We start from the raw sequence: 106552 nt of genomic DNA on the forward strand, positions 1-106552 counted from the left end.
GTGGTTTGCTCCTGGTATATAGAAATACAAACAACTGTTGGAGTTACACAGTCACTTTACTAAACACTCCTATTATTCCTCACAAGTTAAATGTATATTCTTTTGTTTTTCTATGTAAATGAATGCATTACCTGCAAATAATGACATTTTATTCCTCCCTTTCCAATCTTTATGCTTCTAATTCCTTTTTCTTTTTTTATTCCTCTGACTGGGACCTCCAACAGAATGTGGAGAGGAAGTGCCAGTGGGCATCTTTGTCTCATTCCTGACTTTGAAGAGAATCACTCTAGGTTTTCTGACATATTTGGGTTTTTCGGGATTTTTTTGTTTTCGTATTTGGTTTTGCTTTGTATTTTGTACTCCCTCTGTCGCCAGGCTGGAGTACAGTGGCAATGATCGTGGCTCACTGTAGCCTCAGTGGGCTCAAGTGATCCTCCCACCTCAGCCTCTTGAGTAGCTGGGACTACAGGAGGCTGCCACCATGCCTGGATTTTTTTTTTTTTTGGTAGGGATGGGGGTCTCGCTGTGTTGCCCAGCCTGGTCTCAAACTCCTGGGCTCAAACAACCTCCCTACTGAGCTTCCCAAATTACAGATGTGTGAGCCACTGCACCCAGCCTGTTTTGTTTTTTAAATGAATATGCCTTACCAGGTAAGCTCCAGATCGACCCTTCTCTTTCTGCTCTGGGACCATGGAGGAGGGCTTCATAAATATTTCTCCAGGGCCATCCGGAGCGTGGTGAAGCATGTCAGAAGGCATTGGAGGGACAGTGCAGGAGGAGGGCATTTTCTCCTCCGGGTTGCCAGGTGTCTTTTTTGGTGGGCTCCGGTAGGGTGCTTTCTCCAGCACAGTCTGTAGAATGCAGTTTCTCCAGCACCCAGCTCCTACACGGCACAGTTTCTCCAGCACTTGGCTATCACAGAGAGTGATTTCATTGACTGAATGCTCTTGTCCTCACCCCTAAATTCCTATATTGAAGCCCTAAGCCCCAATGTGATGATACATGGAGATGGGAGCTTAAGAAGGTAATCAGGGTTACATGAGGTCACGCAAGTGGGACCCCCATGATGAGATTAGTGCCTTTAAAAGAAGAGACATCAGAGAGCTCTCTCACTTTCTCTCTGCACATGAAACTGAGGAAAGGCCATGCGAGGACACAGCAAAATGGAAGCTACCTGCAAGCCAGGAAGAGGGCCTTCCTTAGAACCCAACCATGCTGGCACCCTGATCTCAGACTTCTGGCCTCCCGAACTGTGAGAAAATAAATTTCTGTTGCTTAAGCCACCTAGTCTATGGCATTTTGTTATGGCAGCTGGAGCTGACTAAGACAGGTGCTTCTCTAGCTCCCAGGTTCTATAGCGTGGTGTCCAGCAGCCAGTGGCCAGCAGCTCCTTGGCATCCTCTCAGGTGACTTTGCGGCAAGTTTCAAGGTGTAATGCCATTCTGTGGACCACAGCTTTCCCCAGCATCCCAGATGGCAGATTCCCAGCAAGTCCCATCAGCAAGGTACTTTAGTGATGTCTCCACCAAACACTAAGCCAGGGCTGAGCCCTCCCCATCAAGGTCTGTATCCCAGCCCTGGAGCAGCTCTGCTTCCTCCCTGGGTTCTCTAGCATCCATCTCTAGCACAGGCCCAGGATAGCTGCTGCTCCCTGTATCTGCCATTCCTGCATTCTTTGGAGTTTCCTTTACTCTTACCATCAATTCTGTTACTCCAATCCCCTGTTAAGAAGTCTTTACAGTAAACTTTAACTTTCTCTGTTCAAAATACCATCTCCTGATTGGACCTTGACTGATTGAGCAGGTTAAGAAAATTACCTTGTAATTTACAAAGAATCCTTATCATCAATGGTTGTCAAATTTTATCAAATGGCTTCTTTCCCTTGTACCTATTGACACAATCTTATGTTTTTTTTCTCTTATACTCTCCTGTGGTAACTAATATTTATTTACTTTATCATATTCAACTTTCCTTACATACCAGGAAAACTTGGTCTTAATGTATTTTGTTATGCATTGTTGAACTAGATTTTTAAAAGATAATATTAGGCTGGGTGCAGTGGCTCAAGCCTGTAATCCCAGCACTTTGGAAGGCTGAGGTGGGTGGATCGCTTGAGCTCAGGAGTTTGAGACTAGCTTGACCAACATGGCAAAACCCCGTCCCTACTAAAAATAGAAAAAGTAGCTGGGTGTGGTGGCATACACCTGTAATCCCAGCTACTCGAGAGGCTGAGGTGCAAGAATTGCTTGAACCCAGGAGGCAGAGGTTGCAGTAAGTTGAGATCGCACCACTGTACTCCAGCCTGTGCAACAGAGTGAGATTCTGTCTCAAAAAAAAAAAAAGAAAAGATCATATTAAGCATTTTACAACCATATTTATATATGAAATGGGCCTAAGAGGAAGCCTTTAGTTCCTACTCAGGGTAGCACTGCATATTAACTGGATAATTAGAAATTACTTCAACTGCTTTCCAGGCTTCCTTCAGTTCTTTTGCAGGTCTTATATGACAGTAGCAAGTCAGCTCAGTGGTGGAAAGGAGAACACTCAATAAATGGACCTGACGGCTCACCAGGAAACATGAAATTGGATCCATCTCAACTCCATATGCAAAAATCCATTCCAGATGAGTGAGGGACTTAGATATCAAACACAAAACTTTAGAAAAAAATATTTTAGATAGTTTTAGGTATTCAAATACCTTTTTGACCCTGAAATAGCAAAACATTCCTTAAACAAGTCACAAAAGTATTGATTATATAATAAAATGTGATACATTTGACCACTTTAAAAGTAAGACCTTGGCCAGGTGTGGTGGCCTCACATCTCTAAGCCAAGCACCTTGGGATGTTGAAGCAGGAGGATCACTTGAGCTCAGGATTTCAAGACCAGCCTGGGCAACATAGGGAGACTCTGTCTCCATGAAAATTAAAAAATCAGCCAGGCGTGATGGCACATGCCTGTGGTCTCAGCTATTCAGGAGGCTGAGGTGAGAGGATGGCTTGAGCCCAGGAGGTCAAGGCTGCAGTCATTACAGGATCTTTGGGGTGTCAATTTTCTGGCCAGACACCTCTGTGGCTGGTGGCACCTTTGCGAGAGTTCTTGTCCTGCATCCAGGAAGAATGAGCTATGCAGACAAGCGAAGGGTGAACAAGACGAAGAGGAGCTTTATTGAGTGTTAGAACAGCTCAGAGGAGACCCACAGTGAGTAGCTCCTCTCTGCAGGCAGGTTATCCTTACTGTTCAGCTCTCAGCAGGGAGGAGGCCTTGGAGAGGGTAGCTCCTCTCTGCTACTGGTTGTCCTGATGTCTGCCCAGCTCCTAGGAGACAGGAGGCCCTGGAGTGGGTTGCTGGTAGTCCTGAGGTCTCTGCAGGTCTCTGAAACTCTCAGCAGAGAGGGTAGCTCCTTTCTGCTGGTGGTTGTCCTGTAGTCTGCTCAGCTCGGTCTGGGGCTTTTATGGGCCTTGAAGGGAGGAAGGGCACACCGACTGGCCCATGGGTAGCCATGGGCGGGCCCAGAAAAGACACCGTAAGTTCCCACTCTGGTCAATGGGACAGGCAGCTTGGTCCCCACCCTTCAGGCCCTGCTTGGCTTAAAGGTGGGGCCTCACCAGGACCACCCACTTCCTCCCAGGAATCTGTCTGCCTCCTGCTGTGGTTCATGGCCACCAGGCTCAGCCCAGACTTTGCTCCCACACCTGAGTGTGCACTGACAGCAGGGAGAAGCCAGGCAGTGGGAGCAGACACTTCTGAGCCTGTGAGGGCATGGGGGGGCCTTCTTGCTCCCCCAGGAGTGAAGGGATGCCTGAGTCTACAGCCACAACTTGGGTGGTTGCGGCCCCATGCAGTGGGGCAGAGCTCCTCCCTGCTTCTGGCCCCCCAAGAACACAAGGTGGCTCAGATCTGCAGCCAGAGTTTGGGTCGCTGCAGCCCCATCTAGGAGGGTGGGGCTCCTAACTGATCTGTGGAGTGTGCAGCCTGCATGATGGCAATGGCAGCCATCTGGAGTGGTGGCAGCTGCCATCACAGTGAGCCCTGATGGCGTCACTGCACTCCAGCCTGGGTGACAGAGTGATAGCTTGTCTCAAAAAATAAAAGTAAAAATAAAAACAAATAAAAGTAAGATGTTTTGCCCATGAAAAGACTCAGTCAGGCAAGAGATGCAATTCAAACATATATAAAGAGCATCTATAATGCAATAAGAGTCATACAAGTAACTCATAGAAAAATGGGTGCAAACAGAAAGTAATGAAGTACTGAAAAAAAAAAAGATAGTCCATAAGGATAGGGATATGTCAAAGGGACACAGGAGCCACCTGAAAGAGCCCCCAGTCGCCAAAGCTGGAACAATTAGAGCAATACAATAAACTGGTATTGGATTATAACCCAAAGTATAAAATACATACCCATGAATCCATTCTGATATAACTAAATAATTGAATATATAAATAAAGGAGAAGAAAAAATATCTCCTGTATAAAGGAATTCCAAATAATTTATATAGGTCCTTGCCCTCAAGGAGCATAACTTCCCATTCCTTAAGTGTGGGCTGCACATAGTGACTTTTTTTTGTTTTTGAGACAGGGTCTCACTCTGTCACCCAGGCTGGAGTGCAGTGGTGTGATCAGGGCTTACTGCATCAATCTTCCAGGCTCAAGCAGTCCTCCCACCTCAGCCTCCTGAGTAGCTGGGACTGTAGGTGTGCGCCATCACAACTTGCTAATTTTTTTAAATTTTTACTAGAGATGAGGTTTTGCTATGTTGTCCAGGCTGGACTCGAACCCCTGAGCTCAAGCAGTCCTACCTGCCTTGGCCTCCCAAAGTGCTGGGATTACTGACATGAGCCACCGTGCCCAGCCCATAGTGACTTCTTTCCAAAGAATACAGCATGTAAATGGAAAGAGGAGGAAAAAAAAAGAGTAACTTCACAGTGGAGACACCAGACAACCACTAGCTCAGCCAGGTAATCACGGTCAACATCAATAGCGATAAGTCATATTGATAGTATTATACCATTGATACTGCATGGTAAGGAAGATCCTGTTGCTTTCTTCCCAGAAACCCATAATTCCAATCTAAGAAAGAGGAAAACATCAGACAAATTCCAACAGAGGGATATCCCACAATGCATCCGCTCAGGACTCCTCAAAACTGTCAAGGTTACCAAAGCAAGGAGAATCTGACAAAACGATCACAGCCCAGAAGAGCCTACGAAGACCCACAAACTACATGGTATCTTGGATGGGACCCTGGAACAGAAAATGGGCATTAGGCAAGAAATCGAGAAAATCTGAATGGCATTGGACTTTAGTAAATTTTTTAAAAATTGTTTGTCTGTTTTGTTTTGTTTTTGAGACAAGGTCTTGCTCTGTTACCTAGGCTGGGGTGCAGTGGCACCCTCACGACTCACTACAGCCTGAAACTCCTGGGCTAAAACAATCCTCCTACCTCAGCCTCCCGAAGAGCTGAGACCACATGTGCATGCCACCACGCCTGGCTAATTTGTTGTTGTTGTATTTTTTGTAGAGACAGGGTTTTGCCATATTGCCCAGGCTGGTCTCAAACTCCTGAGTGCAAGCGATCCGCCCATCTTGGCCTCTGAAAATGCTGGGATTACTAGGGCCATCAAGCCTGGCCTAGCAAATTTTTTTGAATGAGGCAAGATATAGACAGGCATTTCTCAGAAAAGGAAATATACAAATGGTAATAAATATATGAAGATCACTAATAAACATCATTAGTGATCAGGAAAATGCAAATTAAAGTCACAATGAGAAACCGTTTTGGACACATTTGATCTGCAGAAATTTAAAATTCTAATGTACCAAGAGAGGACGTGGATCCATAGGTTCTATTTCAGCCCTAAAGTCCACTGTAAGGACTCTGACTTACACAGAGTGAGACAGGGACCAGTGAAGCTCCTACAAATAAAGGAGAACAAAAAAATCTCCTGTATAAAGGAATTCCAAATAATTTATGTAGGTCTTTGCCCTCAAGGAGCATAATTTCGCATAGTGGGAGAGGAAGACCCCCTTAGCTTCTGGGCTGAGCGTAGGGTTCAGGTAGTAAGGACAGACTAGGGAGAGCAGGTTGGAAGCTGGGGCAGTCATCCAGGAGAAGCAGGTGGTGATTTGGACCCACAGCAGAGGGGATGGTAGGAGTTTATGGGGTGGTAGGAAGTGATGGGAGCTGGTTTGATGCCACACTGCCTTCTTTCACTCTATGTTGAATTTGTGTCCTTGACTCCCCTGTCTTCATGCCATAGACTGAGGACCCCAGGAGGGCAAGGATTATCTTGTTCACTATTATTAATAAGTCCTTGTTACAGGCCCAGCACAGTGGAAGTAGCCAGGAATTAATAAATTAATACCTCCAATCACGTTGTTTCCTTGTCCCTTAACCCTCTGTGGCTCCCTATCACCTGGGAAGTGATCAAACAAGACTCTTTCACATCTCTAGGCCTTTTCTTATCATCCCCTCCTCCATGAGAAGCAAGGGTCCATACCGGGGTGGGTGTGCTGAAGGAGAGTCAGGGGTGCCAAGGGCCCTGCACATCTGCCCTCTTTGGCCTCTTTCCCTGTAGGGGAGCTTGCCTTGGGGATTTTGGCTTGGCTTTTTCCTTTTCTTTCTTTCTTTTTTTTTTTTTTTTAATCATCAGAGTCTCACTGTATCACCCAGGTCACTGAGGCTGGAGTGCAGTGGCACGATCTCTGCTCACTGCAACCTCTGTCTCCTGGTTTCAAGCAATTCTCCTGTCTTAGCCTCCGTAGTAGCTGGGATTACAGCCACATCCCACCACACCCGGCTAATTTTTATATTTTTAGTGGAGACAGGATTTCACCATGTTGGCCAGGCTGGTCTGGAACTCCTGACCTCAAGTGATCTGACTGCCTCGGCCTTCCAAAGTGCTAGGATTACAGGTGTGAGCCACCACGCCTGGCCTTGCCTTGGCCTTTTCATCTGTACCAGGGATTCAGCCCATGTGACCCACCAGACTCTGAAGAGCCACTTCAGACTGTTACAAGCTTTGAATCCTTGCCAGGAAAGTAAGTTTTCCCAGGCCTGAGAGTGGCAGGCCCCAAGGGCAGGAAACGCCTACCTGCTCACTCCAGGGCGTGTCTCACAGGCCCAGACAAGAAGAAGTGTTGCCCCGGGATGAGATGTGATATCCAGTTCCCCATCCAGTTCCACCCTCAGAGTCTCAGGCCCTGGAGGTCAGGTGAGGACAGTCTTGCTTGGTCACAGTGGCTGGCCCTGTGATGCCATGGAGAAAGCCCCCTCATGCCACCAACACCTTCCCCATCAAAGGGATATCTGTCCAGACTCTGGTTGCAAGCAATAAAATTAAGCTGAGGCAGGAGAATCGCTTGAACTCGGGAGGCGGTGGTTGCAGTGAGCCAAGATCACATCACTGCACTCCAGCCTGGGCGACAGAGGGAGACTCTGTCTCGAAAAAAAAAAAAAGAATTAAGCTAAGGGTCATTTGCTAGAAGGGTAAAAGGTGGGGGCTGTGGGGTCATTCTCAGAAATCAAGCAAATGCTGTGGGGTTGGGGTGTGCACCTGTGATGGGTGTCCTTTGAGACACATTCTAACCCACATCTCAGAGTTCCCAAAGGGAACATCCAATCGACTGAGGCTCCCTGGAGAACAAGATTCTGGCCCTCCAGCTTTTATAGCTGAAGCCAGACCCTGGCTCTCCCCTCCCATCAAGGCTGTGCCCAATGGAGGTGGGGGAATTCCCCTAAAGTAAATTGGGGAGATGGATACAAGACAGTCAAACTTTACCAAAGCCCATGCCAGCCCAAATGCACCCCCAGAGAGTCACTTCTCTGGGTGAAGCATTGCCCTGTCTCTCTGAAGGACCACTGATGCTGGCAAACTCTCCCAGGCTGGGAAACCCAAGATCATTGATCTACTGGTGTAGGTTCTGGCTTAGCCTTACTCAGGTTTGAGGGGGGTACGCCCACCCCCAGGATGGAAATGATATTTTGGGCGGGCCAAAGTGGCTGGTGATGGGGCGCAGGTCTATACCCTGGCTTTGTGAGGTTGCCTCTGGAATCCCCAGGGGACCAGTCCACTGAGCCCTTCATATCACCTAGGCCTGGGTGACAACAACAGCTTCCCAGCCTTGTCTCTGCTCCTTCCCATGCGGACTCAAGAATCCCCAAGTCTGTCCAGCAGAGGCAGAGGCTCAGAAGAGGGAGGGGCTCTGACTCCTGAAAAGCAGCCAGCCCTTCCATCCCACCCTAGTCTCCCACTCCCTGCATAGAAGAGTTGTGGGTTTCTGCAGGGAGGGAGAATCTTTCTCTATGGAGGGTGGAGGGGACCAGACAGGAACTAAGGATGGCTGATGAGGATGAGGGGAACTAGGGCCAGCCTTGCTGACTTCACGGCTTTGCCCAGGGCAGGAGGTGGATGTAGTGCTTCAGCCAGCCAGGGATGGCCCCAGGGATCACCCTGAAAATGTGGCTCTTGCAGCACTGTTCACAATAGCAAAGACATGCAATCAATCTAAATACCCATCAGTGACAGACTGGATAAAGAAAATGTGGTCCATATACACCATGGAATACTATGCAACCATAAAATAGAACAAGACCATGCCTTTTGCAGGAGCATGAATGGAGCTGGAGGCTATCATCCTTAGCAAACTAAAGCAGGGACAGAAAACCAAATACTGCATGTTTTCACTTATAAGTCTGAGCTAATTATAAGAACTTATGAACACAAGGGGGGAAATAACAGACAATGGGACCTACTTGGGGGAGGGGGAGGAGGGAGAGAAGCAAAAAATATAGCTATTGGAAACTGAGCTTCATACGTGGGTGATGAAATAATGTTTACAACAAACCCCCATGACGTGTGTTTATCTATGTAACAGAACTTCACATCTACCCCTCAAACCTATAATTAAAAAAAAAAGAAAAGGAACGTGGAAAGAAGGAAAAAATAAAAGGTGGCTTAGTAGGTATTGTGATGCCACAAATGGAGCCAGGTAAGCATCCCATGGGGACACACAGGTGTGTGATTCAGGTTCTTCCCCGACCTCCACTCCTCACGGGGCTCTGAGCAGACTTGCTCAGACACATCTGCAGACAGACATTCTGAGAGCCCTCAAATGCCTGCACCACCTCCACCCCACCCTGACTCCTGCTTCCACCATACATGGCTTCCACCATCACCCCTGACCCCCTCCAACCCCTTAAGCTGAATTTGTCTTTAGATTAGTTCCATTCCCCCAGGGTGTATGGAAGAGACGCACATGGCCTTTAGTGATGGGACACAGCCTATTTGCGGGTGTGCTGGGTATTTTCTAGACCCGCTCTCTACCCTCCTTCTGCCACCCAGAGAGAGGGAGGGAGCGGTAGGGCCAGCATCTGTTTGGGTTCAGCCAATGAGCGCATTGGCAGGAGATGAGAGAGGAGAAGAGGAGGTCACAGAATGGAGAGGAGGTTACCGAATGGACTCCCTCTTCACCAAGTTGTGTGGGAATCTAAGAGTCGCAGCTCCCTTTGGGACACCCTCTCCTGCAGCTACTTTCTCCGGGTTCCAGGGGTAGCTAAACGCCTGGGCCTGGCAATTGCTCCCCAGTGCTGCAGGCCTGGGAGTCTTTGCATCTTTTGTTCATTTCTTTTCATCTTTCCCGCTCCTTTGTAAACAACCCCTTTATTAAACTCTCCCCAATGACTCACTGATCTCCTGCCAGGACTCTTCCTGGCATAGGAAGAAACTCCACAGGGTGAGTCTCAGGGTGTGCAGAGTCCCATGTACCACTAGGGAACCTGAAGGTGGCCAGATTCTCCTCCCCAATGCCAGCCAGTGGACTTCCTGAGACTTTGAATCCTAAGCTGGAGGTAAAGAATTCAGTGAATACTTTAGAACTCATTCACAGTACCAGTGGCCAGTGGCAGTGGTGGGGGCATTTGGGGACAGCAGAAGCAGTGGTGACAGCTGTGTAAACTGCTGCAGCCCAGCCGGGCTGCTCCTGTGACATGACCTGCCACCTGACCACTCACAGCAACCACCCATTTCTGAGCCTAGTTTTCCATCCTTCTAGTTGACTCCATGGGTCTCCAGTATATTTCCAATGAATTTGTTTTACCTAGTTTAGCTGGAGTCCATTTCTGTTGCTTGCATCCAAGGAACCCTGACTGATACAGAGTTTGCTTTCAGGATGCAAAGGGAGGTGGGTATCATTGGGACCCCGGTCAGCAGATGTTCAGCCCCTCTGGGTCTCTAGAGGACTGAGATATATAGCAGTTCCCACGGAAAAGCAGGCATGTGGTTTGGTCTAATTGTCCTCATGGCTACTATTTAGGGTGGGTTCTTTACTATTCTCATGATGCAGCTCCAGTTTTATCATGAGCTCTGGCAGCCCTGTTAGCCCCTCAGGTCTCTCAGAAGAGAGGATCTGAGTGGTTCAGTTTGCCTTCATCATCCACATTGGGCTGCCTCAGGGCAGCCCCCTCCAGAAGAGTTAACCTCCTGCTTGTCCAACCCACCCATCAATGCTGTATCTGCTGTGGCCAAGATGTGACCATGTGAATGAATGAATGAGTGAATGAGTAAATGGGTTTTGTTTTGTTTGTTTGTTTGAGGTGGAGTCTTGCTCTTGTTGTCCAGGCTGGAGTGCAGTGGCGAGATCCCAGCTCACTGCAACCTCTGCCTCCTGGGTTCAAGCGGTTCTTCTGCCTCAGCCTCCTGAGTAGCTGGGATTACAGACTCGCGCCACCACACCCTGCTAATTTTTGTATTTTTAGCAGAGACTGGGTTTCGCCATGTTGGCCAGGCTGGTCTCAAACTCCTGACCTCAGGTGATCCACCCACCTGGCATCCCAAAGTGCTGGGATTACAAGCTTGAGCCACTGTGCCTGGCCTGTTTTTGTTTTTGTTAAGGCCAATTGCAGTGACTTTATTTTAATGGGCCTTCAGACTCACTTTCTGTGGGGCTCTTTAGATGAGGCTGTGTCACTAGTCAACCATCTTCACTGTGGAGTCCTAATCACTCTGATTTTGTTTTGTAGATCATGAGGATTCATTCAAATTGACTTTGCTTCCATTCCTTCACAGTATGTTACATGGTGTGAAAGTACATCTCTCCTTCTCTAGTACATTGTATTCAAACAGGTTGCTGCTGCTTCTCCATCGTCATTCATCTTTTCATCATCTTCTTATTCCTCTTAGCAGTCAGCACATAACATATGATCTTCTATGCCTAAGGATGGAAAAAATGCAGGCAGGTACCAAGAAGAGAGAAATCATCCTCCTGTGAGTGGTAGGCACCCAGGCCTGACCTTCATGAAACTGCAGGTATACCCAACCCTTTGTGTCTACCAAGATGAGTCTGCTGTGGACCACATGACACCTTACACAAGAGGCTTACATCAAAAAGGCCTCAACAGAAGCAGGAATAGAACATGAATTCACAGCCTTAGGCTGAACAGTTCTCACAGCAATTCTTGCCAATGATGCCAACATGGCTTCCTGAGTTGAAGTTATCACTTCAAATGTATTAGTCTCTTCTGCTTTCTCATTCATCTCATGACTTTTCTGAAGCCTTGCGCTCTTGGTCACTGCCTTGTGTTTCCTCAACCATGGCTGTAATCTGGTCTCCTGTGACATTTCAGGAATATCTTGCTGTTGTTCAGGGTAAGCATGTCTATGGAGCCTCAGATAAACTTTTTTTTTTTTTTTAGATGGAGTCTTGCTCTGTCACCCAGGCTGGAGTACAGTGGCATGATTTTGGCTCACTGCAGCCTCCACCTCCCAGGTTCAAGTGATCCTCCTGCCTCAGCCTCCCGCATAGCTGGGACTACAGGTGCAAACCACCATGCCTGGCTAGTTTTGTTTGTTTGTTTGTTTTGATATTTTTAGTAGAGACAGGGTTTCGCCACATTGGCCAGGCTGGTCTCGAACTCCTGACCTCAGCCTCAGCCTCCCAAAGTGCTGGGATTACAGGCATTAGCCACCACGACTGGCCCTCAGATAAACTTCTATTTTCTTGCCATTAGGACTCAAACCTCGTTGTTGACACCAGTTCCACAAAGTCTCCCGACACAACTTATTAATGGGAGGCAAAATGGTCAGCAAGGGAAAGACTGGTATTTTGCATCTAGCTCTTGTGGAGCTGTGAATTGTTTGTTTGTTTGAGGTAGATGAACTTTATTGTGTTTCTTAGGCTTCTCCGGTTTGACATTAGAAGTTGAAGAAACACTTATTCTATATTTGGATCATCTTTAACTGGCACCAATGTCAAAATCACACTTTCCTCATCATCTATTTCCCCCTCAAAGAAATTATTCTTGCTGCTATCAAAATTTGAGTCTGACATTTTCAGCAATGCCCGTCTTGTCCATTCAGTGACAAGTTTTTTAAAAAATTAAGCCAGGCACGGTGACTCACGCCTGTAATCCCAGCACTTTGGGAAGCCCAGGCGGGCGGATTGCTTCAGTCCAAGAGTTTGAGATCCGCCTGGGAAACATGGTGAGACCTCCATCTCTACCAAATAATGTTTTTGTTTTTTGAGACAGGGTCTTGCTCTGTCACCCAGGATGGAGTGCAGTGGCACGATCACAGTTCCCTGTACCCTCGACCTTCCAGGCTCAAGTGATCCACCCACCTCAGCCTCCTGAATAGCTGGGGCTACAGGTGCATGCCACCATGCCTGGCTAATTTATTTATTTTTTTTTTATTTTTGTAGATACATTTCACCATGTTGCCCAGGCTGGTCTCAAACTCCTGGTCTCAAGCGATCTGCCCTCCTTCACCTCCCAAAATGTTGTAATTACAGGCGTGAGCCACTGCGCCCAGGTGAGTGAATGTTTTTCTCCTGCTCCCCTGGCCCAGCTAAATCACATTCTTCTCCCAAAGCGTCCATACCTCTGTCTTAACCTGTCTCACGCCCAGCCTATCCCAGAGTCAGCGTGGAATGGGTGCTTCTCCTGGAGGTAGAAATCTTTAGCCCCCATGTGGCTCTCTGTCCCAGCCCAGCAGCTGCATCTTGCAGTGGTAAATAATTGCTCCCTGAATTCAACAGAGACTTGAATAAGATCTCCAGCAAAGGAATTGGCTCTTATTTATATATTATCTAACCTCTCTGTGGGCAGTACAATGGTTTACATACTGAACGGGGTCCCATAAGTGCTCATTGAATTAAGTAGAGAACATTTATGGATCACGTGCTGATTGTCAGACACCACACCTGGCCCACACTTACTGAGGACTTGATATGCTCCAGGGACAGTGCTAGCCACATTCAACCTCACCACAACCTACGTACCCTAAGCGATGTGAGGCACAGAGAGACCACATAATTCGCCTAACTAATGGAGCTGTGGGTCTAGCCAGGCAGCCTGGCTCCAGAGCTGACGCACTTAACTGCTTTACCAGGCTGTTTCATGATGGTGTGCTTGACACTGAAGCTTCTGGAAATTAAACAAGGCATTCCAATAAGAGCCACATCAAAAAAAATTGAATGACTGTACATTAATCTCTCCAACAGACATCCACAATAATCATGCCCCACCCAGCCCCAAGGAAGATGGGGCTCAGGACTGGAGGTGAGGGATGGAACAGGATGCCACTTCACACATGACTTGGAAAAGAGCCGTAAGTTGAATGATCATGTTTGTCAGACCTGGCAAAAATATTTTGTACCTATCCCTTGAGAGGTTTGGCAGCTGCAATTTCCCAAAACAGAGTTATGAAAGAGCAATGGCTGGGTGCATTTGTGACTTTGGCACCAGGGCTTCTGGATCAAATCTCAGACAAACAGGGCAGTGCCCACATCACACTCCTGCCCACGCCTTATGAGGTCTCTGCCAGATTCTCTCCCCAGAGAATGGCACCTCAGACACCAACCCAACCTCAGTGAGGTGGTGTTTCCCTAGCATGAGCCCCCAAGGAAGTTCAAATCTACCCTCTGAGCTTGGTTTGGTCTCCATGAAGACATTTGCCACACTACATGGTGAGGATTGCCAGCCTCTCCCTCCACAGCCAGCCGGAAGCTGGACACCTCCAGGTTCCCTCGGCCACCAGGACAGGCAGCCACATGTTGGAGAGTTGCTCCAAATACCAACTGGGATGGAAAATATCTCCTGGTCCTGAGACCAGAGAGGAACTGGCAGAGGCCATTTTATTTCACCAAATAATTCTGACTGCTTCAGTGGGTTGCAAACCTAGGTACTTATTAAAAATTAAAAGGTAGGTTCCCTGGGTCCACTTAGCCCTAAACAAATTGGAAAGGGGGCTGCAGGGGTGGGGGAAGTGGAATACCGGCTCAAGCACTTTTCCAGCCTCTCCAAGTGATTCAGCTGTGGAGCCAGTGAGGCCATCTTTCAGATGAATGAGGCACGTGGCCTCTACCCTCCCCTCTCCAAACGGAACATGGGCTTCTCCCCTCACACAATCACACATTGGCCTTCTGTTCCCCAAGTGCCAGACTTTTCCCCACTTCCGGACCTTTGCTGGAGCTGTGCCCTCTGCAGGAATGCAGCTATCAGATCCCAGTGGAAAGAGTTCTTCATTCAGGCTCACCCCAAGTGCATTCAGTCACAGCACCTTCTCCTTTATGAGATTCCTTATTCTATCATTCTCTCTCCCCACAGCAGTCCATAAGCTCCCTGTTCCCCTCACCACTAAGAACCCCGTGCCTAACTGTGTATGCAGTAGGTGCACCATAGGTGGCCGGTGAGTATAGGCTGTGTCACAGCTACACAAAAAGCTACCAGTTAACTGTTGCTAGAGGGTGGTAGAATAAACCCCCTAGTTTGCCATAGTTCACAAAGGAGAGCCAAGGCCAGGCAGGATTGCAGGAACCTTGCACCCAGACCCCCACTGCCATGGTTCCCTCTCTGAAATGCCCCACAATCTGGGTTTCCTACAACCCAACTGGAACCAAGTGCCATATACCCAATGACAAATGAGGTGCCCAGAGCCAGAATAGTCTAGATGAATTTATTGCCATTCACATATTTCATAGAAAAAAAAGATGTAGTAAACGGGTCAGGGTTGTATAAAAAAAAAAAAATCCAGGTTTATACAGGTTGCTCTATTTACATCTGAGAGCAGGGCTGTCCTGGCATCAGGCACAGCAGCTGCACTTGTCTGACGTCCCTTTGCAGATGCAGCCCTGGGCACACTTGGCACAGCCCACAGGGCAGCAGGAGCAGCAGCCTGGGGAAGAAGGGGAGAGTGAGAGGTCAGAGCAGACTCAATCAGGCGCCTCCCTGCCCCAACAGAGGCCTGGCTCGAGCCCTGCCTCCAGTCCCAGAGGACCATCATTTCAGGATGGCATGGCTTTGTCAGTAGAGAACTGGTGGATCTTTGGGATGAGGGTTTTATATGAAAAAGCTGCCCAGCCCCACCTGAGTCTGGGACAGGACAGAAGACTGGACAGGTAGTGACTGGGGGTACAGGAACAAAAGGAGGCCAGTTCCCCAAAACCTACACTTAAGTGAGGAAAGTCTTCATGACAGGACAGGGGGCAAACCCCTCACACAGCAGTTCTGGGGAAGGCCAGGGAAGCTCTGGGCTGCCCCTGCAGGAAAGGGCTGGATCATCAGGTTTGAAATCACCTGGGGTCTCCAAGATCCTGGGCCTTAAGTACTTCAGGACCCAGAAGGGTTAGAAGGCTGCATCAGGAGGCAGGAGACGTAGGTTCACATTCCAGCTTTGTTCCCAACACTATCTGGTAACCTCTCTGGGCCTCAGTTTCTAGTTTGGTAATAAGAGGCTGGGACTCACCCATTTTTAAGGCAATTTGAGGTCTGATTTTGAATCAGGTGTTGAAGGAGGGGTTTGGGGAAGCTGGTCATTGGCCTGCCCCTGTCTGCAGAGCTCTGGGTTCCCTGCTCTAACTTGGCCCATCCCCCAGATTCGCAGGGAAGGCCCCTCACTCACTCTTCTTGCAGGAGGTGCATTTGCACTCCTTGCATTTGCAGGAGCCGGCACAGGCACAGGAACCATCTGCAAGGAAGAGAAAAAGGCAGTGAGCCGGGAGTGAGATGCAGAAGGTACAGCAGCTGGTCAATAACGCTTCAGTGCCCCCTCCTCTGTGCTGCAGGACCAGCCCTCAGAGCTCCTTTCCCACTCAGGGGAGAGGAAAAGAAGCCCCATCTCCTCTCCCTTCATTTTGGGAAGGGCAAGTGTCCTCTTGCTTTTACCCGGCAAGCAAGGTCCCAGGCTCCAGACACAGCCCAGGAAGGCTAAGACAGGAGGCCAGAACCTTCTGTCCTAAACTCCGAAGAGGCAACGGCCCCCCGCTTCCCATCCACCCTGACTGCTCAGAGCCTGGTCAGAGCATTGGGGCTCAGCCAGCAGCCCCCTGACCAACTGGGTGACATGAAGCAGGACAGCCTTGGGCCTCAGTACCCTCAACTCTGACTTAGGGGCACAGGGAGGAGGGAAGTGGTCTCAGGGACGTGAACGGGAAGAAAGCACCTAACGAAATAAAGGAGCCCCTTCAGCTCAGAACTTAAAATGCGACTTCTTCAAACCCAGGAACAGTCTGTACTGTGGCTGGGAAACGGGCATCCCAAGGCGCGGAGTTAGGTGTCCCTTACCAGGCGAGCAGGAGCAGTTGGGGTCCATTTCGAGGCAAGGAGAAGCAGGAGTTCCCAATCAAGAGGCAAACACGCAGCGGGATAAATGAAAAGCGTGGTGGAACCCAGAAGCCGGCGGCTCCCTTTATAGTCCGGGAAGAGGGCCGGGCGCAGAGGCCCCGCCTCGTCCTTGCACCCGCCCCAGCTGAGTCTGCACCGCCCGCGATCCTGGGCCGGGTGCACCAACCCGTGAGCCAAGCGCCGGGCGCACCGCGGGGCCCGCCCCTTTGGCCCCACCTCGTTGTGAACCTGGCAGTACGTGGCGTCCCTGGCGTACTGCCTGCCTTTCCCAATTTCCCTGACATTGCCTGCCTCTCCCTCTCCTAGGCGTGCCGGGAAACTCGGAATCCCGGCGGTCTACACACCCCCAGCCCCCGCTCCACTGTGTGTAGCTTTGCATTTCACAGAGTCCCTGGATCACGTCCCTGGATCGGCGGGAGCGGGGAGCATAGCGAGGGGGCAGTGTGCAAATGAGAGGCCGAGGATGTGACACTCGGATTTCCTGCATTGCCGGTCCCTGTTTCCTTCTCCACCTAGGTCTGTTGGCCACGTTTCTCTTATGTCTAGGGACAGAACAGACACAGGGCTCTGCCCTCGTCCTTGCATTCTCCACTCTTGAGAGGCTGAATGGGCACATTTGCCCGGGTCCTCCTTTGCATAAAACTGTCCAGGTCGCCCCACAGCCTAGCCGGGCACCCCACCAAAGGATGACAGTTTGGAAAATGTGGAATGCTCCCAGAAAAGGGATCATTTTAGGTGATATGCGGATTCCGGATTAAATTAAAATGCAAGAAACAGGGTTATTTTTCCTTCCATATTCCTGTTACTCTACGTAACATTAATCCGTGTTAGGCCGTTTTTAGTCACTTTGCATCTTTGAACCCTCACAGCAACCCTAAAGGGACATACTTCTATTTATGAACCCATATTCTAATCTGAACAACAACAATAAAAGGAGTTCAAGCCACCAGCCCAGGGTCAGAGGGCTGCAAAGTGACACTGCTGGGTCTGAATCCGGTCAGCGTCCCAAGGCAATGATGAAGCTTCCCTTTGGCCTAGGTATCTTCATCTCTTTACTGCTTGAAATCTTTAAACAAAACCAAGCATCAAGGTCAGTCCTGGAAGCAAAACAGATGCAGAGGGGATATGAATAAGCATAATTTGATGGCAACCTTCTATGTCTGGAAGTTAAACTGATTCTTTTTTCAGTAGTGCTAATGAGTTTGCTTTTCATATAAATATATCTAAGGAAATAGGAATCATTTGAAAGAAAAACGTTAAGTCACATATTGGTGCAGGTGGTAGCAGAAATGGCAGGCATCCTTCCATTTCTCTTATGGGGACAGGGACTGTCTTGCTCACGGCTTTATATTTCTGGTTTGAATCCCTATTTTGTGGGCAGAGTGCAGGACCCTGTCAGGACCACAGGTCAATGCTCATGTGGCTGATGAGAAAGACAGAGGACACACAGGGAGGGACACCAGGCCTGGCTCTTTTGTCTGGAGTAAAAATGTCAACTATGCTATTTTCTGAGTCCATTTGGGCTGCTACCGCCAGATACCTTAGACTGGGTACCTTAAAACAGCAAAAATATATTTCTCTCAGTTCTGGAAGCATGGAAGTCCAAGGTCAAGGCACCAGCATATCTGGAGTCTTGTGAGGGCCCCGTTCCTCATGGATGTCTCTTTCTTGCTCGGTCCTCACATGGTGGAAAGAGTTAAACAAGCTCCCTCAAGCCTCTCTTATTAAGGCACTAATCCCATTCATGAGCACTAGGTCCTCTTATTTCAGTCACCTCCCAAATGCACCACCTCAGTATCAACACACTGAAAATTAGATTTGCATATATGAATATTGGAGGCACACAAGCGTTTAGGCCATAGCAGCCATGAATAAAAATAACAAAATAATAGTTAATATTATAGATCATTTGCCATGTGCAAGGCACCATTCTAATTTCTTTATACCTACTAAATCATTTATTTCTGCAAGTCAGACCCCATTACAGTCATATGCTGCTTAGTGATGGGAAAACATTCTGAGAAATGCATTGTTAGGTGATTTCATGGTTGTGCAAACAGTGTAAAGTGTATAATAACAAACCTAGATATTATGGCCTACCACAGACCTAGGCTATGTGATATGGCCTATTGCTCCTAGGCTTCAAACCTGTACAGCATGCTACTCTACTGAATACTGAAGGCAATGATAACACAATGGTATTTGTGTATCTAGATGCAGCTCAACATAGAAAGGTACAGTACGATTACCTTATAACCTTGCAGGACCACTACGCTATATGCAATGCGTCTATAACTAAAATGCCCTTATACAGCACATGATGTATTATTATATTCTGCCCCTTTTACAGTGCAGGAACTGAGCCACAGAGAGGTTGTGTCACCCAGGTATACGTGATGACACATCTGGGATTGGCACTCATACAAGCTGACCATATAATAATGCCCTCAACCACAACCCTGTGTCACCCTGTCATGTGACATATGAGGACACTAACTCTGGCACAGAGGCACAGTGGGAAGAGCACTGAGCTGGCAATCAGGGCCTCTGCATAGCTTTGTGTCCTCTCTGGGCTTCAGTTCCGCAACTATCAAGTCAGGGGCACAACTGGGCTAACTAACCATTGGCCCTTCCAGCTCTGGAATGTGAGGGGCCAGGCTTAGCATCCATTGACAGCATGATCTTTCACTATGGCGAGGGCATGAGGACACCCACAGCATAGATTCATTCATGCCTTTACTTCTGAACTGCGTGACCTTGGGAAGATTGCTTAACTCCTCTAAAAGACAGTACAACTCCACTAGAAGACAACGCCATCTCACCAAACCCTGCACATTCACTGTGTCTCTGGTTTGTGTGAAGATCAAATGACTTGAAAGGTGGGAAAGGCTTGTTCTCTGTCTGAATGCTGGAGCAGTGTCTTATCCTGGAGAGCGGGTGCAGGAGGTCATCCACATGCCCTTGAGACCAGAACAGCAAGACTCTAAACCCATCTCCAACTTCCAGTCCACATAATACCTGCAGGCAGATGGGCCTTTTCCAAGGAATTTGATGGGAGCTAACAGGATTGTCTGTCTGGAAAGTCCACATAGACAAATGATTATAATAGCATTGTTCAGTAAGCCCTAGGCCCCTAGTACCAGGCCACTGTCCCATTTGATCCCTATATGGAAATATAATCTCCTGTATACAGATGAGGAAATGGAGGCTCAGATAGGTTAAGTGACTTGTGCAGGCCACACAGCCAGTAAGGAGTGAAGTGGGCTGTGAACCCAGTTGTGTGACATCAAAGCCTGCACTTGGCCCAGGCTACCTTCTGAAATTCCCTCGTCACAAAGACCACATGCAGCCCATCTAGGGCTTGACTCCTGGGCCACCTGTCTCATCTTCCCTGTGATTAAACCTCAAATAACAATTCCCTGAGGAGATAGCTGGCGGGACCAGCTGTTGGTAGCAATGATCAGTCCTCATCCTTCTCGATGAACACCACACACCTTCAAACTACAGAATATGCCATCACCTCTGCAGAGGCAGCGTCAAGTACTTCACCTGGGAACCCCAGTTGCTATCTATAGTCAGCTTGCCAGGATGATGCTGGGCACTTCACTCCACCTGCCTATTCACTGCACTGGCCTGAAGTAACCAAGGGCTGGAATTTGAAGGAGGAGACTGCAGCCTGACCTTGGGAGAAACTTCCAAAGATTCAGAGCCGAGTCAGAACAAGGAGCTCTCAGGGGTAGCGAGAGTTCCATGAGTGACATGGTGCCATTCAGGACAGATAGTTCCTTTCGGACATGTCCAGGCCAGCACTGCTGAAGGTGTGTGATCCACACACGAGGGTCAGTCTACAAACTGTTCCCAGTCTGAAATACACACCCTAGAACATATATGCAATGTTTGTAAATTTTTATATTTCTGTTTTTTGTATGTTTATTTAAATATAGTCATATATTTTTCATATATTGTTTTTTGTATGTATTTTATTTTCATATATTTATATTTATTAATAATTTGCCTGTTTAATATTAAAAAGTACATTTTGTTTTTATATGTCATACTAATTCATTTCAGTTCATTTTCCCAAAGCTTAGGTCTGTTACAGATGCCCACGCCTATGCCATTATATCTCTTACATGTATACTGCTTTTTTTTTTTTTGAATTGGACTTTCCCTCTTGTCACCCAGGCAGGAGTGCAGTGGCGCAATCTCGGCTCATTGCAACCACAACTTCCCGGGTTCAAGTGATTCTCCTGCTTCAGCCTCCCAAATAGCTGGGAATACAGGCACCCGACACCACTCATGGCTAATTTTTGTATTTTTAGTAGAGATGGGGGTTTCATAACGTTGGCCAGACTGGTCTTGAACTTCTGACCTTTTGTGATCTGCCCACCTCAGCCTCCCAAAGTACTGTGATTACAGGTGTGAGCCACCATGCCTGGCCTACATGTATAATGCTTTTACATTTTTTAGCAGAGACAGGTAATGTGATTTGCCGTAAGGCACTCAGTGTGTAAGGTGATAGGACATGGTACCAGCACCCATGTGTCTGGACTCTCAATGCAATCGCTTATCCCAGCTCTGTTGGGTATCACGTCACTTATTTCCAAGGCACACAAAATAAAACTGAGCCAGAATAAAGTCAGCTTTTATTATCATTAACAAATTTTATTTTTAAAAAATCAAATGTACTAATGGGTCAGGGTTGTACGGAAAACAATTCTGGGTTTGTACACTTTCTACTTCTGGGAACAGAGCTTTTCCTACACCAGGAGCAGCAGCTGCACTTGTCAATGTCCCTTTGCAGACACATCCCTGGGCGCACTTGGCACAGCCCACGGGGCAGCAGAAGCAGCAGCCTGGGGAAGAAGGGGAGAGAGAGAGGTCACAGCAGATTTGAACAGGCACCTCTCTGCCCCAACAGTGGGCCCGGCTCAAGCTCGCACCCAGACCCAGAGGAGCCTTATTTCGGGATGGTGTGCTCTGTCAGGAGACAATGGTGGATCTTTGGAGTGAGAGCCTACCTATGAAAAACTTGCTCAGCCCCACCTGAGCCAGGACAGGGAAGAAGACTGGACAGGCAGTGACTGGGACTGTGGGCACAAAGGAAGGGCAATTCCCCAGGACCATACCCTTCAGTGAGGAAAGTCCTCAAGAATCAGGTCTGTGGTTGGCCACCTGGTACATTCTTGTGACCTCAGTTTCCCCATTGTTAAGAATGAAGGTTGAGTAGGAATCAACCATCTCTAATGTTCTTCCAGCTCTGATCCTGAATCCGTTTCCGGGGATATGGGAAGCTAGTGATGAGCCTGCTCCTGCCTGCAGAATCTGAGATCCCTCCTCTGACTCAGCCCAGCACCCCCGCTCCCCGCGATTCCCAGGGAAGGCCCCGCACTCACTCACTCGTCTTGCAGGAGGTGCATTTGCACTCTTTGCATTTGCAGGAGCTGGTGCAGGTGCAGGAGCTACCTGCAGGGAAGAGAAAAAGGCAGTGAGCTGTGAGTGTGGTGCAGGGTTAGGAGCAGGCCCTCAGCATCCTCCTGCTCAGTGCATGGGAAACCTGGTACCTTGTTCCACTCAGGCACACGGAAGCCCAGCCCCACCCTTTTTCCCCACCGTCTCGGATGGGCAGGCGCCCTCCTAATTTTACTCCCCAAGGCCTTATATCAGGAATCCCTAAGAGGCAATGCTCCCTGCCTCCCATCCACCTCAGGCAGCTCTAATGCTGGACAGAGCACTGGGTCCCAGCCTGGGAACCCACTGGCTATCTGGGTGACCTGGCAGTTTTGAGCCTCAGTCTCCTCGCTTCAAAAATGGGAGGGCCACTTTGGGAGGCCGAGGCGGGCGGATCACGAGGTCAGGAGATCGAGACAATCCTGGCTAACACGGTGAAACCCCGTCTCTACTAAAAATACAAAAAATTAGCCGGGCGTGGTGGCGGGCGCCTGTAGTCCCAGCTACTCGGAGAGGCTGAGACAGGAGAATGGCGTGAACCCGGGAGGCGGAGCTTACAGTGAGCCAAGATCCGGCCACTGCACTCCAGCCTGGTGGACAGAGCAAGACTCTGTCTCAAAAAAAAAAAGGGAGGCGCTGGGAAGATGGTGGCAACATTCCAAGTGGTAATGAAGGCGCTTGACAGGGAAAAACCCGAGAAGTGCAAAGTAAAGGAGGCCACTTTAGGAAGAGCTAACATGCGCCTCCCTCCTGCCCCGGGTACATTCTATCCTCTGGAATGCAAATGGATACTCTAAGGCCCCGAAAGCCGGTATCCCTTACTAGTGGAGCAGGAGCAGTTGGGGTCCATTACGAGGCGAGGTGAAGCTAGAGTTCCTAAGGGAGAGGCGAAGAAGCAGTGGGGCAGGTGGGAGGCGTGGTGGATTCTAGGAACCGGAAACTCAATTTATAGTTAGGGGAGGGGGCCGGGGGCAGAGTACCCCCTCCCCCACCCCTACGAGGAATCCGCGGCGCCTGCGGTCTTGGATTGAGCTGTGCCCAGCAGGCGGGTCAGGCGCACTATCCCCTGAGTGCAGCCTGGTGGGCTCCCGGGGGCCGCCCCTTTGGGGCCCGCTCGTGCGAGAGGGGCTGTGCTGCCAGAGGTACGCGCCGCCCCTGCCACCCTGTGGTCGCGCTGTCCCCACCCCCTCCATTCCCGCCGCCCCGCACCGTCGCCATCAGCTTCGCCTCTCCCGGGTCCGTGTGCAGCTCCACCCTCGTGCTCACCTTCTTCATTGGCTAGAGCGGGGAGCAGAGCGAGTGAGCCGTGTGCAGATGAGCCACGGTGGAGGTGACTTTTGCTTCTCCCTCGCCCTCTCCCCTCATTACCTGTACCTCTTCCCACCTAAGACCCTCAAACTCGTTTCCCCTGTGGACAGATCGTGGGGACCACGGGTCGGCCTCTCTCTCTTGCCTCCATGCTCCTCCTCTGAGGTGATGGCCGGCACATTTGTCGGTTTCCTCCTTTTCATATAGTTCTCCGGGACTTTCCAGGCCTGCCGGCCACCCCACTGCAGAATGGCAGTTTTGAAAATGAGGGATGCCCTCCAAAGAGGATGACTTTCGGTGACATGCAGACCCTGCGGTCAATCAAGGAGAGAAGTGGGGATTTCTCCTCAATGTTCTTATCATGTAACATTTAAAATGTGCCAGGCCTTTTTAAATAATTCATTCCTTGAACACTCCCAACAATCCTAAAGGGAAATACTATTTATGACCCGTTTTACTAATCTGACAACTATAACAAGAAGTTGAAGTAACTTGCTCAACATCACAGAGCTAAAAAGTTTACACTGATTTGAATCCAGCCAGCGTTTCAAGAGAAAGTGTCCATGATCAAGCCTTCCTTTGGCCCGAGTTTGTCAGCACTTCTCTATTGCTTGAAATCTTTTTTTGTTTTGTTTTGTTTTTTTGTTTTTTGGGGTTTTTTTGTTGTTGTTGTTGTTTTTGAGACGGCGTCTCCTCTGTCAGCCAGGCTGGAGTGCAGTGGCGCGATCTCGGCTCGCTGCAATTTCTGTCTCCCGGGCTCAAGTAATTCTCCTGCATAAGGCTCCAGAGTAGCTGGGACTACAGGCATGTGCCACCATGCCAAGTAATATTTGTATTTTTAGTAGAGACCGGGTTTCACCAAGTTGGCCAGGCTGGTCTCCAACTCCTGACCTCAGGTAATCTGGCTGCCTCGGCCTCCCAAAGTGCTAGGAATACAGGCGTAAGCCACCGCGCCCAGCCTTTTCTGACTATCTTCTATGTGTGGAATAAGATTGATTTTCATTTTCACTGGTGGAAAAGAGTTTGCTTTAAATAAAAAAAATTTAAGAAAATGTCAATCCCTTCAATGTTATATGCTAAGTAAAATACAGTGACTGTGAGTGCAGAAATGACATTCTTTTTCATCTGACATGAGGCATGGAATCTTGCTTATAGCTTTATATCCCTAGTGTTGATGACTATTATATGGGAAGATCAAATGTCCCTTTTGACCACAGGACACATGTTCATGTAGTAGATGAGAACAGCAGGACACACAAAGTGAGCATATCTGGCCTGGCTGTTTTGTCTGTGAGTAAGTAAATATCCCCCATGCTATATGTAATGAGAAAAAAAAAAGCAACATTTAATGTTATAGATGACTCACCCCTTGCCAGGCACCATTCTAAGTTCCTTACGTGAATTAAGCCATTTAATTTTACAAGCAGACATTATTATACTCCAGTTAATGAGACTGAGACACAAAGAGGTTATGTCACACACATAGTGGCAGAGGTGGGATTTGCACTTATGCAGGCTGACTGCAGCATCATGTCCTTACCCCATGCTCTATGCCACCAAGTCAATACAAAGATGAGGACGCTGAATGTCTGGCCGGGAGGCAGTGGTGGAAGCACGTTGAGTTGGCAGTGAGACCCCTGTGCATAGCCATGACCTCTCTGGGCTTCAGTTCCTATCTCTCAAGCCAACAGCAAAATTTGTTCATCTCAGAAAGTATTAATCATTTCAATGTGAAATGATACATAAAATGTGCACATGGCAGCAGAAATGGCAGTCATTCTATATGTGACATGAGGCACAGCATCTTGCTCATAGCTTTATAACCTTGTGTTGATGACATTTTTGTGGGAACAGTGAATGGCTCTCTGGTCCGCAGGACCTGCGTTTGAGTGGTAGATGATAATGACAGCATACACAGCTAGGCACTCCAGGCCTGGCTACTTTGTCTGTGAATAAACAAATATCCGCTACATTATGTGTAATGATTGTTTTAAATAAGCAATAGGCAGTATTATAGACTACTCACCACTTGCCAGGCATCATTCCTCATTCTCTCTCGCTCTTTTTTTTTTTTTTTTTTTTTTTGAGATAGAGTCTTGTTCTGTTGCCCAACCTGGAGTACAGTGGCACGACCTTGCTGACTGTAACTTCTACCTCCTGAGCTCCAGTGATCCTCCCTCCTCAGCCTCCAGAGCAGCTAGGACCACAGGTGCATGGCATCACATCGTCTAATTTTTGTAATTTTTGTAGAGACAGGGTTTCTCCATGTTGCCCAGGCTAGTCTCAAACTCCTAGGCTCAAACAACCTTCCCACCTCTGCCTCCCAAAGTGCAGGTATTACAGGCATGAGCCACTGTGCCAAGCCCACTCTCTCATTTAATCCCTGCATTGAGATATAATCTCCTTTCTACAAATGAGGCACTAGATGCTCAGAGAGTTTGGGTGACTTGCCCAAACTACACAGCCAGTAAGTGGTGGAGTGGGCTGTGAACTAGGACTGCCTGACAACTAAAACTATGCCCTAGGTGCAGGCTGCCTTCTGAAATCGCTTCACCAAGAAGCAGCAGGTAAGCATGGTCCCGACTTCTATGCAAGGAGACTCATCTTCCTCTTTGACTGAACATCAAATAGCATTCCCTCCAGAAATGGAGGGACTAACTTGTCATTAACAAGACATCCAGGGACTCTTTCCTTCCTAAGGAACATCACCACACTCAGCAAGCTGCACGATCTGCCATAGCTGTGTTCTGAGAATTTCTGTAAATAAAGTAATATTAATTATGGAGATGATGAAATCACAAGCAAAATTCCAAAATAACTTCATCTGCAACCCATGATCACATTGCCTCTTGCCAGGAGCATGCTGGTTTGAAGTAGTCAAGGGCTGGAGCTTGAAAGAGGAACAAATGAAGCCTGACCTTGGGAGGAACTTCCAAAGTTTCAGAGCCAACTCCCAACAGGGAGCTCTCAGAGTTCAACAAGTGTCCTGAGTGTGCTGTCTGTGAGGCTTGCTAGGCCAAGCCGGATGATTCCTCATGAGAATGTCCTGGCCTGTGCTGCTGAAGGTGTGTGGTCCACAATGGGGCCAGTCTGCTGTTTCCAGTCTGCAATGCAAATCACCCATGAACATATGTACAGAGTTTGTAAATCTTCCATTTTTCTGTTATTTCTGCATGTATTTATTGATTTTTTTGTGTAAAATGTAAAACATGGATTCTATATTTTGTTTCATTATCTTCATAATTAATATTACTTTATTTACAAAGGTTGAGGTCTGGGATGGATAGAAAATGAAAACTGTTCCTTCACCGTGGAGTTTGAGAAGCCCCGTGGAGGATTCAAGCAACTTAGGCATTGGAATCCACCTCCTGTGGTCACTTTCTAGCCTAAAATCTGCTGAGGATCTGAACTTGGGCAGGGAAACCTGGGAATAACCATGAGGAATGGAGAAGTCTCTGTACCACATTCAATATGAGTGGAGCTGATTGCATATGTTCCCATCCCCATATAATACGGCACAGTGCAGGTGCATTTTACAGAAGATGGAGGTCAGTGATGTAACGGGGCTTGCATGAAGGCACTCAGACTGTTCAGCACTCACATTTCCATCCTGAACCCAGTCTCTAAACTCCCAGTTCAATCTCCCACCCCAGTCCCTTATTCCAAAAAACACAACAGGAACCAGAACCAGAATCAAATCTAAGTGTTTAATTATTATTCACATATTTCACAGAAAAAAAAAGGAATGTAGCAAATGGGTCGGGGTTGTAGAAAAAATATCCTGGATTTTACGTGTCATTCTGTTTTCATCTGGGAGCAGGGCTGTCCCGACATCAGGCACAGCAGCTGCACTTCTCTGATGCCCCTTTGCAGATGCAGCCCTGGGCACACTTGGCACAGCCCGGGGGGCAACAGGAGCAGCAGCCTGGGGAAAAAGGGAGAAAGAAGTCACAGCAGACTTGACCAGGGAGCTCCCTTTCCCAACAGCAGGCCTGGCTCGAGCTCAGACTCCAGACCCAGAGGATCCTTAGTTCAGGATGGCACGGCTTTTTCAGGAGACAACTGGTGGATATTGGGGTGAGTCTTCCTATGAGAGACTGCCCAACCCCACAGGAGCCCTGGACAGGGCAGAAGACTGGAAAGGCAGTGATGGCCTAGGGGGACAAAGGAGGCAGGCACTCAGGGCCAGCCTTGGGTTCCCTCCCAACCTTAGCCACAGCCCCAGATTCTTGGAGATGGCCCCGCACTCACTCTTCTTGCAGGAGGTGCATTTGCACTTTTTGCATGTGCAGGAACTGGCGCAGGTGCAGGAGCCACCTGCAAGGAATAGAAAAAGCCAGTATGTTGTGAGTGAGATGCAGAAGGTACAGCAGTGGGTCAAAGAGTGTCCAGTTCCCCCTTCTCTGTTCAGGGCCAGTCCTCAGAGCTCCTTTCCCACTCAGAGCAGAGGAAGAGAAGACCCATCTCCTCTCCATTCATGCTGGGAAAACCAAGCACCCTCCATTTGTATTCCAAAGGTAAGTCCCAGGCTCCAGGCACAGCCCAGGAAGACTGTGACTTCGACATTCTGTCCTGAACCCCGAAGAGGCCATGTCCCCACCTATCCAATGCCTCCCATCCAATCCGGCTGCTCAGAGGCTGGTTAGAGCATTGGGGCTCAGCCAGCAGCCTCGTGACCAACTGGGTGATGTGGAGCAGGACAGCCTTGAGCCTCAGGACCTTCAACTCTGACATAGAGGCACAGGGAGGAGGGACATGCTCTCAGGAGCTTGGACAAGAGGAAAGCACTGGACGAAGTAAAGAAGTCCTCTTCAGCTCAGACCGCAAAATATGACCTCCTCAAACCCAGGGACACTCTCTATGGTGTCTGGGAGTTTGGCATCCTAAGGCACAGAACCCGGGCGTTCCTTACCAGCCGCGCAGGAGCAGTTGGGGTCCATTGCAAGCCGAGGTGAGACTGGAGTTCCCAAGAGAGAAGAGAAGAGGCAGTGGAACACGTGGAGGGCGTGGTGGAGCGCAACAGTTGGCAGCTCCTTTTCTAGTCAGGGGAGGGAGCCGGGCGCAGAGACCCTGCCCCGCCCTTGCACCCGACCCACTGTTTCCGAGCCGCCCGCGGTCCTGGGCTGGGCTGTGCGCAGCAGACGGGTCGGGCGCAAAGTACCTCGAGCGCAGGTCGGTGCACACTGCGGGGACGCCCCTTTCGCAGCGGCTCCCGCGGGAGGCGCTGTGCACCTGGGTGAGCTGCTTCTTTCATCCTCCCGGGCCTGCCCAGTTCCCTGAGATTACCTGCTACTCCCGCCCCTTGGCGTTCCCCGTGCCCCGAGATCCTGACCTGCGCCCCACACCCCCGGGCCTGCCCAACTCCTGTCAACAGCTAAGGCTTTCCCGGAGTCCCAGTGCAACCCCAGTCTCTTGTTCAATTGTCTGGATTGGTGGGAGCAGAAAGCACAGCAAGGGAGTAGTGTGCAAGGGACAGGCCGAGGATGCGACCTTCGGATCTCTGGCATTGCCTGTCCCTGTCCCCGTCCCCAGCTCAGTTCTTTGGCCACGTTTCTCCTGTGCACAGCAACACGGAAGGCACAGGACCCTGCCTCTCTCCCATCAAAGTATACTTATTCATATCCCTCTATGTCTCTGTTTTGCTTCCAGGACTGACCTTAAGCTTGGTTTTGTTTAAAGATTTCAAGCAGTGAAGAGATAAACATACCTAGGCCAGAGGGAAGCTTCATCACTGACCTCTCTACCTTGAGAAGCTGACAGGATTCACACCAAGCAGTGCCACTTCCCAGCCCCCTGACCCTGGGCTAGTGGCTTGAACTCCTTGTCATTGTCCAGATTAGGAATACGGGTTTATGAATAGAACTCATGTCCCTTTAGGGTTGCTGTGAGAGTTCAAAGATAGAAAGTGACTAAACAGGGCCAAACGCAGACCCGTGTAACGTGGAGTAACAGGAATATAGAAGGAAAAATAACCAGCGCTCTTGCTTTCTAATTTAATGCAGGATCTTCATATCACCTTCAATGATCCCTCTTCTAGGGACATGCCACACTTTCCAAACTGCCATCCTGTAGTGGGGTACCCGGCTAGGCTGTGGGGAGACCCTGGAGAGATTTATGCAAAGGAGGACCTGGACAAATGTGGCCCTTTCAGCTCCTCAAGAGTGGAGAATGGAAGAGAGAGGCAGAGCCCTGTGTCTTCCGTGTTGCTGTGCACAGGAGAAACGTGGCCAAAGGACTGAGGTGGGAACGGGGACAGGGCGGATAATGCCGGAGATGCGAAGTTCGCACCCTTGGCCTGCCCTTTGCACACTACTCCCTTGCTGAGCTCCCTGCTTTGGCAGATCTAGAAAGTGGAGCGCAAGACTGGGGTTGCCCTCCACTCCAGGAAAGGCTTAGCTATTCACTAGAGACCTGGGCGTTGGTGAAGGTGAGGGGAAAGCCAGAATACGGGGGTAGGCGGAACGCCAAGGGGCGGGTGTAGCAGGCAACCTCAGGGAAGCTGGGAAGGCCTGGCAGGGTGAGAGAAGCCGCACATGGGGGGGCACAGCGCCTCCCTCGCGAGCCGGTGCGAAAGGGGCAGTCCTGCGGTGTGCACCCAGTTGCTCTCAAGGGACCTTGCACTTGGCCCATCTCCTGCGCACAGCCCAGGCCAGGACCGCGGGCGGTGCGGACTCAGCGGGGCGGGTGCAAGGGCGGGGCGGGGCGTCTGCGCCCGGCCCCCTCTCCTGACTGTAAAACCAGCCGCTGGCTGTTGGGCTCCACTACGCCTTCCACGTGCACCACTGCCTCTTCCCTTCTCGCTTGGGAACTCTAGTCTCGCCTCGGGTTGCAATGGACCCCAACTGCTCCTGCGCCGCTGGTAAGGGACGCCCGGGTTCTGTGCCTTGGGATGCCAAATTCCCACACACCATGGAGAGTGTGCCTGGGTTTGAGGAGGTCGTATTTTGCGATCTGAGGTAAAGGGGACTCCTTTATTCGTCCAGTGCTTTCCTCTTAGCCAAGCTCCTGAGAGCATTTTCCTCGTCCCTGTGCCTCTATGTCAGAGTTGAGAGTCCTGAGGCTCAAGCCTGTCCTGCTCCAAGTCACCTGGTTGGTCACAGGGCTGCTGTGTGTTGGTCACAGGGCTGCTGCTCTGCTGCTTGCTCAGAGTCAGCCCCAATTCTCTAACCTGACTCTGGGCAACCGGATTGGATAGGAGACATTGGATAGGAGGGGACATTGCCTCTTCCAGGTTCAGGATAGAAAGTCGAAGTCGCCGTCTTCCTGAGCCGTGTCTGCAGCCTGGGACTTTCCTTTGGAGTACAAATAGGAGGGTGCTTGGTTTTCCCAGCATGAATGGAGAGGACATGGGGCTTCTCTTCCTCTGCTCTGAGTGGGAAAGGAGCTCTGAGGGCTGGCTCTGCACAGAGAAGGGGGAACTGGACACTCTTTGACCCACTGCTGTACCTTCTGCATCTCACTAACCGTTCACTGGCTTTTTCTCTTCTTGCAGGTGTCTCCTGTGCCTGCGCCGGCTCCTGCAAGTGCAAAGAGTGCAAATGCACCTCCTGCAAGAAGAGTGAGTGCGGGGCCATCTCCAGGAATCTGGGGCTGTGGCTAAGGTTGGGAGGGAACCCAAGGCTGGCCCTGAGTGCGTGCTTCTGGGGAACTGGCCTTCCTTTGTCCCTGTAGGCCGTCATTGCCTGTCTAGTCTTCTGCACTTTCCAGGGCTTATGCGGGGTGGGGCAGCTTTCTCAAAGGAAGACTCACTCCAATGTCCACCAGTTGTCTCCTAACAAAAACCATGCCATCCTGAACTAAGGGTCCTCTGGGGCTGGAGGGATGGAGACAGGCCTCTGTTGGGGCAGAGAGTTCTCTGGTCGAGTCTGCTCTGACCTCTCACTCTCCTTTCCTCCCCAGGCTGCTGCTCCTGCTGCCCTGTGGGCTGTGTCAAGTGTGCCCAGGGCTGCATCTGCAAAGGGGTGTCAGAGAAGTGCAGCTGCTGTGCCTGATGTTGGGACAGCCCTCCCAAGTACAAATAGAATGACCTGTAAAATCCAGGATTTTTGTTTTTTGATACAATCTTGACCCATTTGCTACATTCCTTTTTCTGTGAAATATGTGAATAATAATTAAACACTTAGACTTGATTCTGGTTCTGGTTCCTGTTGTGTTTTTTGGAATAAGGGACTGGGGTGGGAGATTGAACTGGGAGTTTAGAGACTGGGTTCTGGATGGAAATGTGAGCGCCGAACAGTCTGAGCAACTTCAGGCAAGCCCCGTTACATCACTGACCTCCAGCTTCTGTAAAGTGCATCTGCACTGTGGGGATGTGGACATACGGTATCAGCTCCAATCATGTTAAACATGGTACAGAGACTTCTCCATTCCTCATGGTTATTCTCAGGTTTCCCTGCCCAAGTTCAGATCCTCAGCGGATTTTAGGCTTGAAAGTGACCACAGGAGGTGGATTCCAATGCCTAAGTTGCTTGAATCCTCCACGGGGCTTCTCAAACTCCATGGTGAAGGGACAGTTTTCATTTTCTATCCATCCCAGACCTCAACCTTTGTAAATAAAGTAATATTAATTATGAAGATAATGAAACACGAAATATAGAACCCAAGTTTTATATTTTACACAAAAAAATCAATAAATACATATAGAAATAGCAGAAAAATGGAAGATTTACAAACTTTGCACACACGTTCATGGATGAGTTGCACTGGAGACTGGAAACAGCAGACTGGCCTCACTGTGGACCACACACCTTCAGCAGCACAGGCCAGGACATTCTCATGAGGAATCATCCAGCTTGGCCTAGCCAGCATCACAGACAGCACACTCAGGACATTTGCTGAACCCTGAGAGCTCCCTGTTGGGAGTTGGCTCTGAAACTTTGGAAGTTCCTCCCAAGGTCAGGCTTCATTTGTTCCTCTTTCAAGCTCCAGCCCTTGACTACTTCAAACCAGCATATTCCCGGCAAGATGTAGTGTGATCATGGGTTGCAGATGAAGTTATTTTGGAATTTTGCTTGTGATTTCATCATCTCCATAATTAATATTACTTTATTTACAGAAGTTCTCAGAACACAGCTATGGCAGATCGTGCAGCTTGCTGAGTGTGGTGATGTTCCTTAGAAAGGAAAGAGTCCCTGGATGTCTTGTTAATGACAAGTTAGTCCCTCCATTTCTGGAGGGAATGCTATTTGATGTTCAGTCAAAGAGGAAGACGAGATGTAAACCTATAAGCAAGATTCCATGCCTTATGTCAGATCAAAAAGAATATCATTTCTGCCCTCCCAGTCACTGTACTTTACTTAACATACATTATTAAAGTTATTAATATTTTCTTAAATATATTTTCATTTAAAGCAAACTCTTTTCCAGCAGCGAAAAATGAAAATCAGTCTTATTCCACAGATAGAAGACAGTCAGAAGATGTATAAATGTGTGTTGTATGTGTGTGTATATATATTACAGTTATAGATTGTTTTTGTCACAGCTTGTGGTTCAGCTTGTGGCTTGACATTGTTTAAAAGATTTCCAGCAATAGGGAAATGCTGATGACATACCTGGGCCAAAGGAAGGCTTGATCATGGACACTTTCTCTTGAGAGGCTGGCTAGATTCAAATCAGTGACAATTTTTCCATTCTGTGATGTTGAGTAAGTTACTTAAACTTTATGCTATAATTGTCAGATTAGTAAAACGGGTTCATAAATAGTATTTCCCTTTAGGATTGTTGGGAGGGTTCAAAGAAGCAATGATTTAAAGGGGCCTGGCAAAATCTAAATGTTATATGATCGCATCGAAGGAAGAGAGAGAGGCTGATCCGTGGTCGCCAGGTTCTGGGTACGGGGGGAACAAGTTTCAGGGTCCTAGGTGGGAAGAGCGACAGGCAATGTGCGGGGGGAGGGGGGGAGGACGCGAAGGAGAAACGAAAGTCACCTCCACTGCCGCACGTCTGCACACGGCTCACTCTCTGGGCTCCCAGTTCCCGCCAATGAAGAAGGTGAGCACGAGGATGGAGCTACACACGGACACGGGAGAGGCAAAGCTGATGACGAAGGTGCAGGGCGGGGGATGGGGATAATGCGACCACCTGGGAATAGAAAATAGCCCTCAGGGTGGCAGGAGCGCCACGTACCTCCGGGAGCACAGCCCTTCCCGCAGGAGCGGGCTCCCAAGGGACGGCCCCCGGGGGCCCACCAGGCTGCACTCAGGGGATGGTGCGCCCGACTCGCCTGCTGCGCACATCCCAACCTAGGACCGCAGGCGCCGCGGATTCCGCGTGGGAGTGGGGGAGGGGGTGCTGTGCACCCGGCCCCCTCCTCTAACTATAAATTGATCGCCCGGTTCATAGACTCCACCATGCCTTCCACCTGCCCCACTGCTTCTGCGCCCCTCCCTTAGAAATTCCAGCTGCACCTCTGCTCGAAATGTACCCCAAGTGCTCCTGCTCCACTAGTAAGAGATACGGGTTTCAGGGCCTTAGGATCTCCATTTTCATTCCAGAGGATAGAATGTCCCCGGGGCAGGAGGGAGGTGCGTGTTAGCTCTCCCTAAAGTGGCCTCCCTTACTTTGCACTTCTCGTGCTTTCTTCCTGCCAAGCGCCTTCATCACCACTTAGAATGTGGTCATCTTCCCAGTGCCTCCCATTTCTGAGGCTAGAGGACCGAGGCTCAAAACTGCCCTGCTCCGGGTCACCTAGATAGCCAGTAGGGTCCTGGGCTGGGACCCAATGCTCTGTCCAGCATTAGACCTGCCTGAAGTGGATGGGAGGCAGGGAGCATTGCCTCTTAGGGATTCCTCACATAAGGTCTTGTGGAGTAAAATTAGGAGGGCGCCTGCCCATCCGAGCCTGTGTGGAGAAAAGGTGGGGCTGGGCTTTCGTGTGCCTGAGCAGAACAAGGTACCAGGTTTCCCGTGCACTGAGCAGGAGGATGCTGAGGGTCTTCTCCTAACCCTGCACCACACTCACTGCTCACTGCCTTTTTCTCTTCCCTGCCGGTGGGTCCTGCACCTGCGCCAGCTCAGAGGCAAGCATCATCTTGACACACGCCTGTAGTCCCAGCTGCTCTGGAGGCTTAGGCAAGAGAATTGCTTGAGCCTGGGAGACGGAAGTTGCAGTGAGCCGAGATCGAGGTTGCAGTGAGCCAAGATCGAGCTACTGCACTCCAGCCTGGCCAACACAGGGAGACTCCGTCTCAAAAAAAAAAAAAAAAAAAGATTTCCAGCAATAGAAAAGTGCTGACAACATACCCGGGCTGAAGGAAGGCTTGATCATGGACAGCTTCTCTTGAGAGGCTGGCTAGATTCAAATCAGTGATAAGTTTTCAGCTCTGTGATGTTGAGCAAGTTACTTCAACTTCTTGTTACAGTTGTCAGATTAGTAAAATGGGTCATAAATAGTATTCCCTTTTAGGATTGTTGGGAGTGTTCAAGGAATGAATGATTTAAAGAGGCCTGGAACATTCTAAATGTTACATGATAAGAACATTGAAGAGAAATACCCACTACTCTCCTTGATTGACCGCAGGGTCTGCATGTCACCTAAAGTCATCCTCTTTGGAGAGCATCCCTCATTTTCAAAACTGCCATCCTGCAGTGGGGTGGCTGGCAGGCCTAGGGTAGTCCGGGGGAACTATATGAAAAGGAGGAAACTGACAAATGTGCCCGCCATCACCTCAGAGGAGGAGCATCCAAGGAACAGAGAGAGAGGCTGACCCATGGTCACCACGTTCTGTCTACAGGGGAAACGAGTTTGAGGGTCCTAGGTGGGAAGAAGGACAGACAATGAGAGGGGAGGACAAGGGAGAAGCAAAAGTCACCTCCACCGTGGCTCATCTGCACACTGCTCACTAGCTCTGCTCCCTGCTACAGCGAGTGTAGAAGGTGAGCACGAGGATGGAGCTGCACACAGACCCCGGAGAGACAAAGCTCATGGCGACGGTGCTCAGAGGGAGGAAGGGAGCAGTTGGGGATAGCATGTAAGAGATATAATGGTATGGGCATCTGTAACAGACCTAAGCTTTGGCAAAATAAACTTGAATTAATTAGTATGAAATATAAAAACAAAGTCTACTTTTTATACTCAACAGGGTGGGAAAGGATTGTTCTCTGTCCAAATGCTGCAGCAGTGTCTCATCCTGGAGAATTTTGTGCAGGAGGTCATCCACATGCCCTTGAGACCAGATCAACAAGAGACCCATCCTCAGCTTCCAGTCCACATATACCTCCAGGCAGATTAGTGTTACCCAAGGAGCTTGATGGGATGTAACAGGATTCTATCTCCAGGAAGTGCACATGGACAAATGATTATAACAGCACTGTTTACTAAGCCCAAGCCAGGTGCCAGGGCACTATCACATTTAATCCCTACATATATTTATAATCTGCTTTCTACAAGTGAGGAAATGGAGGCATAGAGAGGTTAAGTGACTTGTGCCAGCTACACAGCCAGGAAGGTGTGAAGTAGGCTGTGAATCTGGTTATGTGACACCCAAACTTGCACATGACCCAGGCTGCCTTCTGAAATGCCCTCTTCACAAAGGGCACCTGCGGGCAAGCATGGTCCTGATTCCTGGGCCACTTGACTCCTCTTCCTCTGTGATTGAACATCAAATAGCAATTCTCGAACCAGTAGCCAGTGGAACCTACTGTTGGCCTAACCACCAGTCACCAGGGTGACTCCTCTCTCCTTCTTGATGAACAGCAACACACCTTCCAACTGCAGAATATGCCATCACCACTGCATCAGCACACTCAGCGTCCTTCATCTGGACCCAGTCATTCTCATGACTCTGCATTGCCAAGATGATGCTTTCCTCCACATCTCCAGTCACTTTGCTGCCCTGAATTAATCAAAGTTGGAATTTAAAGAACAAAAATAGCTTAATTTTGGGAGAAACTGCCAAAGATTCAGACACAAGTCACTACAGGAGCACTCAGGGGTCAGCGAGTGTCCTGTTGGTGACACTGAGCTGGCCAGGACTGATGGTTCCTTGTCAGGATGTCGTGACCACTGCTGCTCAAAGTGTGTAATCTACACACTAGGGCTTGTCTGCTGTTTACAGTCTGCCATGCATGGCATCCATCAACATATACATAGTTTATAAAGTTATAATTTTCCTGGTATTTCTTTTATATTTATTGAACTTTTTCCTAAAGTTCAATAGGAACTTTAGGTCAAAAAGTGGATTTTGTAATTTTTTTTTATGAGGTCTCCTTCTGTCACCCAGACTGGGATGCAATGGTGCAAACATGGCTCACTGCAGCCTTCAATTCCTGAGCTAGATGGATTCTCTTGCCTCAGCCTCCAAGTAGCTACGATTACAGACTTGCTCCACAACACCTTGTTAAGTGTTTATTTATTTATTCAGAGACAAGGGTCTCCCTATGTTGCCAAGGCTGGTCTCAAACTCCTGGTGTCAAGTGATCCTCCCTTTTGAGCCTCTCAAAGTACGGGGATTATAGGTGTGAGTCATCCTGCCCGGCTGGATTTTGTATATTGAATTTAATTTCATGACTTCCATCACTAGTATTATTTCATTTACCAAGGTTTAGATGTGGAATGGATAGGAATTAAAAACCCCTCCTTCACCCTGGAGTTTGAGAAGCCCCGTGTAGAATTCAAATAACTAAGGGGTTTGATTCCATTCCTTGTAGTCACTTTCTAACCTGAATCCAAAGAGGAATTGAAGCTGGGCAGAGAAATCAGAGAAGGAACAGGAGGCATTGAGAAGTTTCTGTGCCACATTTGAGAATGAAGGTGATCCTGTATTCCAGATCCCCACCAATGACCTGACGAAGTGTTACTCCATTCTACAGAAGAGGAAGCCCAGTGAGGCAGCCTGGCTTGCCTTAAGGCACTTGGATTGTTAGGGGCTCACATTGCTATCTAGAGCCCAGGAGTCTGCAACCCTAGTTCAACCCCCCACCCCAGTCTCTGATTTCCGAAGCACATAAGGGAAACTGAAGTCAGAATCAGGTCTAAAGTGTTTAATTATCACTCACGTATTTCAGAGGAAAAGGAATGTAGCAAATGGGTCAAGGTGGTATCAAAAAAAAAAAAATCCAGGTTTGTATATGTCTCTCTGTTTACATCTGGGAGAAAGGCTGTCCTGGCATCAGTCGCAGCAGCTGCACTTCTCTGATGCCCCTCTGCAGACACATCCCTGGGCACACTTGCTACAGCCCATGGGGCAGCAGGAGCAGCAGCCTGGGGAAGAAGAGGAGCATGAGAGGTCACAGCCATCTTGCCCAGGGACCTCCCTCCCCAACAGAGGCCCCCAACACAGCCTCCAGCCCCAAAGGACCCTCAGTTCAGGATGGCATGGCTTTGTCAGGAGACAACTGGGAAATATCTGGGGTGGGTCTTCCTATGAGAAAGCTGCCCAGGTGCCCTGCACAGGGCAGAAGACTAGAAAGGCAGTGACAACCTACGGGGACAAAGGAAGGCCAGTTCCCCAGAAGCATGCACTCAGGGCCAGCCTTGGGTTCCATCCCAACCTTAGCCACCATCCCAACCTTAGCCACAGCCCCAGACCATGGATATGGCCTCACACTCACTCTTCTTGCAGGAGGTGCATTTGCACTCTTTGCACTTGCAGGAGCTGGTGCAGGTGCAGGAGCCACCTTCGAGAAAGAGAAAAAGCCAGTGAGCGGTGAGTGACCTGCAGGAGGTACAGCAGTGAGTTAATGAGTCTCCAGTGCCCCCTCCTCTGTGCAGGGCCAGCCCTCAGAGCTCCTTTCCCACTCAGAGCAGAGGAAGAGAAGCCCCATGTACTCTCCCTTCATTCTGGGAAGGCCAAGAAGCCTCTTGTTTGCACTCCAAAGGAAAGTCCCAGGCTCCAGGCACAGCCTGGGAAGACGGCGACTTCGACTTTCTGTCCTGACCCCCGAAGAGGCAATGTCCCCTGCCTCCTATCTAATCCTGCTGCTGAAAGCCTGGTCAGAGCACTGGGGCTCAGCCAACAGCCCTGAGACCAACCGCGTGAGGTGGAGCAGGACGGCCTTGAGCCTCAGTACCCTCAACTCTGACACAGAGGCACAGAGAGGAAAGAAATGCTCTCAGGAGCTTGGCTAAGAGGAAAGCACTGGACTAAGTCAAAGAGTCCCCTTCAGTTGAGATCTCAAAATACGGCCTTCTCAAACCCGGGAACACTCTGTGGTGTCTGGGAATCGAGCATCCCCAGGCACGGAACCCGGCGTTCTTTACCAGCGGCGCAGGAGCAGTTGGGGTCCATTGCAAGCCGAGGAGAGACTGGACTTTCCAAGCGAGAAGCAAAGAAGCAGTGGGGCAGATGGAAGGCTTAGTGGACCCCAACAGCCGGCCGCTGCTTTGATAGTCAGGGGAGGGGGCCGGGCGCAGAGACCCCGCCCCGTCCTTGCACCCGCCCGCTAGTCAGCGCTGCGTCCTGGGTGGGCTGTGTGCAGCAGATGGGCCGGGCGCAAGGTCCCCTGAGCGCAGCTTGCTGCACACCGCGGACCGTCCCTTTGGAGTCCGCTCAAGCGGGAGGCGCTTTGTGCCAGGGTGAGCGGCTTCTCTGCCCTCCTGCCCACCCTTCCCAGTTTCGCCGAGATTGCCTGCTACACCCGCCCCTTGGGGTTCCGGGTACCTGGAGATCCTGGCCTTCGCCCCGCCCCGCGGCCCCGCCCCGGTCCTTCGTCAACAGCTAAGCGTTTCCTGGAGTCCCTGTGCAACCCCAGTCTCTTGCTCCGCTGTCTGGATTGGCGGGAGCAGGGAGCCTAGCAAGGGAGTAGCGTACAAAGGACAGGCCGAGGATGTGACCTTCGGATCTCTAGCATTACCTGTCCCTGTCCCTGTCCCCCCACCTCAGTCCTTTGGCCATGTTTCTCCTGTGCACAGCAACACGGAAGACACAGGGCTCTGCCCCCCTCCTTTCCATTCTTCACTCTTGAGAGGCTGAATGGGCACATTTGTCTGGGTCCTTCTTTGCATAAATCTCTCCAGGGTCTCCCCACAGCCTCGCCGGGCACCCCACTATAGGATGGCAGTTTGGAAAATGTGGGATGTCCCGGGAAGCGGGATCACTGAAGGCGGAGTTTGGGGTGAGCCGAGATCGCACCAGTTTTGCACTCCACCCTGGGCAACAAGAGTGAAACTCCCTCTCAAAAAAAAAAAAAAAAAAAGAAAAAGAAAAACTTAAAATAAGAAGTAAGACAAGTGGTTAATTCCCTTCAATATTACTAGCTATTGCTTAAGGTTGAGTCTGTGCCAGGCTCCTTTTAATCATTTTCATTGTTTGGACCTTTACCACAATTGTAAAGGGAAGTACTACACATGAACCCATATTAATAAATGGACGACACCTGCGACAAAGAAAGTTCAAGGAACGTGCTCATTGTCACAGAGCTAAAAAGTTGTGCACTGATTTGAATCCAGCCAGCCTCTCAGGAGAAATTCTCTGAAATAAAGCCTTCCTTTGGCCCAGCTATGCCTTCTCTATTGCTGGAACTTCCCTGTGGCTTGAAATCTTTTAAATAATAACAAGTCAGGCGGGGCACCGCGGCTCACGCCTGTAATCCCAGCACTTTGGGAGGCCGAGGTGGGCAGATCACTGCAGGCCAGAAGTTCAAGACCAGCCTGGCCAACATGGCAAAACTCCATCTCTGCTAAAAATACAAAAATTAGCCAGGCGTGGTGGCACAAGCCTGTAATCCCAGCTACTTGGGAGGCTGAGGTTGCAGTGAGCCAAAATTGTGCCACTTCACTTGAGCCTGGGTGACAGAGAGAAACTCTGTCTCATAATAATAATAATAATAATAATAATAATAATGGCAAGTCGCCAGCTCAACCGTGGGCAATGACAAAAGCAATCCGTAAGTGTAATAAGCATATATATATGTGTATATATATATATATATATATATATACACATACACACACATACATACATTCATATGCGCACATATATACTTTTCTGGCTATCTTCTACCTATGAATAAGATTGATTTTCATTTTTGGTGGTGGAAGAGAGTTTGCTTTTCATAAAAATATATTTAAGAAAGTATTAATCATTTCAATGTGAAATGATAAAATGTGCACATGGCAGCAGACATGGCTGTCATTCTATTTGTGACATGAGGCACAGCATCTTGCTCATAGCTTTACAATCCTGTGTTGATGACATTTTTGTGGGAACAGTGAATGACTCTCTGGTCCACAGGACCTGTGTTTTAGTGGTAGATGACAATGACAGCATACACGGCTAGGCACTCCAGGCCTGGCTGCTTTGTCTGTGAATGAACAAATATCCCCTATGCTATGTGTAATGATTGTTTTAAAGAAGCAACAGCTAATATTATAGACTACTCACCACTTGCCAGGCATCATTCCAAGTTTCTTACATGTATTAAATTATTTAATCCTACGTGCCAGATGCCATTATTATGCACCTTTTACAGGGGAGAAGGCTGAGACACAGAGAGGTTGCGAGGCACAGCTAAAGAAACAGAGGCGGGATTTGCACTCAGGCATGCTAATGGCAGCATCATGCCCTCACCCATCACTCTATGCTACCAAGTCGCAAGAAAGATGAGGACACTGAAAATCTGGCCGAGAGGCAGCAGTGGGAAGCACATTCAGTTGGCGGTCACTTTCCCCCTGCACAGTGCTGTGACCTCTCTGGGCTTCAATGCTCATCTCTCAAGCCAAGTGCAAAATCGGTCTATCCCAAAGCATCTTTTTAGGTTTGAAACAGGGTAGACAGAGTTTAGCATCCAGTGATTAGCAGATCATGCTCTGCCAGCTGTGACCAGGACAACAGGCCAGGGGTAACATGTTCATGCATCCCTTCACTTCTGAGTTACGTGGTCTTAGGCAGGTTGATTAACTACTCTGGAAGACAGCACAGGCACTCCAGGCCCTGCATATTTGCTGTCCCGGTTCTGAGGCCTGTGGCTCTCATTCCCAAGGTTCTGTGAAGATCCAGTGATAAGGGTGAGAAAGGCATTTGTGTCTGTACAAATGCCAAGCAGCAGCATCTTATCCAATACCACATTCCTCCCGGCAGATCACCAGGCTGCAATCTCATTCCCAGCATCTAATCCAGAGTAATGCTTCCAAACCTATGAGCCTTTCTCCAGGAGGTTGTTGGGATTTAACAGAATTTGTCTAAGAAAGTAGTGTAGGCTATGTGCAGTGGGTCACACCTGTAATCCCAGCATTTGAGAGGCCAAGATTGGCACATCTCTTGAGATCAGGAGATCGAGACCAGCCTGGCCAACAGGGTGAAACCCTGTCTCTACAAAAATACAAAGCTTAATCAGGCGTGGTGGTATGCATCTGTAATTCCAGCTACTCAGGAGACTGAGGGGGGAGAATCGCTTGAACCCAGGAGGCGGGGGTTGTAGAGAGCCGAGATCCCACCACTGCACTCCAGCCTGGGCAACAGAGGGAGACTCCATCTCAAAAAAATTAATTAAGTAAGTAAAAAATAAGTAAAAAGAAAGTCAGTGTAGAGAGAATAATCATAAGCCTCATTGTTTACTTATTTTTAATTTTTTCATCTTTTTTTCTTTTTTCTTTCAAAGACGAGAATCTTACTTTTTTTTTGGTAGTGAAGCAGGCTGTGAACCAAGACTGCCTGACATGAAAATCCATGTCCTAGGCTCAGGCTGCCCTCTGGAATCTCTTCTTCACAGGGAAGAAGTGGGTAAGCGTGGTCCTGATTTCTAGGCCAGGAAATTCATTTTCCTCTTTGACTGAACATCAAATAGCATACCTTCCACAGAGCCAGGGGGACTAATATAAATCAGCCAGGGCCTCACTCCTTAATGAGCACCACCACACCCTCCAAACCGCAGAGTCCTCCATCACCCCTGCATGGGCAGACACGAAGAACTTCTTCAGCAACCCACGATCACACACACTGCACCTTGCTGGGAACATGCCTGGCATTTCCCTCCAATCTCCAGTCGCTTTGATGTTTTGAAGCAGGCAAAGACTGGAATTTAGAAAGAGGAACAAATTCAGCTTGAGCTTGGGTGGAGCTTCCAAAGATTCAGAGCCAAGTCACAACTGGGAGCTCTCAGGGGTCAGCGAGTGTCCTGTCAGTGACACTAGGCAGGCCAAGCCTGATGGTTCCTTGTGGGGACGTGCTGGGCAGTGCTGCTCAAGGTGTGTGAGCCACACCCTGGAACCAGTCTGCTGATTCCAGTCTGCAATGCGCATCAGCAAAATATGGGCAAAATTTGTGAATCTCTCGTTTTCCTGTTATTTCTGTGTATACTTATTGAAATTTTTCCTGTTGAATCTTAAAATGGTTTCTGTATTTTGTGTTTGATTTCATTATATCTGTAATTAATATTATTTTATTTACAAAGGTTTAGGCCTGGGATGGATGGCAATTAAAAACTGTCTCTTCACTGTGGAGTTTGAGAGGCCCCGTGTAGAGCTCAAACAACTGAGGAGTTGGATTCCACCCCGTCATCACTTTCAAGCCTAAAATCTGATGAGGGACTGAAGCCGGGCAGGGCAGAAAATAAAAATGAGAGATGGAGAAGTTTCTGTGCCACATTTGCACATTTGACATGACTCAAGGTGATCATGCGTGTCCCCCCGACCCTGTCATGTGATCCCGCACAGTGCAGTTCCATTTTACAGAAGATGGAGCTCAGGGAGGTAACCGGGCTTGCCTGAAGGTACTCAGACTGTTAGGGGCTCACATTTCCATCCAGAACCAGGTCTTTAAATTCCCAGTTCAATCCCCCACTCCAACTGTTATTTCCAAGCCACACAAAGGAAAGGAGAGTCAGAATCAAGTCAAAAGTGTTTTATTGTCATTCACATATTGAATAGAAAAAAGAATGTAGCAAACTGGTCAGGGTAGTTTAAAAAAAAAAAATCCAGGTTAGTACTTGTTCCTCTATTTATGTCTGGGAGCAGGGCTCTCCCAACATCAGGCACAGCAGCGGCACTTCTCTGATGAGCCTTTGCAGACACAGCCCTGGGCACACTTGGCACAGCCCACGGGGCAGCAGGAGCAGCAGCCTGGGAAAGAAGGGGAGAGTGGGAGGTCACAGCCGACTTGACCAGGGACCTCTCTGTCCCAACAGCAGGCCTGGCTCAAATTCAGCCCCCACACCCAGAGGATGCATTTTTAGGTTGGCACAGCTCTATTCTGATGGTACCTTTGAGGTTTGTGTCCCAATAGAAAAAGTCTGCCCTGACCCATCTGAGCTCAGAGCAGAAAGCCTGGAGAGGGAATGACACAGCCAACGGGGTGAAGGAAGACCACTTCCCAAAAGCATGCACTCAGGGCCAGCCTTGTGTTCCCTCCCAAGCTTAGCCACAGCCCCAGATTCCTGGAGATGACCCCACACTCACTTTTCTTGCAGGAGGTGCATTTGCACTCTTTGCACTTGCAGGAACGAGCACAGTCGCAGGAGCCCCCTGCAAGGAAGAGAAAAAGGCAGTGAGCCATGAGTAAGATGCAGAAGGTACAGCAGTGGGTCAATGAGTGTCCAGTGCGTTGTCCTTTCTGCAAGGCCAGCCCTCAGAGCTCCTTTCCCACTCAGAGCAGAGGAACAGAAGCCCCATGTCCTCTCCACTCAGGCTGGGAAGGGCAAGCATCCTCCTTTATATACCCCATCAGGAAGGTCTCAGCCCACACACAATCCAGGAAGACTGGGGCTGGAGGCCAAAACCTTCTGTGTTGAACTCGGAAGAGGCTATGTCCCCCACCTCTCACCCATCCCGGCTTCTCAGAGTTAGAGCAGAGCACTGGGGCTCAGCCAGAAGCCCTCTGACTAGGTAAGTGACATGGAGCAGGACAGCCTTGATCCTCAGAATCCCCAACTCTGACTTACAAGCACAGAGGAGGGAAATGCTCGCAGGAGCTTGGCCAAGAGGAAAGCACTGGAAAAAGTAAAGGAGTTCCCTTCAACTCACATCTAATAATGCAACCTTCTCAAACCCAGGGACACTGTGTACGGTGGCCGGGAATGGGCATCTCAAGGCCCAGAGCCAGGCGTCCCTTACCTGTGGTGCAGGAGCAGTTGGGATCCATTTGGAGCCAAGACAAGCCTGGAGTTCCTAGGCAAGATATGAGAAGTCAATAGGGCAAGAGGAAGGTGTGATGCAGCCCAGGAGCTGGCTGCTCCCTTTATAGTCAGGGGAGGTGGTGGGGTGCAGAGGCCCCGCCCTGGCCCTTGCACTCACCCCTGCTGAGTCTGCACTGCCCGTGGTCCCTGCCTGGGCCGTGAGCAGTGACCTGGCCTGACTCAGGACTGTTATCATAGTTACCTTCCCTGGATACCATGTGCAACCCCAGCCTCGTGTTCAGCTTTCAGGATCAGCAGCAGCGGGAGCATAGGGAGAGAGTTGTGTGCAAAGGACTGGTGGAGACTGTGAACTTTGGATTTCCCAACTTGCCTGAGTATGTCCCCACCTCGGTCCCTCAGTCACATTTCTCCTGTGCACAGCAACAGGACAGAGACACAGGGCTCTGTCTCCCTCCCTTCCATTCTCCACCCTTGAGAGGCTGAATGGGGATATTTGTCCAGGTCCTCCTTTGCGTAAATCTCTCCAGGGTCTCCCTACAGCCTAGCTGGCCGCCCTACTACAGGATGGCAATTTGGAAAATGTGGGATGTCCCCAGAAGAGGGATCATCGAAGGTGACATGCAGATCCTGGATGAAATTAGAAAGCAATTTCATTCCATATTCCTATTATTGTACATAACATTAATCCATGTTAAGCCCTGTTTAGTCACTTTGCATCTTTGAACCCTTACAGCAACCCAAAAGGGACATACATTCTATTTATGAACCCATATTCCTAATCTGGACAATGACAACACAAGGAGTTCAAGCCACTAGCCCATGGTCAGAGGGCTAGGAAGTGTTACTGCTGGGTCCAAATCCTGTCAGCTTCCCAAGGGAGACAGGGCAGTGATGAAGCTTCCCTTTGGCCTAGGTATCTTCATCTTTTTACTGTTTGAAATCTTTAAACAAAACCAAGCATCAGGGTCAGTCCTGGAAGCAAAACAGAGATGCAGAGGGGTATGAATAAGGAGAATTTCATGGCAACCTTCTATGTCTGAAAGTTAAACTGATGCTTTTTTCAGTAGTGGTAAGGAGCTTGCTTTTCATATAAATATATCTAAGGAAATAGGAATCATTTGAAAGAAAAACGTTAAGTCACATATTGGTGCAGGTGGTAGCAGAACTCGCAGGCATCCTTCCATTTCTGTGATGGGGACAGGGACTGTCTTGCTCACGGCTTTATATTTCTGGTTTGAATCCCTATTTTGTGGGCAGAGTGCAGGATCCTGTCCGGACCACAGGTCAATGCTCATGTGGCTGATGAGAAAGACAGAGGACACACAGGGAGGGACACCAGGCCTGGCTCTTTTGTCTGGAGTAAAAATGTCAACTATGCTATTTTCTGAGTCCATTTGGGCTGCTACCACCAGATACCTTAGACTGGGTACCTTAAAACAGCAAAAATATATTTCTCTCAGTTCTGGAGGCGTGGAAGTCCAAGGTCAAGGCACCAGCATATCTGGAGTCTTGTGAGGGCCCCGTTCCTCATGGATGTCTCTCTCTTGCTGGGTCCTCACATGGTGGAAAGAGTTAAACAAGCTCCCTCAGGCCTCTCTTATTAAGGCACTAATCCCAGCGCTTTGCCCGCATGCCATAGTCACTTCCCAAATGCACCACCTCTTAAAAGCAACACAATGAAAGTTAGATTTCAACACCTGAATATTGGAGGGACACAAGCATTCAGGCCATAGCAGCCATGAATAATAATAACAAAATAGCGGTTAATATTATAGACGACTGGTCATATACAGGCACCATTCTGAGTTCTTTACATCCATTAAAACGTTGGCATCTATGAGTCCAACCCTATTACAGTCATGTGTAGCTTAATGAGAGGTATGCATTCTAAGAAATGTGTCTTTAGGCAATTTTATCATTGTGCAAACATCGTAGAATGTACTCGCACACCCCTAGATGATACTGGCTGCTACACACCTTGGCTGTCTGCTTTAGCCTATTGTTCTTACGCTTCAAACCTATACACTATTAGGCAATTTTAACACAATGGTAAGTATTTGTGTAGCTAAACATAGAAAGGTACAGTAAAAATACCATTTTATAATCTTAAAAGAATCTTTTTTAGCTGAAAAAGTGATTTGAGACAGGGAACCTGGTTTTCAAGAAAACCAGAGCCAGAGTAAGTCAACAACTTTTATTATCATTCACATATTTAATAAAAGAGAGACAAGTGGAGTAAATGGGTCATGGTTGTATGGAAAAAATTCCAAGTTTATATAGGTCACTCTTTCTACATCTGTGAGCAGGGCTGTCCCGGCATCAGGCACAGCAGCTACACTTGTCCGATGCCCCTTTGCAGATGCAACCTTGGGCACACAGGGTAGCAGGAGCAGCAGTCTGGGGAAGAAGGGGAGAGTGAGAGGTCAGAGCAGACTCGACCGGAGATCTCTCTGCCCTGACAGAGGCCTGGCTCAAGGCCTGCCTCCAGCCCCAGAGGACCCTTAGTTCAGGGTGGCATCGCTCTGTTAGGAGTCAACTGGTGGATATTTGGGGTGAGGGTATTCCAGTGAAAAAGCTGCCCAGAAAAACCTATACCTGGGAGATGACAGAAGACTGGAGAGGCAGTGACTGGGGCTACAGGGACAAAGGAAAGCCAGTTCCCCAGAACCATATGCTTCAGTGAGGAAAGTCCTGAAGTGCCAGGTCTGTGCTTGGCAGGCTGGTGCACACACGTGCCCTCAGTTTCCCCATTTTAAGAATGAAAGTTGGGAATCAACTATCTTGTGTTTTTCCAGCTGTGATCCTGAATCACTTGCCAGAAAGGGGATGTGGGAAGCTGGTCACTGTCCTACTCTTGCCTGCTGAGCTCTGGGTTCCCTCCTCTGACTCTGCCCGGCACCCCGATTCCCAGGGAAGGCCCCACACTCACTCTTCTTGCAAGAGGTGCATTTGCACTCTTCGCATTTGCAGGAGCTGGCATAAGTGCAGGACCCAGCTGCAGGAAAGAGAGAAAGGCAGTGAGCGGTGAGCGTGGTGCAGGGTTAGGAGCAGGCCCTCAGCATCCTCTTGCTCAGTGCACGGGAAACCTGGTACCTTTTTCCACTCAGGCACATGGAAGCCCAGCCCCACCTTTTCTCCACAAAGGCTCGGATCGGCAGGCGCCCTCTCTTTCATAGCACACGGGGACTTCAGTGGGAAATCTTGAAGAAGCAATGTTTCCCACCTCCCTACCAGCCCAGGCAGCTCAAATGCTGGACAGAGCACTGGGTCCCAGCTCAGCACCTCTGGCCTATAGGTGACCTGGAGCAGGGGCAGTTTTGAGCCTCATTCCTCTCTCCTTAGAAATGGGAGGCGCTGGGACAACGGTAATGTTCTCAGTGATAATAATGAAGGCGATTGGTAAGAGAAAAAGCACCAGAAGTACAAAGTAAAATAATCCACTTTAGGTAGAGCTCAAAATGCACCTGCCTCCTGCCGAAGGGACATTCTATCCTCTGGCATGAAAATGGAGATCCTAAGGCCCCCAAACCCGGCATCCTTTATCAGTGGCGCAGGAGCAGTTGAGGTCCATCTGGAGACCAGGTGAGGCTGGAGCACCTAAGCCGGAGGCGAAGAAGCAGGCAAGCCGGTGGGAGGGGGAACAGAGCTCAGGAGCCACCTCTGGCTTTGCAGTTAGGGAGGGGTGCCGGGCGCAGAGGCCCCGCCCCAGGTCTGGCCCCCGCTCCCGCAGTGTCAGAGGCGCCCTACGGTTCAGGGCCGGGCTGTGCGCAGCAGACCGGCCCGGCGCAGGATCCTCCCTAGCGCTGCCGGTGCGCACCCTGGGGGCGGCCCTTTGACTCCTGCTCGCTTTGGAAGGGCTGTGCTCCCGGCGGTAGGCGGCGTCCCTGCTATAATCCCAGCCCTACCGAATTTCCAGGGGATTGGGGTCCACTCCTGCCCCTGAGCGGTCCGGGAACCCAGCCTCAGGTGGTCGCGGTGTCCCCAACCCAGCACCCCGCACCAGTGACCTGAGCTTCGCCTCTGTGGGAGTCTGTGTGCTACCCCAGCCTAGTGCTCATGTCCCTAGACAGGACCGAGGCGGGAAGTGCAGCGAGGGAGTTGTGCAGAGGACAAGCCTCCCATGTGACCTGTGCCTCACCTGCATTGCCAGCCAGGTCCTTTGGCTACGTTTGTCTTGTTCACAGCAACAGAGCAGACACACAGCCCTGCCTCCCTCCCTTCCATTCCACACTCCTGGGAAGGTGATGGGCACATTTGTCCAAGTCCTCTTTTGCTTTAACTTCTAGGGGCTTTCCACAGCCTCACTGGCCCACTAAGCCCAAGGATGGAGCTTCCCAAAACTTGGAATGTTCCCAAGGGATGGATCTTTTCCCTGATGTGCTCACCCTTGCATTAAATTAAGAAGCATGAAAAGCAACCCTCAAGAGAAATACTCTTAATGACAGCATCTTACTAATCAGATGACAACACAAGGAGATAAGTAATTAGCCTAGGACAGAGGGTGGAAGTGGTGCCGCGAGTCTCAATCCACTCAGCTTTTCAAGGCAAATAGGTCAATGATGAAACTTCCCTTTGGCCTGACTATGTCTTCAGCACCTCTTTACTGCTTGAAATCTTTAAACAAAAACAAATGTCAAGGTTAATCCAGAAAGCAACAAAAGTGATACAGAGGGATATATATATAATTGTATGGCTACCTTCCATGTCTGCAAAGTGAGACTGATTCTTATTTTCAGTAGTGTCGAAGAGTTTGCTTTTTCCATAAATACATTAAGGAAATATGATTGTTTAAAAGAAAACGTTATGGAAAATAACAGCGCAGGTGTTGACAGAAATGGCAAGAATCCTTTTGCATCTGTTATGCAGAAGGGACTGTCTTGCTCATGGCTTTATACATGCAGTGTGGATCCCTATTTGTGGATGGGTAGGGGTTCCTCTCTGATCCACAGGTCATATGCTCATGTTATTGATGGGAACAACATGGGACATACAGCTAAGCCCACCAGGACTGGCTTATTTGTCTGGAAGTACTAAAATGTCCCTATGCTATGAATAAAGAGAATAAAATCATAGCTATTACAGACTACTTGAGACATGCCAAATTCTATATTAAGTTCTCTGTATGAATTAACTGATTTGTTCCTACCAGCCAGACCCTGTAATTATGCACGGGAAAAGGGCAGGAGCCTGAACCACAGAGAGGTTGTGTCACCCTGGTATAAATGACACACCTGAAATTTACACTTGTGCAACATCATTCCTTCAACCACCACCCTATGTCACTATGTCATGTAAAACACAAGGATGTGAAAAACCTGGCACAGGGACAGCAGAGAGAACAGTAATGAGCTGGCAGTCAATCTCTCTTCACAGCTCTTAACTTCCTTGAGCATCAGTGTGCCATCTATCCAGTCAGGGCACAATCGAGTCAACTAACCAGGGTCCTTCCAGCTAAGAACTGTGACAGGCAGAGCTTAGCATCCACTTACACAATGATCTGCCAGCTCTGGAGGGGGCATGAGGACAGCTGTACCTTAAGTTCATCTATACCTGTTGTGCTGAGTTGTGTGACCTTGGGCAGGTTCTTAACTACTCTAGAGGACAGTGCTCCCCTGCATAGGAAGCCTCTGCACACATGGTCTGTCTGGTTTGTGTGAAGATCAAATGACTTGAAGGGTGGGAAAGGCTTGTTTTCTGTCCAAATGCTGGAGCAGTGTCTTATGCTGGAGAGTTGGTGCAGAAGGTCACCCACATATCCTTAAGACCAGATCAGCAAGACTCCAAACCCATTCCCAACTTCCAGTCCACAGTCATGCTTCCAAGGAACTGGCTCTTTCCCAAGGAGCTTGATGGGATCTAACAGGATTCTCTGTCTGGAAAGTCCATGTGGACAAATGATTATAACAGCACTCTTCATTGAGTCCTAGCCAGGTGCTAGGCCACTATCACATTTCAACCCAATGTAGAGATATAACCTTCTTTCTACAAATGAGTAAATGAAGCCTCAGAGAGGTTAAGTGCCTTGCCCAGGTCACACAGCCAGTAAGGGATGAAGTGGGCTGTGAACCTGCTTGTCTGACACCAAAATGCCTGCACTTTGCCCAGGCTGCTTTCTCTTCTTGTTTTATTTTAATTTTTTGTTTTACATAGAGAGAGATTCTCACTATGTTACCCAGGCTGGTCTCAAACTTCTGGCCTCAGGCAATTCTCCTGCCTTGGCTTGAGCAGAGCATGACGTGAGCCATTGAAGTGCTGTGAGCCACTGTACCTGGCCAGGCTACCTTCTGAAATCCCCTCTTCACAAAGCACCTTTAGGCCAGCATGATGCTTACTCTTGGGCCATGTGACTCCTCTTCCTCTTTGAATATTAAATAGCAATTCCCTCACCAAATAGCCAAATAACTAACAGTTGCCATGAAGTACAAGACACCCAGGGCCTTCCTCCTTCCTACTGAACATCACTGCACCTTACAACAGGTGTGCAGCATTAGTATTTTATTTTTCCTGTTATTTTGTTCTTTATGTTATTTTGAGATTTCCTTGTTGAATATAAAAAATGAACTTTGTATTTTTATTTTTCATACTTATTCAATCTATTTATCTCACCAAAGCATAGGTCCATGACTGATTCCTGTGCCGTCCTATCATCTGGCATGATGCTCTTACATTTTTAGCTAGGAAATAGACCTGAGGCAGATGACCCGACTTGCCTTAAGGCACTCAGCATATAGGATGATCCCAGCTCTGCTGGGTCTGAGATGTCTTATTTCAGGACACCCCTCAAAAAATCAGAGGCAGAATAAGGCCAATAATGTTTATTATCATTCCCATATTTCACTTAAGAAAACAGACATAGTAAATGGGTTAGGTTTGTACTTAAAAAAAAAAAAACTAGGTTTGTAGGGGTTGCATTATTTACATCTGGGCGCAGGGCTGTCCCAACATTAGACACAGCAGCTGCACTTCTCCAATGCCCCTTTGCAGATGCAGCCCTGGGCACATTTGGCACAGCCCACAGGGCAGCAGGAGCAGCAATCTGGGGAAGAAGGGGAGAGTGAGAGACCAGAGCAGGCTTGAACAGGGATCTCCCTGCCCCAACAGAGGCCTGGCTCAAGCTGTGCCTCCAGCCCCAAAAGACGCTTAGTTCAGGATGGCATTGCTCTGTCAGGAGATCTTTGCGGTGAGAGTCTTGCCATGAAAAAGGTACCCACCCTTCCTGTGCCCAGGACAGGGCAGAAGACTCGAGAGGGAGTGACATGCTGTTTGCAGTAAAAGGGAAGGACAGTCTCCTAGAATAATATACCTAAGTGAAGAAAGTCCTCAGGTATCAGGCCTGTGCTTGGCAGGCTGGTGTGCTCTCTTGGTGTCAGTTTCCCCCTGGTAAGAATAAAGATTGGGAATTAACCATCTCTAGTGTTCTTCCAGCTGTGATCCTAAGTCATTTGCTGAAGCAAGGGGACGTGGGAAGTTCGTCATTGGTCTGCTCCTGTCTGTGGAGATCTGGGATCCCTCCTCTGACTCTGCCCAGCCCCCAGATTCGCAGGGAAGGCCCCACACTCACTCTTCTTGCAGGAGGTGCATTTGTACTCTTTGCATTTGCAGGAGCTGGCACAGGTGCAGGAGCCACCTGCAAGGAAGAAACAGGCAGTGAGCAGTGAGTGTTGTGTGCCTCCCATCCACCTCAAGCAACTCAGTGCTGGACAGAGCACTGGGTCCTAGTTCAGCACACCTTTGGCCTTGAGGGTGACCTGCAGCTGGGCAGTTTTCAGCCTCAATCCTCTCGCCTCAGAAATGGGAGGCACTGGAAAGACGGCAATGTTCTAAGTGGTGATGAAGGCGCTTGGCGGGGAGACAGCTCGAGAAGTGCAAAGCAAAGGAGTCCACTTTAGGAAGAGTTCAAAATGCATCTACCTCCTGCCCCAGGGATGTTCTATTCTGTGGTATGAAAATGAAGATCCTAAGATCCGAAACCAGGCGTCCCTTACCAGTGGCGCAGGAGCAGCTGAGGTCCATTTGGAGATCAGGTGAGGCTGGAGTTCCTAAGCCAGAGGCGAAAAAACGGGCGAGCCAGTGGGAGGCGGAACAGAGCCCAGGAGCAGGCCGCCTGACTTTACAGTCAGGGCAGGGTGCTGGGTGCAGAGGCCCCGCCCCAGGTCTCGCAACCGCCCAGCTCAGTGTCAGCGCCGCCCTGGGTTCAGGGCCGGGCTGTGCGCACCAGGCAGGCCGGGTGCAGGATCCTCCTTAACGTGCCATGTGCGCACCCCGGGGGCGGCCCTTTGGCCGCCTCCGCTCACGCTCGCTTTGGAGGGGCTGTGCTCCTGGCGGTATGCGGCGTCCCTGCTATAATCCCGGCCCTCCCGAATTTCCCGGAGATTGCACTCCATTCTTGCCCTGGGCGGTCCGGGATCCCAGCTTCAGGTGGTCGCGGTATCTCCATCCCTGCACGCCGCACCAGTGACTCTGTGGGAGTCCCACCTCTGTGGGAGTCCCGCCTCTGTGGAAGTCCATGTGCTACCCCAGCCTAGTGCTCACGTCCCTAGATAGGACCGAGGCGGGAAGCGCAGCGAGGGAGTTGTGTGCAGAGGACCAGCCTCCCATGTGACCTTCGACCCACCTGCATAGTCACCCAGGTCCTTTGGCCTCGTTTGTCCTCTTCACAGCAACAGGCCGGACATAGGGCCCTGCCACCCTCCCTTCCATTCTCCACTCCTGAGGGGGCGATGGGCATATTTGTTTAAGTCCTCTTTTGCTTTAACTTATTTTGGGCTTCCCACAGCCTGGCTGGCCCACCAAGACTAAGGACATCCAAAGCTTGGGACATCACCAAGGGAGGGATCTTTTCCCTGATGTGGTGACTCTGCATTAAATTAAGAAGCATGGCAGGCCGGGCGCGGTGGCTCACGCTTGTAATCCCAGCACTTTGGGAGGCCGAGGCGGGCGGATCACGAGGTCAGGAGATCGAGACCACGGTGAAACCCCGTCTCTACTAAAAATACAAAAAATTAGCCGGGCGTGTTGGCGGGCGCCTGTAGTCCCAGCTACTCGGAGAGGCTGAGGCAGGAGAATGGCGTGAACCCGGAAGGCGGAGCTTGCAGTGAGCTGAGATTGCGCCACTGCACTCCAGCCTGGGCGACAGAGCGAGACTCCGTCTCAAAAAAAAAAAAAAAAAAAAAAAATTAAGAAGCATGGAAAATGCTTATTTCCCTTTCAGAATTTCTGACTATTGCAGAGCTTTTGGTCTCGGCCAGACCCTGTTTAGTCACTTTGGCTATTTGAACCCTCTCAGCAACCCTCAAGGGGAATACTCTTTATGACAGCATCTTACTAATTAGACAACGACAACACAAGGAGATAAGTAACTAGCCCAGGACAGAGGGTGGAAGTGCCGAGGCAAGAGAATAGGTTCTGGCGGCAGTGAACCTGAGGCTGATTCACGGTCTTTCTAGAACTAAACCAAAAGGAAAACCCCAACTTTCCACACCCAAGTAACAAAAGGACCAGAGGCTACTTCATTTGCAGCTCCTCCCCACTTTGTCTGCATGGCAGATGAGAAATTGAAAGTACCTCCGATTTGTCCCTTATGGCAACCAGTTGGGCTGCTCTTGGGCTACATCTTCATCTGCACGGGAGTAACTTTATAACTTCACTTCAGCTTCTAATTGGTTGCTTTCTGCAATCAGTCAGACTGATAGCGGGCCACTACTTCATGTACATAGTAACCGATGAGAATCCTCTAGAGGATATTTAAACCATAGAAAATTCTATAACCAGGCCCTTGAGCCACTTGCTGGGCCAGCTCCCACCCTGTGCAGTATACTTTTGTTTTCAATAAATCTCTGCATTTGTTGCTTCCTCCCTCCCTTACTTTGTACATTTTGTCAAATTCTTTGTTCAAGGTGCTAAGAACCTGGACGCCCTGCACCAGTAACAGTGGTACTGTAGGTCTCGATCCAGTCAGCTTTTCAAGGGAAAGAGGTCAAGGGCAAACTTTTCCTTTGGCCTGGGTATGTCTTCAGCACCTCTTTACTGCTTGAAATCTTTAAACATAAACAAACGTCCAGGTCAATTCTGGAAGTGACAGAAGGGATATATATGTAATTTTATGGCTACCTTCCATATCTGCAAGTGTGACTGATTCTTTTTCTCAGTAGTGTCAAGGAGTTTGCTTTTCCTTTAAATATATTAAAGAAATATGATTACTTAAGAGAAAATGTTAAGGAAAATAACAGCGCAGGTGATAGCAGAAATGGCAGGGATCCTTTTGCATCTGTTATGCAAACAGGGACTGTCTTGCTTGTGGCTTTATATATCCAATATGGATCCATATTTGTGGACTAGTGGAGGACCCCCTCTGGGCCACAGGTCATGTGCTCCTGTTATTGATGAGAACAACATGGGACACACAGCTAAGCTCACCAGGCCTGGCTTATTTGTCTAGAGGTAGAAAAATATCCCTATGCTATGAATAAAGATTAAAATCAAAGCTATTAGAGACTACTCAACACAAGCCAGGCACCATTTTAAGTTCTTTACATGTTTTAAGTGATTTGCTCCTACCAGCAGACTCTATTATTATGTCAATTCACAGTTGAAGAGACTGAGCCACGGAGAGGTTGTGTCACTCACATATAAGTGACGCAGCTGGGATTTGCACTCATGCATGCTGACTGCATCATGGTGCCCTTAGCAACCACCCTATGTCACCATGTCATGTAAAACCCAAGGACACTGAAAATCTGGCACAGAGACAGCAGTGGGAAGGACACTGAGCTAGCAGTCAATCCCTCTGCATAGCTCTGTGACCTCTCAGCCTCAACATGCCATCTCACCCATCAGAGGCACAGCTGCACTAACTAATCAAGGTCCCTTCTAGCTCTGAATTGTGACAGACAGTTCTACAGAGGAAGAAATGGAGGCTCAGAGAGGTTGAGCAACCTGCCTAGGTCTCACAGCCAGTAGGTGGTGAAGTGGGCAGTTAAACAAGACTGCCCTGACCCTGAACCCCGTGCTCTTTACACAGGCTGCCTTCTGGAACCCTCTCTTCAAAAGGGGCACCTGCAGGCCAGCATGGTCCTGATGCCTGGCTCACTTGACCCCTTTTCTTCTTGGAACATCAAATAGCAATTCCCGCAACAAATAGCCAGAGGAACTAATTGCTGCCATTAATTACAAGTTACCTGGGGCCCCCTACTCCTTCCTAGTGAACACCACCACACTTTAGAAACTGCATAATATGCCATCACCTCCGCATAGGCGGACTCAAAGTACTTCATCTGGAACTAATCCTTCTCTGTACTCCATCTTGCTGGGAAGATCCTGGGTAATTTCCTCCACTCCCCCAGTCACTTTGCTTGCCTGAATTAACCAAGGGCTGGAATTGAAGGAGGAACGGATTTCAGCCTGACCTAGGGAGAAACTTCTGAAGATTCGGAGACAAGTCACAACATGGAACTCTCAGAGATACCAAGAGTCACATCGGTGACCCTGGACAGGCCAAGACTGATGGTTCCATGTGGGGATGTCCTGGCTGGTGCTGTTGAAGATGTGTGACCCACATACTGGGGCCAGTCTGTGAACTGTTTCCAGTCTGAAATATACATCTTAGAACAAATGTGTAGTGTAATTTTATTTTTCCTATTTTGTCTTCCATATATTTATTGAAATTGTCCTGTTCAATATAAAAAATGGATTTGGTGTTTTTTCTTTTTGTCATACTAATAGATTTTATCTTACCAAAGCTTGTCTGTGACAGATTCCTGTGGCATTATATCATCTGTCATCATGCTCTTACATTTTTATTTAAGAAACTGACCTGAGGTAGGTACCTGATTTGCCTTAAGGCGCTCAGTGTGTAAGATAATAGGACAAGGTCCCGGCACCCAGGTCTCTGGACTGTCAATGCAATCCACCATCCCAGCTCTGTTGGGTATGGGGTCCCTTATTTCCAAGGCACACAAAGAAAACCAGAGCCAGCATTAAGTCAACAACTTTTATTATCATTCACATATTTCATTTAAAAAAATACAGTAAATGGGTCAAGGTTGTATGGAAAAAAATTCCAAGTTTGTGCAGGTCGCTCTTTCTACATCTTCGAGCAGGGCCATCCCAACATCAGGCACAGCAGCTGCACTTCTCTGATGCCCCTTTGCAGATGCAGCCCTGGGCACACTTGGCACAGCTCATGGGGCAGCAGGAGCAGCAGCCTGGGGAAGAAGGGAGAGTGAGAGGTCAGACCAGACTTGACTGGGGACTTCTCTGCCCCCAAAGAAGCCTGGCCCAAGCTCTGTCCCCAGCCCCAGAGGACACTTAGTTCAGGATGGCATGCACTGTTGGAGATGGGAGATAAGTGGTGGATCTTTCGAGTGAGGGTCTTCTGTGAAAAGCTTATCTCCATCTGAACCCCAGACCTGGCAGAAGGCTGGAGAGGCATGACTGGGGTTATCAAGGATAAAGGAAGGCTGGCTCCCCAGAACCACACACTTAGGTGAGAAAAGTCCTTAGGTGTCATGTCTGTGCTTGGCAGGCTGGTGCACTGTCTTGGCCTCAGTTTGTCTATTTTAAGAATGAAACTCGGGAATCCATCATGTCTAAAAATCTGGCTCTGATCCTGAATCAGTTGCTGGGGAAGGGGATATGGGAAATTGATCACTGGCCTACTCCTGCCTGCCGAGCCCTGCGTTCCTGCCTCTGACTTGGCTCAGCCCCAGATTCCTGGAGATGGCCCCACACTCACTCTTCTTGCAGGAGGTGCATTTGCACTCTTTGCACTTGCAGGAGCCAGCGCAGGTGCAGGAGCCACCTGCAAGGAAGAGAAAAAGGCAGTGAATTTGATACAGAAGATAACAGCAGTTGCTCAACAAATGCTCCCAGCTGAGTGCATTGCCAGGCCTGATAGATAGCTCCTGTCCGACTCAGGGCACCATGAAGCGTAATCTTACTTCTATCTGTAGAGGCTAGGGTGGGCTTTATGTCCTTAATCCTGAAAAACCAATAACCCCTGTCTCCCAACCACCCCAGGAACTGCACAGAGTACTGGGTCTCAGCCTAGCAGTCCCCGACTACCTGGGTGACATGGAGCAGGAGAATTATGAGTCTGAGTCCTCTCGCCTCTGAAATGGGAGGTATTAGAATAGGAATGTTCTAGGGGTGATGAAGGCACTAAGTGGAAAAGCACTAGATCAATGAAATAAATGACTCCACTTAGCTAGAACTCAAAAAACACCTCTACTCCTAGGGACATCTATCCTGCGGCGGGGAAATAGGTATCCTAAGGACCAGAAACCTAGCATCCCTTACCAGTGGCGCAGGAGCAGTTGGGGTCCATTTTGAGCTGCGGTGAGGTTGGAGATCCCGAGCAAGAAGTTGAGAGGCTATAAGGCGCACGTGGAAGGCCTGGTAGGGCCCAAAGGCCAGCGGCTGCTTTTATGGTCAGGGGAAAGAGGGCCGGACGCAAAGGCCGCGCCCCGCCCCCGCGCCCCCGCCCCGCGCCCCCGCGCCCCGCCCCGCGCCCCGCCCCGCGCCCCGCGCCCCGCCCCGCGCCCCGCCCCGCGCCCCCGCCCCCCGCGCCCCGCGCGTCTGAGTCCGCCCCGCCCGAGGTGATGACCTGGGCTGGGCTTTGCGCAGCAGAAAGGCAAGGCGCACAGTCCACTGAGCTCTGCTGGGTGCGGACCACGGGACCACCCCCTCCCCGCTTTGGCGCCCGCTAAAGCGGGAGTGAGTTTACGCCCGGGGTACGGGGTTTCCCAGTTTCCCCGAAGTTGTCTTCCACCTTCGTCCCCGCGCGTTCCGGGAACCCAGCCTTGGCGTTTCGGTCGTCTCCACCCCACCCCTCTCACAGTTTTCAGCTCGGCCTGTCCCGAAGTCTGAGTGCAGCCACAGCCTCCTACTCCTGTCCCCGGATCGGCGGAGTGCAGAGCGGGGAGCGTGCGGTAGCGAGCGAGTTGTGTGCAGAGCACCCGCCACCGATGTGGCTTTCGTTTCTCCTCGTCCCTTGCCCTGCCTGTCCCTGTCCCTGTCCCTAGGTCCCTCGGACCCGCGCCTTCGTACACAGCAACAGCAGGAGCACGGGTCGGCCTCTCTCTCCCGTCCATTCTCTTCGCCTGAGAGGATGTGGGGGCACATTTGTCCAGGTCCTCCTTTGCAGACAAATCTCCATGCTCCCCACAGCCTAGCCGGCCACCACAATACCAGCTGGCAGTTCTGGACATGTGGGATATCCCCAAAAAGGAGATGACTTCATGTGATGTGCTGATCCAGCTTTAAATTAAAAAGCAGGATGGGGCGGGGGGGTGGCGGGAAGCTGTAGTCCCAGCTACTTAGGAGGCTGAGGGGGGAGGATCACTTGAGCCCAGGACTTCGAGTCCTGCCTAGTCCACATAGCAAGTCAACTTCTCTAAAAAAAAAAAAAAAAAAAAAAAAAAAATTAAAAAGCGAGACATCTAGTTATTTCTCTTCAGTATACCTGACTATTGCATAAAATGGAGTCTATACCTATCCCTTTCTAATCACTTTCATTCACAGCCACCTCTGGAGTGACCTACCAGAGAAAGAACTCACTCTTCACCATGGGATGGCACCAAGTCATTCTTTAGGGATCTGTCCTCATGACCCCAAAAGCTCCCACTAGGCCCCACCTGCAATAGTAGAGGACACATTTCAACATGAGATTTGGCAGTGACAAAATATCTAAATCATAGCACCCATGTAGGATTCAAGAAACTAAGAAGTTGGGTTCCAGCACTACAGCCACTTTTAAGCCTAAAATCCAATGTGGATCTCAAGTTGTGGAGGGAAATCAGAAAATAAAAATAAGGGATGAAGTTTCTGTGCCACATTTGGCATGAGAGTGGAAGTGATCATGTATGGTCCCTACCCATATGGTGTGGCAAAGTGCAGTACCATTTTACGGGAGTGTAAACTCAGTGAGGTAACCTGGCTGGCCTGAAGGTGTTCACATTATTAGTGGCTCACATTTCCATCCAGAGCCTGGTCTCTAAGCTCGCGGTTTAACCCCCACCCAGTCCATTTTTCCCAAGACACACAAAGAAGAACAGAGTAAGATTCAAGTCAAAATTGTTTTATTGTCATTCACATATTTAATATGAAAAGAAATGCAGCAAATGGCTCAGGGTTGTATTAAAGAAAAAAAAACCAGGTTGTGGAGGTTGTTCTATTAACATCTGGGAGAAGAGCTGTCCCCACATCAGGCACAGCAGCTGCACTTCTCTGACGCCCCTTTGCAGATGCAGCCCTGGGCACACTTGGCACAGCCCACGGGGCAGCAGGAGCAGCAGCCTGGGGAAGAAAGGGAGAATGAGAGGTGGCAGTAGACTTCACCAGGCACCTCCCTGCCCCAATAGCAAGCCTGGCTCCAGCTCAGACGCCAGACCCAGAGGAAGCTTTTTTCGTCTGGCACAGGTCTGTTCTGAAACCATAGATGGTACAGTTGGGGTTTGTGCCCCAAGAGAAAAATGCTTCCCTGCCCCGTCTGAACTGAGGGCAGTAAGCCTGGAGAGGGAATGACACGGGTAACGAGGGCAAAGAAATCCCAGTTCCCCAGAAGGATGCACTCAGGGCCAGCCTTGAGTTCCCTCCCAACCTTAGCCACAGCCCCAGATTCCTGGAGATGGCCCCGCACTCACTCTTCTTGCAGGAGGTGCATTTGCACTCTTTGCACTTGCAGGAGCCAGCGCACGTGCAGGAGCCACCTGCAAGGAAGAGAAAAACGCAGTGGGCAGTGAGTGAGATGAAGAAGGTACAGCAGTGGGTCAATGAATCTCCAGTGCCCCCTCCTCTGTGCAGGGCCAGCCCTCAGAGCTCCTTTCCCACTCAGGACAGAGGAACAGAAGCCCCATGTCCTCCCCACTTATGCTGGGAAGGGCAAGCACCCTCCTGTTTCGCCCCACCAGGAAGGTCCCAGGTGCACACCCAACCCAGGAATACTGAGATTGCGAGTCAGAACCTTCTGTCCTGAACCCTGAAGACTCAATGTCTCTAGCCCCCGGTTCCACCTAATTGCTCAGATCCTGGAGGAGAACACTGGGGCCCAGCCAGCAGGACCCTAAGCAACTGGGTGATGTGGAGCAGGACTGCCTTGAGCCTCAGTATCCTTAACTCTGACTCAGAGGCCCAGGATGGAGGGCAGTGCTCTCAGAGGGGAGATGAGAAAGAAAGCACCTAAGGAAGTAAAGGAATTCCCTTCCGCTCAGAACTTAAAATGAGACCTCTTCAAACCCAGAGACCCTCTGTACTGGCGCTGGGAAATGGGAATTCCAGGGCGCAGAGTCGGGCTTCTCTTACCAGTGGTGCAGGAGCAGTTGGGGTCCATTTCGAGCTGCGGTAAGGCTGGAGATCTCAAGCGATAAACGGAGAGATCGCAAGGCGCACGTGGACGGCGTGGTGGAGCGCCACAGCCTGCGGCCGCTTTTCTAGTCAGGGGAGGGGGCCGCGCGCAGAGGCCCTGCCCCGCGCTTGCACCCGCCCCGCTGGGTTCGCACCGCCAGCGGTCCTGGGCGGGGCTGTGCCCAGCAGAAGTGCCGGGCGCACCATCGCCTGAGCTCCGCTCTGGGAGCGCCGCGCGATCGCCCCTTTGGCGCGGGTTTGCGCGGGACGGGCTGTGTGCCGGGTGGTACGCAGTGTCCCCGAGGTCCCGGCTGCCTTTTCCAGTTTCCCCGAAATTGCCTTTGCCTTCCACCCTCCTCCCCGCGAGTTTCGGAACCCCAGCCTTGGCGTCGCGGGCGTCTCCACCCCACCCCTCGCCCCGCCGTTTTCAACTGGGCCTGTCCCGGAGTCCGGGTGCAGCCTTCCTGCTCCCGTCCCCGGATCGGTTGTGTGCGGAGCGGGGAGCGTGCCGTAGGGAGCGAGTTGTGTGCAGAGCACCCGCCACCGATGTGGCTTTCGTTTCTCCTCGTCTCCCGCCTTGCCTGTCCCTGTCCACACCTAGGTCCCTCGGACTCGCTCCTCCGTACACAGCAACACGGGGAACACGGGTCGGCCTCTCTCTCCCGTCCATTCTCTTCGCCTGAGAGGATGTGGGGGCACATTTGTCCAGGTCCTCCTTTGCAGATAAATCTCCATGCTAGCCACAGCCTAGCCGGCCACCCCACTACCGTCTGGCAGTTCTGGACCTGTGGGCTGTCCCCAAAGAGAGATGACTTCAGATGATATGCAGACTCTGCTTTAAATTAAAAAGCAAGATGGGTGAGGTCGCGGGAAGCTGTAGTCCCAGCTACTTAAGAGGCTGAGGCGGGAGGATCACCTGAGCCCAGGAGTTGGAGTTCTGCCTAGTCCACATAGCGAGTCAACATCTCTAAAATAATAAAATTAAAAAACAAGACATCCAGTTATTTCTCTTCAGTATACCTGACTATTGCATGACATTGAGTCTACACCAGTCCCTTTTTAATCTCTTTCATTCTTTGAATCCTCACAGCAATCCTAAAGGGAAATACTATTTATGAACCCGTTTTGCTAATAAGAGGACTGATTTGCTAATAAAAGGAAATGTCCAAGTAACTGGCTGGTCGTCACAGAGATAAAAAGTTGTGCCCTTATTTAAATACAACCAGTCTCTTAAAGGAAAGTGTCCATGATCAAGCCTTCCTTTGGCCCAGGTATGTCGTCAGCGCTTCTCTATCGCTGGAAATCTTCTAAACAACAGGAGACCGGCGCCGTGGCCCACACCTGTAATCCCAGCACTTATGAAGGCCGAGGCGGATGAATCACCCGAGGTCAGGAGTTGGAGACCAGCCTGGCTAACATGTCGAAACCCTGTCTCCACTAAAAATACAAAAATTATCCTGGCATGGTGGCAGTTGCTTGTAATCCCAGCTACTGGGGAGGCTTGGGCAGGAAAACCACTTGAACCCGGGAGGCAGAGTTGGCAGGTTGGGCCATTGTACTCCAGCTGGCTGACAGGGGTAAAACTCTGTCTCAACAAACAAAAACAAAAACAAAAACAAACCAAAAACCCTCAAATAAACAACAGGAAGCTACCAGCTCTACGATGGGCAGTGGCCAAAGCAATCCATAAGTGTAATACACACACACTTACAAACACACACATTAATTTGGGAGCTATCTTCCATGTGTGAGACAAGATTGAATTTCATTTTCTCAGGTGGAAAATAATTTGCTTTCATAAAAATATGTTTAAGAAGTATTGATCTTTTCAAGGTAAAATATTAACTAAAAGATGGTGCAGGTGGTAACAGAAATGGTAGTCATTCTTCTGTATCTGACATGAAGCACAGAATCTTCCTCATAGCTTTATAACCCTAGTGTTGATTACAATTTTGTGGGAACACTGAATGGCTCTTTAGACCACAGGACACATGCTCATGTGGTAGATGAGGGTAACAGGATACACAGCTGAGCACTCCAGGCCTTTTTGTGCAAATAAATAAATATCCCCTAAGCTCCATAAAATGAACAAAATAAGCAATAGCTAATATTATAGACCACCCACTCCTTGTACCATTCTAAGTTCCTGATATGTATTAAATCCTTTAATCCTATAAGCCAGAGGTTAGTATTATACCCCTTGTACAGTGAAGGAGACTGAGCCACAAAGAGGTTGTGCCATGCAGCTAAAGGTAACAGAGGTGGGATTTGCACTCATGCATGCTGATGGCAGCATCGTACCCTCAGCCACCACTCTATGCCACTAAGTCACATGAAAGATAACGACACCGAAAATCTAACACAGAGGCTAGCACAGTAGGAAGTGCACTCTGTGGACAGGAATGTCTCCCTGCACAGCTCTGTGACATCTCTGGGTTTCAGTTCTCATCTCTCAAGCCAAGAGCAACATTCATCCATCCCAAAGAGTCTTTGTATCGTTGAACTGAGATAGGCAAGATTTAGCATCCAGTGGCATCATAATCTACCAGCTGTGGCCAGGGCCACAGGCCAGGTTTAGCATAGGTTCATTGGTCCCTTTACTTCTGAGCTATGTGACATTGGGTAGGTTACTTAACGAATCTGGAAGACAACATAAGCACTCCAGGCCCTGCGTATTTGCCGTCCCAGTCTTGAGGACTGTGGCTCTCGTTCCTAAGGTCGTGTGATCAGATGATATGAAGGATGGGAACGGATTTTTATGTCTGCTCAAATGTAGGGGCAGCATGTTATTGACAAGCACTTTCCGCAGAAGGTCATCCACATTCCTCCTGGCAGGGTCAGCCTGGTTGCAGTCCCGTTCCCAGCATCCAATCCACAGCAATGCTTTCAAACCTATAAGGTTTCTCTTAGCTTTGGGATTTAACAGGATTCATTTTCCAAAAAAGCCAGTGTAGAGAGAATGCTTATAACTGCTACTATTTATTAAACCCTAGTCACGGGCTAGACCATGCTGTCATTTAATCCCTGCTTTGAAATATAATCTGCTTTCTACAAATAAGGAACTGGAGGCTCAGAGAATTTCAGTGATGCACTCAGGCCACACAGCCAGTACGTGGTGAGGTGGGCTGTGAACCAGGACTGCCTGACACCAAAACCCATGCCCTAGGCACAGGCTGCCTTCTGAAATCTCCTCTTCACAGGGAAGCAGTGGGCAAGCATGGTCCTGACCTCTAGGTCAGGAGGATCATATACCTCTTTGACTGAATGTCAAATAGGATTCCCTCCACAGAGCCAAGGGAACTAATCATTGGCTTTAATTAGAAGTCAGCCAGGGCCTCAGTCCTTCCTAATGAGCACCACCACACCCTCCAAACTGCAGAATTGGCCATAATGCCTGTATAGGCAGACGTGAAGTATTTAATTTGGAACCCATGATCACACACACTTCATTTTGCCAGGAACAAGCCAGGCATTTCCTTCCATATTCCCAGTCACTTTAGTGGTTGGAAGTCGTCAAGGGCTGAAATGTGAAAGAAGAACAAATTCAGCCTGAGTTTGGGAGGAATTTCCAAAGATTCAGAGCCAAGTCACAACAGGGAGCTCTCAGGTGTCAACGAGTGTCCTGTCAGCGACCCTGGGCAGACCAAGCCTGATGGTTCCTTGTGGGGATGTGCTGGGCAGTGCTACTCAAGGTGTGTGAGCCACACACTGGGGCCACTTTGCTGTCTCCTTTCTTTTCTTTTTTTGAGACAGAGTCTCAGTTGCCCAGGCTGTAGTGCAGTGGCACAATCTTGGCTCACTGCAACCTCTGCCTCCAGGGTTCAAGTGACTCTTCTGCCTCAGCCTCCCGAGTATCTGGGATTACAGTCGCATGCTATCATGCCCAATTAATTTTTATATTTTTAGTAGAGATGAGGTTTCATCATGTTGGCCAGGGTGGTCTTGACCTCCTGGCCTCAAGTGTTTCACCCACTATAGCCTCCCAAAGTGCGGGAATTACAGGCCTGAGCCCCTACAACTGGTCTAGTTTGCTATTTCTGGTCTGCAATGCATATAATCATATGTTCAAAGTTTGTACATCTTTCATTTCCTGTTATTTCTTTCTTTATTGAATTTTTTTTTTCTTTTTTTGAGACGGAGTCTCGCTCTGTCGCCCAGGCTGGAGTGCAGTGGTGTGATCTTGGCTCACCGCAAACTCGGCCTCCCTGGATCACGCCATTCTCCTGCCTCAGCCTCCTGAGTAGCTGGGACTACAGGTGCCTGCCACCACGGCTAATTTTTTTGTATTTATAGTAGAGACGCAGTTTCACCGTGTTAGCCAGGATGGTCTGGATCTTCTGACCTTGTAATCCAACTGCCTTGGCCTCCCAAAGTGCTGGGATTATAGGCGTGAGCCACCACACCCGGCTGTTTATTGAATGATTTCTCGTTGAATCTAAAAAATGACTTTTGTATTTTATGTTGTATTTCATTATCTCCATAATTGTTATTGTTACATTTAACAAGGTTTAAGCCTGTGATGGATAGGAAATAAAAACTGTCCCTTCACCGTAGTGCGTCAAAAGCCCCATTGTTTTAGCCTGTTTGCATTGCTATAAGGGAATCCCTGAGACTAGATAATTGATAAAGAAAAGTTTGTTAGGACTTCAGCTTCTGCAGGCTGTGCATAAGTGTGGTGCAGGCATCTGCCTTTGGTGAGGGCAACAGGAAGCCTGCAATCCTGGCAGAAGAACAAGGGGGAGCAGGCACATCACGTGGAGAGATAGGGAACAAGAGAGAAAAGGGAATGGTGCCTGGCTCTTTTAAACAGCCAGCTCTAGAGTGACCTACCAGAGGAAGAACTCACTCTTCACCATGAGATGGCACCAAGCCATTCTTTAGGGATCTGTCCTCATGGCCCCACATTTCAACATGAGACTTGGCAGTGACAAAACATCCAAATCATGGCACCCATGTAGGATTCAAGGAACTGAGGAGTTGGGTTCCAGCGCTGTACTACTTTTGAGCCTAAAATCCAATTTGGATCTGAAGTTGGGCAAGAAAATCAGAAAATAAAAATGAGGAATAAAGTTTCAGTGCCACATTGACATGAGACAGGAAGCGATCATGTATGACTCCCACCCATATGGTGTGCACAGTGCAATACCATTTTATAAAAGTGTAAACTCAGTAGCTGGCCTGAAGGTGTTCACATTGTTAGTGACTCACATTTTCATCCAGAGCCTGGTGTCTAAACTCCTGGTTTAACCCCCACCCAGTCCATTTTTTCCAAGACACACAAAGAAGACCAGAGTAAGATTCAAGTCAAAATTGTTTTTATTGTCATTCAGATATTTAATATAAAAAGAAATGCAACAAATAGCTCAGCGTTGTATTAAAAAAAATCCAGGTTGTGCAGGTTGCTCTATTCACATCTGGGAGCAGAGGTGTCCCCACATCAGGCACAGCAGCTGCACTTCTCCGACGTCCCTTTGCAGATGCAGCCCTGGGCACACTTGGCACAGCCCACGGGGCAGCAGGTGCAGCAGCCTGGGGAAGAAGGGGAGAGTGAGAGGTGGCAGCTGACTTGACCAGGCACCTCTCTGCCCTAATAGCAAGCCTGGCTGGAGCTCAGAACCCAGATCCAGAGGATGGTTTTTTCGTCTGGCACAGCTCTGTTCTGAAACCATAGGGGGTACAGTTGGGGTTTGTGTCCCAAGAGAAAAACGCTGCCCCATCTGAATTTAGGGCAGAAAGCCTGGAGAGGGAATGACACGGACAATGAGGGCAAAGAAAGCCCAGTTCCCCAGAAGCAGGTACTCAGGGCCAGCCTTGAGTTCCCTCCCAACCTTAGCCACAGCCCCAGATTCCTGGAGATGACCCCGCACTCACTCTTCTTGCAGGAGGTGCATTTGCACTCTTTGCACTTGCAGGAGCCAGCGCACGTGCAGGAGCCACCTGCAAGGAAGAGAAAAACGCAGTGGGCAGTGAGTGAGATGAAGAAGGTACAGCAGTGGGTCAATGAATCTCCAGTGCCCCCTCCTCTGTGCAGGGCCAGCCCTCAGAGCTCCTTTCCCACTCAGGACAGAGGAACAGAAGCCCCATGTCCTCTCCACTAACGCTGGGAAGGGCAAGCACCCTCCTGTTTTACCGCACCAGGAAGGTCCCAGGTGCACACACAACCCAGGAATATTGAGACAGCGAGCCAGAACCTTCTGTCCTGAACCCTGAAGAGTCAATGTCTCCAGCTCCCCGCCCACCCTGATTGCTTGGAGCCTGGACAGACCACTGGAGACCAGCCAGCAGGACCCTGACCAAATGGGTGATGTGGAGCAGGACTGCCTTGAGCCTCAGTATCCTTAACTCTGACTTAGAGGCCCGGGAGGGGGGCAGTGCTCTCAGGGGCGTGATTAGGCAGAAAGCACCTAACGAAGCGAAGGAGTCCCCTTCCGCTCAGAACTTAAAATGCAACCTCCTCAAACCCAGAGACCCTCTGTACTGGGGCTGGGAAATGGGGATTCCAGGGCGAAGAGATGGGCTTCCCTTACCAGTGGCGCAGAAGCAGTTGGGGTCCATTTCGAGCCAAGGAGATGCTGGAGCTCCCACCGAAGACGCCAATAGGCAGGCAGGCAGCTGGAATGCGCGCCGGAGCCCTGGAGCCGGCTGCTCCTTTTTTCAGACGGAGGTGGGGCCGAGCTTAGAGGTCCCGCCCTGCGCTTGCACCCGCCCCTCTAAGTGCGCGCCGCCCGCGATCCGGGGCCGGGCTGTGCGCAGCAAAAGAGCCGGGTGCACCATACCCTGAGTTCTGCGTGGTGCGCACAGCGGGACCGCCCCCTTTTTTCGGCCGCTCGCGCGGGAAAGGGCTGTGCGGCTGGCGTCCCAGAGGTCCTGGCCGGCTTTCCCAGTTTCCCCGAGGTTGCTTACCAGCTGTCTCCCCGCGTGTTCCGGGACCCCAGCCTTGGCGTCGCTGTCGTCTCCTCTCCACCACTCCCACCGTTTTCAGCTCGGCCTGTCCCAGAGCCCGTGTGCAGTCCTCTTGCTCCCGTCCCGGGATCGGCTGTGTGCAGAGCGGGGAGCGTGCGGTAGCGAGCGATTTGTGTGCAGAGCACCCGCCACCGATGTGGCTTTCGTTTCTCCTCGTCACTCGCTTTGCCTGTCCCCGTCCACACTTAGTTCCCTCGGACCCGCTCCTCCATACATAGCAACACGGGGAACACGGTCGTCCACTCTCTCCCGTCCATTCTCCTCGCCTGAGAAGATGTGGGGGCGGCACATTTTTCCAGGTCCTCCTTTGCATGTAAGTCTCCATGCTCCCCACAGCCTAACCGGCCACCACAATACCGGCTGGCAGTTCTGGACATGTGAGATGTCCCCAAAGAGAGATTACTTAAGGTGATATGCAGACCGTGCTTTAAATTAAAAAGCAAGATGGGGGAGGTGGCGGGAAGCTGTAGTCCCAGCTACTTAGGAGGCTGAGGCGGGAGGATCACTTGAGCCCAGGAGTTGGAGTCCAGCCTGGACAACATAGAGAGTCAACGTCTTTAAAAAAAACACACAATTAAAAAGCAAGACATGCCGTTATTTCTCTTCAGTATAGCTGACTATTGCATAACATTGAGTCTATACCAGTCCCTTTCTAATCCCTTTCGTTCTTTGAATCCTCACAGCAATCCTAAAGGGTAATACTATTTATGAACCGGTTTTGCTAATCAGAGGACTATAAAGAAAAGAGTTCAAGTAACTGGCTGGCGGTCACAGAGATAAAAAAGTTGTGCACTGGCCGGTCGCGGTGGCTCACGCTTGTAATCCCAGCACTTTGGGAGGCCAAGGCGGGCGGATCACGAGGTCAGGAGATCGAGACCACGGTGAAACCCCGTCTCTATTAAAAATACAAAAAAAAAAAAATTAGCCGGGCGTGGTGGCGGGCGCCTGTAGTCCCAGCTACTTGGGAGGCTGAAGCGGGAGAATCACTTGAACCTGGGAGGGAGAGGTAGCAGATTGCGCCATTGCACTACAGCTGGGTGACAAGTGCGAAATTCTGTCTCAAAAAAAGAAAAACAACCAAAAAAAATCCCCAAATAAGCAACAGGAAGCTACCAGCTCTACCATGGACAGTGGTAAAAGCAATCTGTAAGTGTGATACACACACATATTAATTTGGGGCTATCTTCCACGTGTGGGACAAGATTGATTTTCATTTTTTCTGGTGGAAAAGAATTTGCTCTTCATAAAAACACGTGTAAGAAAATATTAATCATTTCTGTGTAAAATATTAACTAAAAGACGGTGCAGGTGGTAACAGGGCAGTCATTCTGTATCTGACATGAAGCACAGAGTCTTCCTCATAGCTTTATATCCCTAGTGTTGATTACAATTTTGTGGGAACAGTGAAAGGCTCTCTTTGGACCACAAGACACGTGGCATGTGGTAGATGGGAATAACAGGATACACAGCTGAGCACTCCAGGCCTTTGTGTGCAAATAAATAAATATCCCCTATGCTCCATAAAATGATCAAAAAAAGCAATAGCTAATATTGTAGACTGCCCACTCCTTGTACCATTCTAAGTTCCTGATATGTATTAAATCCTTTAATCCTATAAGCCAGAGGTTAGTATTATGCCCCTCCTACAGTGGAGGAGACTGAGCCACAGAGAGGTTGTGTCATGCAGCTAAAAGTAACAGAGGCGGGATTTGCACTCATGCATGCTGACTCACCCACCACCTTCGGCCACCAAATCACATGAAAGATAGGGACACTGAAAACCCAACACAGAGGCAGCAGTAGGAAGTGCACTCTGTGGACAGGAATGTCTCCCTACACAGCTCTGTGACATCTCTGGGTTTCAGTTCTCATCTGTCAAGCCAAGAGCAATATTCACCCATTCCAAAGAGTCTTTGTGTCTTTGAACTGAGATAGGCAAGATTTAGCATCCGGTGGCATAATCTACCAGCTGTGGCCAGGGCCACAGGCCAGGTTTAGCATAGGTTCATTCATCCCTTTAATACTGAGCTATGTGGCAATGGGTAGGTTACTTAACTAATCTGTAAGACAACATAAGCACTCCAGGCCCTGCATATTTGCTGTCCCAGTCTTGAGGCCTGTGGCTCTTGTTCCTGAGGTTGTGTGATCAGATGATATGAAGGATGGGAAAAGCTTTTATGTCTGGTCAAATGTGAGGGCAGCATCTTATTGAAAAGCACTTTTCGCAGAAGGTCATCCACACTCCTCCTGGTAGGATCAGCCAGGTTGCAATCCCATTCCCAGCATCCAGTCCACAGCAATCCTTTCAGACCTATAAGGTTTCTCTTAGCTTTGGGATTTAACAGGATTTATTGTCCATATAAGCCAGTGTAGAGAGAATGATCATAATTGATACTATTTATTAAGCCCTAGCCAGGGGCCAGACCATGCTGTCATTTAATCCCTGCATTGAGATATAATCTGCTTTCTACAAATAAGGAACTGGAGGCTCTGAGAGTTTCAGTGATGCACTCAGGCCACACAGCCAGTATGTGGTGAGGTGGGCTGTGAACCAGGACTGCCTGACACCAAAACCCATGCCCTAGGCACAGGCTGCCTTCTGAAATCTCCTCTTCACAGGGAAGCAGTGGGCAAGCATGGTCCTGACCTCTAGGTCAGGAGGGTCATCTTCCTCTTTGACTGAATGTCAAGTAGCATTCCCTCCACATAGCCGAGGGAACTAATCATTCACTTTAATTAGAAGTCAGCCAGGGCCTCACTCCTTCCTAATGAGCACCACCACACCCTCCAAACTGCAGAATCCGCCATCATTCCTGCGTGGGCAGGCGTGAAGTATTCTTGTGGAACCCATGATCACACACACTACATTTTGCCAGGAACACGTCGGGCATTTCCTTCCATATTCCCAGTCACTTTAGTGGTTGGAAGTCGTCAAGGGCTGAAATTTGAAAGAGGAACAAATTCAGCCTGAGCTTGGGAGGAATTTCCAAAGATTCACATCCAAGTCACAACAGAGAGCTCTCAGGGATCAGCGAGTGTCCTGCCAGTGACCCTGGGCAGACCAAGCCTGATGGTTCCTTGTGGGGATGTGCTGGGCAGTGCTGCGCAAGGTGTGTGAGCCACACACTGGGGCCAGTTTGCTGTTTCCTTTTTCTTTTTTTGAGACAGAGTCTCAGTTGCCCAGGCTGGAGTGCCGTGGTGCAGTCTTGGCCCACTGCAACCTCTGCCTCTGGGTTTCAAGCGATTTCTGTTAAGTTTCTGCAGGCTGTGCATAAGTGTGGTGCAGGCATCTGCCTCTGGTGAGGGCCGCAGGAGGCCTGCATTCCTCGCAGAAGGCCAACAGGGAGCGGGCACATCACGTAGAGAGACAAGAAACAAGAGAGAAAAAGGGATGATGCCTGGCTCTTTTAAACAGCCAGCTCTGGAGTGAGCTACCAGAGTAAGAACTCGCTCTTCACCATAGGATGGCACCAAGCCATTCTTTAGGGATCTGTCCTCATTACCCCAAAGTTCCCACTAGGCCCTACCTGCAATATTGGAAGTCACATTTCGACATGAGATTTGGCAGTGACAAAACATCCAAATCGTAGCACACTTGTAGGATTCAAGGAACTGGGGAGTTGGGTTCCAGCACTGTAGCCCCCCCCTTTTTTTTTTTTGAGATGGAGTCTCACCCTGTTGTCCAGGCTGGAGTGCAATGGTGGATCTCGGCTCACTGCAACCTCAGTCTCCCGAGTTCAAGCAATTCTTCTGCCCCAGCCTCCCCAGTAGCTGGGATTATAGCTACGTGCCATCACGTGTGGCTAATTTTTTGTATCTTTAGTGGAGACAGGGTTTCACCATGTTGGCCAGGCTGGTCTCAAACTTCTGACCTGGTGATCCACCCACCTGGCCTCCTAAAGTGCTGGGATTATAGGCGTGAGCCACCGCGCCTGTCCTGTAGCCAATTTTTTTTTTTTTTTTTTTTTTTTTGAGATGGAGTCTTGCTCTGTTGCCTAGGCTGGAGTGCAGTGGCATGATCTCGGCTCACTGCCAGCTCCGCCTCCCAGGTTCACGCCGTTCTTCTGCCTCAGCCTCCGGAGTAGCTGGGACTACAGGTGCCCACCACGCCTGGCTAATTTTTTGTATTTTTTTTTTTTTAGTAGAGACGGGGGTTTCACCATGTTAGCCAGGACGGTCTCGATCTCCTAACCTCATGACCCACCCACCTGGCCTCCCAAAGTGCTGGGATTACAGGCGTGAGCCACCGCGCCCGGCCTATAGCCATTTTTTTTTTTTTTTTTTTTTGAGACGGAGTTTCGCTGTTGTTGCTCAGGCTGGAGTGCAATGGCGCGATCTCGGCTCACCGCAACCTCCGCCTCCCGGGTTCAAGCGATTCACCTGCCTCTGCCTCCCAAGTAACTGGGATTACAGGCATGCGTCACCACGCCTGGCTAATTTAGTATTTTTAGTAGAGACAGGGTTTCTCTATGTTGGTCGGGCTGGTCTCGAACTCCTGACCTCAGGTGATCTACCGGCCTCAGCCTCCCAAAGTGCTGGGATTACAGGCGTAAGCCACTATGCCCGGTGTTTTTTTTTTTTTTTTTTTTTTGAGTGGGGGTCTCACTCTGTCACCCAGGGTGGAGTGCCCTGGCGGGATCCTGGCTCACTGCAAGCCCCGCCTCCCGTGTTCATGCCATTCTCCTGCCTCAGCCTCCTGAGTAGCCGTGCCCGGCATGTAGCCGCTTTTAAGCCTGAAATCCAATGTGCATCTGAAGTTGAGCAGGAAAATCAGAAAATAAAAAGGAGGGAAGGAGTTTCTGTGCCACATTTGACATGAGACTGGAAGCGATCATATATGCCCCCCCACCAATATGGTATGCACAGTGCAATGCCATATTACAGAAGTGTAAACTCAGTGAGGTAACCTGGCTGGCCTGAAAATGTTCACATTGTTAGTGGCTCACATTTCCATCCAGAGCCTGGTCTCTAAAATCCCAGTTCAACCCCCCACCCAGTCCATTTTTTCCAAGACACACAAAGAAGAACAGAGTAAGATTCAAGTCAAAATTGTTTTTATTGTCATTCACATATTTAATATAAAAAGAAATGCGGCAAATGGCTCAGGGTTGTACTTTTTAAAAAATCCAGGTTGTGCAGGTTGTTCTATTTACATCTGGGAGAAGAGCTGTCCCCACATCAGGCACAGCAGCTGCACTTCTCAGACGCCCCTTTGCAGACACAGCCCTGGGCACACTTGGCACAGCCCACGGGGCAGCAGGAGCAGCAGCCTGGGGAAGAAGGAGAGAGTGAGAGGTGACAGTAGACTTCACCAGGCACCTCCCTGCCCTAACAGCAAGCCTGGCTCGAGCTCAGAACCCAGACCCAGAGGATGCTTTTTTTCGTCTGGCACAGCTCTGTTCAGAAACCATAGGGGGTACAATTGGGGTTTGTGTCCCAAGAGAAGAATGCTTCCCTGCCCCATCTGAACTCAGGGCAGAAAGCCTGGAGAGGGAATGACACGGACAATGAGGGCAAAGAAAGCCCAGTTCCCCAGAAGGATGCACTCAGGGCCAGCCTTGAGTTCCCTCCCAACCTTAGCCACAGCCCCAGATTCCTGGAGATGGATGGCCCCGCACTCACTCTTCTTGCAGGAGGTGCATTTGCACTCTTTGCACTTGCAGGAGCCAGCGCACGTGCAGGAGCCACCTACAAGGAAGAGAAAAACGCAGTGGGCAGTGAGTGAGATGAAGAAGGTACAGCAGTGGGTCAGTGAGTCTCCAGTGCCCCCTCCTCTGTGCAGGGCCAGCCCTCAGAGCTCCTTTCCCACTCAGGACAGAGAACAGAAGCCCCATGTCCTCTCCACTCACGCTGGGAAGGGCAAGCACCCTCCTTTTTTACTCCACCAGGAAGGTCCCACGTGCACATACAACCCAGGAATATTGAGACAGCGAGCCAGAACCTTCTGTCCTGAACCCTGAAGAGTCAATGTTTCCAGCACCCCCAACCACACTGATTGCTCAGAGCCTGGACAGAGAACTGGGGCCCAGCCAGCAGCCCCACGACCAACTGGGTGATGTGGAGCAGTTCAGCCTTGAGCCTCAGTATCCTTAACTCTGACCTAGAGGCCCAGGGATGAGGGCAATGCTCTCAGGGGCGTGATCAGGAAGAAAGCATCTAACGAAGTAATGGAGTCCCCGTCGCTCAGAACTTAAAATGCGACCTCCTGAAAACCAGAGACCCTCTGTAATAGGGCTGGGAAATGGGGATTCCAGGGCGCAGAGCTTCCCTTACCAGTGGCGCAGGAGCAGTTGGGGTCCATTTCGAGCAAAGGAGATGCTGGAGCTCCCACCGGTGAGGCGAACAAGCAGTCAGGCCGTTGGAAAGCGCGCTGGAGCCCTGCAACTGGCTGCTCTATTTATAGACGGAGGTCGGGCCGGGCGCAGAGGCCCAGCTCCGCGCCTGCACCCGGCCCGCTGAGTCCGCACTGCCCGCTGTCCTGGGCTGGGCTGTGCGCCGCAGAAGGGCCGGGCGCACCATCCCTTGAGCTCTGCGCGGTGCGCACCGCGGGACCGCCCCTTTGGCGCCCGTTCGCTCGGGAGGGGCTGTGCGCCCGCAGGTAGCGGCGTTCCCGAGGTCCAGGCCACCTTTCCCAGTTTCCCCGAGGTTGCCTTCCACCCTCCTCCCAGCGTGTTCCGGGACCCCAGCCTTGGCGTCGCGGGCGTCTCCACCCCACCCCTCGCCCCGCCGTTTTCAGCTCAACTTGTCCCGGAGTCCATTGCAGCCCTTCTGCTCCCGTCTCGGGATCCGCTGAGTGCGGAGCGGGGAACGTGCGGTAGCGAGCGAGTTGTGTGCAGAACATCCGCCACCGATGTGGCTTTCATTTCTCCTCGTCCCCCGCCTTACCTGTCCCTGTCCACACCTAGGTCCCTCGGTCCCGCACCTCCGTACATAGCAACACGGGGAACACAGATCAGCCTCTCTCTCCTGTCCATTCTCCTCGCCTGAGAGAATGTGTGGGTACATTTGTCCAGGTTCTCCTTTGCACTTAAGTCTCCATGCTCCCCACAGCCTTAGGGCCACCACAATACCGGATGGCAGTTCTGGACATGCGGGATGTCCCCAAAGAAAGATTACTTCAGATGATATGCAGACGCTGCTTTAAATTAAAAAGCAAGGTGGGCGAGGTGGCGCCTACTGCTGTAGTCCCAGCTACTTGGGAGGATCACTTGAGCCTAGGGGTTCGAGTCCAGCCTGGGCAACACAGGGAGTCAACGTCTCTAAAAAAATAAAATTAAAAAGCAAGATAGGCCGGGAGCGGTGGCTCACGCCTGTTATCCCAGCACTTTGGGAGGCCGAGGCGGGCGGATCACGAAGTCAGGAGATGGAGACCATCTTGGCTAATATGGTGAAACCCTGTCTCTACTAAAAATACAAAATATTAGCGGGACGTGGTGGCAGGTGCCTGTAGTCTCAGCTACTCGGGAGGGTGAGGCAGGAGAATAGCATCAACCCGGGAAGTGGAGCTTGCAGTGAGCCAAGATCGCACCACTGCACATAAAAAAAAAAAAAAAAAAAAAAAAAAAAAAAAAAAAAAAAAAGAAAGAAAGAAAAGAAAAAAAGAAAGCAAGATAAATGGTTATTTCTCTTCAATATTGCTGATCTCTTCAATATTCCAGGCTGAATGCATAACATTGAGCCTGTGCTGATCTCTTTTTAACCACTTGCTTTGTGATCTTAAAGAAAAATACGATTTATGAACCTGTATTACTAAACAGACAGCTACTACAGAGTTAAAGTAATTGGTTCAAGTCACAGAGCTGAAAAATTGTCACTGATTTGAATCCAGCCAACCCCTCAAGAGACAGTGTCCATGGATCAAGCCTTCCTTTGGCCCAGGTATGTCATCAGCACTTCTCTCTTGCTGGAAATCTTCTAAACAATGGCAAGCCACAAGCTCAACCACGGGCAGTGGCAAAAGCAATCCATAAGTGTAATATATATATATATATATACACACACACACACACACACATTTATAGTTTTCCTGGCTATCTTCTATGTATGGATAAGACCGATTTTCATTTTTGGTGATGGAAAAGAGTTTGCTTTTCATACAAATATATTTAAGAAAATATTAATCATTTAAATATAAAATGATAAGTAAAGTGTGCAGGTGGTAACAGAAATGCCAGTCATTTTATATCTGACACGAGGCAGAGAATCTTGCTTGTAGCTTAATAACCCTGTGTTGATGATGATTTTGTGGGAGCAGTGAATGGCTCTCTTTGGACCACATGACACATGTTCATGTGGTAGATGACAATGAGAGCATACACAGCTAGGCACTCCAGGCCTGGCTTCTTTGTCTGTAAGTAAATATCTCCCATGCAATGTATCATTTTTTTTTTTTAAAAAGCAATAACTAATATTGTAGAATGCTTGCCAAGCAGCATTCTAAGTTCCTTACATGTATAAAATTCTTTCATCTTACAATCCAGATGCCATTATTATGCTCCTATTATAGGAGACACAGAGAGGTTGTGAGGCACAGCTAAAAGTGACAGAGGTGGGATGTGCACTCATGCATGCTGTCTGCAGCATCAGGCCCTCACCCATTGTATTAGTTTGTTTTCACACTGCTGATAAAAGACATACCCGAGACTGGGCAATCTACAAAAGAAATGGACTTACAGGTCCACATGGCTGGGGAGGCCTCACAATCATGGCAGAAGACAAGGAGGAGCAAGTCATGTCTTACATGGATGGGAGCAGGCAAAGAGAGAGCTTGTGCAGGGAAACTTCCATTTTTAAAACCATCAGATCTCATGAGATTCACTGATTATCACGAGGACAGCACAGGAAAGACCTGCCTCCATGATTCAATTACCTCCCACTAGGTTCCTCCCACAACACTTTGGAATTGCGGGAATTACAATTCAAGATGAGATTCAGGTAGAAGCACAGCCAAGCCATATCTTTCCGCCTCTAGCCCCTCCCAAATCTCACGTCCTCACATTTTGACACCAATCGTGCCCTCCCCACAGTCCACCAGAGTCTCAACTCACTTCAGCATTAACTCAAAAGTCCACAGTCCAAAGTATTATCTGAGACAAGGCAAGTCCCTTCTGCCTATGAGCCTGAAAAATCAAAAGCAAGTTAGTTACTTCCTAGATACACTGGTGGTACAGGTGTTGGGTAAATACAGCAATTCCAAATGGGAGACATTGGCCAAAATAAAGGGGCTACAGTCCCCATAAAAGTCAAAAATCCAGCAGGGCAGTCAAATCTTAGAGCTCCAAAATTATCTCCTTTGACTCCATGTCTCACATCCAGGTCATGCTGATGCAAGAGGTAGATTCCCATGGTCTTGGGCAGCTTTGCCCCTGTCGCTTTACAGCCCCCCTCCTGGTTGCTTACATGGGCTGGCATTGAGTGTCTGTGGCTTTTCCAGGCACATGGTGCAAGCTGTTTGCGGATCTACCATTCTGTGGTCTGGAAGACGGTGGCCTTCTTCTCACAGCTCCACTAGGTGGTGCCCTAGTAGGGACTCTGTGTGAGGGCTCTGACCCCACATTCTCTTCCACACTGCCCTAGCAGAGGTTCTCCATGAGGGCCCCGCCCCTACAACAAACTTCTGCATTTCCATGCAACTTCTGAAATCTAGGCAGAGGTTCCCAATTCTTGACTTCTGTGCACTCACAGGCTCAACATCATGTGGAAGCTGCCAAGGCTTGGGGCTTGCACCCTCTGAAGCCACGACCAGAGCTTTACATTGGCCCCTTCTAGCCGTGGCTGGAGTGGCTGGGATGCAGGGCACGAAGTCCCTAGGCTGCACATAGCACAGGGACCCTAGACCCAGCCCATGAAACCACTTTTTCCTTCTAGGCCTTTGGGGCCTGTGATGGGAGGGGCTGCTGTGAAGTCCTCTGACATGCCCTGGAGACATTTTCCCCGTCGTCTTGGGGATTAACATTCTGCTCCTTGTTATTTATGCAAATTTTTGCAGCCAGCTTGAATTTCTCCTCAGAAAATGGGATTTTTTTTTTCTATTGCATTGTCAGGCTGCAAAGTTTCCAAGCTTTTATGCTCTGTTCCCCTTATAATTCTGAATACCTTTAATAGCACCCAAGTCACCTCTTGAATGTTTTGCTGCTTAGAAATTTCTTCCACCAGATACCCTAAATCATCTCTCTCAAGTTCAAAGTTCCACATATCTCTAGGGCAAAGGTAAAATGCCACCAGTGTCTTTGCTAAAGCATAACAAAAGTCACCTTTGCTCCAGTTCCCAACAAGTTCCTCATTTCCATATAAGACCACCTCAGCCTGGACTTTATTGTCCGTATCGCTATCAGCATTTTGGGCAAAGCCATTCAACAAGTCTCTAGGAAGTTCCAAACTTTCCCACATTTTTCTGTCTTCTTCTGAGCCCTCCAAACTGTTCCAACTCTTGCCTGTTACCCAGTTCCAAAGTTGCTTTTTTTCTCTTTCAGAGATGAGACTCTCACTTTTTTTTTTTTTTTTTTTTTCAGTGATGAAGTAGGCTGTGAACTAGGACTGCCTGACACCAAAACCCATGCCCTAGGCTCAGGCTGCCTTCTGAAATCTCTTCACAGGGAAACAGTGAGTAAGTGTGGCCTTGACCTCTAGGCCAAGAGACTCATCTTCCTCTTTGATTGACCATCAAATAGGATTCCCTCCACATAGCCAGGGGGGACTAATCATTGGCTTTAATTACAAGTCAGTCAGCTAGGGCCTCACTCTTTCCTAATGAGCACCCCCACACTCCCTAAACTGCAGGATCTGCTATCACTCCCGCATGGGCAAACAGGAACATCTGCAACCCATGATTACACACACTGCATCTTGCTGGGAAAATGCTCGACTCTTCCCTCCATAGCCCCAGTCACTTCGATTGACATAGTCAGGGGCTGAAATTTGAAGGAAAATTCAGCTTGAGCTTGGGCAGAACTTTCAAAGATTCAGAGCCAAGTCACAACAGGGAACTCCCAGGTGTCAGCAAGTGTCCTATGACGCTGGGCAGGCTAAAGCTAATCCTTTCCTTTCCTTTCCTTTCCTTTCCTTTCCTTTCCTTTCCTTTCTCTTTCTCTCTCTTTTCCTTCCTTTCTTCCTTCCTTCCTTCCTTCCTTCCTTCCTTCCTCTCTCTCTCTTTCTTTCTTTCTTTCTTTCTGTCTTTCTTTCTTTTTTCTTTCTTTCTCTTTCTTCTTTCCTTCTTTTTTCTTTCAGACAGAGTCTTGCTCTATTAACCAGGCTGGAGTGCACTGGCAAGATCTCTGCTCACCGCAACATTCACCTCCTGGGCTCAAGCGATCCTCCCACCTTACTCACCCCCCCCCACCCCCCTCACCCCCCACCCGAGTAGCTGGGGGTACAGGCACACATCACCAAGCCCAATTAAATTTTGCATTTGTTGTAGAGACAGGTTTCGCTGTGTTGCCCCAGCAGGTCTCGAACTCCTGAGGTCAAGCAATCTGCTGGCCTCACCTTCCCAAAGTGCTGGGATTACAGGGTTGAGCCACTGCCCTCAGCCCAGCTGATGGTATCCTTGTGAGGTTGTCATGGCCAATGCGGATGAAAGTGTCTGATTCACACAGTGGGACCAGCCCACCATTTCTAGTCTGCAGTGTACATCATTCATGAACATATGTGCAGAGTTTGTAAATCTTCAATTTTTCTGTTACTAATTTTTTTTTTTTTTTGAGATGGAGTCTTGTTCTGTCGCCCAGGCTGGAGTGCAGTGGAACAGTCTCGGCTCACTGCAACCTCCACCTCCCGGGTTTAAGCGATTCTCCTGCCCCAGCCTCCTGAGTAGCTGGGATTACAGGTGCCTGCCATCACGCCTGGCTAATTTTTGTATTTTTAGTAGAAACGGAGTTTCACCGTGTTGTCCAGGCTGATCTCAAAGTCCTAACCTCAGGTGATCCACCTGCCTCAGCCTTTCAAAGTGCTGGGATTACAGGCATGAGACACCGTGCCTGGCCAATTTTTCTATTACTTCTTTATGCATTTATTGAAGTCTTTCCTGTTAAATCTGAAAAATTGTGTTTTGTATTTTGTGTTTGATTTCATTTTCTCCATAATTGACATAATTATTTTTATCTTCCCACCTAAGAGGACGTATCCTCCACCACACCTCTCAGCAGGACAGTTTACTCATCAACTTGCCATGTTTTTGCCAAAGCCAAGATTTTGAAGCAAGTGTCCATCTGGAGCACCAAGGCTCAGGCCATGCAGCCTTCCCCAGCCTCAGTGTCACTTGGTGTCAGGGGTCGGGGGTTGGGGGAGCAGGTAACAACATCCCAGCCTTGAGATGGCTTCCCTTTTCTTCTTTGTAACCAGATTTTGAAACATTGTTAGCTTATTTTTATTTTATTTTACTTTTTATTTTTGGAGATAGGGCCTCACTCTGTCACCCAGACTGAAATGCAGTGGCACGATCTTGGCTCACTGCAACCTCCGCCTCCCAGGCTCAACTAATCTTCTCATCTCAGCCTCCCAAGTAGCTGGGACTATGCCAGGCTAAAATTGCTAGTTTCATCAGGCTCTGGTCCACAATGGCCTTTTGCTATCTGCCTTCTGAGAAATCTATCTCTTTTTGTATAAATAACAAAGTTTTAAAAATGTATTTTCTGAAATCAGTGTTTTACATGCCAAAATTAAAAAAAAAAAGGTTTATGTCTGGGATGCATAGGTAGTAAAAAGTTCCTTCACCATGGAGTTTGAGAAGCCCAGTGTGGGAATCAAGCAGCTGAGGAATTGGATTCCACCCCGTCATCTCTTTGAAGCCTAAAATCTGATGAGGAAATTGAAATTGGGCAGGGAAATCAGAAAATAAAAACGAAAGATGGAGAAGTTTCTGTGCCACATTTGATATGACCAGAGGTGATCCTGGATGTCCGCCCATTATGATCTGGCACAGTGCAATTCCCTTTTATAGAAGATGAAGCTCAGTGAGGTAACCTGGCTTGTCAGGAGGCGCTCAGATTGTTAGCGACTCACATGTCCATCCAGAGCCTGGGTCTCTAAACTCCTGGTTCAATCCCTAAACCTGGTCCATTAATTCGAAGCCACACAAAGGAAAAGAGAGTCAGAATCAAGTCAAAACTGTTTTATTATTGTTTACATATTTAATAGAAAAAGGAATGTAGCAAATGGCTCAGGGTTGTATGAAAAAAAAATCCAGGTTTGTACAGGTTGCTCTGTTTACATCTGGGAGCAGGGCTGTCCCGACATCAGGCACAGCAGCTGCACTTCTCTGACGTCCCTTTGCAGACGCAGCCCTGGGCACACTTGGCACAGCCCATGGGGCAGCAAGAGCAGCAGCCTGAGGGAAAAGGGAGAGTGAGAGGTCAGAGCAGACTCAGTCAGGCACTTCCCTGGCCCAACAGCAAGCCTGGCTCGAGCTCACACTCCAGACCCGGAGGATGATTTTTTAGGTTGGTACAGCTCTGTTCTGAGACCACAGGTGGTACCTTTGGAGTTTGTGTCTCAATAGAAAAAGGCTGCCCTGCCACATTCGAGCTCAGAGCAGAAAGCCTGGAGAGGGAATGACGTGGCCAACAGGGGCAAAGAAAGGTGTTCCCCAGAAGCATGCACTCGAGGCCAGCCTTGAGTTCCCTCCCAACCTTAGCCACAGCCCCAGATGTGGAGATGTGTGGAGATGGCCCCACACACATTCTTCTTGCAGGAGGTGCATTTGCACTCTTTGCACTTGAGGGAGCTGGCACAGGAGCAGGAGCCCCCTGCAAGGGAGAGATAAAGGCAGTGAGCAGTGAGTGAGATGCAGAAGGTACAGCAGTGGGTCAATGAGTCTCCAGTGCGCCATCCTCTGTGCAGGGCCAGCCCTCAGAGCTCCTTTCCCACTTAGAGCAGAGAAAGACATGCCCCATGTCCTCTCCACTCATGCTGGGAAGGGCAAGCACCCTCCTGTTTCATCCCACCAGGAAGGTCCCAGATGCACACACAACCCAGGAAGACCGGGATTGGGGGCCAAAACCTCCTGTCCTGAATCTCAAAGACAGTGTTCCCTGCCTCCCACCCACCCTGCTTGCTCAGAGCCTAGACAGAGCATTGGGGTTTGGCCAGCAGCCCCCTGATCAACCAGGTGATGTGGAACGCGACAGCCTTGAGCCTCAGAACACTCAACTCTGACACAGAGGCACAGTGAGGAAGGCAATGCTCTCAGGAGCTATTCCAAGAAGAAAGTACTGGACGAAGTAAAGGGTTCCCTTCTGCTCAGAGCTCAAAATGCGACCTCCTCAAAAGCAGGGACACTGTACTGTGGCTGGGAATTGGGCATTCCCAGGCGCAGAGCCGTGCTTCCCTTAACCGGTGGCGCAGGAGCAGTTGGGGTCCATTTCGAGCCAAGAAAGGACGGGAGAGGCGAAGAGGCAGGAAGGCGCGTTGGAGCCTGGAGCCAGCTGCTGCTTTTGCAGACGGAGATGGGACCGGACGCAGAGGCCCCGCTCGTGCTTGCACCCGCCCCGCTGCGTCTGGGCCTCTTGTGCGTACGTGGAGGGACTGTGAGCAGCAGGCGGGCCGGGCGCAAGGTGTGCACCGCGGGTCTCTTGTTTGGCACCCGCTCGCTCGCTCGCTCTCTCGCTCGCTCAGGCCTGTGCGCCCGGTCGTCCGCGGCGTCCCTGCCGTCCTGCCCCCGCAACTTCCCCATTTTCCCCATTTCCTTGTGGTTGCTGGCCATCCCCGTCCCCGAGCGTTCCAGGAACCCAGCCTCTGGTGGTCGCAATATTCCCACCCCCACCACCCCATCTGCGGTATTTCGCCTTTCCCGGAGCCGGTGTGCAACCCCAGCTTCGTCCCCGGATAGGCCTGAGCTGGCGAGCGCGGCGAGGGAGTTGCGTGCAGAGAACAGTCATGGATGTGACCCTTACTTTCTGCCCTCCTGCCCTCCAGCATTGCCTGTCAGTATCCCCACCATGGTCCTTCTGCCACTCTCTCTTGAACTCAGCAACAGGGTGGAGGCGAGCCCTCCCTTCCATTCCCCATGCCTGAGAGGTTGTATGGGCACATTTGTCTGGGGCCTCCTTTACATAAAATTCTGCAGGGGCTCCTCCAAAGCCTAGCTTGCCCACCCAACTCCAGGAGAGTAGTCCTGAAAATGTGGAGTGCCCCCAAGGGCGGGATCTGCTTAGGTGACTCCAGACCCGGAGGATGCAGAACCTACGTTAAATAAGAAAGCACGAAGTGATTATTTACCTTGCAATTTTCCTATTACGCAACAATCTGCATGAGTCCGTTTAATCATTTTAGTTTTTTGAACCCTCTCAAGAATAATAAAAGGGAAATACTATTCTAAACACCTTTTTTCCAATGGAAAAACTAAGGCACAAAGAGCGTAAGTAACTTGCCCAAGGTTATGGTTCTATGAAATGGTACCACTCTACCTGAATCCAGCCAGCTTCCCAAGAGGAGGAAAGAAAACATTTCTTTTGGCCAAGATATGTCTTCAACATCACTGTGCTGCTTACAATTATTATTATTATCATTATTTTGAAACAGGGTCTCACTCTGTCATCCAGGCTGGAGTTCAGTGATGAGATCATGGCTCACTGCAGCCTCAGTCTCCTGGGCTCAATCTATCCTCCCACCTCAGCTGCCCAAGTAGCTGGAACTACAGGTGCAGGCCATCATGCCTGGCTAATTTTTTGCCTTTTTTTTTTGAGACAAGATTTCGTCATGTTGCTCAGTCAGGCTGGTCTCGAACTCCTGGGCTCAAGTGATCCACTTGCCTTGGTCTTCCAAAGTGCTGCTATTACAGGCGTGAGCCCCCGAGCTGGTCTGCTTGAAATTTTTAAATCAGGAGCCAGGCTCAGTGGCTCACGTCTGTAATCCCAGCACTTTGGGAGGCCGAGGCAGGCAGATCATGAGGTCAGGAGATCAAGACCATCCTGGCTAACATGGTGAAACCCCATCTCTACTAAAAAAACATACAAAAAATTAGCCAGGCATGGTGGCTGGCGCCTGTAGTCCCAGCTACTTGGGAGGCTGAGACAGGAGAATGGCGTGAACCCAGGAGGGGGAGCTTGCTGTGAGCCGAGATCTCGCCACTGCACTCTAGCCTGGGTGACAGAGAGAGACTCTGTCTCAAAAGAAAAGAAAAAAAAAGAAATTTTTTAATCAGGGAGAAGTGTCAATCTCAACCCTGGACAGCTTGAAAAGTGATGGAGATGGGAAATTTATTAAATATGTACATATATACAAAATACACATTAGAGTAATCTATGTCTGTAAGTAAGACTGATTCTTGATTTTAGCATTGGTAAAAACTTTGATTTCATTTAAATATATGTGATGATTAATTTTATGTGTCAACTTGGCTAGGCAAAGTGCCCAGTTCCTTGGTCAAACACCAGCCTAGATATTGTGGCAAAGTCATTTTCTAAGATGTGATTAACATTTAAATCAGTAGTCTTTGAGTAAAACAGATGTCAGAGGGGATTTATCAAGTGTTAACTGCCCATTCAAACTGGGAGTGTCCAGAGGACACCACTTTCACCACATCTGTGAGAAATAAATTTGTGAGGGGCGCCCTAGCATCCTGGAAGAGCTCTGTGGTCACTCTTTTCTGCAGGTAGAAATTCGGTGGAAACTGCTGCCACTGAATTAGGAATCCTATAGGCAATGGCGACAATTTGGTCCCAGTGTGGCAGGCACCAAGGGACAGCACTTAATTGCCAAAGGCAGCATGGGCCTGGTTATTGTCATGGATGGCACAGTCAAAGCAGAATAGTATGACTTGCAGGCCAGGTGCAGTGGCTCACGCCTATAATCCTAGCACTTTGGGAGGCTGAGGCAGGTGGATCACTTGAGCTCAGGAGTTTGAGACCAGCCTGGCAAACATGGCGAAATCCTGTCTCTAACCCTCCAAAAATATGAAAATCAGCTGGATGTGTTGGTGCCTGCCTGTAGTTGTAGCTACTTTGGGGGCTGAGATGGGAGGATCGCTTGAGCCTTGGAGGTTGAGGCTGCAGTGAGCCATGTTGGTGACACTACTCTCCAGCCTGGATGACAGAGCGAGACCCCATCTCAAATAAAAAGAATAGTATGAGTCACAGAGACCTGTGGTGTTAGCTAGTTGATCATGGTGGTCGTACGAGCAAATAGAGGAGTCAGCCTACAAAAATCTTACTCATCTGTAGAATCAAAATATCTGTTTCCTGTCCCTATGACTTTATGCTTTACTGGTCCCAAGGTATTAGTTCCAAAAGGAGGAATGCTTCCTTGGGAGACACAATGATTCCATCAAACTGGAAGTTATGACTCCCACCAGGCCACACTGAGTCCTCAGACTTCTGGATCAACAGGCAAAGAAGCCAGCACTGTGGCTCACACCTGTAATCCCAGCACTTTGGGAGGCCAAGGCGGGTGGATTACCTGAGGTCAGGAGCTTGAGGCCAGCCTGACCAACATGGAGAAACCCCATCTCTACTAAAAATACAAAATTAGCTGGGTGTGGTGGTTCATGCCTGTAATCCCAGCGACTCAGGAGGCAAGTCAGGAGAATTGCTTGAACCCAGGAGGTGGAAGTTGCGGTGAGCTGAGATCGTGCCATTGCACTCCAGCCTAGGGAACAAAAGCGAAACTCCATCCCAAAAAAAAGGAAGAAGGAAGGAAGGAAGGAAGAAGAAAAAAGAAAAGAAAAGAAAAGAAAAGAAAGAAAAGAAAAAAGAAAAGAAAAGAAAAAAAAGAAAAGAAAAGAAAAGAAAAGAAACAACAACAACAACAAAAAAGACAGGCAAAGAAAGGAGTCACTATTCTGGCTAGGGTGATTGTGGCTACCTCTTGGTAATCACAATCTCTGCAATCAAGGTAAGGAGGAGGATGTCTGGAATACAAGAGATCCCTTAGGGTGTCTCTTATTACTACCATGTCCTGTGATTGAAGCCAATGGAAAACTTTAACAACCCAATTGGGACAGGAATGCATGGCCCAGACCCTTCCAAAATGAAGGTTTAGGTCACCCCACCAAGTAAAGAGCCACCATTGGCTGAGGTGTTTACTGAAAGCAAATAGAATAACAGGTCATAAAAGAAGGAAGTTATAAATAGCAGCTATGACCATGTGACCAGTTACAGGTACGGAAATGAGGAATGTCATTGTTATTGGTATTTCTTCATTATGTTGTTATAAATGTGTGTGTGTGTGTGTGTGTATGCATGTGTGGCAAATATTTTTGTTTTCTTCCATCTCTTATCCCGTTGTCATATAACAGAGGACGTATTAACTTTACATCACAAAATTTAAGTATTGCTAACTTTATATCATAGTATTTAAGTTATAGGATGTCAAGGAACATTCCTCAAGGATTTTGCAGTCACTTTTGGGGAGAGAGTTTGTGTCATTTCAGGCATACACAGGACAGTTGTTTCACATTAGGTGGAGATATGACCTTGTTTTAACATTAAGTATAGTTTAAGGAGATGTTTATGTATGCCAAATTAACAAGTGGTGGACTGCAATGGTTAGGTTTATGGGTCAGCTTGGCTAGGTTATCATACCCAGTTGCTTGGTCAAACATTAATATAGATGTTGCTGTGTAAGTATTTTTTAGACCTGATTACCATTTAAATTAGTAGGTTTTGGCTGGGCATGGTAGCTCATGCCTGTAATCCCAGCACTTTGGGAGGCTGAGGTGGGTGGATCACTTGAGGCCAGGAGTTAGATAACATGGTGAAACCCTTTCTCTATTAAAAATACAAAATTTAGCTGCTTAATCTGTTAAATAAAATACAAAAATTAGCTGCTCTTTGAAAAATACAAAAATTAGTGTGGTGGTGCATGCCTGTAATCCCAGCTACTTGGGAGGTTGAGGCAGGAGAATTGCTTGAACCCAGGAGGCAGAGGTTGCAGTGAGCTGAGGTTGCACCACTGCACTCCAGCCTGGGTGACAGAGCTAGACTCTGTCTCAAAAAATAAAATAAAATAAATCAATACATTTTGAGTAAAGCAGATTACTCATCATAATGTGTGTGGGCCTCATCCAATCAGTTGAAGGCCTTAAGAGGAAAGACTGAGGTCCCTGGAAGAGAAAGGAATTCTACCTGTAGACTGCCTTCAGATGAAAGACTGTAACATCAACTTCTGACAGAATTCCCATGCTGCCAGCCAGCCTTGCATATTTTAGACCAGCCGTCCCCACAATCACATCAGCTAATTTCATAAAGCTTTCTTTTTATCACTATCTATCTAGGGACATTTTATTGGTTCTGTGTCTTGGGGAAAACTGTGAGTAATACAAATATATCTTGGAAAATATGAATCATTTAAAGGAGAATTGTTAAGTAAAATTGTGGTGTAGATGGTAGCAGATATGGCAGGCATCTGTTTGTATGTGCCACAAAGGCATGGACTGTCCTGCTCATGGTTTTCTATATCCAGTGCTGATCACAATTTCATGGGAAGACTGAAGACTCTCTGGACCACAGTTAACACGCTCAGGTAGTTGGTGAGGAATGTAGAGCTCACATGGCTAGGAACAGCAGCCCTGGCTTATTGGTCTAGAGGTAGAAAAATGTCTCTATGCTATGAATAAAGACAGTAAAATTATAGCTAGGCTGGGCATGGTGGCTCATGTCTGTAATCCCAGCACTCGGGAGCCAGAAGCGGGTGGATCACTTGAGCCCAGGAGTTCAAGACCAGCCTGGCCAACATGGTGAAACCCCATTGCTACTAAAAATATAAAAATTAGCCAGGCAGGGTGGCATGTGCCTGTAGTCCCAGCTACTCAGGAGGCTGAGATGGGAGGATCACCTGAGCCCAGGAGGTGCAGGTTGCAGTGAGCTGAGATCACCCCACTGCACTCCAGCCAGGGTGACAGGGTGAGACTTTGTCTCAAAAAATAAAATAGAATAGAATAGAATAAAACAAAATAAAATAAAATCATAGCTAATATTATAGTCTGCTTGATACATGACAGGTGCCATTCTAAGTTCTTTGCATGTATTAAGTCATTTGCTGTCACCAGCCAGACCCTTTTATTCAGCCTGTCTTACAGTGGAGGAGACTGAGCCACAGAGAGGTTGTGTCACTCAGGTATAAGTGACACAGATAGGTTTTGCACCCATGCATGCTGACTGCATCATAATGCCCTCAGTCACCACCATATGTCACCATGTTCTGTGAAAAACAAGGACACTGAAAATCTGGCAGTGAGGCAGCAGTAGAAAGAGCACTGAGCTGGCAGTCATGCCCTCTGCATAGCTCTGTGACCTCTCTTGGCTTCAGTATGCCACCTCTCAAGCCAGGGACACAACTGGACTAACTGACCAAGGGCTGACCCAGCTCTGAACTCTGAGAGGCAGGGCTTAGAGCCCACTGACATCATGTTCTGCCAGCTGTAGCCAAGATGAGAGGCCAGCTGTACTGAAGGTTCCAGCCTCTGACTTCTAAGCTGTGTGACCTTGGGCAGGTTGCAGATCCAGAGAAGTTAACTTGTCCAGGGTCACACAGCTAGTGAGTGGCAGAGCAGGGTGAATGCAACCAGGCCCCAGCAGATGCTGATGGCCCTCTAACATAGAGACACCAAGGAGGAAGAATAAGGACAAGAAGGCACAAGCTTGGTCCTCAGGAAACTCAGGGGCTGGGGGAGCAGAGAGGAGGAGACCCCATCCAGCCTGGGAGGAGGTGGGCCATTGCCTTGGGCCTGAGGGTCAGAAGGTGTCTGCCAGATAGGGAGGGGGAAGGATTTGTGTTCTAGCCTGGGAGGGAGGAAATATTGGGAATACTGGAATCGCCCTGAGACATTTGGAAGGGAAAATGACATCTGGAAGATGACAGAATCCGTTTCATCCCTGCATATTCACTCTTTCACTGGCTCATGGGGTATTCAAATGATAGGAAAAATTAGAATGGTTCTTACGTTTGTTCAAATGCTGTGGCAGCATCTTAATCCCAGAGGGCTTTGTGCAGGAAGTCATCCACCCTCCCCCTGGTACACAGCCAGGAAAGCTTCATTCCACTCCCCAGCCTCTGACCCAGGGTAATTCTTCTCAGACCCATTTTTCCCCAAGAGCTCATCAAGAGAGATTCTGTCTCCAACAAAGTCCCTGTAAACAGAGTGATCCTAATGGTCATTAAACCCTAGCCAGGAGCCAGGGCAAGATCTCATTTAATCCATAAATAGGGATACCATCTTTTTTCTACAGATGAGGAAATGTAGGCTCAGAGAGGTTGAGTGACTTGCCCAGGCCACACAGCCAGTAAGTAGTAAAGTGGGCTGTGAACTAGGACTGCCTGACGTGAAAACCCATGCCCTTGGCGCAGGCTGCCTTCTAAAACTCTATAAGGAGCACCTTCAGGCAAATGGAGAAGTTTCTGTGCCACATTTGATTCCTGAGCCAAGGCACTCATCGTCCTCTTTGACTGAACATCAAATAACATTCCCTCCGCATAGCCAGGGGGACTAACCGTTGGCTTTAATTACAAGTCACTCAGAGCTTCGCTCCTTTCTAATGAGCGTCACCACACCCTCCAAACTGCTGAATGCCATCACCCCTGCATGGGCGGACAGGAAGAACTTCTTCTGCAACCCATGATCACACACACTGCATCTTGCTGGGAACATGCTGGCCATTTCCCTCCACATCCCCAGCCACTTTGCTGGTTTAAGTAGCCAACGGCTGAAATTTGAGAGGAGTAAATTCAGCCTGACCTTGGGAGGAACTTAAAAAGATTCAGAACCAAGGCAAAACGGGGAGCTCTCAGGGGTCTGCGAGTGAGTGTCCTGTCAGTGACACTGGGCAGCACAAGCCTGACGGTTCCTTGTGGGGATGTCTGGATCAGTGCTGCTCAGGGTGTGCCAGCCACACACTGGGGCCAGTCTGAGAACTGTTTCCAGGATGCAATGCACACCCTTGGACAAATGTTTAGTGTTGGTAATTCTTTAATTTTTCCTATGTTAATTTGTTCTTCATATATTTATTGAAAAGTTCCTGTTGAATCTAAAAAATGGTCTTTGTATTTTGTGTCTTTTAAACTTTCATTTTCTTATTAACTCCTTATTTTACCAGAGTTTAGGTCTGTGACTAATGGAAAACAAAACAAAACAAAACTGGTCATTCACCACAGGGAGTCTGGGAAACCGGATGTCAGATTCCAGCCACTGGGGAGTTGGGTTTCACCCTCTGTAGTCACTTTCAAGTCTAAAATCCCATGAAGAACTGGAGTTGGGTAGGGAAATCAAAAGTAAAAGTGAGGAATGGAGAAGTTTCTGTGCCACATTTGACGTGAAACTGAAAGGGATCATGTATGTGTCCCTCCTGCCCCCATATGATCTGGCACAACACCATTCAGTTTTACAGAAGATGAAGCTCAGTGCAGTAGCCTGGCTTGCCAGAATGCGCTCTTTCTTAACGGCTCACATTTCCATCCACAGCCCAGGTCTCTGCCCTCCCAGTTCAATCCCTCACCCCAGTCCCTTATTTTTAAGGCATATAAAGGAAACCAGAGGCAGAATCAAGTCAAAGCTGTTTTATTATCATTCACATTATTTCATAGAAAAAGGAATATAGCAAACGGTCAGGGTCAGGGTTGTACATAAAAAATCCAGGTTTGTAGAGGTCGCGTTATTTACATCTGGGAGCAGGGCTGTCCCAGCATCAGGCGCAGCAGCTGCACTTGTCCGACGCCCCTTTGCAGATGCAGCCCTGGGCACACTTGGCACAGCCCACAGGGCAGCAGGAGCAGCAGCCTGGGGGCAGAGAGGAGGCGGCAGAGATGAGTACTAAGGACACCGGGAATAAGGATTCCTGCTCTCCCTGATAAGGATCACTGAGGAGGCAACAATTTCCGCGCAATGAGGCATCCCCAGACTGCTTTAATTCCCCTGAGGATGGTGGAGAGGGGACAGGCTGGAGGACAGTGAGAGGGTAGAGGAAAGAGAGGATCCCACTTACTTTTCTTGCAGGAGGTGCATTTGCACTCTTTGCATTTGCAGGAGCCGGCGCAGGTGCAACAGTCACCTGCAAGGAGAAAAGACAGGTGAGAACGGTCCCTGGATACCTGAACGCGGGACGGCATACTAAGAGCCCGGGGCCGAGTTCCTCTGTCCACAACCGATTCCTGGGAACTTGAGCAAGCCATTAACTCAGATCTCCTTAACGGTACAAAAAAAAAAAGGTGAGGGGGACTCCGAATAACCTAGAATGGAGAGAAAGATACCCCAAAACTCTTTGGGAAGGAGCAACTCCTGTCCTGAAATTGAGTGATCAGAGAAAGAAAGAGGAGTCAGAAATTGCTTCTCTAGCGCTACAGTCTACACTGGGCATCCCCAGCCTCTTACCGGCGGCGCAGGAGCAGTTGGGATCCATGACGAGCTGAAGAGGCGGCTAGAGTCGGGACAGGTTGCACGCGGGCTCTCTGGGACTTGGAGGAGGCGTGGTGGAGTGGAGGTCTGCAAGCAGTGTTTATAGCTAGAAAGAGCCGGGACGAGTGCAAAAGCCCCGCCCCGGCCGGGCGCTGCCTGCACACGCCCCGCGCTGAGTCACTCGTGGCTCCAGGCGAAACACCCGGCCGCGCGCACTGGGCCGGGCGCACCCGGCTCTGCACACGGGCCGTGGGCGGTCAGTTCCCTGAAGCCGGCCCACTTGGGCCCAGGGAACGCCTCGGCGCGGAAGGGGCTGGGTGCAGCGGGAGGACACAGTGTACCGGATGCCCGGTGCCCACGCCGTGCGCCTCCGCCGTGTGCACAGCTCCCCTCCCTCCTGTCCTGTACGCGAACCTGAGCCGTTAGCGCGCGGGTGAAAGCGGGACTTGGGAATGCTGCTTGCATGGAAAACCGGTTGGAAGTGCAGACAGGTTACAACTCCGTAGCAGCCAAGGCTTAATTGTGCAGCATCACAGTAAACCCGTGGGGTGGTTACTGATGACGTATCCGTTGCATGTTGAGTACTTTAGCGTGCAACAGGGACTGTAGGAAGTGTGTTGTGTGTGAGATGTCACTTAATTCTGTAACAACCCATAAAATAAGGACTCTCCAGTATTCTCGTTGTAGAGAGGAGAAACTGCAGGTCCAGAGAAGTTAACTCGTCCAGGGTCACACAGCTAGTGAGTGGCAGAGCAGGGTGAATGCGACCAGGCCCCAGCAGATGCTGACGGTCCCCTAACATAGAGACACCAAGGAGGAAGAATAAGGACATGAAGCCACAAACTTGGTCCTCAGGAAGCTCAGGGGCTGGGGGAACAGAGAAGAGGAGACTCCATCCAGCCTGGGAGGAGGTGGGCCATTGCCTTGGGCCTGAGGGTCAGAAGGTGTTTGCCGGGCAGAGAGGGTGAAGGATTTGTGTTCTAGCCTGGGAGGGAGGAACTGGCGGGAACACTGGAATTGCCCTGAGACATTTGGAAGGGAAAAACCCCACAAGAATATTCTTCGCCTGTGGAGGCTGAGGGGAAGAGCCCAGGTGGCGTCCACATTCCTGTCTGGAGAGGCACATCCTGCCTCCCTGCCTGCACGTGTCTGGCGCTGTGTAAGGGTCTTAGATCATCAATCTCGGAATGCCCGAACTGTGTCATGCTAGGAGTCAGGAAGCAGTTACTGGAAGCTTCCTGGCAGGCTTAGGGAATGCTGATTGCCGCAGTGGAAGTTTAGTGAGGTGGTGGGCGGAGGAGGACAGGCTGTCCTTGCAGCCCTTACTGTAAGTTCCTGTGGAAATGTCTTTCTAGCTCAGCCGAATCGTCACTTCCTCTGGGGACCCTGTCCTGACCCCCATGACCTTGGCTGCCTGTGGAAGGTGCTGGTAAACATCCTGTTCTTTCCCCTCCTGGTGCTTTCCGTGCCTGTGGTATGTATAAACTGCGGGGACTCTTGGATTGGTGTCTCTGCCCCTCCTCACCAACCCCTGACCACTGGAAATGCCAAGGGCAGTCATTGTCTGCCTCTGGAATTGTGTCTTCAGCTTCCAGCACAGGGCCAAGTTTGCAGTAGATGCTTAATAAATATTTGTCAAATGAATTCATGGGGTAATGGCCTGGACTGTTCTTCCCTTCTCAGCCCCCAACTTGTATGAAGGCCGACTACAAAATGAAAATAAACACCTCTTGACCACCCTGGAACCTGCGTGCTCACTCAAGTAAAAACACCACACAGGGCAGGAGGGCTGAGCTCTCAGATGGACTAAATTTCAATGGTCACTCGGCCACTCATTTGTTCAGTGACCTTGGGGCAATTACATGCCTGGACTCTTCTGATCCCTGGTTTACTCATCCGTCAAATGACTGGGTTGTACTAGAATTTATATCGAAACATCCTCTGATTTTAGAGCCAAGATCTTTTGAAATCTCATGATGTCTGGCAGCTCTGTGGATTGAGAGCTCTCTGGGCAGTGGACCAATTTTGTTGTTGTTATTTATGTATGCACAGTATTATATACCAAATCCCTGGTTGCTAATAACTCAGATGGTCACCTATCCACTCAAGGCAAACAATCCAACTCTGTGAAGAAACAGAAGGGCTTATTTTGCCCTCAAAAGCATTGGTTCTAGCCCTGAAGCATTGGTTCTAGCCCTGGGTTTGTGCCAGCCATGTTGGCGGTAAAACCTGCTTGTGGGCCTGAGCTGTCTCTTTTGAATCACTTTGACTCTGTGAGGGGAGGGAGGGATAATGACTCAGGGAAGGTGGAGCAGGCCACAGGCCTAGTCTGTTCATCTCCATGCCCCCAGAAGCTTTACTGTGCTTGGGACAGAGGTGAAGAGGGAGGACCCACGTGCACGTTTGCATCCCTGACTTGGCAGAGGATGAGGGAGTGAAACCAAGCGACATTGGATGAGGAAAAACATTCCCCTGAATATCTGTTGTGAGTCATCAATGTGAGGTGATGATGTGACCCTGGGCTGCATTAAGAGAGGTATGCCATGTAGAATGAGAGAGGTTATGTTTTTCATTCTCCTTTTAGCTGCAGGGGTGGATATATATATAGGTCTGCTGCCCAGCCATCCACTCGTCCTTCCCCTGTGATGATATCCTTGGTTTTCCTTTGAAGAACCACCCCTCCTTATTCCCAGTCCATATGGTTTTGATGGAGTATGTCCCATCTGTGAGCTCCTAGGCCATTCCACCTACCTAGTCACAGTAATTGGCTCTGATTGGGCCACACAGCCACAGACCAAAGAGAATCAGTGATACTTTTGCTGGGAATGCTGGGAGAATGGCAGATAGTCTTTCCATCTGGACTTGAACCTGAGAGGATGTGAAGCTGAGTGAGTTTCTAAAGCTTTTTGGCTCTGTGAGAAGAGCCCAAAAATAAAATAATCACAAAGGAAATGGAGCCTGACAATATCTTGGAACACCTGGATCCAGCCATGCCTGAAGCCATTATGAGCCAATCATTTCCTTTTTTGCTTAAATTATTCCAGATAGAGTCCTAACTGGCATAGCTGGGCAGAACCTACCCTTTGCCCTGAAGGCTGTGTTCATTGTTGGGCTCCCATTGTCCAGAAGACCGCTGATCACAGAGGTCCTAAGGCCCAAAACCCTATCATGTGAGCATCAGCTGAGAGAGGTATGCAGGTTCAGTCTGGAAGGGAACAGTTACCTTCAAATATTTGGCAATGGTTGCCCCAGTTATCTGTAGCTATGCAACCAATTACCCACAATTTAGCAGCTTAAAACAACGACCATCTTATTGTCTTTCCTGGATTTGTGGGTCAGGAGTTGGAGCAGCGCTCACTTGGGCGATTCTTTTGTTTCATATATCATTAGCTGAGGTCACTTGGTGCTGTTCGGCTGGTGGATGGGCTGGTCTGGAGAATCTAAGATGGCTTTAGTCACACATCTGGCACTTTGGCAGGGATGGCTGGAGGCTGGGCTCAGCTGGAACTGTTGACCAGAGCTCTACATGTGGCTTCTTCAGCATGGTGGCCTCAGGGCAATTAGGGTCAGGTCATACAGGTGAGAGTTTCAAGAGATGAGAGTGGTAGCTGCAAGTCTTTTAAACCCTGGACCCTGAAACTAGCACAGGCCGCTTGCACCATATTCTATTGGTCAAGCAGTGACAGAACCTGCCCAGATTCAAGAGGAGGGGAACAAGACCCCCAGTCTTGAAGGGAGGAGTCAACAAATTTCAAGCATGTCTAATCTGCCATAGTAGTCATGGGGAATAATACTGAGCACCTGCTGTGACTCAAGACTTGTGCTAAGAACACTGTGAGTTTATCTTAAAGCCTAACACAGCCCTACAAGGCAGGTGCTGTTATCTCCACTTTACAGATGATGCACTGAAGAGGTATGGGATCTGTTCAGGATAACGCAGCTTGTAAGTGGCAGAGCTGGGATTTGAACCCATACCTACATGTTTATACCATGCTGAAAAGAGGAAATTAGGCTTGCTTTCTGTGGTCCTAAGGGCAGAATCAGGACAATCGCAGTGGGTGGGGTAAGGTTACAGGAATAAAGGTTGTGTTCTGGGTAGCAGGGTCTCTCCCCTCCTCTCCTCTCCTTTCCTCCCCTCCCATCGCCTTTCTTTTCTTTTCTTTTTTTAAAGACAGGGTCTCAGCTCTGTTGCCAGACTGGAGTGCAGTGGCGTGATCATGGCTCACTGCAGCCTTGACCTCCTGGGCTTAAGAGATCCTCCCACTTCAGCCCTCCTGAGTAGTAGGGACTAAGAGACTATAGGTGTGTGCCACCACATTTGGCTAATTTTTGTATTTTTTTTTTGGTCGAGATGGGGTCTCACTGTGTTGCCCAGGCTGGCCTTGAACTCCTGGACTCAAGCAACTCTCCCACTTCAGCCTTCCAAAGTGTTGGAATTACAGGTGTGAGCCACTGCACCCAGCTAGAAAGGTCTTTCTTGCAATTAGAGCTGGTTATGAGTGGAAGGGACCCCTTGGGAGATAGCTCCCTGTTACCACAGCAGAGGCCAGCAGATCCCAGCATTAAATAGGGGGATAGGAAGAGGTTCGTTTCCTTCTTCCCCAGGAGATTCTGTGACTCAGTGGCTCCCATCACAGGTACCATCTATCCGCTCTTAGTTCTTCCTCCTTCTGTGGATGCTGCCTTCATTTTGGAGGTGTATTAGTTATCTTGCTGCATTACAAATTACTTAGCAGCTTAAGACAACACACACGAACTATCTCATAGTTTCTGTGGGCAGGAATCAGACAGGCTTAGCTAGGCCCTGTGGCTCAGGATGTCTCCTGGATAGCAATCAAGGTGACAGCCAGGGCTGCTGTCAGCTCAAGTGTCAGCAGGGACAGGATCTGCTTCCAAGCTCCCTCATGTTGTTGTGGACAGAATTTGGTTCCGTGTGGGCTATGGTACTGCGGCTTCCCTCCTTGTCACATGGGTCCCTCCACAGAGCATCTCACCACAGGACAGCGAGCCAATGAGAGGGCCAAAGAGTGTGAACAAGGGTGGGAGCAAGAAAGAAGTCATGGTGTTGTTTTTTTTTTAATTTAATTAATTTATTTATTTATTTGAGACGGAGTTTTGCTCTTGTTGCCCAGGCTGGAGTGCAATGGCGCGATCTGCAACCTCCGCCTCCCAGGTTGAAGCAATTCTCCTGCCTTAGCCTCCCAAGTAGCTGGGATTTCAGGTGTGCTCACTGCAACCTCCGCCTCCCAGGTTGAAGCAATTCTCCTGCCTTAGCCTCCCAAGTAGCTGGGATTTCAGGCGTGCGCCACCACGCCCAGCTGATTTTGTATTGTCATGGTCTTTTATTGATTCATTCTTAATGAAAGATGATACTAACTTTATTCAAGAGGCATCCCAGGCATGGAATCTCAATCACATGGCCTCCAAATAGTGACATGATAGCGGTCCAGGACAGGATATAGTCCCCTTCTCTCCCCTGCCGTATGGGACAGGGATGAAGAGGAAACTTTTCATTTTAAAACATCAGAAAAATTAGGCTGGGCGTGATGGCTCATGCCTGTAATACCAGCACTCTGGGAGGCTGAGGTGGAAGGATCGCTTGAGGTCAGGAGTTTGAGGCCAGCCTGAGCAACACAGTGAAACCCCCGTCTCTACAAAAGATTTTTAGAAGTTGCTCGAACCCAGGAGGTTGAGGCTGCAGTAAGTTGTGATCGTGCCACTGTTCTCCAGCCTGGGCAGGGAGGACAAGACTCCAGCTCTATTTTTAAAAAAATTAAAATAAATAAATAGGCCAGGTGCAGTGGCTCATGCCTCAATTCCAGCACGTTGGGAGGCCAAGGCGGGTGGATCACCTGAGGTCAGGTGTTGGAGACCAGCCTAGCCAACATGGTGAAACCCCATCTCTACTAAAATTAGAAAAATTAGCCGAACGTGGTGGTGGTGCCTGTAATCCTAGATACTCTGGAGGCTGAGGCAGGAGAATCACTTGAACCCAGCAGGCGGAGGCAGGAGAATCGTTTGAACCCAGGAAGCGGAGGTGCAGTGAGCCGAGATCGCGCCACTGCACTCCAGCCTGGGTGACAGAGCGAGACTCTGCCTCAAAAATAAATAAATAAACATCAGAAAAATCATACCATTGACAACCTATAGTCAACCCAGATGAAGGTTTTCATTCTACAAGATTGTGTCCATATAGCAGAAATCCTCTTTGTGAACCTTCACTTCTCGCAGTACTCTCTGCTGTTCCATAAAATAGGTATTTCTCCCTTTCCAAATTATTTGGAAAACAACTTCCTCCCTTCTTTTTTTCTTCCAATATTTGAATTAAGAAGTCATCATCTTTTGTAACCTAATCACGGAAGTGATCTCCCATCCCTCTTTCAGTATTCTATTCTTTAGAAGCAAGTCACTAGGTCCAGGCTGTACTCAAGGGGAGGGGATTACACCAGGGCATGAATGCCAGAGTCTGGTATCACTGGGACCATCTTCAAAGCCTGGCTACCACTGGGCAAAGGTGCTGGTACGTGTGTGACTTCAGGCTCTTTGCATTTGCTGTTTCCTTTGTCTTGGATGCTCTCCCTAACCGTCTCTCTTCCTCATCTGGTGGGTCTCAATTTAAAGGCAATTTGCTCAGGAAAGCCTTCCTGTAATCCCTTGTTACCAGCAAGCACATCCCTTCTTTGTAGCACTTATTGCAATTACAGTTGCTAGTAAGAAAGAAGCTAACACTTTTTATTTACTTTTAATAGAGATAGGGTCTTGCTATGTTGCCCAGGCTGGTCTTGAACTCCTGGCCACAAGCAATGCTCTTTCCTCGGCCTCCCAAAGCACTGGGCTTACAGGTGTGACTCACCACACCCAGCCTGCTAACACTTTTCTATATCACACGTCCCGTGCCAGCTGTTCAGTTCTTTGCATATGTGAACTCAATCCTTTCGATGGCCCTGTAAGATGGGGACTGTTATTATCCACATTTGACAGAGGGAGAAACCGAGGCTCAGAGAGGTTAAGTAACACTACCAGTCACTCACTAGGAAAGGGCCACACCAGGCATTGGAGCTCCAGAGCCTGAGAGCTTGGCCTTCTATCCATTAGCCTCTCCCTGCAACCGGTGCTGTGTGTGGCTTTTTGTTTAATCCTTGTCTCCCCAGGAGGCTGTGGGCTGTGTCTGCTGCATTCACTGTCCTAGCTCTGGCATCTGGCACTGCGCCCGGCTCATGGTGGGTGCTTAATAATGCAGAGGAATGGAGAGAATCGGATCCTGCCAGGAGCTGGAAGGAGGCACTGTGAAGGGTGAGGCCTGCCTTGTGGAGAGCCAGCTTGGAAAACCTGCATTCAGGGAGAAGCTAAATTCCTGCTGCATCATCCCATCCTCACCCATCTGGCCTCAACTTTCCCTCTCTGTCTTACCTGTCCCCAAGCCCTGTGCTTCTGCTGTTGGGTCAGACCCTGCCATGCCACACCCTTCTCCAAACACACACTCCATGTTTTTGCTCCTCTTCTACCATCCCCCAAATGCCCCCTCCTCCAAGGAGTCTTTACTGAGCCCCCAACCTGATGGCATCTCTCCCTTCTTTTTTTTTTTTTTTTTTTTCTGAGACAGAGTCTCACTCTATCACCCAGGCCGGAGTGCAGTGGCTCTGTCACAGTTTACTGTGGCGTCAACCTCCCAGACTCAAGCAATCCTCCTGCCTCAGTCTCCCGGGTAGCTGGACCACAGGCATACCCTAGCATGCTCAGCTAATTTTAAAACTTTTTTCGTAGAGACAGAGGTCTTACTGTGTTGCTCAGGCTGGTCTCAAAGTCCTGGCGTCAAATGATCCTCCTGCCTTGGCCGCCCAAAGTGCCAGGATTACAGGCATGAGCCACTGCGCCTGACCATCTCTCCCTTCTTAAAGCCCCCAGAGATTTTGGGTTGCACCTCCCCTCCCTCCCTGAGCCGCAGTCTTCCCATCTATCAAATGAGCACAGCCTACATGCCTTGGCCTGGACTTTTCTGCCAGCTCTAAAGCATCCAGGATTCCACTCAGGTTGTTCTTGCAGCGGTCTTATCCTCCCCATCAGTCTGTGAGCTCCCTGAAAGGCAGAGACCGTTTCTTTTCATGTATCCCCAAGTGACCAGCAGAGGGCATGGTGACTTTTGGGCATCCATAAATATTTTTGTGATGAAACGGTGTGGAGGGCTGGGTTGAGATGCAGACTCAGTGGATATGTACGTCTCCTGTGCGTGCTCAATCCCTTGCAAAGCCAGAAAAGGTCATTCATTAAAAGGCTGAATGGCAGAAGATAAAGAAGAACCCAGGACAAAGTTGGAGGACTCACACTATCCAATTCCAAAAGTTACAATAAGCCACAGTAATCAGGGCTGTGTGGTATTGGTACGAGGACAGGCATAGATCGATGGAACACAATCGGAAGTCTAAAAGGAAATCACGTGTATGGCCAATTGAATTTTGACAAAGGTCTCAAAACGATTCAATAGAGAAAGGGTAGATGTTTAAACTAATGATACTGAGACAAATGGATATCCACATGTAAAAAAAAAGAAAAGAAATTAGATTTTTACCTCACATTATACACCAAAATTAACTCAAAATGGATCATAGACTTAAATTTAAGAGCTAAAACTATAGAACATAGAACACCTAGAATAAAGCACAGGAGAAATCTTTATGACCTTAGGTTAAACAAAGAGGTCTTAGATATGATACCATAGTCACAACTTATCAAGGAAAAAAATTGATGAATTAGACTTTCTTAAAATTAAAAAGTTTTGTGCTTCAAAGATATCATTAATAAAATCAGGAGAGAGCCCCAGAAGACTGGGAGAAAATATTTACAAAGCATATATCTGATTAAGGACTGGTATCCAGAATATATAAAGAACTCTTATAATTCAATAATACAAACAATGGAATTTTAAAAAGGGCAACGCCCATAATCCCAACACTTTGGAAGGTTGAGGTGGGTGGATCACTTGAGGTCAGGAGTTCAAGACCAGCCTGGCCAACATGGTAAAACCCCATCTTTACTAAAAATACAAAAATTAGCCAGGTGTGGTGGTGCACGCCTGTAATCCTAGCTACTCAGGAGGCTGAGGCAAGAGAATCACTTGAACCCGGGAGGCAGAGGTTGCAGTGAGCCAAGATCGTGTCACTGCACTCCAGCCTGGGCAACAGAGTCAGACTCTGTCTCAAAAACAAAAGCAAATTAGCCAGGTGTGGTGGCATGCACCTGTGGTCCCAGCTACTCGGGAGGCTGAGTCATGAGAATTGCTTGAGCCCGGGAGGCAGAGGTTGCAGGGTGCCGAGATCATGCCACAGCACTCAAGCCTGAGCAACAGAGAGACTCTGTCTCAAAAAATAATAATAATAATAAAATAAAAATAAAAAATAAAAGTAAACTGGCAAAAATGCATACTCAAAATAATTGAAAGCAGGGACTCAAACAGGTATTTGTATAACAATATTCATAGCAGCATTACACATGATAGCCAAAAAGTGGAAACAGCCTGAATGTCCATTGATGAATGAATGGATAAACAAAATATGGTATAGACATGCAGTGGAAAATTTATTCAGCCTTAAGAAGGAATGAAATTTTAACACATCTTACAGCATAGACAAACCTTAAGAAAGTTATGATGGCCGGGCGCGGTGGCTCACACCTGTAATCCCAGCACTTTGGGGGGCTGAGGTGGGCAGATCACGAGGTCAGGAGTTCAAGACCAACCTGGCCAATATGGTGAAACCCCGTCTCTACTAAAAATACAAAAATTAGCTAGGCATGGTGATGCGCACCTGTAGTTCCAGCTACTCAGGAGGCTGAGGCAGGAGAATTGCTTGAACCCGGGAGGCGGAGGTTGCAGTGAGCCGAGATCATGCCATTGCACTCCAGCCTGGGCGACAGAGCGAGACTCCATCTCAAAAAAAAAAAACATTATGCTAAATGAAATAAGCCAGACACAAAAGGACAAATATTGTATGATCCCAGCTTATGTGAAGTAAGTAGCGTAGTCAAATCCACAGAGACAGAGAGTAAAATGGTGGCCCCAGGGCTGGGTGGTGGGGGATGGGGGGGTGGCATGGAGTTAGTGTTTTATGGATAGAGTTTCAGTTTGGCAAGATGGAAAAGTTCTGGTGATGGATGATGGTGACGGTTCACAACAATGTAAATGTACTTAAAACCACTGCACTGTACACTTAAAAATGGTACATTTTATGTTATGTATATTTTACCACAATATAAAAGAGAAAAAAATGGGCAAAATCTTCTCATAGACATGTCATGAAAGAAAATACATGAATGGCTAATAAGCACATGAAAAGATGCTTAACATCATGAGTCACTAGAGAAATGCAAATTAAAACCACAATGAGACCAGGTGTGGTGGCTCATGCCTGTAATCCCAACACTTTGGGAGGCCAAGGCAGGTGGATCGCAAGGTTAAGAGATTGAAACCATCCTGGCAAAACTAAAACAAAACAAAAATTAGCTGGGCGTGATGGCACACGCCTGTAATCCCAGCTATTCGGGAGGCTTAGGCAGGAGAATCACTTGAACCTGGGAGGCGGCGGCTGCAGTGAGCCGAGATCGTGCCATAGCAGAACAGAACAGAGCAGAACAGAACAGAACGAGACTCTGTCTCAAAAAAAAAAAAAAAAAACCCACAGTGAGATACTACTTTATACTTGCTAGAAGGCTATCATAAAAAAGATAGACAACAAAAAGTGTTGGTGAGAATGTGCAGAAATTGAAATGCTTATGCATTGCTGGTGGAAACGTTAAGTGGTATAGCCACTTTAGTACCATATGACCCAGTGATTCCACTCCTAGATATCAACCCAAGAGAAATAAAAATATATGGCAAAGTAGAGCGCAGTGGCACACACCTGTAGTCCCAGCTACTCAGAAGGCTGAAGTAGGAAGATCAATTGAACCCAGGAGTTCAAGGCCAGCCTTGGCAACATAGCAAGACCCCCATCTCTAAAATATACGTATATGTATATATCCACACAAAGACTCATGCACAAATGTTTTCAGCCATTTATAAACACAGCTATCATCCAAAATAGCAAAAAATGACAGCAACTCAAAAGTCTATCAATTGGTGAATGGATAAACAAATACAATATCTAAACACTACTCAGTAATCTAAAGGAAGAACAAATTAGTAATACATACAACAAAGTGGAATGAATCTCACAAATATTATGTTAAGTGAAAGACACCAAATGCAAAAGACTACATATTGTATGATTCCATTTATATAAAATGTCTAGAAAAGGCAAACCTATAGAAACAGAAGGCAAGTCAGTGGTTGCCTAGGGGTGGGGTGGGAGCAGGGATTAACTACAAATAGGCACAAGGGAACTTTTGGATGATGGAAATGTTCTAAAACTGGATTGTGGAGTTGGTTGCACAACTCTAAAAATTTGCTAGTATCATTGGATTGTACCCTTACAATGGGTGAATTTTATGACATGTGAACTATACATTGATAAGGGTGTTAAAAAATAAAAGAATACCACAAGGAGGCCAGAGACTTTGAAAACTTTCTGAAAAACAAAAAGCAGACGGAAGACAAAGGATCAGTGACCAAAATATATAAAGAGCTTCTACAAATCAATAAGAAAATGACAAATAACTGAATATAGAAAGAACAAAGAACGTGAAACAACAGTGCACAGAAAATGACAACTAATAAACCAGTGGGAAAATGCTTAACCTCACTGCTAAAAGAAAAGATGCAATTTAGAACCTAGGATGTCATTTTTCACCCACCAGGTCGACAAAATGTAAAGTTAATAGTTAGGGCTGATGACGGGATTAAGCATTGAAAATTCTCAGACACTGCAGGTGGAATGTAAATTGGAACAGCTTCAGTGGAGGGCTGTCTGGCAGAATATGTGAAAAGTAATAAGGGCTATTTCCTGTGCTCCAGTGATGACACATCTCAGCTTATAACTCAGAGAAACTCACTGGCACAGGTGCACAGTCTGCATATTGAAAAAAGTGGAAGCCACCTAAATGTCCGTCCATCAGTCTGTAAGACAGTTGCAAAATGAACTATGATATAACCATTCCATTATGTTTTCTGTAGCAGTTATTAGATCTTTATCTCCTAACATGGAAAAATTGTCAAGACATTTTCTTTTTCTTTCTTTTTTTTTTTTTGAGACAGGGTTGTGCTATCTTGCCCAGGCTGGAGTGCAGTGGCATGATCATAGCTCACTGCTCCCTCAAACTCCCAGGCTCAAGTGTTCCTCCCACTTCAGCCTCCCAAGTAGCTAGGACTACAGGTGTGTGCCACCATGCCTGGCTCATTTTTTATTTTTTTGGAAAGACGGAGTCCCACTTCTCACTATGTTGCCCAGGCTGGTCTTGAACTCCTAGGCTCGGGTGGTTCTCCCACCTTGTCTTCTCAAAATGCTGGGGTTATAGGCATGAGCCACCACGACTGGCCAAGACATATTGTTGAGTGAAAAAAAGGTAAGTGGTACTATTCACTTGCATACTTAAAAATTAGTCAAACAGAAGTGAAACATTAATATGTGTAAAGCTAAAGATTCTCCCCCTTGATTCTCCTGGAAAAATCCCATTCCCTTTCTATACATTTATATTCATATATACACAAATGTGGGGTTTTTATTCCTCTTTTTACATAATTGGCATTATACTATATGTATTGTTTAGCATTATATGATACACTCTGTTCTACAGCTTCTTTTTTTTTTCTTTCACTTAATGGTAAGTTGTGGAGGTGTTTCCACTGCATTATCCAAGTCTTATCTCATTCTTTCTATTAGATGTTCATTATGACCTTTTTTTTTTTTTTTTTTTTGAGACAGGCTCTTCCCCAGACTGGAGTGCAGTGGGGTGATCTTGGCTCACTGAAACCTCTACCTCCTGGGTTTAAGCAATTCTCCTGCCTCAGCCACCTGAGTAGTTGGGATTACAGGCATGTACCACCACCTGGCTAATTTTTGTATTTTTAGTAGAGATGGGGACTCGCCATGTTGGTCAGTTTGGTCTCAAACTCCTGGCCCCACGTCATCCGCTTGCCTCGGCCTCCCAAAGTGCTGGGATTACAGGTGCGAGCCACCGCACCTGGCCCATTATGATCATTTTTAAAAACTACTTCTCTACTAAAGGATATTTAGCTTGTTTTGAGACTTCTGCTGATACAGATGATAGTACAGTCCTGGGTGAAGGTATATACTTGTTAAATTTGAGTAACTACTGTTAAGTACGTACATCCCCAAAGTGGCTGTACATATTTACACTCCAGCAGGGGATGGAGGTATGTAACCAGTCCCCTACCCCTCACTATCAATAAAAAATAACAACCTTTTATGATTTTGCCAAATGAATGACAAAATGTTATTTTAGTTTCCATTTCCTTGATAGAATGAAGTAAAACATTCATTCTATTTCATTTGTTCTTTAGCCTTTCAAGTTTATTTTTCCATGAATTGCTTAGTTATATCCTTTACCTAATTTTTTTTCTTTTTTTGAGATGGAGTCTCACCCTGTGGCCCAGGCTGGAGTGCAATGGCGCGATCTTGGCTCACAGTAACTTCCGCCTCCTGGGTTCAAGTGATTCTCCTGCCTCAGCTTCCCAAGTAGCTGGGATTACAGGCACCCGCCACCACACCTGGCTAATTTTTGTATTTTTAGTAGAGACGGGGCTTTGCCACGTTGGCTCGAACTCCTGACCTCAGGTGATCCATCCGCCTCGGCCTCCCAAAGTGCTGGGATTACAGGCGTAAGCCACTGCACCGTCCTTTTGCCTAATTTTTAAATTGTTGTCTGTTTCTTATCTATTAATAGAAACTATTTATATATTGTAGATAACGATCTTTTGTCAAACGTTTGTGTGTTTGTGTACGAAAGATCAATATGTACGTAGACAGTGGTACCCCTCATCCACAGGGGACACTTTCAAGATCCCCCGTGGATGCCAACGCTGTGGATAGTACTGAACCCTATATATACTATGTTTTTCCTATGTGTACATAGGTAGGATAAAGTTTAATGTATACATTAGGCACAATAAGCGTTACCAAATAATAGAACAATTATAACAATATACTGTAATAAAAGTTATATGAATGTGATCTCCCTCTCTCATCTCATAATCTTATTGTGTGTCATATTTTTGGACTGTGGTTGACTGTATGTAACTGGAAAGTGAAACTGTGGCTAAGGGGGGACTACTATATACACACACTATATGAGTCAGCTCGGGCTGCTGTAACAAAATACTGTAGACTGGACAGCTTAAACAACAGACATTTATATTTTCACAGTTCTGGAGGATGGAAGTCCACGATCAAGGTGCCAGCATGGTCAGTTTCTTGTCCATCTCACCATCTTCACAAAGAAGAGGTGTATTCACGTGACCTCTTCTTTGTGCACAAGAGGAGAGAGTGAGCAAGTGAGCTCTTGGTGACTCCTCTACAAGGACACTAACCCTATAGTTGGAGGGCCCCACACCTGTAACTTCATTTAACCTAAATTACCTCATTATAAACCCTGTCTCCAAATACAGTCACATTGGGGCTTCGGGCTTCATCATGAATTTTGTTGAGGGGACACAAATCCACAGCACACAGTATATTAATAGAAACTATTGTCCTTCATCATTTAGCTTTATTGTTTAAAATTATAAAATACGATGACATAAAATTTGTCATCTTAAAGATTTTTAAGTGTGCAGTTCAGTAATGATAAGTATATTCAGATTGTCTGCAACCCATCTCCAGAACCCTTTTCATCTCGCAAAACTGAAATTCTATACTGATTAAACAACTCTCAATTCCCACCTTGTATTAGCTCGTTTTCACACTGCTATAAAGATACTACCTGAGACTGGGTAATTTGTAAAGAAAAAAAGATTTAATTGACTTACAGCTCTGCATGGCTTGGGAGGCCTCAGGAAACTTACAATCATGGTAGAAGGCAAAGGGGAAGCAAGCACCTTCTTCACAGGGTGGCAGGAGAGAGAGAACAGAGGGGGAACTGCCGAACACTTTCAAAACCATCAGCTTTCATGAGAACTCACTCACTATCATGAGAACAGCATGGGGGAAACCACCCCCATGATCCAATCACCTCCCACCAGGTCCCTCCCCTGACACGTGGGGATTACAATTTGAGATGAGATTTGGGTGGGGACGCAGAGCCAAACCATATCATCCCTCTCTCCAGCCCCTGGCAACTTCCATCCCACACTTACACCTGTCTCTGTGTAGCTAGACTATAACGGCTCTATGTGTCTCATACGCATGGAATCATACAGAATTTGTCTTTGGGTGACGGGCTTGTTTCACTCAGCATAATGTCCTCAAGATTCATTCATGTTGTAGCACATGTCAAATTTCCTTGCTTTTTAAGGTTGAATAATATTCCTTTGTATGTATATAACACACTTTGTTTATCTGTTCATCTGTCAATGGACACTTGGGTTGCTTCCACTTTTTGGCGATTATAAATAATCCTGCTATGAACATGTGTATAAGAAAATCGCTTCAAGAC

General features: G+C 48.7%; 11 protein-coding genes and 2 pseudogenes across 12 annotated transcripts; 1 reads left to right on the forward strand and 12 right to left on the reverse strand.

The window, feature by feature from the left end:
- Window positions 1-11117: 11117 nt before the first annotated feature.
- Window positions 11118-12329, reverse strand: LOC100591076 (annotated as a pseudogene).
- A 2610-nt stretch (window positions 12330-14939) lies between these two features.
- Window positions 14940-16673, reverse strand: LOC100606303 (metallothionein-1X). Its single transcript, XM_003263083.3, has 3 exons — window positions 16561-16673; window positions 15899-15964; window positions 14940-15172 (listed from the first exon to the last, which is right to left on the reverse strand). Exons 1-3 carry the CDS (start codon window positions 16586-16588, stop codon window positions 15081-15083), a joined length of 186 nt encoding a protein of 61 aa, XP_003263131.1. The 5' UTR covers window positions 16589-16673; the 3' UTR covers window positions 14940-15080.
- A 343-nt stretch (window positions 16674-17016) lies between these two features.
- LOC115837047 lies at window positions 17017-22921 on the reverse strand (annotated as a pseudogene).
- Window positions 22922-27077: 4156 nt separating this feature from the next.
- On the reverse strand, window positions 27078-28384 carry LOC100605310 (metallothionein-like). The gene is made up of 3 exons (XM_012504908.2): window positions 28292-28384; window positions 27631-27696; window positions 27078-27304 (listed from the first exon to the last, which is right to left on the reverse strand). The coding sequence occupies exons 1-3, from the start codon at window positions 28317-28319 to the stop codon at window positions 27213-27215; spliced, it is 186 nt and encodes a 61-aa protein (XP_012360362.2). The 5' UTR covers window positions 28320-28384; the 3' UTR covers window positions 27078-27212.
- A 1761-nt stretch (window positions 28385-30145) lies between these two features.
- On the forward strand, window positions 30146-31508 carry LOC100605650 (metallothionein-1F). Its single transcript, XM_003263081.4, has 3 exons — window positions 30146-30238; window positions 30872-30937; window positions 31279-31508. The coding sequence occupies exons 1-3, from the start codon at window positions 30211-30213 to the stop codon at window positions 31368-31370; spliced, it is 186 nt and encodes a 61-aa protein (XP_003263129.1). The 5' UTR covers window positions 30146-30210; the 3' UTR covers window positions 31371-31508.
- A 5836-nt stretch (window positions 31509-37344) lies between these two features.
- On the reverse strand, window positions 37345-38903 carry LOC100605975 (metallothionein-1L-like). Its single transcript, XM_003263082.4, has 3 exons — window positions 38579-38903; window positions 37930-37995; window positions 37345-37579 (listed from the first exon to the last, which is right to left on the reverse strand). Exons 1-3 carry the CDS (start codon window positions 38604-38606, stop codon window positions 37488-37490), a joined length of 186 nt encoding a protein of 61 aa, XP_003263130.2. The 5' UTR covers window positions 38607-38903; the 3' UTR covers window positions 37345-37487.
- A 4239-nt stretch (window positions 38904-43142) lies between these two features.
- On the reverse strand, window positions 43143-44464 carry LOC100604975 (metallothionein-1B). Its single transcript, XM_030796755.1, has 3 exons — window positions 44366-44464; window positions 43712-43777; window positions 43143-43375 (listed from the first exon to the last, which is right to left on the reverse strand). Exons 1-3 carry the CDS (start codon window positions 44391-44393, stop codon window positions 43284-43286), a joined length of 186 nt encoding a protein of 61 aa, XP_030652615.1. The 5' UTR covers window positions 44394-44464; the 3' UTR covers window positions 43143-43283.
- A 6724-nt stretch (window positions 44465-51188) lies between these two features.
- LOC100590738 (putative metallothionein MT1DP) lies at window positions 51189-52433 on the reverse strand. Its single transcript, XM_003262988.3, has 3 exons — window positions 52374-52433; window positions 51950-52015; window positions 51189-51424 (listed from the first exon to the last, which is right to left on the reverse strand). Exons 1-3 carry the CDS (start codon window positions 52399-52401, stop codon window positions 51333-51335), a joined length of 186 nt encoding a protein of 61 aa, XP_003263036.2. The 5' UTR covers window positions 52402-52433; the 3' UTR covers window positions 51189-51332.
- Window positions 52434-56363: 3930 nt separating this feature from the next.
- Window positions 56364-57796, reverse strand: LOC100604647 (metallothionein-1A). Its single transcript, XM_012504907.2, has 3 exons — window positions 57685-57796; window positions 57122-57187; window positions 56364-56591 (listed from the first exon to the last, which is right to left on the reverse strand). Exons 1-3 carry the CDS (start codon window positions 57710-57712, stop codon window positions 56500-56502), a joined length of 186 nt encoding a protein of 61 aa, XP_012360361.1. The 5' UTR covers window positions 57713-57796; the 3' UTR covers window positions 56364-56499.
- Window positions 57797-59443: 1647 nt separating this feature from the next.
- On the reverse strand, window positions 59444-60818 carry LOC115830444 (metallothionein-1E-like). The gene is made up of 3 exons (XM_030796762.1): window positions 60688-60818; window positions 60030-60095; window positions 59444-59682 (listed from the first exon to the last, which is right to left on the reverse strand). Exons 1-3 carry the CDS (start codon window positions 60713-60715, stop codon window positions 59591-59593), a joined length of 186 nt encoding a protein of 61 aa, XP_030652622.1. The 5' UTR covers window positions 60716-60818; the 3' UTR covers window positions 59444-59590.
- Window positions 60819-66027: 5209 nt separating this feature from the next.
- Window positions 66028-67396, reverse strand: LOC100604314 (metallothionein-1E-like). Its single transcript, XM_003263077.4, has 3 exons — window positions 67257-67396; window positions 66601-66666; window positions 66028-66258 (listed from the first exon to the last, which is right to left on the reverse strand). The coding sequence occupies exons 1-3, from the start codon at window positions 67282-67284 to the stop codon at window positions 66167-66169; spliced, it is 186 nt and encodes a 61-aa protein (XP_003263125.1). The 5' UTR covers window positions 67285-67396; the 3' UTR covers window positions 66028-66166.
- A 5328-nt stretch (window positions 67397-72724) lies between these two features.
- Window positions 72725-74364, reverse strand: MT1E (metallothionein 1E). 2 transcript variants are annotated; one of them, XM_003263076.4, is made up of 3 exons: window positions 73966-74364; window positions 73315-73380; window positions 72725-72962 (listed from the first exon to the last, which is right to left on the reverse strand). In XM_003263076.4, the coding sequence occupies exons 1-3, from the start codon at window positions 73991-73993 to the stop codon at window positions 72871-72873; spliced, it is 186 nt and encodes a 61-aa protein (XP_003263124.1). In that variant the 5' UTR covers window positions 73994-74364; the 3' UTR covers window positions 72725-72870. The 2 variants fall into 2 exon arrangements, with proteins under 2 accessions (XP_003263124.1, XP_030652635.1); XM_030796775.1 differs by having other exon boundaries at window positions 72733-73380; window positions 73966-74162.
- Window positions 74365-90162: 15798 nt separating this feature from the next.
- LOC100603066 (metallothionein-2) lies at window positions 90163-91473 on the reverse strand. Its single transcript, XM_030796792.1, has 3 exons — window positions 90989-91473; window positions 90603-90668; window positions 90163-90397 (listed from the first exon to the last, which is right to left on the reverse strand). The coding sequence occupies exons 1-3, from the start codon at window positions 91014-91016 to the stop codon at window positions 90306-90308; spliced, it is 186 nt and encodes a 61-aa protein (XP_030652652.1). The 5' UTR covers window positions 91017-91473; the 3' UTR covers window positions 90163-90305.
- Between the last annotated feature and the right edge of the window lie 15079 nt (window positions 91474-106552).

The sequence above is a fragment of the Nomascus leucogenys genome, chromosome 2, assembly GCF_006542625.1.
Source record: "Nomascus leucogenys isolate Asia chromosome 2, Asia_NLE_v1, whole genome shotgun sequence".
Lineage (NCBI taxonomy): Eukaryota > Metazoa > Chordata > Mammalia > Primates > Hylobatidae > Nomascus > Nomascus leucogenys.

Coding starts and splice junctions, on each gene's coding strand:
- LOC100604647 (XM_012504907.2), bottom strand. CDS start 57,712: ATGGACCCCAACTGCTCCTGCGCCACTG. Junction 57,188..57,684: donor CAACTGCTCCTGCGCCACTG/GTAAGGGATGCT, acceptor TCTTCCTTGCAG/GTGGCTCCTGCACCTGCGCT. Junction 56,592..57,121: donor ATGCACCTCCTGCAAGAAGA/GTGAGTGTGGGG, acceptor CTTCTTCCCCAG/GCTGCTGCTCCTGCTGCCCC.
- MT1E (XM_030796775.1), bottom strand. CDS start 73,993: ATGGACCCCAACTGCTCCTGCGCCACTG. Junction 73,381..73,965: donor CAACTGCTCCTGCGCCACTG/GTAAGGGAAGCT, acceptor TCTTCCTTGTAG/GTGGCTCCTGCACGTGCGCT.
- LOC100606303 (XM_003263083.3), bottom strand. CDS start 16,588: ATGGACCCCAACTGCTCCTGCTCGCCTG. Junction 15,965..16,560: donor CAACTGCTCCTGCTCGCCTG/GTAAGGGACACC, acceptor TCTTCCTTGCAG/ATGGTTCCTGTGCCTGTGCC. Junction 15,173..15,898: donor ATGCACCTCCTGCAAGAAGA/GTGAGTGAGGGG, acceptor CTTCTTCCCCAG/GCTGCTGCTCCTGCTGCCCT.
- LOC100605310 (XM_012504908.2), bottom strand. CDS start 28,319: ATGGACCCCAACTGCTCCTGCGCGGCTG. Junction 27,697..28,291: donor CAACTGCTCCTGCGCGGCTG/GTAAGGAACGCC, acceptor TATTCCTTGCAG/GTGGCTCCTGCACCTGCGCC. Junction 27,305..27,630: donor ATGCACCTCCTGCAAGAAGA/GTGAGTGCGGGG, acceptor CTTTTTCCCCAG/GCTGCTGCTCCTGTTGCCCC.
- LOC100605975 (XM_003263082.4), bottom strand. CDS start 38,606: ATGGACCCCAACTGCTCCTGCGCCGCTG. Junction 37,996..38,578: donor CAACTGCTCCTGCGCCGCTG/GTAAAGAACGCC, acceptor TCTTTCTCGAAG/GTGGCTCCTGCACCTGCACC. Junction 37,580..37,929: donor ATGCACCTCCTGCAAGAAGA/GTGAGTGTGAGG, acceptor CTTCTTCCCCAG/GCTGCTGCTCCTGCTGCCCC.
- LOC100590738 (XM_003262988.3), bottom strand. CDS start 52,401: ATGGACCTCAGCTGCTCCTGCGCCACTG. Junction 52,016..52,373: donor CAGCTGCTCCTGCGCCACTG/GTAAGGGACGCC, acceptor TCTTCCTTGCAG/GTGGCTCCTGCACCTGTGCC. Junction 51,425..51,949: donor ATGCACCTCCTGCAAGAAGA/GTGAGTGTGGGG, acceptor CTTCTTCCCCAG/ATTGCTGCTCCTGCTGCCCT.
- LOC100603066 (XM_030796792.1), bottom strand. CDS start 91,016: ATGGATCCCAACTGCTCCTGCGCCGCCG. Junction 90,669..90,988: donor CAACTGCTCCTGCGCCGCCG/GTAAGAGGCTGG, acceptor TTCTCCTTGCAG/GTGACTGTTGCACCTGCGCC. Junction 90,398..90,602: donor ATGCACCTCCTGCAAGAAAA/GTAAGTGGGATC, acceptor CTCTGCCCCCAG/GCTGCTGCTCCTGCTGCCCT.
- LOC100604975 (XM_030796755.1), bottom strand. CDS start 44,393: ATGGATCCCAACTGCTCCTGCACCACAG. Junction 43,778..44,365: donor CAACTGCTCCTGCACCACAG/GTAAGGGACGCC, acceptor TCTTCCTTGCAG/GGGGCTCCTGCGACTGTGCT. Junction 43,376..43,711: donor ATGCACCTCCTGCAAGAAAA/GTGAGTGTGGGG, acceptor CTTCTTTCCCAG/GCTGCTGCTCCTGCTGCCCC.
- LOC115830444 (XM_030796762.1), bottom strand. CDS start 60,715: ATGGACCCCAACTGCTCCTGCACCACTG. Junction 60,096..60,687: donor CAACTGCTCCTGCACCACTG/GTAAGAGAAGCC, acceptor TCTTCCTTGCAG/GTGGCTCCTGCACGTGCGCT. Junction 59,683..60,029: donor ATGCACCTCCTGCAAGAAGA/GTGAGTGCGGGG, acceptor TTTCTTCCCCAG/GCTGCTGCTCCTGCTGCCCC.
- LOC100604314 (XM_003263077.4), bottom strand. CDS start 67,284: ATGGACCCCAACTGCTTCTGCGCCACTG. Junction 66,667..67,256: donor CAACTGCTTCTGCGCCACTG/GTAAGGGAAGCC, acceptor TCTTCCTTGCAG/GTGGCTCCTGCACGTGCGCT. Junction 66,259..66,600: donor ATGCACCTCCTGCAAGAAGA/GTGAGTGCGGGG, acceptor CTTCTTCCCCAG/GCTGCTGCACCTGCTGCCCC.
- LOC100605650 (XM_003263081.4), top strand. CDS start 30,211: ATGGACCCCAACTGCTCCTGCGCCGCTG. Junction 30,239..30,871: donor CAACTGCTCCTGCGCCGCTG/GTAAGGGACGCC, acceptor CTCTTCTTGCAG/GTGTCTCCTGTGCCTGCGCC. Junction 30,938..31,278: donor ATGCACCTCCTGCAAGAAGA/GTGAGTGCGGGG, acceptor TTTCCTCCCCAG/GCTGCTGCTCCTGCTGCCCT.